Raw genomic sequence first — 119,928 nt, forward strand, 5'->3', positions numbered from 1 at the left:
GTAGCCTCGACACAGCTAACCAGGGATCAGTGTTGTCCACTATGTACAATGCAGTTCCGACAAGCAGGGAGCAGAGGGTGACCTGATTCTAGCCAGTAGGGAGCAGATCTGCTCAACTGTGTGTCACAGACACTAGTAGCTAGTGAACACCCTCCTTTGAACGAGTGGTAGAGACTTGCGATGAGATCCACAAAGGTATTTGGGCACCTAACTCCCATTGAAATCAGTGGGGGTCAGGTACCTAAATACCTTTGTGAATCCCATGCCTGGAGGGTCTGAGTCCTGTCCTCTTTGTCCGCTGCTGGGAAGTTCCTGGTGGCCATGATGCACAAGGAGGTCCCAGATTTGTTACAACAGATCGATGACTGGGTGTCGTAGGGGATTAATAATGGAATAGGAAGGCAAACACCTCTAGGCCATTGGTGTGAATCCACTCCGGCTCAGCTGAAGTCAGAGGCCACTTTACTGTCTGATGGCACGTCTGAAACGTGTTGGTGGGTCACAGTCCAGTTCCTAGTGAACAGGATCTCACAAGGCAAAAGCCAGACTTTCCACTGACTTCCTCCTAGGAGACAATCTCAGCAGAGAAGCCAAGGACAGGGGGAGCCGCTACCCTCTCACCTCTACAGACAGGGCAGAGGCACACGGCAGGGCAGCGAATAGGGAAGCTTGCCTTGCCATTGTTGTGCTGTGACCGGATGGAGAGCTTCATTCACCAGAGTGGCCACTATGATCCAGAGCACCAAAGTGAGAGGAAGTGAATCTCGCCTGCACCCCGCAGGGAGAGTAGCAACAGCAGTAACTCTCTGAGGGCTGGTCCACACTGCCAGCGTTGCACCAGTCGAGTTGTGCAATCGTAGTGCTTTAATGAAGATGCTATGACACGGACATGGAGTGTCTCCCGTCAGTGTGGTTAACCCACCTTCGGGAGAGGCGGGAGACACTCTCCTGTTGACGTAGAGCTATCTACACCAGGGGTTAGGTCAGTATAACTGTGTCACTTGGGGGTGGGGGGAGTGGATATTTCCAACTCAAATCATTTGGGTGCGGGGGTGGTGGTGGAGGGAGGGGAAAATCTAGACCCACAAGGAAAACAGGATGCTGCTCCCAGTTAACCAGACTGTCAGAGACCAGAAACAAGAGATGGAATCTAGCCCGAGCTGGGAAGAACATGGACTTGTGGGAAGAGGCTGGCAGAGGAAATGTAACTGACACATGATACGAGCAATCAATGGGACACAGTCCAAGGCATCACCTCCTCAGGGACGGGTGGGAATTGTTAGCCAATGAGAGTGGCCTGGTTGAAAACCAAGAGAGGGACTGGAGGGACAGTGATGGATTATGTTCAAAGAGCAGCTGATGTTATACCCCGTGGAAGACAATAGCAGGGAGAGAGGCTAGTCCAGCTGAGGGTCTCAACCAACTTTAGAAGTGTTAATTAGGCCTCACAATGCACCTGTACAGTGCAGCTGTATCATTTCCGCCTTTAACAGAGAGGGGAAACTGAGGCACAGTGAGCAGTGACTTGGCCATGACCCACAGCGTGAATCAGTGGCAGAGCAGGGAATAGCTATGAAAGACCCCGTGGTGATGGTGGTGGTAATTTATTCCTGAGCAGAGGTAGAGGGTGGGTTATTCTGAAAGGCCTAAGCAGGCAAGGTGACTAATCCCCATAGAAACCAATGGGAGTTAGGCACCCAGATACCTTGAAGGATCTGGGCCTATGTGGTTGGCAGTGGTGGCACTGGCTCAACAAGAGTGAAAACAGAGGGGCGATTCGGAGTTGGAACGGGCAGGTTCTAAAACAATACGAACAACAAGGCCTCAGACGATCGCTGAGTAACGGACCAAAGCTGGGCTCGCTCAGCGTATGCTGCAGCGCAGCCATGGCCTCCCCATCCTCGCTTCAACCCTGCAATCCGATCAGAGTGAGTGGATACTTACAGCCACTGGGGGATCTGTGCCAGCATCTGCCTGAGGGACGTCGCCACTTAACATGTTACAGCAGCGCAGCTGCATTTCAGTGTCAACATGCCCTCCGCCAAGGGGAGAGGTTCCCCCATCTTGATGAGAGGCAGTAGTGAGGTCGATGGGAGAATTCTTCCACTGACGTACCGCTGTCCACAGCAGGGGTGAGGGTGGTGGAGCTACGTCTCTTGGGAGCATGGAGTTCACATCCCTGAGAGATGTAGATATAGCGATGTAAAATCCTAGTGTAGACCAGGCCTGAGTGGGTCGGATGGCAGGATTAGAGCCCATAATAGTAATGAAAAAAATAAGAATTATAACAATAACAAAAAGAAGGGTTAAAAAGCAGCAGTCGGCAGTAATACACCCGACTGGCTTGGATGCTTTCATTTAAGGAAAATGATGCTGCTTTCCATGGGCAGTTTTCAATTATATAATGGCTTACGGAAAATTCCGTGATATAATTATGTCAGCATTGTAATGTTATGGAAAAAGCTGTAATGCGATTATGTATGCAGGGCATTCTTATAGAAAAGAGTGCAACAAAAATACACACCGCCCTGCAGCCCGTCTGGCTGGCTGCCGGCAGATGTTCCAATATTTGGGGTGTTTTTTTTGTTCTGGCTTTATGTTTTCCATTTTTTTCATATTTCGGGGTAAACCTTGTGAGAGGGGAGGAAGGAGAGGCCCTGGCCAAGGAACCGCACTGGAAGTCAGGACGCTGCCTGGGTTCTAGTCCCAGCTCCCTGATGGTCCTGGGTGAACTTTGGCAAGTCATGTCTCGCCTCTGTGCCTCAGTTTCCTCATCTGTAAAATGGGGACAATGATCCTTATCCACCTCGCTGGGGGTAGATAATGAAGCTAAGTTAACTAGGATTGCACAGTGCACCGAGACCAAGGACAGGCCTATGCTATAGGATGGTAAATGAAGGGTCAGACTCTAGCTAGTGCGTGCGAGGTGGAAGAGTCCCAGCTAGGGTATCCAGACAGCAAGTGTGAAAAATCAGGATGGGGTGAGAGGTAATAGGCACCCATATAAGACAAAGCCCCAAATATTGGGACTGTCCCTATAAAATCAGGACATCTGGTCACTCTAGTCCCAGAGCTTGGACTGCAGCCCGAGCCCAGGTGTCTACACATCAATGAAACAGTCCCATGAGTGAGTCTGGCCAGTGGCAAGTGTCTAGCTGCTGTGTAGACACCCCCAGAGTCCTGACCCTTAAGGGTTCATCTCCACTGCAGCTGGGAGAAAGCCACCCAGCCCAGGTAAACAGACTTGCACTAGCTTGAAAAACAGCAGTGTGGACATGGCTTCTCCAGCGTGGACAAACCCCTCCACAATTTCTGTTGTGGAGGCCTGGAAGAGCAGTGTTACCAGGACTTTCCTGGGGATTTAGGATGGGGGACTGATGCTGTCTTCCCTGCACTGCAGTCACACAGGAATCGCCAGGCCAGATGGTTCCAGCGGTCCATCTAGGTTAGCCTCCCAAGTGGGAAGTTCCTACCCCACAGGGGAACTTTTTAACCCCTTATCCCTGGAAGCAGGAACATTTATAGCTCCTCCACATTTTGTTTGTTCACTTGCCTTGTTAAGCTCTCAAATATAGCTGTGGGCATTCTAATTATCCCTCCAAATGCGCAGTCCTCTTGGCCTCATGCTTTCTTGTGGCAGTGAGATCCACAGGCTAGCTTTGCACTGCATAAAACAGCATTTCCTTTTCTCCATTTTAAAGTTTGCAGCCTTTCGATGTCACTGAATAATCAGAAGCCCCTCAAACTACCTTTCTATCCCATTAGCAAGAGAAGGTGGCTGAGGGACTATCTTATATTGGACCAACTACTGTTGGTGAACGAGAGATGCTTTCAAGCCACACAGAGCTCTTCTTTAGGTCTGGGAAATGTACTCAGGGCATCACAGCTAAACATGAGGTGGAACAGATTGTTTAGCACAAGTAGTTAACACATATTTCAAGGGACCATTCAAGGGTGAAGTCGTCTGTTAATGTCTCTCCAGTTACAGTGGGGAAAGGAAAAGAAAAAGCTGAGGAGAGATTTTTAGGCTATTTCTATGCTGTGCCACTACAGCCATGCCACTAAAATGTGTGTCATGTAGCCGCTGTTTGTCACCAGGTGAGAGCTCTCCCACCGACCAAAACTTCCGTCCCCAAAGAGCGGCGTTAGTGTTGTCGGCAGGAAAGCGCTTCTGCCAACAAACTGCTGTTCACGCTAGCGCTTGTCAACAAAACTCTTGTCTTTTGGAGATGTGTGTGTGTGTGTATGTTCTTTTAACACCTCTAAACGACAAAAGTTTTGTCTTTCACTTGCCAGTGTAGTGGGTTACAGATTGTTGTAATGAGCCATATCCCAGCCACTCTTGCATACTTTTATCATGTTGCCTCTTATCCGTCTGCTCTCTAAACAGTTCCAACTTTTCTATCTCTGCGCACATGGAAATCTCTTGACACCTCTGATCATTTTCAGATTCATAATCTCCTTTAATAATTTCCTCTAAGCTATTTATGCCTTGTTCCTTGTTGATTTCCACGTCCCTCTGAATATTGCATGTGCTACCCTTCCCTAAGGACCCATGCTTAACAGAAAGCAGATTCTTCGCAAACCTTTCTGGAGCTGCTAAATGGTACCTTTCCTCTTCACTGGCATTATTATATCTGTGCAAATACTGCAGATAACACTTAAATGTTCTCAAAAATCTTATCAACAAAGTTATTATCTGAAAACTGTCAATGATTAAATCTTGGCTGTACGTGCATCTCCAGGGCTTGCGATTAGAAAACAAAAGTGGAGTCTCTTCTTTTGAATGTGGCACATTGTCAGAGACTTGACAGATTTCCAGTGTCACAGCTCTGAGGCGGTCTGATGACATGAGCAGAGATGCATGAGATTCATTCCCATCTCCCCTCGGAACAGGGGGGTCTATCAGGCACAGACATAATTTAGCCAATGGGGAGCTATGCAGCAAAAAATTAGCTTCAGCCCCTGGTTTGCTATGGAAAGGCGGGAAGAGATTATTATTGTTAATTTATATAGTGCCACAAACACGTATGGGGCTTCACAGTGAAGCATGGGGCCAGATTGTGATCCCAGTTACAGTGGTGTAGATCCAGAGTGATTCTGCTGACATCAGTGGAGTCACTCTGGATTTACCAACTGTGTAAGTGAGGTCAGAATTTGGCCTGTGATCCCTGCCCCAAAGACTTTACAATGCAAGGGCCAGATTCTCACCCCATTACACCACTGAAAATCCAGAGTGACTCCACTGACTTCAGTGGAGTAACCTTAGTGCAAATGAGATAAGAATCTGATTCTAGTCAGAGACGGTGACCAGATGAGTTATCATTACAGACCCCAAAGGGTAGGGGAGATGATCCAAGAAGACCCTCCCAACCCCATCAGGAGTGGTCCTAATGCCTAAACGGTAGTTCTCAAGTGTGAGTGCAAGGAACAATAGATGCCCTGACAAGAAAGAAATCCAGGCAAAAAGAGGTCCCCCCCAATGTATTCTGGGGGTGTCTTTTGTCTCCTTCCTCTGCCTCAGCTAAAGATGGAACAGGGAGGGCCAGGACTCTCAGGGGGCACTGAGCATTTTCTCTCTCCGGTGCTTGGCAGCTGGTTCTTGTTCACGTGCTCAGGGTCTGACTGATTGCTCTACATGGGGCCGGGCAGGAATTTCCCCCAGCTCAGATTGCCAGGAACCTTAGGGGGGGTTTCACTTTTCTCTACAGCATGGGTCTCAAACACACGGCCTGTGGGCTGCATGCAACCTGCAGAGTTATTTCCTGCAGCCCACCATAGGCGCCAACTCCACTGGCAGCCATGCTCCCCTCGGTGCAGGAGGTAGGGGGACCCAGGCCTACCCTACGCCAATGGGTCCTAGCACAGGGAATCCAGCTGCAACCTGCTGACTCACACTCCGGCATCGGAACGAGACTACAGACTGGTCCCCCTGTTCTGCTTCCTACTAGACTCTGGGTGTACGGTCCCGTGATCCAAAGATCCTCTGCCGCCTCAGGATCCTCGTCTGCCTCCCCCGACGGTAAGATGTTGGTCCGCTTGGGGGCTGGACCAGACTCTTGCAGAGCCATCTGCTCCCTAGAAGAGACGTCCGCTCTCTCCCGTGGCTCAGCAGCAAATGAGCTCCAGGGCTCTCTTCTTCTACTTCCTTTCCCACCCAGGTACTTCTGCTGAGGGGGGCGGGGCAGATTTGGCCCCACCCAGCAGGGGAGTGTAGTGGACCCCTCATACTCCAGTTCGAAGGGAGGCCACTCTGCCTCACTACAGGCACAAAATAGTCTCATCCCCTCTGGGCTGTAATACTTTGGTCTAATTTCGGTTGTTGGGTTTAGTGTGTGGGTGGGCTGTGACACACAGGTCAGACTGGATGATGCAGTCCAGGCCCCATCACACCATGACACAAGAAGGCCCCCCACTTTGTGGTGGCAGGGGCTCTGTGCCCTTCCTGAAAAGCAGGAGCAGCAGTGTGGGGGCAGCATGAGCCCCATCTTTCCACCTTAGGAGCACGGCTGGCTGCAGGGTCACTGCAGCCGCTGAAGTGAACCTGGGATGAGAGATGTGTGTCCACTGCAGCCTTCTTGTGCTACACACAGAGGTCTCTGCTGGAGTGGTGTTGGCAGGGCCCTCAAACACTGGGTGTTGAAGCAATCACTGTAATGAGATGCATGGGTCAATCACACTCCTCAAAGCTCTTGTTATGGGTTCTCTGAAGACTCAGGCAGCTGTCGCTGCTTTGGTTACAGTTGGGTCACACTTTCAAGCTTTGTTTTGTGACTATCCAGGGCTAGAAACTGACTTTTGTTAAGAAAAAACGAAATCCTACAGTCTGATATAATCACAACGACTTCAGGAGCAGGTGCCCTAGGCCTGGGATTATGATGTTTGTGCTTTAATCCGCCCTTAGTACTGCCGTCTTATTTAGAGCTTAGTTCAATGTAACTTGAATTTAAATAAACAGGAACAGGAACAGGCGTCAAGGCTCTAGAATAGCTTCAGTAGGATCTCGGTTGGAAATGATCGCTTTCTGCAATATTGATAGATCACGTCTGCTTTCCACTCCCTGTCCTGGTTACATAATGTTCTCATGCAAATTTTATAAGAGAAAATATAAAATTGCCTATGCATAAAAAATGACTCACTGGAAAACTGATCACATTGAACTTAACTATGTTTTGATCCACAGTCAAACTGCTTCATTTATTTGAAGTGTAAATTATTCCTTTACCTAACGCCTAGTTCACGGGGAGTTCAAGGCCATTTGCTTTTAATCGGTCTCTAATCAGAAAGTTTTACGAAGTATTGGGGGGCAAGGTAGAGAAAGCATTTGGGAGGAACTTGAAATCCTCTTTTGTCAATGTATAGATGCAAGGTTTCTAATCCCCACACCCCCACCTCAGTTCAACCACCAGCTCCTCTGCCTTGCTGGAGGGCACTTCTCAGAGCTGTTTTCTCTGGTGAATTCTCTTTCAACTGTCACAATTTCAGACAAAGAATGTGAGCTATTTAAAAACTCTCACACCTCACATCCAGGCGACATTTGTCCTTATGATCCAGCCTGAAATCTTTACTGCAGCGGGCAGGTCTATATTACAGTAGCACAAGACTCCCTAGCCCCCAGGGTGATGCTTCTTGGGGTATCCTGGATGGGGACTTACCTGGCTAGCCCCTGCCTCTAGACCAGTGGTTTCCAAACATTTTTGATCATGCACCCCATCCGTAAAAACTGTTTGAGCACCCACTCCCTGCTCCCAGTCAAACAATCGAAGCCAAAAAAACCAAACCAAACAACCAGAAAAAAAGGTTGCTCGGACTCCTGGCCAAACTGCCGAGGGAGGGGAAAAAAAAAAAAGCGCCACTGCTCTGGCAGCGCTCTTCCTGCCGCTCACCCCGAAGGATCCTCCTGCGCGCACCCCACTTTGGATACCACTGCTCTCGACAGAGGGAGTCTTGCTTGTGGTAACTGGATGTCATCTCCCTAACCCCACTGCCACTCAAGCACTCCCCTCCGGACTATGCCAACTCTTGCTTTGCCTTGCAGGTTAACAAGAGGAGCACCTCAGTCCCTGAATGCCCAGTGATATCCAGTCCCTGACACTGGCTACTTGGTTTCTCTTTAAAGAAAACAAAACCCAGATCCAAACTTCACAGGTGTTTGAAATCCAAACTCCCATCCAAAGCAGGGAGTTGAGCCCAAATCCTAAGCTCGGCCCCTAATAGCTGGGAAATCCTTCCTCTCTAATGGGGGAAGAGATCAAATACAGAAAACAGCACCCATTTTTACACTGGCTTATGGAAGTGTGGGAATATACTGAAAGTCAGGAAGATAGTGATAACTTTCATATCAGAGCACAAGTGTAAATTCGGTCCCCAAGTACTTCTGGGACAATAAACAGTTAAACAATGGAGATCGCACACCCAGTACTTGGAAAGCAATGCCTGAACTTAGTCTGAGGACAGGTCACGTGAAAGATACCAATGAGACCCTCTTACATAGGATATAGTCAAATCATAAACAAACTTAGGCATTTCTAAGGTGCTAATCATTGCGATTTCTAAGTCCTGTGGAATTGACTCTAAGTGTATTTCTCTAGAAAACAGCTGGAGATATTCCAGTAATATATGTAGCTATCTCCAAAGGGGAAAAAAAAATCTCATTTACATTAACAGTGCCTAGGTGGAGATCAAATGAATGCAGCCAAGAACAGAATGTATCATGTAAAAAGTTTAAGTCAGATTTAGACTGGACCCTTACAATGTCCCCAGTACTAAGTATATAAGAATCAAACTGTTAGAGGATGCTACCTATGAGTATACACAGTTGTAGAAAAATTGCTTATACTATTTCCCAAGTAACACAATGAAGTCACATTATTACACTCTTCACTCTCATCCCTTTGAGGCATTAAAAAGTCCAAAGATAAAAGGAAACTAAGAACTCAAAATGGAATCAGCCATTAAGTCTAGGAGCCCGTCCTACTCTTCAAACAACTCACCCTTTGGTTGGTCGCCAAAGGTCCAGTCATCCCACCCGTTGAGAGGCTCATCCAACCAGCAAGCTGTCTCAGTCTCTCTGCTGCAATCAGGCCTCCCTCCCAGGAGAAGAGCTCTGCCCTCCCTCCTCGCTATCCCCCAACTCAGGTGAGCCTTCTCCACACCTGATATCTGCTGCAGGTGCAGTGGGGCAGGGCTAATGGGGTCCACAGACCCTCAGTAACCCCCTCCCTGTCACAGTCCCAGGGGGACACTCAGGACTCACTGAACCAGAGAGTCCAAACTCCTCTTTCAGGAATGAGTCCCTCCACATCAGGCTTAACTCACCTTGGCAAAGCAGTGTGAGGAAGCTTGCACCACAGCTGTTTGGGGAGACGCAGAAGAATTCATGCTCTAGGGCTGAGTGTGCAGCAATTGCCTCCAGCAATGAATTCCCTATTAAGAGAAAAAGAGAGGGGCAGATTCTTGGCTGGTGTAAACTGACTTTAATAGAGTGATGCTGGCCCAGTCTTAAAACCTAGAGCTCCTCCCAGAACTGAAATTAGGACTTTTGTGCAACTGAGTGCAAATAACAACTGGGTTGTCCAAGGGCAGTTTTGTGATGAACAATTCATTTGTTTTCATATTTATTTTTAAAATTATGTGCCTGCTTTCTTTTTGATCTTGCAGCAATGGATGGATTTTTGCAGGACCCCCTCCCTCAGCAATGACTAGAAAAATGAAAGAAACTAGGACAGTAGTTCCACCATCCCCAAGAGCTCATTTTGGAAACTTTAAAGAAGAGGAACATGGTGAGAGGATTGGATTCCATGTCATGCCCTGAATTTGCTAGCTGGAGGAATGCACCTACACATTCCCAACTAAACCAATGTTAGCTAGGCACACTCTTCCACTCTTGGACTGGTCGTGAGCAACTGCAGCCACGTCAGGCCTTTAGGGCAGAATTCTGACAGATTCCATCTCTCTGCTGCTCCAGCTCTCAAAGGCTCGGTAAAACCATTCCCAAGTAGTGACCACAGACTGCTGGTGCCTTAGTACAATACTTTGCACAGTCTACAGCATCTTTCCTAGGAGGATCTCACAGCACTTTACAAACTAGTCTCCCAGTGCCCTTGTGGGGTAGGTAGGTATCCTCCCTTGTGCTGATGAGGAAAGTGACACACGGAGAGGTGAAGTGACTTGCTCAGGCTTACAAAGGGAGTTAACGGCAGGGCTTGGAGCAGAACCTAGGAAGTGCTTCCCTGTTTTAACCACTAGAGAACGCTGTGCTCCTAGAAGTTGCAATACAAGTACCAAATCTGTAGACTTCTTTTTATCACTTTATTTAAGAAGCTTTAACAGTTTTACAAATCACTGTTTTGAACACCCAGGTGAGGACATAAACAGGAACCATACGGGGGGGCGGGGGGGGAAGAGAAGGGCAAAGAAAAGATTGTGTTTCCACCAAGCATGTCCTGAAACTGTCCAAGAATATCCAGATGTCTAACAACCCAGGCTTTGGCTACACTGGACTTTTGTCCGCAAAACTTTTGTTGTTCAGGGGTGTGAAAAAAACCACACCCCTCCCCCCCTGAATGACAAAAGTTTTACCAATGTAAAGCACTGGCGTGAACAGCACTTTGTCGGTGGGAGAGCTGTCCTGCTGACAAAGCTACTGCCACTCGCTGCGGGTGGAATTTTGTGTGTGGGCGGGAGAGCTCTCCTGCCGACAAAGAGCAGCTACACTGTGCATCTTTTAGCAGCATGGGCGTAGCAGCACAGCTGTGTCGCTAAAAGGTGCGTAATGTAGACATAGCCTAAGTGAGGGTAGAAAAAGGATTCAACCAGCAAGCCGGGCAATTCAAAGGCTGGAGCAGAGGACGGATGCAGTAACAACTATGCACTAGTGCTACCAAAATGTGAGGCTCCGCCAGCATCATGCATCTGGGATATCAGCATATTACTCACCAATTCAGCAGGGTCCATCAAAGTCAGGCGAGGCTCCACAAAACGGCACACTCCAAGAGCGCATGTTTCCAGTTAAGAGCAGCACCAAGCCGGCTCTTTCTGCACATAACTCCCAGCTGGAATTCAGAGTAAATGAGTCATCAGCTCATGTCCCCACTCCCGGCTGTTTCAGCGAATAGAGTGCATTTCATTCGGTCTCTGGATAGGATTCCTGTAAAGGAGGACATTATCTCCAGGCCCCTGGAGATGCAGGCTAGTGGGTAGTAATCTGGGTACTATTTTCTCTCATAACCAGCCGTATCCTTCCTTTCATGCAATCTACTATTTCACAGAAGGGTCAGCTCAGGGCAGCCAAAGAGAAGCATAAATACTGCACTGCTTGGCAGAAGACTGAAGACAGGCAGAATGTCTAAATATTTTTAGTCAGAGACAGAAGGTTTGACTACCACTTAACTAGCTGTGATCTGTAAAGCAGTGAGGAAGAATGGTGCTGAGTATGAAGTTCAAAAAAGCAGTAATTTTATATATGAAAGGATAACTAGATGATGTTGCATAGGGCCATATCACCTATACTGCTGTTTTAGCTTCAGCTTAAAACAAGGGGACTCCTCACACACGGGGGCTGTGATTCAAAATGCTGCCAGAGAGGCAAACAGAAGCCTTACTGTAAGGAAGAATCAGACCTAGATTGATTAGCAATCAACCAGTCCAACATAAGCTTGTTAAAATCCAAACACAAAGCTTGTTTCATTTAGCAGGCACAAAATAAGCTATGTGCCTATATCTGTATAAGAAAAGATACTCAGAGTTCGAATGGGACAAAAAATTTCACGTGCACTTGAATTGAACAGTCTGCATTTGGGTGAATGGGAGTAAAACTTGTCCACAGCACCGGAGGCAAAGGTATTCTCAAAGATTTTGATGGAATGAGCTACATTAAGGTTACAGCACAACATATTGATACCAAGCGCATTGTGCTGACAAAAATACCTGCAGCATGTAAAATTCCAAGAGCACAGAAATGCAAGAGCCCTGAGAAATAAAGCCAAAGCTCATTTTGACTGGGGGGTCAAAATGAGATGTTACTGGACAGACACCAGACACTGACTAAATGATCTAGATGCTGTAATAAAAAAAAGTCTAGGGTTAGTGCAGATCAAAATATCTTAATAAAGTCACTGAATGCGAACGCTACGACTCCTTACCCCAATACGAACAGTTCTGGGAGTTACGTCTAGACCTCAAAACGCCAGTGTTTTTGGTTTTGGGTGCACGACAAGGGTGTTGGCAGTTCCAGCTTCAGCTGAGAAAGTCAAAAGTCTGCACCTTCAACTCCCCCCTTTTGGTAGGTATAAGTTTAAATGACTTTCCTTTGGGCTTGTCTCCACACCTGAGCTACATTAAAGCATCATCTACAAGAATTGACTATCTGGATGGGTGGAACTAATTGTTGATCTGCTAATTTGGGAAGAGAGTGACCACCACCATGCTGCATAATGTTTGCAACATATCAAAAGAAGAGAAGTTTAAACTCAACAGGAATGAATGCCAGGCTGGGCTAACTGAAATCAGTTATGTGAGACAGATAATAAGTGACCAGAGTCCAGCCAGACCCCAAGGAAGCAGAAACAACTGTACAAACAGAAAGACCCTCAGATGAACAGGCCTTGCACAGATTCATGCTGATGTTAACATGTCATCTCTAATTTGTTACAAACTAGGTATTTCAATCACAGCTCTTCTTGAGATAGTACAGAATGGCACTGGGATGAGAGGCAAGAAAAGAACCTTTAGGGGTTGTAGTTGTCACAAGAACAAAAATCCTGAAATGTTCTGAGATTAAGAGCCTAAAATCTCAGCTGATACAAGTTCCCATTTGTACGGGAGCTGACCTGTGTGACAATCGCCTGGAGCACTAATACGCAACTGAACTATACTCAGATTGGAAGCAAAAATCCTGGACCTTGTCTTTGGCTGTAAGCAGTTTCATAGGTATGGTTATGGACACAAACAATTCCTCAAGACAGCAGATTCTCACCTTTGTCACTCTCACTCCATTCATATGACTGCAGGCAAGAAATGAAGCCCACTTCCTTACCAGCACCCATGTGTGTCAGATCCTTATTACAGTAAACTCAGTCACACTGAAACAAGTGTTATGTTAATTTTATTCACATTTCCAGAAGAAAGCATCAGTGGCAGCTCAATGTCAAACATGGGGCAACTAGCATAAAAGGTTCAAGTATTAAATAGCAAACAACTTTCAAACGCTGAAATGAAAACCTCACTGTGAATTCCCCCATTTTCCTCATATTTCCAGTTCAAGTCCTAGAAGTTTGAAAATAAACTAGCTCATCACATGATGGAGAGAATGTCAAAAAATTTAAAGCTTTCTGTGGGATCCTTCCCTTAACAGTGCATAAAAGTAGCAGGCAGGAAATCTTCTACAGCGGAACTGGCTTATCCCCTGGGCTCAATTCTTTTTCTTTGGTTGTATGATTTTGCTGTCAGTGGCGCCGACTGCTTCTGTCCAACTCTAATACGATTAATTACCCAGAGCAGAAATTTGCTACCATCAGTTTACAAGGATGTTCATTCATGATGACAGAAATTTGAAAACAAGACTCCCTGCTGAGAGGGATTAAAAAAAAAAGACCTGAACATTTTGGATTTCTAAAAAGGGGATAGGAATACAACATACTGTACAAATATAACAAAAATCATTTAGAATGTCTACTTTCCGATTGCCTTGCTGATCGATGTCTAATAATTGTCATGCTTTGTATTGCTGTGTTGGTAAGTAATAGATTTATCCTTTGTTTTTTTTTAAATGGCTCTTGTCTTTTAAGACTGAAATTCAGCCAGGCAGACAGCTGGTTTTTTGCTTATGTTACTGGTGCGATCATGAAAACCCTCAAACCAAGTGACAAGAGGCAAAAATTTTTGCTTTCTGCTTTAATGGAAATTAAAGAGCAGGGTTCAAACTAACAAACAAATATAATTCAAACATGTGCTTTCAGACCTCTTGCTTAAAGACACAAATATTGACTAGCATTTACAAAAGATATGTTTGCATTGCAGCTGGAAGTGTGCATCCCAGCTTGGGCAGACAGACACACACTAACGCCACTTGAGCTAGCGTGCTAAAAACAGCAGGGTAGCTGGGGGCTAACCACCCAAGTTTGTACCCCAGGGTTTGGGTGGGTTTGTATTTAGGGGCCTACCCCAAGGTGCTGTTTGTACTACCCCTGGCTACGCTGCTATTTGAAGCGTGCTAGGTTGAGCAGAGCTGGTGTATGTCCATCTACCTGAGCTGGGAGGCACGCTGAATAAAACTTTGGTGTTATTTTTTTAGCTTTCCAATGAAATTATTGGAAATGTGATGGCAAAAAGATTTGAAATCGTGAATAGTTATTGTAAAGTTGTTTGTTTTTATTAAAAATAGATATGTGTGTGGAAGGAATACAGCTAATAATAGATGCACATGTTCTTGCTTATTCTGTGAAGAAAGTTTCCAGATTAGAACAATAGGCACAAGAAGCATATTCCTCCTCCTTCTATTCCTAAATGGATCCCTTCCTTCTTCCTGTCTGGAAGCTACTGCTATTGTTCTGCTTGAATACATTCCAGACAAGAACACATTCTTTTCTTTGATGCAGCTGGCTGGGAAGCCCCTAAAGGTCTCACTTCTCTCTGAATAATTCCAGTGACTGCAATCCTCATGGCTTGTTTCACCAATGTTCGTTCATTCTTTCTTTTTTTTCTTTTTTGCCAGGAGACAATCTGCTGTTCCCACTGAGGGTCCCAACTTAGGGAAGGAAGTCAAACAGGAAACTCAGTAGGACCTGCTTATTGGGAACAGAGACATAGTGAAATACTGCAGTCCGACAGCACAATTCATCAGACAATGTCAAAGCACTTTACACAGATGGGTAAGTTGTATCCCTGGTTACAGAGCCTAGTGAGGCACAGTGATGAAGTGACTCATTGATCACACAAGCAAGTCAGTGGAATAACCAGGACCTGAATCCAGGAATCATGTCTCCTTCTCCTCTGCTCTAATCACTAAGTAATTGTGCCTCAATTAGAATAGGAAGTGTGTCGGTGCATGAGATGTGCTACTTGTGATTCCTATTAGAGGGACCCTTTGCTTAGGGTGAAGTTTACCATAAAATGAAAAGCTTCACCATAAGAAAGGAGCCCACCGTATTCTAAGTCACCCCACAGCATTTCTTTCTATAGTACCAGTATGCTTAGACTATGATAATGAAATTGTGCTCTTTGGTGATTATCCCGTTATCACATTGGAAATGTACTTATTTTATAAAGTGCGTATCTGACCCAGCACCACAAAGCTGCATTAAATTACTGAACTCTACTGCAGTGGTGTATGCAGCGCACCATCTGTTATTTAATATTTCAGATTAATCATAGCGACTCCCTCCCACCACTCACTTTTAGTAACTCTTCAGTGTGGAAGGCTTAAACTCCTTAACTCCTTATACAAAAATAGAAAGCTGGCAGACATACTGCTCCACAAATTAATCCTACGCTGAACAGATTCAGCAGCCTGGATTCTGCTCTATTTACAATTTTAAAGGACTTTTTACTTGACGAAGGTTACGGAGACCTTGCTATCGGAAGCTGAAAGGTAAAGCTGGAACGTGGATGTGGCGGCGGTGTAGCTGGAAGACCAACAGTTGCCCTTATGTTTGTGTCACACAGTTGCGTACGAAGTGTTTAAACAGAGGTTGGTGGTTCGTAACTCAGCTCTTGCGGTAGGTGTGGGACTAGCATAAAGGCAGCGACACTGGTGATACAGACTCCAAGAACTATAGCTGGAGGTTTTTGGCGGTGTCTGAGGGCGGTTCATATCTTCCCACCTTACAGTCCCCTGGGAAATTCATCCAGCATTGGTCTTGACTGATGGCAAGCACGAGTCAGGTCACATAAAATCAGCATGGCTACAGCATCCAGAAGTGCTCACTCTCACACATACACCATGGCTTGAGTGGTGGGATTCTATGAGGACAGATACTGTCCAAGCTCCTGAGGATCCCTCTGAACACCCCCTTCTCCCACATGCACACAAAATACCCAAGCGGATTTCCAATATACAACTACCCAGTGAACAGGCTGTCCAGGGATGACACCATGATGGTCCAGAGCATGGGAGGTCACAGAACAGAGCTTTTGGGGATGGAAGAAGTGATCACTTCCCCCAGATTTTGCTATATTGAAAGGAGTTTTCAGTTTATTAATAATTGTGTATAATTGTCACATATTGGGCATCTCACAAGGGGCCTTCTGCCTGTAAAAATGACACTGTGACTTTCAGAAGAGCAGGAAATATTGCCAGTACTTTATTGGTACCAAAGTGTGTGGATTGTTATGTATTGCACAAGGACATAGCTACACACTTTGTCCCCCCTGATACAATTGCTACCTTTCTCATTCTGGACAAACTAGTTCCCTTATTTGAACCTCTGCTTTCCCCAAATATGCTCAGAAAGCGTGGGAATGTCTGCTGCCATTGGCAAGTTGGGGGTAGGGAATTTTAACTAGAGGTGGCTGCCTCGCTCTGTTCCCATTCTCTTGGCAGAAGCTTCATCTCATCCCTGCATGCAAAAGGCACTTTTCCCTTTCCATTCAAATCCTCAGCCTCATCCAAGGAGCCTTCTCTGCCAATTCTGCCTGCAGTGATGCTGGAATGCTCCGAGGAACTCTGACATGACAGTGTCATGACAAGCATTAGTCATTCAACACAGTGCTTGCTGTTTAAAAACTAAAGCAAATATTTTTAGGGGGTCCTGTTCACAATGGGAGGAGAACCATGCTAGCTACAACTGGGTTTAAACGTGATTGTTTAAACATGGCTCTGCTCTTAAAGTGGCGAGGGTCTTAGTGAGACCACCAAATTCATGAATGTTCTTTACCATGTCATTTCTCAGTAACATCTCCATGGTATAGAGATGATAATAGTCCATACTATCCCTCATGGGAAAGCATGAGCTAGGATCATTTTTCTAAATACCTTTAGCGTGTCCACTCCTTCAGTGGAGATCTCTGCCCAACCACTGCCTGTCTTAAAACAGAACTTCTTCCAATCACAGGCCTATCTTAGAGCTCTCTCCAAAAATAACATAACCCATCTCTGTGAAGGAGCCATTTTGACCCCCCAATGCTGCAGTTCTGTTGGTCTGCAGGCATTGCATTAGCTGAGAGTATTTGACAGCCAAGAGCAAGAAGACGAACTGTGGGATTTTAAAACCAGTCTAGAAAAGGTCAGTAGTTGATTTCTAGTGGTGAGGAATTCAAGTGCATTGCTTTGAAGTGCAACCCGCCCCCCTTTGTTCTCCTACTGTCCCCCTCAAGTTTTAAACATACAGAATACATTGAACACGCTGGTGATCATTCAGACTCTTTCAGGCACTATCGTCAGACAGAACAGTCATTTTGCTCAGAGGGTTTTGCTTGAGATAGCAGCTCCTCTAATAATATCACCCTGGATTCCCCTTATAATGGGAGGTTTCTTCTAGATCTTAAAAAGAGATCAATATACCAAAACCAAATTCAATTAGAAAATATAATCATCTTCTCTTCCTGGAAGTGACACTACCCCCATCCCAGGCTGGGGCAGGATTTTTATATCCTCGATATCCTTTCAACAGGTTTCACGTTAAGTCAGTCTGAAACGTGATCAGCCCCAGCTTACAGAAGTTCCAGTCAGTCTATTCAGCACTGTGTAAAGCAGGCACTAAGCACTCGATTGCTGATGCATTCCCCCGGTTCCTCTTTTCCCCTCCTGGCCTGCATCAAAGAGGGATCTTCTCAGTCTTCCTCTGCGGATTTGAACATGAGGATGGCATTGTAGATTTTCAGTGCAGGACCCAGCTTAATGCTCAATATTTTAACTATGTCCGCCTGGTTCAGGAGGAGGAAGGCTTCACCGTCTATCTGCTGTAGGACAGAGAAACAGTACGAAACGAAGATTACTGCCAGGAAACTTCCATGGTTCCCTCCCCAGCTCCCAGCTTTCAATTAACATAAAAATAACGTATTAGGTGCTGATGAAAGAAAGCAGAGTGACAGGCCTTGAGCCTTGAACTCCTGTATTTATCCACAGATAGACATGCATAAGGTAAGCTTCCCACAAATGCTGCCCTTTTCAACATGATTCAATCCTAATGCAGAGGGACCATCTCTGGAAGTGAAAGCTCCTATGCTGAGACTACTTATAAGGGTGCAGTTAGTGGCTGTTACGATGGTGGGTTATGTCCATTAGGAACTATATTGTGGCCTAAGGATTACTTCTGTTTTAAAATTCAGATGCAATCAAGTATCCTATAAACTAGTCAGAAAGTAAAATCATATACCCGACTCTAAAAAATCCTGAAAAATCATGAAAGCAAATCTCTAGTAGGATGTTATTCAGAAACCACACTAATCATGGGCTGGAGTAATACAACACTCTGCTACTTTTCATGCATCTGACAAAGTGGGTATTCACTCACGAAAGTTCATGTTTCAATACGTCTGTTAGTCTATAAGGTGCCACAGGATTCTTTGCTGCTCTACTTTATATAGAGTTTCTTGGAGTCCCATTAAAACTACCCAGGGCAAAACTTAAAGGTGAAGGATCTTTGACCTGCAGATTTGCATGAATGCTTTGGTCATAGATGCTGAAATCACATAGCTGAGAAACAGTTTCCTGTGATTTAAATGTTTGATTATTTTCAGAACTATAATTCTGCCCATAAATATGGAGTCTCCACGTAAGCAGAAAACAAAATAGATTCATTAAAAATCAGTTTCAAAGGCACAAAATGAGAGTGTTTTGTTTAGGAAGGAGAAATGAGAGAGGTATATAAAACAATGCATGGTACGGTGAAGATAAAAGTGTCTGCTCCTGTTTACCCTCCTTCGTAACACAAGTGCAAGGGAACATCCAGTTAAACTGAAAGGAAACACATTTAAAACCGATTACGGAAACCCTCTTCTTATGTTTTTACAACATACATATTTAAGCTGCGGAACTCACTGCCACCAGGTATCACTAAGTCTCAGACCTTAGCAATTTTTTTTTTAAAAGGGAGTAGACATTTACATGGATTAACAAGAATATTCACAGTTACCCTAGAAAGGATAAAGTTATAATTCCTATAGACCCCCAGTGCTTCAGGGCCTAAGCCAAATACTAACGGATAGCGGCAAGGAAGGCATTTCCGTGATAGGCAAGTGTGACAAGGTGCGCTGAGTCAGGAGCTAACTACATTCCGTCACTCTGATACCCACCGTTATTGTATTATTTGGTATTAACTGGGACCTAATTGGACAACAAGTAGTTGACAGAGGGTGTCAATTAACTGAGTAGAGCTACCGCTGAAGGGCTAATTAAAAAGGAAAGCAGCCCTGGCAGGTGGGACTATACACACAGACAGGAAGGAAGTGCAAGAGAGGAGGGTGTCTGAAGGAAGGCAGGACTGGCTGCAAGGAAGCTGGCTACGGAATGCAAATACGTAAATAAAACACTAAAGGCTGTGGCCTGCTGAAAGAACATAACAAAGCATAATGGTGAAGGAAACCTGGAGTGGTTGTGGTCTGTGATTAAGGCCTGAAAGGACTCTCTGGGGGACCACCCTGCGACAGCAAACTACTCCACAGTTGTCCATTACAGGGTTCTGCACCGTCTGGCACTTGCCAATGTCGGAAATAGGGTCCTGGACTAGGCATGGCACATTTCTGATCCAAGATGACAAGTCTTACATTCCTAGGATTTTTTCTAACTGGAAATCTATTGATTTTAACAATTAGCTGAATAGTGTGAGTCCGTCTAATTACACTGGACAGTCATGTGGGCAAGGCAAAGAACTGGGGGTTTTAAGGTTAGGCTTGACAAAGCTTTGGTTGGGATGATTTAGTTGGGAATTGGTCCTGCTTTGAGCAGGGGATTGGACTAGATACCTCCTGAGGTCCCTTCCAACCCTGAGATTCTATGATTCTATGAACTGGGAGCCAGATCTTATTTCTATTCCCCCTATTCATAAAAACACTGCGCAATCTTATGCGAGTCACTTAACCTCTCTGTGCCTAAGTATCTGCAACTGTAACATGGGAATGGCAGCAATGCTCCCTAACTCCTAGGGGGTCACGCAACTTAATTCAGAATGTTTGTAAGGTGCTCAGGTACAGGACTGCTGTGATGAGATTCCTAGAAATAAACAGAGAGCTGCTTAAATAAAACCAAATGAATCTAAAAGAAAAAGTGTGCAGCAAAGCAGTCATATATTTCAGCATGATATTTTGGGTCTGATACAATTATTACAGCTTCACATTGATCCTGTTACTTTCTAAGTCATTTTATTTTAAAGAGACCATTTCTGAATTAGACCCAGACGCAAAAGTAATATCAATGCCTATGGTATACTTTGTCACTTTGTTCCATCCTCCTTGGCTTCTTTCTAAAATTCTTTGCATGATTCATTCTCTTTAGTGCTAAGATATCTCAAATAGAAAATAAACCATCAACTTACTCTTCTCCCCAAAGCCTGCACTGGATTTATTTACCTGAACAGAATGCAGTTACAGGCCTGGTTACAGCTAAGGGACTATTCTAGTGGAGTTCAGAGGTTCTGTCAGTCATACCTTAATTCTTGCCAGATTCTGGCTAAAGCTCAGCCCATTATTAAAAGGGTATTAATTTCGACTTGACCATTTAGTTTGAATACAAGTCTGAAAATACATGAACCCCTTCATGCCAAGGTTAGGGCCTGGCACTTAGCAGGGCTCTGGACTGCTGGAGGCAAGAGGTGAAATAGAAAGTGGCTATGCTGGAAATGAAATTAACTCTAACTACACAATATCAAAAGTTTGAATGGTGGATTTATTAGTAGCTTTACCAGTAGAATCTCATTTATCTACATACTTTGTCAGGAATTGGGTTATTTTCCTGTGCTCAGTTACACTTAAAAGTTCCTGATTTCTGTGACTAAATTCCATGTCCCCCACTCTAGTTAAACAGTGTTAATATTACCTTCTGTACAGTACTTTTTGAAAGCCTCAAACTGCTTTACCTAAGGCTGCATGTCTATCATGGAGGTCACGGACATCACAGATTCCGTCACTTTCTGTGACCTCCCTTATTTCTGCAGTGACTGGGACAGCTGGCTCAGGGTCTGCCTGAGCTGGGCAGCCCCTGGGTTAGCAACAGCAGCAGTTTGGATGTGGGAGAGGGCTCAGGACTGGGGTAGGGGAAGCACTTACCTCGGGGAGGCTGAGGGAGGCGGCGTCTCCCGGAAGCAGCCGACATATTCCTGCAGCTCCTAAGCAGACGGGTCAGGGGGCTCTGCGCACTGCCCCTGCCTGCAGGCACCACCCCCGCAGCTCCCATTGGCTGTGCTTCCCGGCCAATGGGTACTGCAGAGATGGCGCATGTGGCAGGGGTGGCGTGCGGAGTCCACCTGGCCTTCCCTCCCCCTAGGAGCTGCAGGGACATGCCGGCTGCTTCCAGGGAGCTGCGTGGAGCCAGGCAGGGAGTCTGCCAGCCCCATGAAACCTCCTCCACCAGCAGGAGCAGGGGTACTGGGGCCATGCACCGCCCACCTCCCCCTCAGTATCAGGGATCCTGGGACACCCCCCAGCATCCATGATGCCTCTGGACCACCCCCCCGAGAGCAATCCTGGCCCAGGTCTTAGGTAACAGACTGTGAATTTTTGTTTACTGCCCGTGACCTGTCCATGACTTTTACTAAAAATACCCATAACTCAAATGTAGCCTTAGTCATATCCCATCACTTGAAGGAGCAGATGAGATCTGCATCGCATTGCATTGCACTACATTATATAATAGTCGAAGACAGGACCTGAAAAATAACCTATGCAACTTTAAATTCACCCTCCAGTTTTAAAGTGGAATTTGGCTAGGATGCTGCAGCTCCCCAGAAGTGCCACATTCTCTTTCAGAAGCAGAAATCATAGCTTAGCTAGGCACCATGACTCCAAATCACTAGAAATGCAAGAGCACATAGCTGGTAGTGCTACAGGATAACACTTAATCCGGCTATTCTTACCTCTTCCCTGAATACCGAAGCTTGTTCCTTACAGCCAGGTAAACGCTGGACAAAGCTAGCCACCTAAAATAAATAGTGGAAATAATGCAGTTAACAGAGAGATTAACGGGACACCATCAACTCAAAAAACATATTTCCATCTTAATATGTTCTACCTATTATAGTTACAAATGACATCTGAACTGTCTATAACTGAAAGTGATGATAGCAAAAGTCTCTTTTTCCATTTGTCTCCTCTGGGCATCTGACAGCACGATGCTCATAATCAACTCCACGGTCTCCCATGGAGAGTCAGCCAGTTTCTCCCTTGCTGAAAAAGCCCTTACAAACATTGACATTATTTTTAAGGATTTACAAATCAGTCAATCAATCAACCAGGAAGTACGATTTAGAGGGTGCTCTGTCAGCAAATGGAACTTTTGGAAATTAAGATAATTTAAATGAGTTGACAGCATCCCTTTAAGAGGCAAGATTTAGACAATTAAATATGTATGGCTTGCCTGAGGAAGGGGAATCGTAGTTTACACACATGTGAAAAGTGGAAGCACTAGGGAGAGAAAGGAATTACCATTCAGTCATGGTGAAGCAAGGGAGTATAACTAGAACCAATGGGATTAAATGAGGACAAGTGAATTTTGCGTTGAGCAGCAGGAAAAACTTTCTAACGGTGAGATGTGTTCAACTGTGGAATAGTCTCCCCAGGGATGTGGTGAAAGTCCCATGAGTTAGGTTATTTAAAACTAGACTATACAGTGCACTATATCGGGGAAGAGAGAGAAGAAGAAATAGACTAGATGACTTTATGTGTGTTGTTTCAGTCTCTAACTTCCATGGTTCATGGAAGATTTGTATATCAAAGCATAATCTGTTCAAACATCTCTTCCAATTGGATGTTTCCTACAGGGAATGGCTCTATTTCAGAAGGCATGTTCACTTTCTCCCACCAATACAAATGGACAAGCAGTTAAAAGGGACACTGTCAAATACTATTTCCTCTTTCTTCTTAACTCCTGATTGTCCAGCCCCATCCTCTCCTTAAAAAAAATACAAAATGCCTTCTACTAATTCTACTATTTCTGAATTTCACAAATGTTCATTCTTCTCTCTCACTCCCATGAGACTAGAAAGAAACAATGCAAACAGGGTTCCTTCTGTTTACAGAAAACTCCCATTGATTTCATTGGAACTGTAGGTGCCCAGCATCATTTAGGATCAGGCCAGGGTTTAACTACTATTGCCGGGCCAGCAGGGAGAGCTCTGTTTCAGAGGATCCATACAAAACATGGTAACTTTATACAAAGAGGAAATTTGGGGTTTCTGAATGGTGAGATGTGAATCCAGCAGCCTAGGCTGTTTGCAGAGGTAATTTCTCCTTGGTTTCCCCTATGGAAAAGTCCTGCAGAATTTAAACAAAAACGAAGACCTTTCTATTGGTTTCTGAATTGTGCTACAGAATTTAATAGAAAAATGTATCCTGCATGTTATAGTACACGTAACAGGGTGGTCTGTCTCCCTTAAAGGGCAGTGGGGCCCAGAGCCAGCCAACCCTGTTCCATGATATGGGCCTTTTAAGAAAACAGATGCTTAAGGGGCTAGCAGACAAACTGGGAACAGGAGCGAGGGTTAATCAAGTGGCTATGCCTAAACATAATAAAAGACAGCTATTAGGTGACTGTCAGGGGGCACAGGAGAACTGCAAGAGAGCAGCTCCCTGGAACGGGAACCAGATGCTGGATACTGGTGGGGTAGGGAAACCTGCCTGAATCACATGCAGTGAGACCTGTTAGAATACAGTAATAACGAGGTTCAAAGGCTCTCATTGTTTAAGATCCTATGCCTGGTCATGCATTAGCACTCCATCCACATATGGAAGGGGGTCCTCCTCACACAGATCTCTCCACCTCCATGAGAAAGAAGGGCCCAGGTGCTTCATCCCAACATCCTTCCCCAACTCCTGGCCCAGCAGAGGGTGCTCTGCAGTGTCCAGGGCTGCATGGGAGTGGGGAGCAGAATCAGGGAAGGCCAAGGGAAGCAATGATGTATGGCCAAGAATGAGACTGGGGGAAAGCTACAGTGCCAGGGACCCAGTGGGGGCTGCCAGTGATCAGAGTTGATTTGGAGATAGAGGACTTGTGCATGGATACCTTTGACCTCCTGCAGATCTCCAGGGATCATCAGATTTGTGGGTGGGCTCTAGGGCCTTTCCTATGGGATGGTAAACCACAACCTGCTCTTCCCACAGGGAAAGCCACAGAGCCCCCCATATACTGTGTGATCTCTGCGAGGACATGACAGAGATGCCCATGGGAAAAGTCCCCACCTGTGGCTCTGCATGCTGAGGAGGGAAACATGTATAGGGTTAGGGTTAGATCTGATCCACAGGTTTTAGAGTAGTTTCTAGAGAACATCCTGTGATGCTCTGTGCCTTGGGGGAAATACCCTGCACCCCCATGTTCATCCTCATAAAATGATTGTGTGGTATCCAATGCAAAGTTTGTCATGTTGGGTGTCTTCAGAAGGCTCATGATTGTCATAAGTAGATAGGTAAGGTAAGGGTTAAGTTTCTTTTACCTGGAAAGGGTAACCAAACACCTGATCAGAGGACCAATCAGAGAACTGGATTGTTTAAAAGTCAGGGGCGGGAATTTGTATACTCGGGGGTCTTTGTGTTTCTCGCTATGAGTAACCAAGTTCCTACTCCCATCTTAATCAAATATCTACAAAAAGTCTTGAGCTACAAAGGGAAACAAAAGTAATTCAGGCTAAAAAGGGAGCTTTGTTGTTGTGTTATACAGATGTGGATTGCTGGGCTTTGTTGCTTCCTCGGCTGTGAGGGACAGCTATCTGCACTGTCCAATAAAAATCCTAAAAGGCAGTGAGTAGAAAACGGAAACAAAGTAAAATCGGCTATGATACTGCTTTTGCTTTTTACTTACTGTTGTGTGATTGCTGTCTATTTACAAATTGGCTATTTTTTTAAAATCAGACTGGGTTGTTCATAATTTTCTTAAGTAGGTAGCCTGTATTAATTTTATGCAAGTTATATTCTGTATTTTCTCTTTCTATATAACTTTTTTTCCCCCTTTTTTTTTTCAAATTTGGTGGAAAAAAAAGTTTTTCCCCTTTTCTAGTAAGGCAGAGAATTGAAACTCTGTATCAGGTATTGTTCCTCACGGGAAGGCAGGAACGGGGAAAGCAAAGCCAAGCTGTTGGTATTTCTTGCATCTCATTGTCCTGAGGGAAAAGAACGCTATCTCTTTGGAAGCAAAGACAGGTTATCTGAGGTCACCCAGGGGAGGGTTGGGGACTCCAGAGAGAGGAAAGGGGGGTCAGGCCCTATCAATTCCTGACCTGGTGGCAGCCTATCAGATCTAAGCTGGAGATTAAGCTTAGAGGACTTCATGCTAGTACCTTATATTTGAACGCTAAGGTTCAAATCGAGGAATATTACTATGACAATGATGCACTAAGCATTGTTGTTACAGTAATGTTATAGGTTGTAATTTCATGAATATAGTTATGAGGCTGAAAATGTGTCCTCACAACTTAAAACAAGCCCAGGCAAAACTCTCCAGGAACACAGGGGCAGTTCACACCTCATCAGGGCATGTATGGGACAAACCCAGCCCAGCCTCACAGGAACAAAGGACACCGGCCTAGGCAGTAACAAAGGGTCTATTGGACTCTCGAGTGAGTCACGCCCCTTCCCTTGGGACTTGTCTACACTACCAAGTTTTGTTCACAAAACTTATGTCAACACCCGAAAGTCGACAAAACAAAAATTGCCAAAGGGTGCTCACACTTGCTCCCTCTGTCGACAGATCATGTCCACACTGGGGACACCATCATTGACAGGGTGAGCAATGGGTGTTGTGGGAAGAACGAGCTGATCGCTGCATGAGTTCTCCCACAACCCCCTCAGCTGCCGAGAGCAGCATCACAAGCAGCTCTGTGAGCTCTCCATGTTGAGGAATGGCAAAGCAGCACAGCAGTCTGTCCCCCTTCCCCATGACAGCAGTCTGCCTGCTGCTGTGTTCCTAGTGCCAGGCAGAACAGGAGCATTCCAATGATTTGCTCTTTGTTTGTTCCCCAAAGGGAGCAGCACACAGATACTTCCCGGAGCTTTGAAAGGGGAGATGCACATGCCTGCGGGGCAGCAGAGATCAAAACACTGAGCAGAACAATCGGGGCAGGCATCGTGGGATACTAGTGGAAGCCAGTTTTGTGGATGAAGCCAGTTTTGTGGACAAAACAATCAAAAGTGTTTACACTGGCTCTTTGTCAACAATAAAGGAAGGGGAAAAACCAAAAGTCTCTTGTAGGGGTGGAAGTTTTTTGTCACCAAATCTGGGTGTTTTTTGTGACAAAAGTCCCATTGTAGTGTGTACGCTTTTGCTCTTTTGTCGCCCAAACGCAATTTTTGGTGACAAAACTTGCCAGTGTAAACAAGCCCTTGGTCAGTTTGGGTAATAATGGCCACCTGACTCTGAACTGGGGTGGGGGGAGAGGGAGGAAACACCAAGAGGGAAGAAAGAACATGATAAAAGGGAGAGACATTTGCCATGCTCTTCCCCTCTCTTCCACCTCCATCTACAGACACCACCAAGCGACTGAAGCGCTGATCAAAGGGGAGAGCCTGGCTGAAGGGTAACCAGCCAGCCTGTGGTGAGAAATGTCTAAGTTTGTAAGGGCATTGAAAGTGTTAAGATCAGCTTAGAATACGTTTTGCTTTTATTTCATTTGACCAAATCTGACTTGTTGTGCTTTGACTTTTCACTTAAAATCTATCTTTGTAGTTAATAAATTTGTTTATTTATTCTACCTGAAGCGGTGCATTTGGTTTGAAGCATGTCAGAGATTCCCCTTGGGATAACAAACCTGGTGCTTATCAATTTCTTTGTTAAATTGATGAACTCATATAGGCTTGTAGTGTCCAGCAGGCATAACTGGACACTGCAAGATGGAGGTTCCTAGGGTTGTGTCTGGTATGGGAGATATTGGCTAGCGTCATTCAGTTGCACAACCCAAGCAGCGGCTGGCCAAAAGTGCCCACTCACGTAGCTGGGAGCAGCTTATGTGCCAGAGGCTGTGCGTGAACATCCCGGGAGTGGGGGTTCTCACAGCAGAGCAGGGTAAGGCTGGCTTCCAGAGTCGGGGACTGGAGTGGCCTAGCAGATCACTGGTCCAGAGAACACCAGGGGAACGTCACACATCCCCAACAGCATGAAATTCTATAGGGCTTCTTCCATAAGGGTTGTAATGGGGTCTAAGGTTTGAGATAGGATATTGAAGTCTCCATATTTCTGGCATCTTAAGTACCCCTTTCCTCTGATGGATACCCCCTCTTGCATAGATCTCTATTATTATACCTGATAACAATTTTGAAGGTAGTGGGATGCTGGAGTCTAAGCCAGCATGCGGCCTCCTTGTAATAACATATCAAAGTAGGAGTGACAAGACCACGTGAAAATATGCAAATAGGAGCTAGTATTAACAAGAGCTTTATAAACCACGTGCAGCTTGCACAAGGACAATCTCCCACAGCCTTCTGTATTAACATCTCATGCGGGATTAACTAATGAGCAATTCAAACTCTGTCACATATTAATATATCCCTGGGACTCGACCCTCCCAATCCTACCATCTAACTACACTTTGAAAACATGACAGGAAGCTTTCAATAAATAACAAGCCCTCATTCAAATGACAGCTTTTTTTGACTGGTCAGTATTATTGATGGCAAGCCTTTACTTGGGTGTCTCAGATTACTGCTGGTCATTTATTTCAGCTGCTCTCCAACCTTAGAGATTAAAATAAATTATTTTTCTTTAATGTGGGTTGCGTAAATTCTCAGACTAAATGAGAATTTTCAGAGTTCAGAGGCTCCTGGCACCAACCACTGACCAACGACTACCTGTCAGGAAGGTGTTACAAGTCCAGGTTTCCAGAGACCAGCTCTAGTTTTGCCCACTAAAACCTAGAAGTTCCTGCTGTCTTTACCTTCTTCACAGGCCTATATTATATTGTATATCCTGGTTCTCCAACTGCTTCTTTCATGGACATCTCATTGAATCCATGGGAATTCTGCAAGATTGGATCCTTTTCCTGATATTTAGGACAAAATCTGATATGCCTGTTGTAACAATTAAAGCCAAGTAGGCCTATTTTAATTGCTAGCCTAACTAGTGAAAAGTAGGTAAATGTTCATGAAGTGTCACAATGATTTGTTATATAAAACTGTTTAGGAAAAGATGTGAGGAGGAGGCAGACAGATGGCATTCTTTTAAACAGAAAGGATCCACTGACACCACTCCAAAGACTGTGTTAAGAAATCAATTAACCAAAATTGCAATGTCAGAAATGAGGCCTAATTGGTGGACAAAATAATGAGAGGATGGATTATTCCACCCACTATCTTTTTGGGGCTGTTAAAAAAGACTTTTTAGGGGGGTGCAGTGGGGTGAGGGGAAACAAAAGCAAACTTTTTTTTTTTTTTTTTTTTTTTTAACTATCAGTGCAGTTGCAGCAGGATTGTTGCCAGGACTCTAGACCTTGATACTGCAGTGGAGAGGCCTGTTCATCATTACTGCACCAGCAAGGATCCCAACATGATACGGTGACATCCTCATCTGTCATTCCCTCCCTTATGTGCTCCCTTTCTGCCATCTCTCTCCCTCTAAGCTTTCACCTGATCCTGAAATGAACAGTACTGAACAGCACCCGCACGGTGAGATGAGCCAGCCCATCCAGCTCTGCTCAGCTGGAGAAGGCCCAGTGCAGGAGGGGGACCAGACTAGACCAACCAGACTTTGGCCCTGACTAGCGTGCTGAGCCAGGTTCAGAACAACAGCTGTTATGACCAACCTTCCAGCCCAAAATATCTGTCTGTGACTGACCAGGCGCCCTGTATCCTGAGAACATTAACAAAAGCTGCATTTTCTCCATCTCCACTATCCTCTCTCTTCTCTCTCTTCTGTGTCTGTCTGTTTTGTCTAAATAAGGAAAGCAACTATCATTCCCAATTCAGAATTAAACAGCAGAACTAACTTTATTTCCTCACCAAGGGGGACTGGTGAACTAAATAAGAGACCAACCAATATTCACCATCTCCAAAAACGGACTTTGATAGGTTTTGATTAAGTTTGTTTTGCATAAATAATCAATTTCTGTTTCAGTGTTCTTTACCGTGTTTTGATTCTTTTCTTTTTGTGTGGTTCAATCAATACATTTCTAACATTTGGCATGAATTTTATAGTGTTTGCCAGTGAAGGAGCAGGCTGAGGTCTCTGAATACCAAACCCCGAACCTAGTTTAACACCATTTAATGTTGGCTAGTGCCTGGATTATGTTAACATCTTTAACTCTTTGGGCCCATATATTCTACCAAAATGAATACAATCACCCTTCTAAAGTCTCTGGTGTTGCTCCTCCTCCTCATCCAAATCCCTGGTGGTCAGTGTCATAACATGTAGCAAAGACTGTAGCACAGACAAGCATAGTTTGGTGTATTCTGATGTTCAGTGCTCAGCATCTATACTGCCCCTGCTTCACCCCTGTCCTCACAAAGGCTTGTCCCCCACTCTGCTCTTTTATGAAACAGCCTCAACATTTTGTCCAAAAGAAAAACAACATTCCATTTGTTCTATTTACATTAGCAGTATCAGGTGTTACAATTTTTGCCCTCCCTGGTTTTGATGGATGATCTACTGGAAAGCTGAAGTGGAAGCTTTCTCAGCTCTGAAAAGCAGGAAACAGGGATGGTGAATCTTCTACAGAGAGATTTTTCTCTTGGGAATTAGTTGTGAATTGAATTCAAACAAGTTTTCACAAAACCAAATGAGAATCCCTCAGTTTTAAACAAATCAGACTAAGTAACCCACCCTGTCACAATTGCTCAGGTCACAGTCTCTTGTGATGTCTTAATCTCTCTAGTCTCCAGTCTTCTGACGAATCCACCAGCATAAAGAGACAAGCTGAGATCTGATTTTCATAGTGTAAAAGGCAGGAGGGAAAAAACACTTGTTTGAAAATCTGTGAAGCCTCTCTATGAATCATAAAGAAGCAAAAAAGGTCACAAACTTTATTTTTTCTTTGCAAGACTTTTTTACCTCACAACCCACATTAGCACAGATTTCCTCCTGCATGAGAAGGCCAGCCATCATGCTCCAGGAGTCAAGTCTCTGACACTTCAGAGCAGGCGGGGCAATTCTAACCAATGCCCTAGGCATCCAAGCAAAGCGAGCTACTCAGCACACAGCAGCAGACATGCTTTATCAGAGACCACCTAACCACAGGGGACACATCTTATTTACAAGCACGGCATCTTATAAGCTAGGACTGAAAAAATGTATCTCTGACAGCACGACTACTACCTCTCAGAAATCATGTCTTACTGTGGCCAGTTTGGTTCTGTATGTGAGACAGGCAGGGAGAGGAAGGAAGAAGGACTCCAAGCATGCACACAGCACAATTTTACTGTTATCTGCAATGTAAAGTGAGTCAGCAGCAGAGTCAGGGGAGGAACAGACCAGAGGAAGCCAGTGTCCACTGTCAACATTTTGTTTCAGGCCTGAGAACGAAAAGGGTCAGGACTAAGCGGTGGGAAACAGATCCATAATCAGGGAGACACCACATGGTTGGACAGTAGGGGGTTAATACAGAATTTTTTCAGGGATTCAAGGTAAAAACTTTTGACTGAGCCAGTTATTTTCCTGCATGAGCCATCACTGCAAAGTAAACAGATAAACCACGGCCTACACAGGGGAGGAAAAAAGATGTCTTCCAATCAGCACTAGAGAAAAAAGGAGTGACCCGAGATTCCATCAAGCAGAACAAGCAGAAAAGGCAGACGCACAGCACTCACCTCTTCCACAGTCCATTTGGCCACGCTCCTGGCAGTGAGGCCCGAAACCTCCGGCAGCAGCCTGCAGTGCTGCTCCCAGCAGAGATGGAGGCGGTGGGTTGGGCTGGAGGACAGGGAGGGCATGAAGACAGACTGATGGAGGGCCTGCTGCAGAGTGAATTCTGTGTCTGGAAACAGAAACGAGAGGAGTCAGAGTCAGTAGTCAGTCTTCAATTTGAAGCAATACCAAAAAAACACAAAAACCAATGAGTGTGTGTGTGTGGCGGGGAGCGGGTGGTAACACTTTGGAAGGGGAGAAAGGTGGGGCAGGAGCACAGACTGCTATTCCATGGCACACTGCACTGTGAGCATGCCCCCAAAGAAGGGAAGGAAAAAACCAAAAGCAAGGCTGCCAGGCTGGCGACGTGATCGTTAGCTGTTTCTAGGCAAAATGACGTCCTGCTGCTAACACAGACGATGTTTGCAGCGTTTTATTGACAAGGTGGAGGAGTTCTGGTAACAGCATCTTTGGCTGGAAATAAATGGCACCATTCCAGTTCACAGCCTGTAATCGGCTTGCTAACAGTGCGACGCATGCCAGATGATGGCCTGGACCAACTCCCTCCCCCACAAGAGACTCCAAAGCCAGGAATGCTCTAGGTTACCCCCAGACACCAATATTGCTCTCCATTTGTCAAATGAGAGTGAGGCTTAAAAAAAAATAAAAAAATAAATCAAATCACTCCCCCGCCTTCCCCCCCACCAAATGAGCTCACTTGATAAATGCAGAGTCATGGTCCTAAAGGGATTTGTCTGGTTATACAATGGGAACTGATGCAAAGGATGGAACAACATAGAACACTTCCTCTGGGTTATAATGGTTAATGTTTACTGGCTCCTCTCCTCCCCCCACCAATACAAAAGGGAAGCATTTCTAAACCTTGGAATACTTCATGTAACATTACGGTCAAGGTTAATGGTGCCACCATGTGGCAACAAAGAATTATGCTTTGTTACTTTACTGGCAAAAAATAAAAGCATATAGCAAAGATTCAGCTTCCTCCCTTGTCACTCCTTCAGAGCCGCTGAAAAGTGCTGGGACAGCTCTTGTGATTAAAGTCCTGCAGATTTTATCCAGAGAAGAGGTACCGCCTGCCCCGCATTGTCCTGGCAATGTGCTTCACTCTTGTTCTGGAGGGCCACCCATAGAGGTGAGAAGGAACTGCAGACTCCATGGGCCATTTAGGTACAGTATTGGACTTTCTACTGACACTACCAATTGGTGCTCATTGTGGTGGTGATTGGTGATATTCCTGTAGAAAACGGACTGAGGGTATGTCTACACCGCAGTCATAGGGAAGCGCACCCAAGCTCGCTTTGATCTAGCTAGCTCCAGTAACAACAGCGGTGAAGCTGGGTAGCACCAGCATAGGCTAGTGGCTGGAGGATTATAAGAACAAGTCAGTGGGCAAAGTTTTTGGCCGAAGGGCCACATCTGGGTTTGGAAACTGTATGGCAGGGGTGAGGGCTCCAGCTGGGGGTGCGGGCTCTGGGGTGGGGCTGAGGGGCTCAGAGGGCAGGAGGGGGATCAGGGCTAGGGCAAGGGATTGGGGCACAGGAGGTGTTCAGTGGTGCAGGCTCTGGCTGGTGCTTACCTCAAGCAGCTCTCGGAAGCAGCGGCATGTCCCCGCTCTGGCTCCTATGCATAAGGGCTGCCAGGGGGCTCCGTATGCTATCCTGTCCAAATGCACCGCCCCTGCAGCTCCCATTGACTGCAGTTCTTGGCCAATGGGAACTGCGAGGGCGGCGCTTGGGGCAGGGGCAGCGTGCAAAGCCCCCTGGATGCCCCTAGCCATAGGAGCCAGCAGGGGGACATGCTGCTGCTTCTGGGAGCCACACGGAGCCATAGCATGGAGTTGGGCAAGCCCTGGCCCCTGCTCCCCAGCTGGAACTCGAGGGCTGGATTAAAACATCTGAAGGGCCGAATGTGGCCCCCGAGCCATAGTTTGCTCACCCCTGGGTTAGACAAACACCAACTAGGGTTGGTCTAGGTATATTTAACCTGACCTCACTGTGGGGGAATGGAGTAGACCAGGGATTCTCAAATCTTTTTTTCCCCCTGATCCCTCCACAACATGCTATAAAAATTCCACAGCCCACTTGTGCCACAACTGTTTTTCAGCATCTAAAAGCCAGACCTCTTGAGGATCCTTTCAGTCCTACATTTCCACGATTCTATGAAATCCACGGGGGGTGGGGGGAGTGGGGAGGATAAAATCACTAAAAGATGGAGCACTGGAAGAAAAGCTCCAATGGAAAAAAAACAAAGATGCAAAGAAGAAAAGGCAAGTTTCCAAGACCTGCAGTATCCTCATCAGACCATGGGAAAGCAGCACAAGAAGCAGACCTTAGACCAGAGCATCAATGCACTCTTCGTTATTAGATATAGAAATCAAAAGGGGAAACAGACAAAAATAAAGTCAAGTCAGGCAGTGATTAGAATCTCTATCCATATATGAGAAAATAATGAAAGTAAAAAAACACATCCCACAAGACAGAATATTCTACAGGAAGCAACCATCCCAAAATATAAAACAGGGGCTGGTTTATATCCTTTTTGGGGTGCGGAGAAAGGAAACTATAAATAATCACAACTACTCCTCCCTCAAGGGACTGTGGGATAACATCCTAAAAGGGAGACATAGTGAAAGCACTATATTTTGGATTATTTTAAAACTAGACAGTGCAAAGCAGAGGCTATATTTAGGGAGAAATCCTGTACTGGCCACCAGGGGGAGCACCAGTAGGTTTACCCTGCCCCCACCATCTCAAACTTCCATGACTGTAAGATACGTCATATGTCAAGCTATATATATTTTAAAAGGCATAAAATTACTTATTGAGAGTTTAAAAACCCCTCCTCACTCAAATACTCATAAAATATTTGGAAGTTCCTCAGATTTATTCACAATACTCAATTTTACTGACATAATTTTCCTGTTTGGTCACTATTTCTTTCAGTGTTATTCCATCACTGTTATTTCATGTGGCCCGTTTGGTTCCCTTCTTGTCCCTTTTTTCCTTCAATCCCCTCCATTCCTCTAATTTGGGTGGTTTTGCCCCAGCGTTCACCAGTGTTAATCCTTCATACGATACCTTTTGTTAATCTTTGGAGCAGGGGAGGGAGTAAGGTAAATGTGTGTGTGTCAGCTAAAAAGTCTGCATGTGTATGTGAGGTGTTACAAATACCACTGAGGGATGGGGTAATAACTAGAAACAATCAGGATTAAGATTTCTGTGTTTTAAGTGAACGTTGTGGGGAAAATTCCTAACTGTGGTGTAGGGAGGTTATTTCACATTTGAAGAGGAAGTGCCGGAAGCCCCTCTGCTGGATGAGAAGCTGTTAATCTAGGAATACTGATACACAATAATGGGATGAACATTGTAAGTGACTTGGTCAATGAGATATAACTGACGTGATCAGACTGTCCTGGGTGAATGTAGTGATCTAAGGCTTTGTCTACATTACTGCTTTTGTTGGTAAAACTTTTGTCGGTCAGCGGTGTGGAAAAACACACATACCAACTGACAAAAGTTTCCCTGGCAAAAGTGCTGGTCAGGCCAGCACTGTGTCGATGAGAGAGGTTCTCCTGCCAATATATTGGGGGTGGTTTAATTATGACAGCAGGGAGAGATCTCTCCTGCCTCTGTGAAGTCGGTAGTGTAGACACAGCCTTAATAAGAGGCTGTAGAAAGAGCAAACAGGAAAGTCACAACACAGATCTTGATAAGCAGCCTCAAGCACACAGTTGGAAGACAATAGGGTGAGCTATTAGCTTCAAGGACCTTGTAATCTGCCTCTAACACACAGCAAGCCTTGTTTTGGCCAAAGCTAGGAGGGTGGAGATCAAAAGAACACTAAACAGTTAAAAAAAACTTTTCAGGAGGAGAAGAGGGAGGGGTTACTTGTCAGGAGCTCAGACAGGGAGACAAGCTGACGGGGGGGGAGGGGGGAGGAGTGCTCTGTGGAAGAGCCACAAGGGGAGCTGGTCCTACCTGGGTCCCCGTGCCATGAGGAAGATGGTTAGATAAGATGTCATTTAGGCATGCATGCAGTCAAAAAGGCTTTTGTTCTAAATAAACAGTAATTTGCTCTAAGGAGGCTGGGGGAATCACTGCATTAACCAGCAAAAAGAACAGGAGTACTTGTGGCACCATAAGAGACTAACAAATTGATCTGAGTATAAGCTTTCGTGGGCTAAAACCCACTTCATCGGATGCATGGAGTGGAAAATACAGTAGGAAGATATATACACACACAGAGAACATGAAACAATGGGTGTTACCGTACACACTATAACGAGAGTGATCAGTTAAAGTGAGCTATTACCACCAGGAGAGAAAAAAACTTTTTGTAGTGGTAATCAAAATGGCCCATTTCCAGTAGTTGATAAGAACGTGAGGAGCAGTAGGGGGAAAAAATAAACACGGGGAAATAGTTTTACTTTATGTAATGATCCACTCCCAGTCTTTATTCAAGCCTAATTTAATGGTGTCCAGTTTGCAAATTAATTCCAATTCAGCAGTCTCTCATTGGAGTCTGTTTTTGATTTTTTTGTTGTTGTAACACTGTGACTTTTAGGTCTGTAATCGAGTGACGGAGGAGACTGAAGTGTGCTCCAGCTGGTTTTTGAATGTTATAATTCTTGACATCTGATTTGTGTCCATATATATATTCTTTTACATAGAGACTGTCCGATTTAGATCACTCTCTTTATAGTGTGTATGGTAACACCCATTGTTTCATGTTCTCTGTGTGTGTATATGTCTTCCTACTGTATTTTCCACTGTGTGCATCCGATGAAGTGGGTTTTAGCCCATGAAAGCTTATGCTCAAATAAATTTGTTAGTCTCTAAGGTGTAAGGTGATCAGATGTCCTGTTTTTATAGGGACAGTCCCGGTTTGGGGGACTTTTTCTTATATAGACACCTATTATCCCCCACTCCCTGTCCTGTTTTTTCCACAGTTGCTGTCTGGTCACTCTACTAAGGTGCCACAAGTACTCCTGTTCTTTTTGCTGATACAGACTAACACGCCTGCTACTCTGAAACCTATATTAACCGGTGTTCTGTTCCCTCAGGGAGCAACAACAACAGGGTCTGAGTTTAAGTCAGACATAATGAGATAATCATGGTTAACATACATGGCATTGTAATCCAGGGCCTGGTCTGAGAGTGACAGAACTGTGAGTCCACCTGGAGCCAAGTAATGGTTGAAGGCCCAAGAAAAGGTGCACTAGACAAGATCAGGAGAGGCTGCAGGTGCAGTTTGTCTAGTGACTGTGACAGCTCCATTGTTTTAATGTCAGACAGAACAAGGCCCTGAATAAGACACTATCAGGCACTGGTAGGTCAATGCATGACAGTAAATAACTTAATAGTGCTATCCATCTCTGTTGTCTGTGGTTCTGTCTAAGCTGAGCTTAACTGGAACAGATGGACGTTCCCTAGAAGGCCAGAGCCCCTTCTGGCTGTCAGGGGCATATATGACTGACCATAGTGACGAGCACCAGGTAAAAATAAGAAAAAGTAAGTCATCTGCCCCAGCTTGTGCCTGTTTAGCTATTTTTTACTTGGATCTTACTACAATGTTAAATACTGCTAAAAGCTAGGTCTGTGCGGCTATCTGAACTGGCTTTTTATAGTAAATCTGTAAGTTAAACACGCAGTTTGCGGAAGTACAACCAGTAAGAACCTTTTCTTTAAAAACTGACCCACAACTTGCCAGAGGAAAAACTCCATATTCCCTCCCTTGCTCTGTTGTGGCCTCTCTCTTATTTTCTGAAAACTAGAAAATTTTTAAAAGCCTTTAAAAATAAAATAAAATTAGGAGTGATTGAAAATTGCTACCATGTGATGCCTGTCTGATGGGATCCATGGGAAAGCAGACAGTGACTCTTAGTCCAGCTTCTAGTGGACACGTGTTTACCATAAAGCCATCTCAGCAGAGATGTCAAGGAGTGAATGGGGAATGAACCCCCCTTCACCCTTAGAAACTAAAAGCAGCAGAGAATCCTGTGGCACCTTATAGACTAACAGACGTTTTGGAGTGTGAGCTTTCGTGGGTGAATACCCACTTCGTCAGACGTCAAACTAGTTTCTCCGTAAAAGGGGTGAGGGTTCATTGTGGGACAGTGTCAGAGGTCCGGCTAACTTGCCTTCCTGCTTCCTGGGCAGTAGCTGTGAAGAAGGGTGTAACTCTAGGGCACTGAATCTGATACCTCTAAGAGTCCATAATATTTGCTTTAATATATTTGTGTGGGGAGGGGAGGGATTTGGACTGTAGCACATGCTTGAGATGATTGCCTAGGGCAGTCACCAGAGTGAAGTACTAAAGATTCAAAAACTGTGAAGTACCAAATGGTTTCATGGTTTCTTTACCTAAAACACACACACAAAATTAACCAACCTTTCCCTTCGTATTCCTGTTTCACTAGCTGGAGCTTTCTATAGGCATGCGAGCACCCAACCCTGAAAGCATAAATCAGTTATGTAAAGGTAACAAAACAAGCAATAGAGACAAATTGTTTTTCTGCAATGAGTGTGAATGGGAGTTTTACAAGAACCAAGAACTTTCCTCCTTAGAACTGGCAATCACACCCCCTATTCTCCCTCCACCCATCACCAGACATCTCTTGGGTAAGTGCCATGCTGCTAAATTCACAGGAGGAGATACAGATTTGGGTCCATGGCAGACAAAGGAAAGAAATCCTCCCCCAAATGTGGGGAAATTTAAACGGGACCTCACCATCTTACTATACAAACCGTAACCTCTGGACAAACTGGCTGCTCCACAGAGCAACTGCTTCCCTTTCCCATTTCCGGTATAGCTGCTGTTGTGGGAAACTTACCCACTAGTGCACTGGAACATGCTGCCAAGTCTCACTCACTTTTTTGGTTTAGCGATGGTATCTGCAGATGATTCCTCTTCAATCCAATGCTGCTCTTGACTGTTTTCAGACTGCTCTGACAGACTGTGGACGCTGCTTCGGCCCGATCTTTCGCTATCTTGCATGGAAGATTTTCTAGAGAGAGACAATAATTGAAGCTAATTAACTCATACTTTCCACTCCTCTAGGAATGCTGGATGTTGTTTGACTTGTACGTGAAAACAACTTCTAAGCACCACTTCATGGTTTAAACTTTACACTCCCACCCCCTGGTTAGTGATGCACAGCACTTTTCTTCTTAGCGCTGATGCAGGGAGATGATGTGAGAGAAATCATCCCTCGCTAGCCCAGGCTCTGATCTCAGAAGCAGGAAGGGACCATGAAAGCATTAATTCTGGTGCATCAAGAGCTTTAAACCTTGATACCTTTGGATAATATTTAAATAAGTTTTCACAGCTAAGTTTGGTGCATAAACTGAGCTGCAGCAGATGTGCAAGGCAAGGGAGAAGCAGTGGGGCACTGTAAGATTTGCGCTAGGAAACTCAAACCTCCCACTAGCAGGAAATGAATGGTTTAAAACAACAGAATATTACATTTCTATCCTGCCTGTTTTCCCACAAGGGTCCCACAGCTCCGTACAATCTTTCTATGTACAGCACCACTGAAACACAGCCACCTTGGGAATGAGGCTGGCAACGGGGGACACAGAACAGTGCTGAGAGGGGAAGAGACATTTGGCCAAATACATTGCACTGGAGGCAAACCCTTTTCCTACTAAATATGTCCAGGGATTTTTAACTCCACGCAAAGCAAAGAGAACGTTAACATTTAATCAAAAAGATAACAGCTCCCCGCCTCCCCACACACACAACAAATAGCACAACTGAAACAAACTGCTGAGATCTGCCGTTCTGGCTCTACAGGAATCTAGGGGCATGTCTACATTACAAAGTTAAGTTGATGTAAGGCAGCTTAAGTTGACCTAACTATGTAAGTGTACACACTACAGCAGGGGTCGGCAACCTTTCAGAAGTGGTGTGCCAAGTTTTCATTTATTCATGGTAATTTAAGGTTTCACATGCCAGTAATACATTTTACATTTACAGGGGCCGGCGGCTGGGACCCCAGCCTGGCAGTGGTCTGAGCAGCTCAGCCCACTGCTGGTCTGGGATTCTGTCTGCTGACCCCTGCCAGGTGGGGTCCCAGCTGCCGGCCCTGCTCAGCCCATGTCCGGCCCGGGGTTCCGCCCATCCAGGCCAACAGCGGCCTGAGTGGAGCCAATGGCCGAGACCCCAAGCTGGCAGCAGCATGCCGCAGTAAATCAGCTCACGTGCTGCCTTGGCACACATGCTGTAGGTTGCCGACCCCTGCACTAGAGTGTTCCTCCTGCCACTGTAACTTGCCCCTTACGCCGATCCAGTAAATCCACTTTGATGAGAGGTGTAAAGCTTAGGTTGACATAGTCTGGGTGATGCAGTGTCTGTATAGTCACTGTGGTCCTTGCATCACCTGTTGGCTGTCAGGGGGCTGACAGTTGGAGCCGTGAATGTCGAGAATGTTCACTGCTGGTAGGCTCCCTGTTTTGAAATGGAGTGGAGTGGAGTGGAGTGGAGTGGGCTCTCAGCCCCCCACTCTCTCTCTTTTAAGTCGGTGCAAGTGCTCTTCGTGAGGATGCACACTACTGACAGAAGGAGGGCTGTGTGGACAGGAAAAACAGCAGTAATTACTGCATGTCCAGTACTAACATAGGTTGACTTAATTCTGTAGCGTAGACGTGGCCTAAGCAATTAACCCCTTAGTTCCCAGCTCTCATCAGTAATATGTTTCAGTTGACTCTTGCAGCCACGGGGTTGACACACAGATTTTCCTGAATGATACCCATAAAGCACTGTCATAAAGGCTCCCAAAGCACTTCATGATGATAACAAATCATTTCTCCTGCACCTGAAATGCAGCCACCTCCAGGGTGGAATGCTGCAGTGGTTTAACAGCACATAGCAACCCTGCTTGAGAGTTTCAGGACAAGAAGCAAAGAAAAAGCCTATATCCAGTTGAAAGGGCAAGGGAAATATTTATGGCAATAGAATAGAATGTAATTTCCTTACTGGAATTTGACCAGGGCAACAGGATAAAGGAGGGAAAAAACCTATTTAGAGCACGTATAGAGTGTACAAGTGCAGTGTTCCATATTGGGACTGTGCAAGGCAAGGGTTAATGGTACTGTGGCAAGACTCCTGCTTCATTCACCTCGCAGAGCTCAGCATTCCCCCCTCTGGTGGTAGAGGCCTGGAGTAAATCAGTCCCGCTCCAGAGAGCTTTTACTCTTCAGTATTTACAGGGTAGGCCACAGGAGTGCTTTTCATAACACAAAAGGGGAATCTCTCTCCCTGCCTCCTATTAGGGGTGCTGCCTTGTTATGTTAACCCCTGGATGCCAGCCCTTCCCCAAACAGTCCATTGGGGGTTGCTTCCCCTGCAGGGAGGAGAGGAGCCTTCCATCCAGGAGAAGCCTTTTCTCATTGCTGCAGCTTGTCTCCCATCTCTCTTCAACCTCTCACCAGAAAAGAGGTTTTTTAAAGGTCCATCAGCAGCCCTCAGATGTCCCTAGTTGACCTGAGGTAACCTCATTTCAGCTCATGAGAAAAAGGACCTTTACCATTCTAGGGCTGATACATCTGCCTTCCACACCGCAGCCTGGTGACTCCTGCTCTTTGTCACAGGTATAAAGAGGACAGATGAATCCAGTGCTTTAACTGCTATCCTATTAACTCCCGGCTTTCAGTCTTGTGAGATAATGCAGACACTGGGTATCAGCAGAGCTCTGGTCAACAATAAAGTCAGCCTCACCTGGACTGTGGAGAGTCCTCCTGTAGGTCTATGAATGGAGCAGGAGTCTCTGGTCTCTTGGGCTTCTGGACACTGTTGCTGGGTGAAGGCTTCTCCCCACTGAGGCGATCCTGTAATGAGCCTTCTCTGTTGAGGTTAACTTCAGAATACGGGCAGCCAACTAACCTGTGTTGAAAACAAAGACATTCGACTACAGCATCATCTAGCCCTTCCATGCCCACCCTGCCCAAATCAGAGATGCATGCACCAATGAGCCCAGGAGAGTGGAGCCATTTGGGGGAATACAGCAAGGGAAAGCATGTGGGCAGAAGACCCCTGAGGAGCAGCAGACAGTCTGTTTAGCAGCTGCATGCCAGACATGTGCAATTGGCAGGATAGGCATGCTAGGGGGCATGGAAGAGGGAAGGCAGACCAGAGGAGGACCTGCCAAGGAGATTCTGCACTGAGTTGCCCAGGTGACTTCAACGGGCTGACACCAATGTAAATGAGAGCACACTCTGGCCCAGAGCAGAGGTCAGTGATAGACAACTAGACAAAAGTTGAGTTTTGAGGAAGGATTTGAAAGAGGAGAGTAAGGCTGCATGGAGCACAGGGTCAAGAGAGGGTATTTCAGGCACAGAGCAGCACAAACTCAGGCACCAGATCTTTTGTGGGAAGAGGAGACAAAGGGAGCATCAAGGTGAGCTGACCTGACACGCAAAGTGAAACTGCAAAGTACAAAAGAGTGAGTTTCCTAACAAGAAAAGGGAAAGTGAAAGTACAGAGTAAGCCCTCCATTAGCAGTCCCTCTCCACTATGGTGTACGCTCATTCTACTGCTCTGTCGGGAACAGCTTTACAAATAATAATAAATTAAGGCTCAAAACTTCTCTGGAATCTAGTGGTTGGATATGTATTTTTAGCTCAATTTTAGAGATAGAGAGAGAAACTAAGCTACAGAGTGCCAGTGACAGAGCCAAGATTAGAAACCAAGATCACATGATTCAGAGTACTGGGCTCTAGCTACTAGACAGCATCGACTGCTTAACCATAGCTATTCTCCATTAGCCTCCTGGCTTGTGCAGAAATTCACGCAATGATTTGCACCTCTATTGCCAATTCTATCTGAGAATTTCAGAGCACTTTACACCACATAAAAGCTAGGTATTATTATTATAGACAATAAGTATCTAATCTTTGCAACCCTTACATGAGATGAGGTAGGCAAGTATGATCCCATTTTACAGAGGAAGAAAATTAAGACAACAGAGAGTTTGATTCCTCCAAGCTCCCCCAGGAAATCAGTAGCAGAGCAAAACACTAACAACCACACCATGCTCCTTCTCTCCCTTAAATCTTGTGTGCTGCTTTCGGGTATGTTATTTTATAAAAAGGAACAACATTAATGGCAGGGGGTGGTAGAAATCATCGTCCCACTAAAATACAATCTAGTTTCTGATACCGATAGTGCAAGCTGAACTGATAGTCAAGCAGTCCATTTAGACACAAGAGGGAGCTGCAACCAAAGATATGACAGTATCTACAGAATAACCAGGGGATATAGTTGTACTGCTCCCATGGACAATAGGAGTCAAGCAGCTAAAACACCTGTGTCAAGCTTTGAAAATTATCCCTTATAGCCCAGGTGCACGTACGTATAATGTGTTCCATATCGGGGTCCCCTGACATGACCAATACCCTGGCAGCCGGGGGTAGGACACCCCTGCCCTGCTACTCCCATCATATCAGCAGCACCTAGTAATGAAAATAGTTAAACAATATATTTTTTGCACTTGAAGATTAGGCAAGAGAAGAAAAATGTAACCCAATGGGATGACATCATCCGCCTCACCTAGTGGGAGCTGCAGGGTGTGTCCGGTTTTTGCACACCAGCCCACAGGGTGAATGTCAGGACTGTCTGCATCGACCCAGAAATCATAGCTGTGGTCCCAACCATCAAAATGTATCTAAAAGGGAAGCCAAACAAGTACAGACCACACCAGCAGTGAGGGAGAGAGTTAAGGTTAGGACTCAGCTTTCAATTTAGCCCTTCCCCCGGCTGTTTTAACTTGCTCAATTTTTCATAAAAATTTCCTTTGGGGTGGCAACTTTCCATGCTATATGTCACACAATCCTCCCTCTGACCTGGTCAATGTTACTACTGTTTTCCTGAGCCCTGCATCTGTAGTTACAAAGAACAAAGATTCCGGTGACACAATCAAACCTTTGGGCCCTCAACAAAGCACAGGACACATGGATATTTAGTCATATCTTATCTTCGGGCTTAATATTTGCAAGCTCAATTGCTTATTTAATTGGTTTGCATTCTAGGAATCCAAAAATGTTTTTACAGAAAATGAGTTAGTACAGCTTTTGCACGGACTAACTAGAACTTTCTGTTTGCAGCGTTGGTGTAGCCATGTTGGTCTCAGGATATCAGAGAGACAAGATGGGTTAAGTAATATCTTACACTGGGCCAACTCTTCTCCAGGTCTGGGAAAGGTACCCAGAGAGCTTGTCTACACTTACAGCATTGCAGTGGTACAGCCGTACCAGTGGAACTGCGCTGCAGTAGGGCTCAGTGAAGATGCTACCTGTGCCGACAGGAGGTGTAGATACTCTGCCTCCCTGAGAGGCAGTAGCTATGTCAATAGGAAAAGTCCTCCCATCAACATAGTGTCATCTACACTGCGGATTAGTCGGTATAGCTATATTGCTCAGGGGTGTGGAAAATCTACACCCTTGAGTGATGCAGTTACACCGACATAAATTGATAGTGTAGACTAAGCCAGAGTGGCACAGCTAAATACATATTATAAGAGACCATTCAAGGTGAAGTGGCCCATTAAAACCTCTTCAGTTATAGGACCAAAAAAAAAAGAGAGCGAGGGTTAGTGAGTTACAGATTGTTGGGATCTAGGGATCCTAGTTTTCTGTGATACTCCCTGCCCTGCCCCCCCCCCAATATTCTCCAATAAGAAACCACAAAAATCTATGTTTGAAATGCTGAACTGTAGTTTCCCTAGACACAATATATGTAGGCTGGACGCAATATTTTATTGATATATTTACAATTTACAATTTTTAAACTGACAGCCAAAGCCCCACCTCTCGGGACTGACAGCCGGAGCCCCGCCCATTCTCTGATTATCTGAATTTTTGATTATGTAATCTGGCTCCAGTCCCAATTTGACCAGATAACAGGGGTTCTTGTATATGTTTTTATTTTTTCACAAAATGTAAAAGCTAAAGATTCTCTGTAAAAACATAAATTCAACATTTTTCTGTGGCAAACGGATTTCTAGCATCCCTGGTAACAAGCCATAAATCTAGTGTCTTTATAAGATTGTGATTTTTAGTTTCTAGCAACGTTTCAAATTTAAGTTCCCAGGCTTGTCTTCTGAAGATGTTGTGCAAGTTTCCTTTGGCGATTGATCATCATAGCAGTGGAGTGATATCTGCAGGTTTTGCATCTATTGTTGTGGCAGGGTCTGGTGCCACTCTAGCTGGTGCGTGCTGGTCTTTGAGGAGCTTCCTTCTGATGAGCTTGGCAAGGTTGGGGAGTTGTTTGAAGGCCAGAAGAGGGGATTCAGGAAAGATTTCTTTCAGCAAGTTGGCTCCATCAAGTATGGGTTGTAATCTACTTCTCACAGAATGCACCACCCAAATATCCCACAAGAACCTGCTTCAAGACCAAAAAAAATAAACCCAACCCCAAAAAAACCCTCTGACTGCACACTCCTAGTTGTTACTTACCAACCCACATGGGAACCCATACACAGTATCTCCAAACAATTACAACCGATGCTTGTGTGGACAACATTGAAAGAAATCTTTCCTGGACCCCCTTTTCTGACCTTCAAACAACTGCCTGCCAAGCTCATCAGAAGCAGGCTCCCCACAGATCAGCACGCACCAAGTCAAAGCAGCAGCAGACACTGCCAAACATCAAATGCAAAACCTGCAGCCATAACTCCACTTCTACAATGATTAACACCCCCACATAAGACACCTTTCGAGATCCCTGGGTCCTACACATGCCTATCACAACATGTGGGGTACCCCATCCAGTGCACTAAGTGCCCCAATAACGACTATGTGGATGAAACCAGACAATGAACTCAATGCTCTCAAATGAACTCACACAGGTAAAGGATAAAAGACAGAAACACCACATCACCTGTGGGTGAACACTTTTCACAAAGCAATCATTCTATATCTGACCTATCAGTCCTCTGCACAACACTTTCAAAGGACCTGGGAACTTAAATTCATAACTTTGCTAGGTACTGAAAAGCAAGGATTGAAGAGAGACACTAGATTAATGGCTTACTACAACGATCCCAGCAACAAACCCACTAACAACCCCATTCAGCTGCCTCCTGCCCCTTACATTCCTTCTATGATTGCAGGGGTGTTAACAGGCCACTTCACCTTGAGTTGTCCCTTGAAATGTGCGTTAATATAGTCTAAACAATCTGTTTCACCTTGTATTTAACTGTGACACTTTGGGTACCTTTCCCAGACCTGAAGAAGAGCTCTGAGTAAGCTCAAAAGCTTGTCTCTGTCACCAACAGCAGCTGGACCAATATAAGATGTTTCCATCTAATGGTTGTTTGGTGGTTTAGATGATATGAGTTGATGTTCTTGGTCATTTCCAATGAACGTGGGGCCATAATGCTAATTACAGAACTATAACTGGTAAAACTTGGCTCTCATTAGTGATCTCAGGGGAGAGACCAAGAATTGAATGGGCCATGGATAGAACTCCACTCTCATCCAAATGGTGGTCCCTCCATGTCAGTATAGAGGCATATTGCTGAGGGAGCTCACATGGTTACTGTCCCCGTTTTGTGGATTGCTGGCAAACCAGCACCTTTCACCGTTTTGTGGATTGTCTCTGACTGGCAAACCAGCACCTTTCACCAGCAGTATATTTACATGAAATCAAAAGGCAAATAAAAATGCATTTATGTGCCGATTACATGATAGTGAGTGGAGCCACTCACCACATAAACCTGGGCTCATCTTGACTATGGTTTTCCTTTTCAGTTCACTGTTAAGGGGAGCTCAGAAGTTGCCGATGAACTTCTCATTAGTAATATATCAATGTTGCATTAATTCACATAGATAATGCAGAAATTGCTCGAGGGAAGGCAAAACCATTTCAGCAAATATCATTCCAAAATAAGTTAAATTAAACTAGTATCTGACAATAGTGAGCAGTAACACGACGACTCACATGGGACTAACAAGCGAAACATCATTTTTAGACTGGACAGCTTTGCTTTCCAGATCTGTTATTTGTAAGGTGTTCCTGCTTGTTGTCATTTCCATAACAAGGAGAAGCCAATCCACGCACATTCTGTACCTCAAATCATCTGTATTCCTGGGCAGAAGGGCACTGTGCTTTCTTTGAAAGGCATACCTTGATACGATGGTCCTCCTTCTCAGCTATTGTTGCCACTCTTATTAACATGGGATTTCTCCTGTCCACAGCCTCTAGCTTCATGTTAACCTGGAACCCGTGGGCTGGACGCTGGAAGAGAAGATTGCAAGTGGAATTGTGAAAAGTCCATCATTTCAAGTCGTATAGTACTAGTTATCTTTTCTGGATAAATAGGTAAGTTCTTCCACATACCACAAACATTCCTTTGTAACTCTGAGCCTCACTCCTGCAAGCCACTGACTGCTTTTGAGACCAAAATCAGGATTTCCTGATGGGTTATGTTGCCAATTTGCCAGCTGCCAAAGGCCACAAATGGGACAATCTGAGCAACAGAGAGGAGCTTTTCGTACTCCATACTGGTGGCAGATTTTATTTCCCTCTTAAAGCTTAAAAAAAAATAATTTAGACTTCTCAGGTTAACCTTGACACCATAGATTTAAAGACGCAGGGCTATTAACCACCGTATGTCTGCATGCAGAACTCCTACTGGGATCCAAGGTATGATCCATTCACCTCCTCAGGTATTTTAGAAGGACACTGGACAGCTCACTACTATGTAGCTGAGTTAAATGCAGCCTAGGATGGTAGTGACTGAAAGACACCATCATCTGACAGCTCTCTTCCATAATTTAGGTGACGTGATTCGGCAGATCTCATTTCAGTCGCTTGTGAATATGTGTTCACATCACATAAACCCCTGTCAAAATTGGCAATAAATGGTCCTACTGCTGATAGTCTCAGCATAGGCCATTAATTTAATGGGCATGGAGACCCTGCTACCATTGCATCTTAGATATAGTCCCTCCATCTCAGGGTTGACGTACACTGCATGCAGCATAGGGGAAGACGGCCCTGCTGTTACCAGTGCTGTTCCTTTTCTGCAGATAAACAGAGAAAGCAAGTATCCCAGGCTGTCAATCTGGCACCTTTTACCAGCAAGAAAATCACTTAATGTTTTGAAGAGTTCTTGGTAATGTAGCCTCCTTGGCTTCAGGATGCAGCAATCTCTAGTTAACCCTTTGGATACTACATGAAGTCACATCCTCTCTCCATGGCAACTGGATGCAGGTCAGATTGCTGCTCTGACACTGGGCTTATAACAATTTCCAAAGCTGAAAAATACTACCTGTAAGAACCATTTACAAGTGCTACTCAATTCAAACCATTTGCAACAGAGCCGGGACATGATACCCTGGAAGAACACCCTATTCCTTTTCAAACTATCTAACAAGTAAGCAAAAGTCAGAAAAAAACCTGGGCATAACACAATCCTCTGAGGGAGGGTCAGACTGACTGACATGGAGGATCCTTGAATGAAAATTCATAGGTAAGACAGGATTTTCCCTTTCTCTGTCTTCTCCCTGTCAGACAGCCTTCACAGTAGGATGCAGAAAACAATAAATCATTCCTGTGGTGGGAGGAAGGATTCAGCTCACCCACGTAGAACTGTAAAGGAACTTAAGGGCTACAGGGGCATTCTGTCCTGTAACATCCTTCTACCAAACACTGCACCAGCAGGGCTGAGGATGTTGACTCTACAGTATCTGAGAAAATGTTTGAGAATGACGGGCCTCCTCAGAACATGTGTGGGATCTCTCCACCCACAAAAGGTGCTGCTCTTTTCAGACTGCGTAGTAACAAGAAGAGTTGTACCTGAGGCTTTGAATACCTTTGCTATATTTATACCTATATTTATTCTGTTCAGATCGAACTTGCATTTCTACTTCCTTAGGATGTCTGGATTCAACCAGCAGGGCAACATACCACTTCCTATTGTGCGAGGCAGACTTTAGAAACTTTGGAGATGTGGAGCTGGTTAGTTCACTGATATACCATGTTTGATAGAATGTGTAACCACACTTTCATTGACAGCAAGCTTCAAAACCTCCTTAGACCAGGAGGTAGCGAACAGGCGAGATACTTTCAGTGAGAAAAGGAAGAGACCTACTAGCTATGAAGCTGAGAGGCTGCTTTATTAGGACTTGTAGCCCACAGATCAAGATCATGGCAGGGAACTGCCCTTTGTAGGAGGACTGATAAGAGTAGTGGTCCTCCGATGTGTGTTATGTGACTGTGATGAGATTATCATAGGTTTCTTACAGTGCAATATGCCTGCAGTCATTGACTTGTCTTTCCAAAAAGTGCTGGTCTTGAGCCCCCTGGTAAGGTCATCTTGTAAAACCACGAGTGTTCTTTGTTTCAGCTGACCTTGCTCTGATGTGTCTGTTGTAACCCCAACATCTAAACCCCAAGTGACACAGACATAATTAATGAATTTCCTCCAAGACAAGAGGGTGTTTATCACTTTCTTAGAATGAGTGACTATAGGTACATCACCTCACATTCTCATTTGATGGGTTAATCAGCATTGGATTTTGATTCAGGATAGGTCCCTGTTGAAGAGTGTGTGTGTGTTTATATATATAGTTTGAGAGGAAGTTCCAGTTATGTCTAACTCAGGTTTGAGAACCAAGACCTGAAAGTGGTTATAATCACAATCTTCTTTACCATCTTTACTTTCAGTGGCTGAAGGGGGAAGGCATAAGGGAGGGTCTTTCAACACATCTCTGAGATAAGAGGATGACGGCCTCTACTTTTGAGTCTCTCTTCCTCATAGAGGACCTCTTTTGGTTTTCCTACTGAACTTGGATGCAAATAGGTTCCTCAACAGGCTGCCCACCTGGCCTGTGATGTACTGTAAGGCGAGCTGATCAAGACTGCATTCCCTCCGTTCTGAGAGTGTCTTGCTGAGCTGACTGACCTTGACTTTCCTTCTTGGCACTGAACCCTGAGAAAAAGAGAGCTTCTGCCCAGGACACAAACAAGGTTACTTCTCTAAGCAGAGCTGAAGGTTTTCTGCATTCTGAGCAGTTACGTATTCACTGGATTTGTGAAGAATCATCTGCTGTAAATGGAGGAGTGTCTGACAGCCCAAAGCATGAGACAGGTTATACTCCATGACTCCTCCTTGGACAATTCCCCTCTCCCTCAAGTCATATAGGAGTCCAGATATGTTCTCACAACATGGGATCTAGTATCTATACTGAGGATCAGCTTCTCCGGACCCAACAGGAGGTAGCTGTTAAATATAAAGAAGTAATCGCTTTCTAGGTAAATTCAATTAATTTGAAGAAATTTGGACCATGTCTCTAAATATATTTGGATAAAAAAAAAAATGTTGAGACGGCTCAGAGAAAGCCAGGCCTCCATTCTCCCTAGCTCCTCATCTTTTTCCTTCCCCCACCCCTTCTCCCTATTCACCTACGTTTTCTCCTGTTTTATTACTGTTACCCTCTTCCTAACATGTTATGTCTATGTAGTATTGCCTGGTTTTGTATTGTCTCCTCTTGCAGCCTTGATAAGTTGTAACTCTGCATAATTCTACTGGAGATCCCATAAACCATGTGGTATTTGAAACATATACAAGCTGCAGATCATTTACCTTTTTGTACTTTTCATTGTCTGGCTCTTTATGGAAATCAATACAGAATTAATCACACACAAAAAAATGAATTCATCAAGAGATGCTAGTACTGGATCTGGACCAAGATCTTTATATACTCATTTGCTGCAATTGCTGGCTGGAAGCAAAGCCAGAATTTTGCGGGTCTCCACACATGAGCCCTAGCAGCCCAGGAGCTGAGTCAGAGATTTTAATCTCAGCAGATGTGTGCTAATGTTGGACAAATCAGACTATCTTTTTTCCATCGCTCTTCGGAAATAAAGAATGCCTTTGACAATACCTTCTATGCTAGAGTTTTATGAGGGCTGTAATTGGCCCTTCCACTTGTTTGCTCAAAGTCGTGCTTCTGAAGGCTTTTGGCAATGGCTGCTAGACCCTGCATAACATAACGAGAAGGTCATTGGACAAGGGTAGACACATATTCTTTTCACCTGAAGGGAGGGATGACATTGGCATTTGTGTCTTCCTGTGTAGAAGTTACAACTCTACACTGAGATGCTTCTATTGCAGCAGGAAGCTAAAGTATCTCTGGGTGACTCGCCCCGATTGTCTCTCCAGGAGGATTATTTTCATATTTCTAAACCTTTGAGAAGACAATGACGGATTTCTGTATTTCTACCTGGAATATTGATCTCCTTATGGACTTGTTGAGAGAACTGAGATATAAAAGAGGCTGGAGGCCATTGTTTCTCTTTGAAATCATCTGGAAACACTTGGAAGGTGGTAAGGTGATAGGGAAGAGCCAGCATGGATTTGTAAAGAACAAATCGTGTCAAACCAATCTGATAGCTTTCTTTGATAGGATAATGAGTCTTGTGGATAAGGGAGAAGCGGTGGATGTGGTATACCTAGACTTTAGTAAGGCATTTGATACGGTCTCGCATGATATCCTTATCGATAAACTAGGCAAATACAATTTAGATGGGGCTACTATAAGGTGGGTGCATAACTGGCTGGATAACCGTACTCAGAGAGTGGTTATTAATGGCTCTCAATCCTGCTGGAAAGGTATAACAAGTGGGGTTCCGCAGGGGTCTGTTTTGGGACTGGATCTGTTCAATATCTTCATCAACGACTTAGATGTTGGCATAGAAAGTACGCTTATTAAGTTTGCAGACGATACCAAACTGGGAGGGATTGCAACTGCTTTGGAGGACAGGGTCAAAATTCAAAATGATCTGGACAAATTGGAGAAATGGTCTGAGGTAAACCGGATGAAGTTCAATAAAGACAAATGCAAAGTGCTCCACTTAGGAAGGAACAATCAGTTTCACACATACAGAATGGGAAGAGACTGTCTAGGAAGGAGTATGGCAGAAAGAGATCTAGGGGTCATAGTGGACCACAAGCTAAATATGAGTCAACAGTGTGATACTGTTGCAAAAAAAGCAAACGTGATTCTGGGATGCATTAACAGGTGTGTTGTAAACAAGACACGAGAAGTCATTCTTCCGCTCTACTCTGCGCTGGTTAGGCCTCAACTGGAGTATTGTGTCCAGTTCTGGGCACCGCATTTCAAGAAAGATGTGGAGAAATTGGAGAGGGTCCAGAGAAGAGCAACAAGAATGATTAAAGGTCTTGAGAACATGACCTATGAAGGAAGGCTGAAAGAATTGGGTTTATTTAGTTTGGAAAAGAGAAGACTGAGAGGGGACATGATAGCAGTTTTCAGGTATCTAAAAGGGTGTCATCAGGAGGAGGGAGAAAACTTGTTCACCTTAGCCTTTAATGATAGAACAAGAAGCAATGGGCTTAAACTGCAGCAAGGGAGATTTAGGTTGGACATTAGGAAAAAGTTCCTAACTGTCAGGGTAGTTAAACACTGGAATAAATTGCCTAGGGAGGTTGTGGAATCTCCATCTCTGGAGATATTTAAGAGTAGGTTAGATAAATGTCTATCAGGGATGGTCTAGACAGTATTTGGTCCTGCCATGAGGGCAGGGGACTGGACTCGATGACCTCTCGACGTCCCTTCCAGTCCTAGAGCCTATGAATCTATGAATTACAAAAATCTTGCCCTCTTTCCAAAATATCTGTCTCTCCATGGAACTGGTTCTATCGTTCCAACATGGAGGAGATGGACTATTGCATCGCTAGTCTTCTGATACTATGAAGGGTCTTTAGTGTTTTATTTTAATTAACTTTGGGGAAAGCATGAACTTGAGACCCTGGGATAACAAGCATCCTTCCCTGATTGCCTCAAGTATCCATTTTCTGAGGGCCCATCTTGAAGTATGCCTCGTAAAAGGGGGGAGTGGTTCAGACTTGAGAAACCCAAAACCAAGAGAAGCTTTTGGGACTGGATGGTTTGGAATCCCAAACGTGGTCTTCCAACAGCAATGGCCTCTTTCTCATGTATAATCTCTGTGCTAGGACCTGAAGGAGCAGTGACTTCAATGGGAACACTTGTTGGGATAAGACAGTTTGAAGTTTCTCTCACTGGAAAGAGGGATAGATTTATTCTCTTGTCTAAAGCCAGTGGCTACTTTGTCTCCACATTCCCCAAATAGTTTACCAATACAATATTTCAAGTGAAGCCACAGTTACTTCTGGGACACATCTCTGGAAATTTTAAATGTACTACAAATGTAGCCAGCTGAAGCACCAATGATGAAAAAGCCACTAGGGAAATCTAGTTTTAAGTAGATTTTATTTAGTGGTTTTTCCAGGGCTTTTGTGCCCACTCACAATGACTCCTCAGTTGCGCACAGACCTCCATGATAAAAAACTTCAGCCAATAACCTCAGCGCTGAGACTGCTGTATCCAAGTTTAGTCTGAGCGATGATCTTATTCTCGTGTCTGTGTGTTTGGGAGGAATACGCCTTCAGCTGGTATGATTATGCCCGTTAAGAAGGAGGCTGCAGTAGGCTTAACTTTAGGCAGAGTAATGAAGACCCTTTTAATCATTAAGTACAAGTAAGTCTTGAAAGTGAATTCTCACTCCACCTTCATCAGACCCTCATAAACCAGGTGAGGAAGAATTACACAGCTCCTGGTCAACTCTGCCAGTTTTTCTAAGGATTTTTTTTTCTGTTTCATTTTCTAACAACACAAGCACCTGTGAAGTTAGTCCTCTATTCAATCTTAATTCTAAAAAGCTAGCTGAAAGTCTGGGATATCTTGCTAGCTTTACAAATTTCTCCTCTTAGGAGGCTCTAGTGGGAAGATTCTCTTGTTGGAGGTGCTAAGACTTTGCGCTGTCCCATTAAGAGCTAATTGTGAACAATGTTCTTCAGGTCCTGGGCCAAATCCCTTTGACAAGGTGAGGGAGGGGCAGAGGCAAGGGGAGAGTGCATTACCAAGGAGGTAGAAAGGACAGTCTGTAGGCTTGTATCCTGCATGTCTCCTGAAGGAAAATTACTAGTAGTCACTCTCTCTTGTGGGCCTCTTGGAGACTGGAAGGGGAAAGGAGGTAGGTCCATCTCCCATGGAAGGGGATCACTTCATCTGCTGCTGGCTGCAGGCTGTGTGAGCACTGATCACACAGCATGAGCAGTGAGCTGAAATCAGTGGAAACTGGCTATGGTATCAGAAAGGTTGCAGCCGCCGACACCTTTCATGGCAGCTGAACTCCTGTAGGCAGAACAGCTTGTACGGAGGATGGAATCTTTGCGGCCTTCTCAACCATCTGAGCATGGACCTTGCTTACAGGCTGGCTGGGAGCAGGGCTTTGCTCCTCTGGGTTGTTGCTGTGGGACTTCACCTTCCCCTGATATTCAGGGGACTCCAGCGAACATTTCCTCCTTGGCAAGCCATGGGAATAGGGGTCGCATGCCTAAGAGGTATAAGGGGAGGGGGCTTTGGAAAAAACAAAAACAAAGCTACCTTCTGATTCCATGCAAATGTTTCTAGCCTGCTCTCACTCAATGAAGGGAACTTTCATGTGGCCTGCCTGACAGTCTCAGCATGGACCTCTCGCTCGCTGGCTGAGAGCTTCCCCTTGGTCCCAGGAGCCACCTAATGAGTGTGCCAGGAGATTGTTGTCTGTATCTGCTATTTCTATGGGTTAGGGGAGGTGTGGCTCTTCATACCCTCCTCACAAAGATTTTTTTTTTTTTTTTTTAGTTTAGCAGTTTTGAGGAGAAAAACTTCAAAGCCAATGAAGAAACAGAGACATTCAGTTAAAAATCTTTTACAAATTGCGCAAAAGCTCCTCTCCAAAGGGACCCCTGGAGTCTGCCATGTCTGGGGCCTGGAGACAAGATTCTGGAGAGTCCTCCTGAGGGGCCATGCTAAACCCAGGCTCAGAGCAAAGATCCGGTTTGCCTCAGTGGCATGGAGATGGGGAACACCCCACTGTGAAGCCTGCCTGACATGAATGGGGCTGAGAATGGCACACTCTATAGTAATATTCTGACCTAGTGAGACAAAAGAACTTCACCAACCAATTTAAATGCTCTTGCTGGGGCTGCCTGGGAACTGGTTTCTTCCAAATATTTCTCCCATGAAAAGCTTTTGGAATCCTTGTATTCTGGAAAAGATGAAGGACTATCTTAAGAGTTAAATTATAAAAAACCCCAGTCAACTACAAAACCACCACCATCATCACCACAGGAGCACAGCTATGTAATACGTGGCTATTCTGTGAACTGAGCTCTCACAAAAGATGGCAGATTGACATCCTTGCAGAATTAAGCCACCTGTTTATTCACACAGAAAATTTACAGCACAGGCAGTAGCAGTGCAAACTTCCAGCATACAGTTCATTTCTTTATTGCTCCACCAATTCTTGGTCTCTTGAGTAAGTTGCCAAATAGAGCCAGTCATGGGGTTTTGTGATATGAACTGAGATCACCAAATTAATTTCCTATATTGCAGGTTTCTGAACAGCTGTCAGATAGAAGAGACTTTCCATCACTTCCTACCTATCCATGGGCTGGATGCAAATTAGCAGCCTGGACGGGAAAGGCTCCATCTCTCCCATTAACTTCCTGAGATTATGGTAAACTAATTTCCTGTATTTCAACCACAGTGGGATATGTTCTCCTTGGCAGCACAACGCAAACTACATTTTTAAAAAGTGTTCTATGTCTTTTTTTCTATCCCTGCTATTTATCACCATCTTAGTAGCCTGAATTTGTGAGTCTCGGTGTTCCCATTGGACAGCCGTGCACATCACAAAACTACATGACTGGCAAATTGAGGACTCCCAAAGAAGTCAAGAATTGAATAGAGACTAGCCTTCCATTCTGAAGGAAGCTCCCACTCCCACCGATGCTGCTAAACCTATTAAGCAAATAAAGGACGTCATGCTACAAGGCTGTCAATCCAGCACCAAGTGGACAATATTTTTTTTAGGCAAGAAAACAAAAAACAAAACAAAAAAAACCTGTCAAAGCCTGAAAATAACACAATTTCCCTGCAGATTTTATCCTTTCCATTTGCTGATATCTCAATTTCAATGCAGAAGAAACATACAAGACTCCAATCTTTCCTCTTCTCTTTCCAGGAATTCCATACCCACATTTCTGAGAGCATGAGACTGAGCCTCTTTTTCCCAGCTCGCCTTCAAGGAAATACTGCGTCTACCTCCAAAGACTTCCCCACAAAAAATTCAATTCGTTTCCAAATGACCAAGCCCTCTCTCAGTGGCTTGAAAGAGCTACAGAAATCAAATATAGTTGTACTTCAGTGTGCATTAATAATAAACCTGTTCAGCCAATAAAAGAAAGGATACTGAATAGCATTTGTAACTTGCAAATTTATAATTATGCAGGAGATAGAGCTTGCAGGTCTTCTGACTGAAGCAAGAAACACAATCCTGCTTTTAACATACCAGGTGGCGTTGTCAGTGGGGTTCCGGTTTCTTGGCAGTAACCAACAGGACGAATATATGGGCTGCTAGCATCACACCTGGATCAAAAGGAAAGAATTGGCTCTAGTCAACTTTAATGTGAGAAGAAACACAGCAGAACAAATCCCATCTGATGTTTCTTTGTTGGAGCAGCAGATGCTTTTAGTGTGTGTGATCATGATGTACAGCACAAGTGCTGCCTGGTTGGAATTCACAAAAGCTACATTTTCAAGAACTGACATTCAAGTTGCCCCAGCAAGACAGGTGAATACTAAAGAGCCAAAGTATGTGTTTGTGTAGCTAACGCATACTTTCTAAGTGCTGTTCTTTGAAAAACTAATTCCCCCACTGAATTAGTCTGGGCACAGATTTTCAAAACTAACACACAAAACAAGCAAACAAAAAAATGTTAAAACACATACCATAAAAAGCCTATGCAAGAAATAAAAGCTATGGTGGGGGAGGAGGATGATTTGAAGACTTGAGCTTAGAACTGTGTACATATTTCATTAATTGAATGTGAAGCCAATTGGAACTTGCCTGGCTTCTGATTTGGTTACAAATCCAAAACTTGGTCCAAGGGCTTGAAATCCTGAGAGAACTTGGCCTAAGTTCTGAGAAAGCCCCTTCTTTCCTATGAGTTCTGGGGAAGGGACTTATGGTTTCATGCCAAACCAGGCAAAACAATACAGCTTCACCCAAATTTTGCTTTGATGGTTTTTTTGTTTGTATCTAAGTTTGCCTTCCTGGAGCAAGAAACAACTGTGAAAAGAGTGTAACACTAAAGAAACCACCACCACACACAGAGCTGATGGGTGCAAATCTAAATGCTTTGCATTGCTTTCACAGATCAAAAGCTAAGTTTTTTCTAGAAATTAAACAAAAGACTGGGCACAGGTCTATAGTGTAGATTGGGATATATAAAATGGAGAGGAAAGAGAAATATGGTCTCTTGGTTAGCTGGGATCAGGACTCAGGAGACCCTCACATGGAATGCGGCATGAACATAAGAACATCAGAACATAAGAAGGGCCATACTGGGTCAGATCAAAAGTCCATCTGTCCAGTAACCTGTCTTCCAACAGTGGGCAATGCCAGGTGCCCCAGAGGGAATGAACAGTACAGGGAATCATAAAGTGAGCCCGTCGGCCATTCCCAGCTTCTGGCAAACAGAGGTTAGGAACACCTTCCCTGCCCATCCTGGCTAATAGCCATTGATGGACCTATCCTCCATGAATTTATCTAGTTCTTTTTTGAACTCTGTTATAGTCTTGGCCTTCACAACATCCTCTGACAAGGAGTTCCACAGGTTGACTGTGGATCGTGTGAAAAAATGCTTCCCTTTGTTTGTTTTAAACCTGCTGCTTATTAATTTCATTTGGTGACCACCCTGGTTCTTGTGTTATGAGAAAGAGTAAATGACACTTCCTTATTTACTTTCTCCACACCAGTCATGATTTTATAGAAGTCAATCATATCCCCCTTTAGTCATCTCTTTTCCAAGCTAAAAAGTCCCAGTCTTTTTAATCTCTCCTCATACAGAAGCCATTCCATACCCTTAATAATTTTTGTTGCCCTTTTCTGAACCTTTTCCAATTCCAACATAGCTTTTTTGAGATGGAGTGATCACATCTGCATGCAGTACTCCATGGTACATCCACATCTTGATTTATATAGAGGCAATATGATATTTTCTGTCTTAAATTATTAAAATTAAATAGTCACCATCTAAAAAAAAAAGCACCCTGAGATTCTCAGATGAAAAGTGCAATAAAAGAACAGGACATAATTTTCAAAAAATGAGTAAGATTCCGATCAATTCAATGGATTTAGAAGGGAAAGACTTCCATGGACTTCAATATATTCACAGAAGGCAATGAGACATGGGTCTCCACCCAAGAGAGGTGACAGCTGGAAGCCAGAAACCTTTAAGAAGATGGCCCTTGAAGGACCATGAAGAGAGAAATACAGGTGCAGTTACCTCAAAACTGTGACAAGGCCACTTATTTAGAAGCCTGAAAATGGATTCAGGAGCCCCAAAGCACTCACACTTTAAAATCTTAGCAGTTAAGTATTAGAGATCATGCACTTTATGGCAAGATGTTACAAGGGGAAAAATATCACAGTATTTGCGGATAAAGTTTGGAAATAGTTTTCTTTACCAATAGTCATAGCTCTCGTCCCAGTTGTCGAAATGAATCAGCAACCGGTTATCCAATGTATCAGCGATGGTTGCCACGCACATCAAAGATGGATTCTTTTTGTCCACTGCCTCTAGTTTCATTCCCATCCGAAAACCAGATGGTGTGACAGGCTAAGGAATAGCATAGAGGGAAAAGATATGTCAAGCTCTACGCCAGGTCATTTAAATTACTGTTCCAAACCTATTTGTCTCAGGTTATTTAAACAAAATACTGTACTAGTAGAAAACAATATCATACTGTAACTACTTGCTTGTTAGAACATCTGTCAGGAGGGTTAAAGCCCAGATTCCCATGTGTTCTGGCAACAATGCCTATGATTTCTATCAATAGGTTGGTGCAATCTGAATAATACTTATGTTCAATTACATCAGAGCCAGACAGTTCAGAGACAGAGGTACAGAGGGCCCTTCTGATGATGAGTACGGATAGAGGACGGATATTAGCATTGCAAGCCCTCCCATATTAATGGAGAAGGATAAGTCAGATGGCTCGTGAGAGTCTCCAGGGTATACAGGTGGGTCAGTCCAAAAAGCAGAGCCAGAATTACATGCTAAGGCCTCAATCCCTCTAAAGCAAATCCTCCATCCTTTTGCAATATCTGGGTAAGAATACTTTGATTAGGCTGAATGGGAAATGGTGCTCAGCAAAGAAACCAGGAGACCACTAACTCAGGATGGGGAAAAAAACAATGGCGGTAAAGACAGAAAAAACAACAGAGATCTAGATAAGCTTGAAAGCTTGTGTCTTTCACCAACAGAAGTTGGTCCAATAAAAGATGTTACCTCACCCACCTTGTCTTTCTAATATCCTGGGCTCAACACAGCTATAACGACACTACAAACAGAGATATGTACAGGGATGAACACCTTTGTGTATGGTGCTGAATAAACAGGACTTGTGAGATTCTTAGAGTACAGGGAAGTATCACAAACATCTAGAAGCTGAGGCCCCAAGCAAAAACAGAGTATTACAATGTATTTAATTAATGCTAATGTAAATCAGCAGACAAGAGATCAAGGAGGAGGGCAAATAAACAATCTCTGTCTGGAAGTTAGTGAATGTTGGGAGGGCTTGGGGTGGAGAAGTAAGAAAATTACTTTGGTTTCTCAGCCTACAAATAAATTGCTGTGGGAAACTGCTCCCATTTGACTCCACCAAGTTCTTTAGTGTTACAGCTTCTGTCCTGAGCATATAAAAAGGACACGTTTATATTCTGGCCAAAGTTTTAGGCAGTGCTTACTTAATATCAGTTGTATTTTAGAAGACATTATACCCGATGCCACCACTTACTGTGCTGAAGGTCTTGAAAAGGTTTTTCGGGGCTGCTTGAGCTTTGCAATTCTTCAAATACAAAACCCAATTAAATTCCCCTTCCTTGTAACCTAGAAAAAGAGATCAGAGATTGTTTTACATTGTTCCTGCTATATTCAGACTGGTTTTTCAAAAATGGAAATAACCTAGAGAAGGATTTGAACTTTGCATGATACCTGCCCTTGTACAATCGTCAAGAATTAGGCATTTCAGTTAACACATTACTCCCTCTTTTACTGCACTGTCTAATCATTAATCTGAAACTTCAAATGTTTCTAAGAAATGGAACGCAAGAAAGAAAGCGTAAGTTGTGAACAAAGATATTCGATTTGCACGCTCACTTAATAAAGAGTTACTAATTACTTTGACTAACAATGCCAAACCCTGGGAATATCAGTAAGAAATTGGTTTGCCCTTCTGGCAATTATCTTCACACTTCAAATCATTCAAAGTGGGCTTGACATGAAACAAAACACGGACACTAAGGGCAGCCAGTTCACAGCAAAACGCATTGCTTCTTTTACAGGTTTATTTCTCCACGTACCTTTCGGAGAGAGCAGCTTGTGACCTGTCTTTTCACACCAGCCAACAGGGTGGATATCTGGAGAGTCAGCATTAACCCAGAAGTCATAGTACTCAGAATAACCATCAAAATGTAACCGCATCCTGTATCCCTGCACCTACAAGCACAAGAGATTGTATTATCTTAACGGGACATTGACAAGTGACAAACATACTATTTTTAAAAGCCATTAACTCTCTTCTCTTTGGGTTTGTAAAACTGAAAGGAACTTTAAAAAAATAATTTCCTTTAGAAAATTCAGTTTTACATTTTCCATTTATGCTGTTTGCTTATTTTTCCCATTACACTTAGGGCTGGTGTACACTACCATTTAAGTCTATCTAACTTACGTCACTCAGAGGTGTGAAAAACCCCTGCCCCCCTGAAGCGACGCACGTTTCGCACTGTCCACACCGGCGCTACGTCAGTGTGAGACCCTCTCCCGCCGACATAGCTTCCGCTTTTTGTCAAGGTGGAGTAATGATGCCGACGGCAGAGCGCTCTCCCATAGGCATAGCGTGTCTTCACCAGACATGTTATAATGGCACAGCTGCTGCGCCGATGTAATGCTGTATGTAGCGTAGACTTGCCCTCAGTTTGGACAATGTAAAATAAGACTTGTCTGTTTCATTTTCTTGTTCTCATACTGTAGCCCTACATTGCAATGTTTTGGGTGGCACATGCTGCAGGGAACTGCAGAGGGTCCAACCCAACCCAACCCAGTTTTTCAATGCTTTAAAAAGACACTATGAAAACATTTCTACTCGTATAGGTTTTGCGAAGCCTTAAGTCCCGGTTTTGAAATCCTTGCCCATTTCAATCCACTGGGATTGACTGGGGCACTGTGGAGGGAGAAGCCCTCTTGGACCACAGTCTGGGGCTACATTTCTTCTCTGGCTCTCTCAGAGTTCTCCCGTTGCTTGTGGCATACAAGAGTTTCTTCAAACAAACAAAGGAAAAGGGGTCTCTCTCTCTCCCCCCTGGGGACCAGGAGAATTAAAGTAAAAAAAAATAAAATAAAAAGTATTCAACCTCTTAGGCAGTTTCTCCAACACCTTTCTGTGGGTCTGCTTTTTAGCATTCTTGATCAGGGCTAGGGGCCATCTTTATGCCCTCACCTTTCAGTAACCCTACTCAGCACCTGGTCTATACAGTTTCAGGAGCGGCAAGGTCCCCGACTATCTTCCTCTTCACTGATCTATTCCTGTAGTCAGTTGTATCTGAGGCATAGCAGTCATCCCCCTAATTGCCACTCCTTGCCATGACAGGTTTTCCCCTTTTCAGCCTCCTCCCCTGCCAGACAGAGCAAACCTCGTAGGTGTGTCTGTGTTGGCTTATGTTATCCATTGTTATTGTGTCCATTGTAAATGGTTCCCTGGTTGTTCCCCCTGATTTGAGCTAGTACAGACATTCTGTTTCCAGCCTGTTGATCCATTTACCTCCCTAATCCTGTTTCCCACAAAATGAGGCCTCACCCATGTCCAATTACTCTTGTCAAACCAGGCCTACAGTCCTGTTAGTGCTGGCTGAGTCCAGAGAAGCTCATTAGCTTCCCCTCTATTAAGGTGAGGGTGTGCCCCTTACAGGTACGCTCTGGAGTCAGAATTATTTACGTAACAGCTGAAGGATATGGTCCCAAATTTAGATTCTCAACTACATTCCTCTGGTTTTCAGCTCAAACTTCTCCCAACCATTACATTACTTGGTCTGTTTTATTTTTTTTTTTAAACAATTTAAAAGATTATTTCTTTAACAAGTCCTCCTTAGACTTCTGATGTTGTTTTCTAATGAAAAGGAAATCAAATCCAGGAAAAACAATTACCTCAGCAATGGTGAGGACACAAAATAAAGATGGGTGTCCAGGATCCAGTCCCTCTAACTTCATTCCAACTTTAAATCCATTCCTAGTTTGTGGGAAAGACTGATACTGTGGGGAAATTAATGTTGGAAGAAAAAAAAAATTATTTCACTTTTAGAGAGAGAACTTATTTCAGAATAGTCACCAGAAACACTAAAGACTTCTGGTTTTCAGTTTAGCAAAAACTATCATCACTAGAAATCACTTCAGTGTCACCCTTGCATAATTTTGAATTGTTTCCCATGACCAGATGCAGGTGCCTGCAACTGTTTCCTGATCTGTATCCCTTCTAAAATGAGAAGTGATGTCCAATGGTCAAGCACAGTTATATGGATCAAAAATCGCATCACCCTGTGTCCCTAATATATCTGCATATGATATTCTAAACACTCACTGTCAAAGTATCTGATTTTTTTAAGAACTAACTTGGAAGTCTGTTTTAATTAACTGCAGGTACCAGCAAATCTTTTTAAATGTTCTAAGGCAAGTTTAATTTGTACACAAAGGACCCTTTATAGGGCCCAATCCAGAAGGCCTGCCACAGGCAAAACCTTTGGGGACTTTTGCCTGTTTCAGGATTGGGTCCGTACTACAGTCATTATCCCAACAGAGCACATTCATTCAGGACTAGCTGCTCTGGAATAACTCCATGTGTGGATGTTCCTATTCTCGAATAAGAGTGCCCTGTTCTGGTAGCTTAATCCACTTTGAAAAAAAAAAGTGTCCACACATGCAATTATTCGGGAACAGTTTTTGCACTCTAAATTCACATCCAACCTCAATCCAAATTAACTTTCAACTATAGATAAGCCTAAAGAATAAGTTCTCTATAACTGGAACTGCAAACAGCTTACTGCAATACAGTAAACCTTAAAAGATTTTCCTTTCGCTTTATGGTGGTCTCAGTCCTAAAAGTTGCTGAGTACCCTCTACTGCCAACAAAGTCGGTGGGATTTGTGGGAGCTCAGCACCCTACGGGGTCGGGGCCTATAGATAAAGTTTCATCATATCCAAGTTCTCTGTACTCTGATTTAGACACAGCAACTGGATGCTACTTCTACCCTCACTTGTAATGATTGCCTCTTAATAAGATAATCCATAGCAGTCCAAGATTCAAGGATCCAATTAATTTTAACAGTGTTTTAATTAGTAAGGCTAAAATCAGCATCACACAACCACCAGTCATGAGCAGGACATATAAAAAGATACTAAACTGCCCGCCTCCAACACGACTGAGTGATCTGCTAATAGCTGATTTACTCATAACTAATTGAAGCAGACTAGAACATTATTTGTGGCCAAGATCAAGTGCAAGGACTATATAAAGAGTGGGTAAATGTCACCAAGTCCCACTGTTGCCTTAAAAGAAAAATAAGAGATTTAAAACAAATCAAATATTAGCCAATCATATCGGAAATCTAGAGAATTAACTCTTCCTGCCCTGAATTAACTTCAGTCATAATATTTTGCCCCTTTATACTATTTTTCAGAGAATCTCAAATTGTTTTACAAGCATTAAATAATCGAGCCTGACAGGCTTTCCATGAGTGAAGGTACATTATTAGATTTGTTTTTAGTGTGGGAAACAGTTTTCCTTCCCACAAAGTTTTTTGAGATTTCAAAAATTTTCCCTGTCCTGAATTGGGACAAAGTCAAAATTCTCAAAAATTTTCACAAACCAAAAATCCAAAAGTATTTTTTGTTCAGGTCAAGCAAAACATTTCATTCTGATTTTGACAGCTTTTTATGTATTTATTTATTTATTCAAACTGAATTAACTAACTTTTAAAAGACGTCTGTCTGAACCAAAAATCTGCAATTTTGTATTTGTTAAGTGTCAAAATGGAATGCTTCAACAACTTCAAAATTGTTTATCCCTGCACATTTTTTTGAACTGTAAATTTGTTGAAATCAGCGCTTTCCCGCAAAAAGTTTGTTATGATTAACTGCTATTTTTCAATGAAAAAATGTTGAGTCAAAAAACTGCTGACCAGCTTTATTCATTTTACAGGTAGGGAAACTGAGGCAGTGAGGTTGCCTGACTTGTTCAATATGTAGCTGTTGAGTTCTATTCCTGACTCGCTGCCTGTCCTTGGGAAAGCCACTTAACACCCCTCTGTATCTCAGTTTTCCGATTTGTAAAGTGACAGTGGGGAAAGCAATGCTTGCTCCCTTTTGCAAAGGACTGTGAGATCTACAAATGAAGAGTGCTTTAAGGGCAAAATATTATTATTGCAATGCAGCAAAAGTCAGCAGTACAGCTGGAAATAAAACACAGGAGTCTTGATCAGCCCCTTCCCTCTAACCACCACAACACACAGCCTCCGTAGAAGATGCATAGCGTGGGTTTTTTCTTTTATACCACTTACGGTGCTGGAAGTCAATATTTTTATGCTACCTGCTTATCGCAATCCGAGCACTACTTGCAACTGGTGGTGTCAGGGAAGTCCCCAATTCTGGCACCAAGGGGTTAATAATTTGGTAATGCTGCATTAGAATTATCAAAGCAGAATAAGCATCCAAGGGGCTGCCAACCTCTTTGAACAGTTTTAGGGGAGCAGCTGGCATCCGTTCCTCTTCCAAGTAAGAAACCCAGTTCCACAGCGTCTTTTTTCCAGGAACAACTGAATAATGAAAAACAGAAAGAGAGAACATTTATCTCATGGAGGACAGAATGCTGAATGGAGAGCAGCCATCTCCTCCCTTTCTTTCTCACTCACTGAACAGGCACTACCACCATCTGGAGCAGATCCAGATGCCAGCCCAGCCCTCCCTGAATGCTTAAAGAGCAGGTAACAAGAGCCTCGGAGGAGCTCAAAGCTCGGTCTGGGGCCCAAACACGTCTGGTGACTGCTATCCTCATCACTTTTAATTGCTGGTGAATTACACTAAGCAGCTATCCATCTTGAGGAAGATACAAACCCCAGGCAATAGTTTGACTGTATCTATTTTTCATTAGAAAAAATTATGTTAAATTATATGCCAATTAGTTGTGGCACACAGGCTGCTAGCAAGTTGCCATTGGAGTGTTGGTGCTGCGAAGCTGGGACAGCGCTAGAACGGGAACTTCAAAAGGAGGAAAAGAATTTCTCCACCCAATATCTTGAAGCACGAATAAGGGTGGGGTTCAAACTAAAAACAGCATAGGAAAGGCAAGTAGCAGCTGAAAACAAACTCAAAATGAATCAAATGAAAAACCAAACAAAAACTTTTGTTTAGCAAATATATTAGTACATGGATAGTGAATACGATCATAAAGCAGGTGTCTGGATTCAGGCTAGTAGAACCACACTAATAAAGAAGAAAAAGTTACATTTTAAATGGATATTAAAAATTACCCCAAATTATCTATAACTGTCTCCCTTCAAGTATATAATAAATCTCAAACCCATCACCTTCAAAATCTGTAAACAATTCCCTATTTATTTACATTACATCTTCTATTCAGAATTTGCTGCACACAGGTGTGAGCCAAAGCTCATTGAAATCAATGGGAAAAGACTCCTACTGACTTCATTGGGCTTTGAATCAGGCCCACTCTTTCGAGGTTCTTATACTGTGCTAAACACAACGTAATATTCCACCTGATACACTGCAGAAGGTTGATGTACAAAAAGCGGAATAGGTGCCTAACAAAGGTAACTATTACTCTGAAAGTGGAACGGGCTCCACTGGCCTTGTTTTTTCTGTTTACAATGATCCATTTTGTAACATCTGGTAAAGTTTGCAAACAATGAGAAAGAGAGCATGAGCTCAGCTCACCTTGTTTTAGAGGTTTAGTACATCTGCGACTTTTCATATTATTTGATTTATTCTTCTCCTAGACACAGATTAAAAAAAAAAAAAAAAAAAAGTTTAGCCACATTGTTGTCTCCCTGCCCCCGAGTGGTCATTTCACAATGTAGGTATGATAAAGATGTAACATATTACTAATAGAAATAGCCTTCTTAAATTAAACCTGTGAATCCATTACAGTAATAACACGATCTTACATATACAGCTACTTTTATCCTAAAGAATCACAAAGTGCTTTACAAATTGTTTCCACCAAAGATCATTTAAATAAGTCACATGGTATAGTAAAGATTGAACTCTCTATTGTAGTGGATTGGATTCATCGTCTGCACTGCAGGATTTGTAGCAATAAGCAACTTTATTACTATGCTACACATTAGATTCACACAAATTTGTGTCCATCTATGCAAGTGCGTGGATACACAGAAACGATATTCACCAGCCACTGAAGGAAACAGAAGTTCCAAGTAACTGCTGCCACGAAGACCCCTCTAGAAACTGTATTTTGTCTTTAAACATCACAGATAATGTTTGATAACTTGTAAACTACAAAAAAGAAATACTAACATCATGTTAAGTATCAGAGGGGTAGCCGTGTTAGTCTGGATCTGTAAAAGCAGCAGAGAATCCTGTGGCACCTTATAGACTAACAGACATCATGTTAGTTCACCCAGGGTTGTCACTTCTTGAAGCAAAAAGCAAGAAAGGCAAAAATTGAAAATCAGAGCCAAAATATGTCCCATGCCCTTTAAAAGTTTTTTTTTTTAAATGGGGCTGGGGAAGAGAAAGGGAGAGATGGAAGAAGGAAAGCAGTTTTGACATTTTGCATACAATCCCTCAGATAACAGCTGAACTATGGGATAAATTAAACTGTATGCACCATTAGAAACTTCAGCTGGCTCACCAGTAACTGCTCCAGCTGAGCTCAGTGTTACAAAACAAGCAAAATACATGAATACAAATAAAATACTCTGACATGGCAGCCTGCATATCAAGTAGCAGAGTATGGACCTTTCAAACAGGGGAGTTCTAGTTTTACGAACATTAATCTCGTGAACGGCTTCTTTCCCTTGATCAACAAGGTATACATGAGTATATACTTGAACAGCAAGCAGAGGTCACAAACATTCAGAGGATGGGTGCATCAACCTTTTCATGCTCTGGTGAAAGTGCTTTCATAACAGACAAGTCATGCCTCAGAAACTGTTTTGCAGTGTTTTGAAGGACAAGAAGAAAACCATGCAGTGCAATTCCTAAGTTTGAAAAGACTGAGGGATTTGGTGGCAAAGAGATGCAATTTTCTCAATCAAAAAATATCAGTGATTTATTTCACCTGTAACTTCAGGCACACTACAGTTTTTTCAACACTGCTGGGATATTTTTGTTTTCCCACTATTAGTCTCTGGATATTTTAATGTATAGAAAGGTTTGCAGATAGCACATCTAATGCATGTGTAACACTGAACTCAAGTTCCACTGTCTGTTTCAAATGTTCATAGTATAGTTTTCTGTAATGTGGCTGTACTCTTAGGTGGATTTATTTTTACTACTGTAAAGAACTCTGTACCCCTCTGGCACTAGACATGTAAATTATAGGTGTGGACAAATTGTAGTCTAAAAACTGAACTGTGACCTCTTGTTGGTTTTTCACCAGCATAACTCCATTGAGTTCAATGGAGATTTTCCCGATTTATACCGGTGTAATGAGGTCAGACTCAAGTCTGAAAGATTCACGGAGCCCACTGGAGTACATAGAATACACCCTTTGATTTGATTTTCTTTGTATTGACAAGTAACCTCGTTTGTTACAATTCCATTCAAACAAAAGTGCATGCCAATCTCGTTTACCTCATCATCATCTACATTTTCGTCCTCATCCTCAGAATCCAGAAGAAGTTTCCTCTTCCTTCGGAGTCGCTTGAGGGGTCTGTCAGCCTCATTAACCTGGCAACCAGTGCTGACATTAAGGTTTCCGCTGCTTATTCTGTTTCTGCAATCAGCTGCGATGTTTTTAGAGTCACTGCAAACAGTCACAATTTAGAATACACCTGTTCCATAAGTAGTGTATGGATTGTGTGTGGGGCTTGGATGGCAAATAAGAAGTGAATTTAATATTTGTGGGAAGAGACAGATTGTCTATCTATCTTAGATACTTATATAGGCATGGCAAGATTAGATTTTTATCAGTACATGTGTGTAAATACTGATTTCACTGTACACATACAAATCAACTAAAAGATTTTTCATTGATGATAATATAAATTTGCAGCTAGGCAAAGTAAGAAAAATGATGCCTGAAACCTTATTAGAGTTTGCCTGAACGATATTTACTATATTTATTTTGATATAGGATGTTGACTGTGTTTTAACAGTTACAAAGCTTTAACTTTTTAAATCTCAGCATCTACTGTCATAAAATTATTATCTGACACCCCTCTCTAATTTTGCGGAACTGTGAAAATTTAAATAGATAAAAAAAATCTAAAAAAATGCTTAAAAATAAACATTGATATTACCTGTTGAAATTATAAAAATAAAAGTATATTATAAATTATAAAAATAAAAATAGAATTGTCAGAATTTTATGTCCGTTACCCCAGTATCTGATCGCCTCACAATCTTTAATGTATTTACCCTCACAACATCTCTGTAAGGTAGGAAAGTGCTGTTATCTCGGTCTTACAGCTGGAGCACTGAGGCATAGAAGGACTAAATGATTTGCTCTAGGTCACACAGGAAATCTGTAGCATAGCAGGGAGATGACCTGGGTCTCCCAAGTCCCAGCCTAATGCCCTAACCAACGGACCATCTTTCTTCATGGGAAATGTCAGACTGACAGGCTGGGAGGCTTAAATCCTGCATTTATCTCCTGAGCAGGGACAGCACACAGACTGGCAATGCAGCCAGACTCGAGCAGTTGGCACTAATTGACTTCTTTGCTGGCAATCTTGGCAGAGAGACCAAAGACTGAGGTCCTGGAGAGCGAACTCTCTTATTTATAGATGGTACCTTCAGAACAGGACTAGAGTGATCAGTAGGCTTTGCACTGCTGCTGCCAGTGCTGTGCTGATACCTGCTCTGCTGATTTATTGCTGTCACTGCAACACTTTCCACAGATGCAAAATTCTCATTAAATGGAAAAATGCTGTGAGGTTCTTACTTGTCTTTATGCTGCTGAGAGCAGGTTCGAGTACAAAACTTCCCATTCTCCAAGCAGTCCATCTGCCCACAGTTTTCACAGGCTGAGATGTCAGAACTAGGCACGTTGTCTTTGGGCCCTGCAGAAGAGGACAATGACTAAAGAAAAAGCTGTAAAGTTTTTAAATTTATCACCTCTCAGTCTCATCCAAGGAGCTCTCCCAACACCCTTTATAAACTTTCATTAACTAAGCCTGACATCCCCTTCAAAGGATCTGATCTGGTATTTAAAGAGAGTGTTTTCTGTCATTTAAGTCCAAACCACTCAGATCTAAAGAAGTTGTGATATTTTAATATTAGGGAAACTCATGCTCCTCTGTAAAAGCATCAAAGAAAATGAAATCTCAAGGCTCTAACCAGGGTCCAATTAGAAGACTTTTTTTAAGTGCCCCTATAGCTTCAAGACAAGTGCAACTTTTGTTTGAAATTGTGTCAGAAGTGACTAAATTTTTGGGGGGTGCTTGTAACATGCATATGTGTTTTAAAAGTCAGTACTTACATATATTTTTCATATTTCTTGAAAACCTCTATTAAGAGGCCCTGGAAAAGCCTCATTATAGGTATCCTATTAAAAGTGTCTGAAAATCTCTCTATATAAATGGCTGCATGCTTCAAGGAAAACACACGAGTTGAATACAACAAAACTGACTTAAATGATGAGCATGTTGATCCCAGTATAACAATTTTACAGCCTGCCCTGATTTAGGTTCTTCCTAATGTAAATTAAATCCTGATCTAATATCACATTATAAAACACAAAGTCCATATTTCCAAAACTTAGCATCAAAGTAATGCACATTTTGTTCATCTATAACCAAGTAATTTTGTGCACAAATTATGCACTTGGGCATACATGTGAGCTGGGTGCAATCTACCATACCTAACATAAGCGTAGCTGCATATTTTGGGCTCACAACTGGCTGTTTTGACACAGTTTGCTAAAACGTGGCCTCAGATGCTAAGGCTCACTCACCAAGGCTTGTAATATCCTGCTGGAAGACCGAAAAATATGGTTTATATTTGATGCCTCAGATAGGCCAATACAGACGTCAGATGGATTTCGTTGGAGTTCAGCAGAGACAGTCCATTTGTACTAACTACATCCTAAGCCCTTTCCGTCTGCCCGATTCAAGACATGGTGAAGACAGGTAAGGAAGAACACTTATATGAAAGGCTATGCCTGCAGAGCTCTGCTCTGTAGAAAGACCCACTGTCAGGGGGAGTGTTCTTGGGTTAAAGCGGAGCAAGGCTGTCCTAGTGCTGAGTTATCATCCAAGGCCAGATTCTCAGCCTGATGGAAAAACACCTTCTAGTCTCTCTGTGACAGGGAGGAGAGGCACCCCCAATAAAGCCAGGATGGGTATATCTGAATGTACGGTCTTCCATCTCTCCTGAGCTTACTAGGCATTTTGCTACCAGAAGTGCTGGTAGAAGAACATGTCAGAGTTTCCCTGCAGTGCTGCAGACAGTATGTCTTGCAAACCACGCTGCTCCTATGTGCTTCAAGGCAGTGACATGCCCTGAACTGCTCCAAGGTGCTAGTGCAAAAGCTGCGCCCTAGCACCAAGGGAGGCTGATACACCAGGGGCTCCAAAGCACCAAGCTGGGATACATTTTACACACGATCCTGTGATGCAGGGCCTGCCACAGGACTTTGTGTCAGGAGCCCTAATCCTCAGCCTTCAGCCTCCCAAGGCATGACCAGGAAGCAACTCAATGTGGTGACCAAGTCTCATACTGCCTCTACACAATAAGAGCCGAAGGAAGATCCGCTACTGGATTTAGCAAGATCAATGCACACCACCTGGGGCTGAGGACAAGACACAAGCCTAGACCCAAAAGAGCTATGGCAGCTGCATTGGTTGGAATTGCTGGCAGCAGCTCCTGGGGGAGAAGCAGGTCTGAAAGGAACTGCCTGACATGTTCCTGGTGCCTGAGGTACCTTTTGCTCACTAAGGCAATTCCCTTGAGTTGGATTATTGTAGCCTCGGGGATCCAAAATTCTTAGAGCTAAGGGTTGTTTCCACATGATTCATGCTAGAGGCACAAGTTTCCAGAGTGAGTATCCTGCACAGATAATGGGCGAGATCCTTGTCCTGCTTTCCAAGACAGAATTAGCACAAGCAAACACAAAGCCAGCTCAGCTGGCTACCTGAGGATTCCAACTACACAGAGAATTCCTGGCTGGCACAGTGTTATGATATCCACTCCTGCTCCAACCCAACATCAGGTGTGTGTCCACGGCAAAGGAATCACCAGGCACACCCGTGATCCCCATCTGCAAGAACGAACTCTTGGTGGCTCTTGCAACTGAGCCATGCTTTGAGTGGGTGCTTGACAAAGATCTAGCCCAGTGTCTTTCCCTCCTTTATAAAGTGCTTTGAGATCTTCAGATGAAGGATGCTAGATAAGCACTAAATAGTATTATGATTATATAGGAACTAAATTAATTCAAAATAGGTATATATATTCAGAAACATACAGTGATTCACCACAATAACCACCACCACACAGCTCATGCAAGCAAGCACTGTATTGCTACAGGAAGCGCTTCTTAAAACATGGGGTTCCAGCGTACTATCAAGCTGTGTATTTGGTCCCTTGGCAGTGCACAAAGCTTACCTGCAGAATCAGCACCAGAGGCAGCAGGGGTGTTGGTAGCAGCCAGAGTGGAAGCACCAAGGTTAAGGCCGGCTATGCTGGCATTTATTGCTGGAGCCAAGAGAGTTTTTACGGCTTCTGCTTCAGTAATGATTTCTAATGTTCCAAACTCACTTAAACGGAACTGCAGGTAACAAAAGAAAGAAAGTGGCTAAAGAAGACAAGCAAACTAAACAGCAGCAGACAGGCTTCAAAGGAGGAATGATAGTGCATGAGATTCAATATGTAAGAGAGCTAGGACAAAAAGCGCCATTGGCAAGAGAAACTGCTTTCCATACAACACCATGTCACAAAAAAATCCTGTTTTACCAGGAAATGCCTGTTCAGTGGTGGTCTCATAAAAAAACCTATTGATCTGCTTCAGTGTTAATACAGAAAAGCTACATTTATTCTTGTGTGCTTCAGATTTTTTCCCTTTATGTAATTCAAACCTACAGCATTTCTAGGAAACAAATGGAGCGATTTGTCTGCCCTCTGAAAGAGATCAGCAACTTAGCCAAAATCTCTGTTCTGAGTTTTCAGGATTAGCCTATGATGAATAAATAGACAACAGTAGCAACCCACCTAAAAATCTTCTAGCAAGTAGGGACTATTAAGAAAGAGGTTACTTACCAGTAACTGCAGTTCTTGGAGAGTACCACACATACCTGTAGGATGAGCTGCCTCTTCCCCACATACAACCAACCCCCCGCCTTCCCCCTCTCCACTCCCCTACCATGTCTTTGAGCTTTGGGAACCTTCCATAAATGCAGCATCAGCAGGGACTGCACACATGATCCTTCACAGCACTAAGTATTTGAAGTTAGAGTTATAAGGGGCCATGCAGTTCTCAATCCCATCAGATCCTTCAACTAAACTCAAGAGCCCTATGGCAAATGAACTTCACAGGAAGATGGGAGGAATGTGGGAATATACAGAGGCAACATTAATGAAGAACTACAATTACTGGGTGGTAACTTCTTTCTTCAAGGTGGCCTCTGCAAAATCCTACTTGTAGAAGTCTAACAAATAGGAAAGATCAGAGAGTCTAGCTCACAGGGCCGCCTCCTCAGGACAGACTGGAGACTGTCTTTTCAAGCTCAAGGTATAAAGATCTGGCATGCAGAACAACAGTCCAGGGATCAGCTCCCCCTGAGGAACAGATAACAACAGGTATGGGCTTATAACTCTCGGAAGCTGGAAGAAAACAACGCATACTATGGTACTTAAACAATTTCTCTGGGCCTTTAAACTCGGAATTGGATACAAACCCACAACCAAAATTGAGTCATTCTGGAAATCCAAACTGTATCACTGGTTAAAACCTGTCTAAACTATCTACACGATCAATAACTATAACAAGCTATCAGGAGATTTGGGTAAAAAGAGAACAAACAAGAAAATCCTTCCAGACACAGAGCAAAAGTGTCTATACTCACAGCTAGCCATGGAAAAGGAAAGAGCTGAGGCAGCTGGGAACCACATGGATTCTTACAACCTGGGCTTCAAATATCTGCGTTGCTAGCGGGGTGCTTGCTTGGTCCAAGCAGACACTGCTCTTCTAGCAGATTCCTGCACAGTGCCAGTAAGCACAGTCTACAAGTGGGTGTATGCAAAGGTCACCACAAGGAAGAAGGACTTTCTTATGATCTTGGAATTAATTGTACAACAAAAACTAACTGCCAGCTCCTCGATCTCAGTATCCTCTGCAGTATGGAGATGGCTACCCAACAACAAGAGAAATAAACTACCAGAGGTCACTCATGCTAGCAGACTCTGTGGCAGAGTTTTCATTCACACTAGCACAGGGATTGGCAACCTTTGGCCCGTGGCCCGCCCAGGGTAAGCCCCCTGGTAGGCCGGGCCAGTTTGTTTACCTGTCGCATCCGCAGGTTCGGCCAATCGCGGCTCCCTCGTCCCGTGCTGCTTCCCGCAGCCCCCATTGGCCTGGAGCGGGGAACCGTGGCCAGTGGGAGCCACGATCGGCTGAACCTGCAGATGTGGCAGGTAAACAAGCAGGCCCGGCCCGCCAGTGTGCTTACTCTGGCGGGTCTCGTGCCAAAGGTTGCTGATCCCTGCACTAGCATATAGGTTGCATAAAACGCCTTAAAAATCATAACCAATCTCCACCGCACCAAACCAGGTTCACAAAATCACTAGCCCTGACATCTTAGGCCCACTGACAGAAGCATCGTCTTCCTCCTCTCCTTCACCCTTACTGTTTACAACATCACTAACTCAATTCCACCCACAGCTTATAAAAGCTCTCCCCAAAACCCTCTCCCCACTCATTTGAGCTGCAGCCCGTATTCCTCACAGCTTCAGAGATGTTGCACCAGAAGAAACATATTTCTGCCCCTGAATCCCAAAGTAACCAAGAGTATTATTTTTATTTAATTGAGAGCAAAGATAATCCACCCCAAACAAATGGTAATTATATACATGGGATTCTGATGGGCTTTTCTCTAGGAGTCTTTACATGAGTTTAATGAGAGCACTACCTCCTTCTTGAAATGGTGGAAGCACAGTAGTGGAATGGATGGAAGATATGACAAGTTGAGGGTTCCTCAGAAACGCATATAATAGTAACAGACTGGTCCTGTGAACAAAAGGTCAGAATGGGGAGCCTCACCAGAGCTCTGATGTCCCATTAAGCAGCAGAGCTAACTACTGAAGGAAGCAAGGATATTAAAGCAGTCTTGTATTAAGGGACTAGTTTCTTGAGGATAATGAGATATATAGAGCCTTTTAGATATAAAGTCATCAACCTGAATCCAGCCCAACCCGGTAGTGACAGAAGGTTGTTACCAGCTGATGGCTCACCTGACAGCACATGCGTTGGTGAGGCTCAGTTCACTTTCCAGCGGACGAGCACTCGTATCAGAAAAACCACCACTACAACTAGTGTGTTTGCTAGAAGTCTCTGAAGACTGAATGAACCATGGGGTTGAACTCTACTCTCACTCCTAGAGGTTCCCTCTGATCAAGGACAAGGCACATTAGCATATGGAGTGGCTGATTCTGCTATTGCCTGCACTGTACCTGCTCTCTAGTGAAATAGAGGATTTCAATCTGCAGAGCTGGCAGTACAGCATATTCACTAACTCTAAAGTGACATGAAATTTTTAAAAAACATTCTCCTTAATAAGAGACAAAAGAAGTAGAAATTACAAAAAACGTAACTGTGCTGTTTTCCCCTCCACATGCAAGAATTCTGACATACATGAGGGAGAAAAAAAAGGAGGTAAAAAATAAAAGGGAACTGGACAGTGAAAACAAAACAAAACCCCTTTATTGGATCACACTACTGAGACGCACACCTGCGAGGCTAGTTAATAATGAACACCCTGGACATTTGTACCACACTCAGTCACTGTGGCCTCATCGTTGTATTTGATAATCCTGTATTTATATTGTTCTGAATAAATCCCATCATGCTTTGTAGACACTACATACACTGTTATTCCAGAATCAAAATGCAGAACTGCTATTTAAGAGAACACAGCAATGTTTCTCAAGAGGTTCTCTTTTAGGAAGTGAAGAATAATGTCTCCAAATGAAAGTACAGGGGAATACAGGAGACAAGTCAGCCATTAGAAAGTAATTATCCAAACTGCAGTTTGAACAAAACCCCAGGACTCCTAGGAACTCGATTCTGTATTATTCAGGTTTTATGTCAGTATAATTCCCATTGATTTCAGGTCCTATATGTTGATCAAAACACTTCAGACACACAGGGTCATGCATGCTCTTATTCTTTTCACTTCTGTGGAGATACAGCATGGAAGAATTTGCTACATAGACTGAAGTAAGCTTTGAATGACCGAGTTGCAGATTTTTCAAAGAAAAGGGGAGGGGGAAAAGTGAAAGAAAAAGACCAATGTTTTCCAGTTAGGCCACTGATTTTGGAATGGATACCTAATTTGAGACGTGTTGAGCCTGATTTTCAGAGGCTCTGAGTTCCCACTGCTCCAATTCACTTCAGTTGGAGCTGTAAATGTTCAGCACCTTTAAAAAAAAATAGGCTCAGGGTATCACGTTAGACATCCAAAAAATCAATGAAAATGTGGTCTGAATATTTAATTTTAAAAGTACAACTGAAATAAGTCTGTCCGGTAACTTGGAAAACACAATCAACTGATGGGGTCATTTTCTGTCTACCACATTTGTGAGCAACCTCCTCTAAAATCTCAGCTGCGATTTACGTAAGTTACACTATAGCCACTACCAATAAGAACGGTGTAGATAGTCAATAGCTGAGAAAATAATTAGACACACTAAAGCAACCAATGGGCACAGTTCTACAAATATTCACTTGTGAGAATAGCCTTTGTTCATTATGGGCTGAATTTAACAGAATTTCTTACCTGAATAAGATGTACCCACACAGCTGAGAAATGGCAAGTTCAGGCCTTAAATGTCTGAGTAGCAATGAATGAAGGTTCTTAAATACCTCCTTGCAGCTATATTTACACAATCTGATTTAACTGAACAAGAGTCAAGAGGGGAACAAAAAAAAATCAACAAGCTACCAGAAATCTCACTAGGAATTCACTACTTGTTTGGTGACTCCAACTCTGTTTTGTCACAGTAGCAGCTGACAGGGGATAATTATTTTAAAGCAAGTCTTTTTTTTTAACCAAAGAAAAGAACGTGTGCTAACTTCAGTGCATTACTAACGGTCATTTCTTTACCCTGTTCCTTGGTTTCTTACTTGTATGTTGCTACCTGGCAAGGTAGCAATGCCGTCTTTCCAGTCTAAGGCACCCATTACATCGAAGTCTGCAGTCGGGATGATGGTGGGTTTTCTCTCCGAGACACTCTGTTCCATCTTTCAGCTTAGCCTTTGGGTTTGTTTGTTTTTTAATTTTTAAGAAAGAAAACTAGGGGTTGAAAACAAAACAAAAGAGAGGCACAGAACCAACAGGCCTGTCACTTACCTTTCATGAAGGATTTTAAGAGTGATGCTGCTTATGCTTCCTATAGTTAATGGCTTTCAAAAGATGGAAAAAGATGTCAACTTGCAATTTGCCCAAGGCACTTATTTAAAAAAAAAAGGGGGGGGGGTGAAACAAATGTGCAGTTTCAGGACAAAATTACAAAACAGAAAGCTGTGACACTCAATTGGGTTTGCATAAATATTGTCCATTTTACAGGTTATGGGCAAAACCATGGTCTCTCTCAAGTCCATGGAAGCTTTGCCATTGATTTTAAATGGGACTAGGATTTGGGCCTGTCAACACCAACACACACATGCGCAGATACCCCAACATTGCTGTGGCACTAGGGTGCGTTAAACAACTTTAAAGAGCAATATTATCTTAGCAGCACTGGTAGATTGTAGTATTATTGGTCCTCACCTCCTACAATGTTTAAACTCTAAGGCCTGGGCTACACTAGTGAGTGTGTGTGTGTGTGGGGGAGTTCAAACTAAAATATGCAACTTCAGCTACGCTATTCGCATAGCTGAAGTCGAAGTATCTTAGTTTGACTTATCTGGCTGTCCTCATGGCAGTGAGTCGACTGCCACGGCTCCCCCATCGACTCCGCTTACTCCTCCTGCTGAGGTGGAGTATGGGCGTCGATAAGCAGATCAATTTATCACGTCTAGATGAGATGCGATAAATTGATCCCCTATACATCGAACACTACCCGCCGATCCAACGGATAGTATAGACATACTCTAAGACTGCTTTGCAGCCATATAAAAGTCAAGTATAAGCATCCAGCAGGAGAATCAACTAAAAGATATATTGCTATGTGGACTAAGTGTAGCAGATGGCAGGAACAATAATACAAATATAGCATTTTACATGCAATAATCAATTATCAATAAATTGTACTTCATTGCCTGGCATATATAATTGAAATAATATGAATACCGAAAAAACCTGGCTGCTTAAAAAAAGGAAATTCACTTCTCATTCTTGAACTGGAAGTTTTATTATTTTTCCTTTCTGACCACATAACCTACGTTACCTTAGTAAAAACGGGCCATACCAGTGACAAATTCAATTTAATCCTTGTCCTGCAGAAACAGGCTTCAACTGCCGTAGGGAAATCATACCACCACTTGATGTCAAAGTCTCTTACACATCAGATCATCAGCATGTTCCAAGGCAGAACTTCATTTCACTGGAGGTCAAAAGCTCACCTCTGAGGTAGGACAAGTCCCACTGTCCAAGCAATCAGGTATCTACAATTCAAGCAGCTTAGGGAGTGTTGTATGTTTAACTTGATTAACTCATTTGTGGGATGGACATTTGCAAACATACTTCTAGGCACCTCTGAACAAAACTAAGTCCATTGCTGTCAACTAGTAGGCATCACAATCTGATTATTTCCCTTGGGGCAGGTTTATTTTCTCTACATTTTTAAATTTAAAAATCAAACAAGGACAATTGCTTTTGTACCCCAAGAGACTGGCAGAGATACAAGCACCATATACTGTGATCATGATTAATCAGGCTGATGAAATTGGGAATCTGTTAGCTACATTTATAGCCCAATTCTTGAAGGCGCTCAAGAACTTCAGGTCCCACTGACTTCAACAGGAGATACAAAATCTTACCATCAGGCTCTTAGTACCACTAGCTAATGGATGAGCAAACAAATATTCCACTCAGGGCGGCTCCAGGCACCAGCGCAGCAAGTGCGTGCCTGGGGCGGCAAGACGGGGGCGGTGGGGGGGCGTGCTGTTCGCCGTGAGGGTGGCAGTCAGGCAGCCTTTGGCAGCGTTTCTGCAAGAGGTCCGCCGGTCCTGCAGCTTCAGCGGCAATTCAGCGGCAGGTAGGCCAAAGGTGCGGGACCGGGAGATCACCTGCAGAACCACCACCGAAGGCCGCCTGACTGACGTGCTTGGGATGGCAAAAAACAGAGCCGACCCTGATTCCACTAAGTTAATACAGAGATCACATGATAGCATTACACTCTTTTACCAAGACACATTGGTACAGTTACTCAGGTCATCCTTCATCTAAGTTGTCTTCATCCAGTTCCAACCCAATACATTAATATTTTGATACACACTTGTAAAGCTGTAATAGCCTATTTGTAGTCTACAATTTGGTGCCATGTCCTGCAAAGATACAATGTACCACAGGATTTGTCATTCCTCCAATTCACCTTCTAATTTAAAGGATCTTTAACTTCAGCAAAATATCCTCAAGCCCACATCAGGTCAGAGTTTACATTTGATGCGTTCTTACTGATGGCACCAGTGTAGTATTATTGTAGTACTGGAAAGAGTGGTTCCTAATAATTAGGTGGAGCAAGAGATGGAGGACTGAATCCCTGGGTTCTCACTCTGTCACCTTCACCCTTTCGTGCTTGAGCTTGTCCCCTTGTAAAACAAGGGTTAATAATACAGACCTACCTCATCACAGGATTAATGAACATTTGTACAGATCTTTGGGCACAAGAAGCACTAGGCAAATGCTGACATATCCTGAAGAAGACCTCTGTGTACCTCCAGGGATACACATACCCTGGTTGAGAACCTCTGGTTTAAACTATGAGAGTTATTCAAAACCAGACCAAGCAAAGCATTAGAAAAAACAATGTATGGAATAAGCTCGTACTGGCCAGAGCAGGACTAGCTAAAATAGGTCTTTTTCACCTCTATCTTTCATAAATGTAATTAAAAAAACTAGAAAAATATTATAAGAAATAAATTACTTTTCTTATAATGCTCATTTTATAATCTACTACCAGTAAAATCTACATTACAATAAAACCAATAAAGGGAAACAAAATGTTCAATTAAAAGAGACGTCAGAAACCAGCTTGAAACATTAGAAAAAGCTTTAGTCATGCAAGAACTTTTCCCTTTTGCCCCCGTATCTGATTGTTTTTCTTTTAACTTTCAGAAAGACCCAAAAAACATTACTGTGCCAGAAGACTGGATGTCCTGTAACTGTAATTTAAAATATGGCAAAACTAGAATGGAAATTTCAGCTCTAAACAGCAAATTTTGATTCATAAATGACGCAAGCATCCTGGGAGAGAAAATAATTTACAATTAATTCATCATAGATCAGGTTTGGACAGAGTTCATAGCGCACTTTGCTTTTCAAAGGCAGAGGATAGGTGCACAGAAAGTGGGAGCCAGGAAACCCACAGTTTTAATCTTGTCTCTGGCACCAAATCACCTTGTGGCTTGGGGCAAATCACACTTAGGACAGACAGCCTGAATCTTCAGAGGTGCTGAGCACCCACATCTTCCATTGTCTTCAGTAATGGCAGTTGTGGGTGCTTATCATGCATGAAAATCAGTCATCTTTTATTTAGATGTCTGAATTTGGGGTTAGGTGACTAATTTTACACACCCATATTTGAAAATGTGGCCATTAACATCTGTCTCATCCTATTTGTAAAATACAGATCAATAATAAAGATATCTCCAGCAAAAGCGTTAGGGTTAGTTATATTTGTAAATAGCTTTCAAAATATAAAACAATACAAATTATCTAAATATTATTAGACTTCCAGGGAAAGGACCTGCTTTCTAGAAGAGTTCTACTTCACATGCAATCAGCCTGAATCCCTTCTACGTAGGGCGTTCAATGTAGCTACAGCAATGTAAAACTGGAGCAACACAGAGCTGAATTAAGACCAAAGACTTTTAAAAATCAAGTAACAACAATTGCAAGCTTTCAACCCTTCTGACTATGCCTTTACACAAGGAGAAGCAGAATCCCAACTGAAAAATACTTGGGAGTCAAGAAAACCACCTGATTTTCTGCTGTTCTGAGAATGACTGGAATTATAAACTTCCTTTTTGCCCGGAAAAAGAACTGGGAACCTATCAGAGCTGGACATTCCATTCAGTAGAATAAATCTACTAAGAAACAAACAAAAGTTTTGTAAGCATCTTTGCCTTGCATGAGTGATTGTTTCAAAGCTCCATATTACCTCACTTATTTAGGTGTATTTAACAAATATCTAGCGCATAATGCCTGTAAATGACTATTTCTCTGCTGATTATAACCAGAAATGAAGAGACTCGGGCCTTTTCCTAGGATACAACTAATTTAACCTCAAAAAACTGCCCTGAAAATGTATCAACCAGACACACAATTGTTTGCCTGCCCTTTACTACGATGATGACGACTGACAATACTTTACTTGTCCATCAAAAACAATTACTCACTCTGGGCAAGTAATATTTTGCAAGGCTCAACTAGTCCTCTTAACAAGAAAGCCAGTTTACCACTGGCATCCATCAGTCTAGCCAGAAACACAATGGATGATCAAAACCAGCAGTGGAACTAGAGTTGCACCATAATTTCAATATAAATTACAAGCAGCCACAGCAGGCACTTAGTACATCAATAAGATACAGTTGCTCATACTGTCCTCGGTCTCAACCTAGAAAACACCTCATGGAACATACTCAAACAAAATGCTAACCACCTTCATTCATTATGCTTTCTATTTGCTTCTCCTGTTCTTAGTACGTACAAGTGTTCACAGTAGGTGAGAGAAAAGAGTTAAGTTATGACTACAAAAGCAATCCAAATGCGATTAGACTGAAAGACTAGAGAAGGATGGTTAGGAAAGGGAAGGGAGGATGCCCTTTTGGTTCAGACATTGAGCTGAGATTCAGGAGATCCAATGTCTTTCCCCAGTGCTGCCACAGACTCCCGATGGGCAAGCCACTTTACTTCTTGGTGCTTCAGTTGTTCATGTGTAAAAGGCTTATCTCCCAAAGATGTTGTGAGGATAAATTCATTACATCTGTGTGGTATTCTATCATGATGCTGGGAGACAGATAAAAATAGCACTAGAGTCTATCCAACCCTTATTGATGTACAAGATCAGGCAGCAATACTATATGGGTACACTTCTAAACCCAATCCTTACTCCTGCAGTAAATCCAGACTAGCACCATGGTCTACAGAACGTCTTTCTCTTAAAAGCCACTGGTCAAATATTCACATATGCCATCTGACAGAAGCAAAGATCCAATACAACACAATTACTAGACCAGCATTTATGTAGTTTAAGAATTTCTGTCCCTCTCTCATACTCACACCCCCCATCCTCCAACCACCAGCCATTGTACGTTACAGCAAAGTTTCAGTAGGAAACGTAGTGAAAAGAAATCATACGTCAAGTCAGGTGCAGCAAATGCAATTCCAAGGGTCAGTGCTTCAATTCACACATTTTCCCCCCGATTCACAGGTTTTCCATTCAGGTTTTCCATTCAGTTCTTCAAGTCTCCTCCAGTTAAGTTTCCTTCAGCGGGTGATCATACTTGCTTTGCTACTCTTCTCTTCACGTTGTATAACATCTTGAAGTTAACTTGAAAGCAGTCTTTTTCTTGTCTTTTTTCATTACAGAAACTCAATGAGGCATTCAGTGCTATGCTGGAAAAAATATTTCAGTCTATTCCCAGAAGAGGAGAATGGAAGCAAAAGGAGGTACAAAACCTACTTGTGTGTCCACAAAGTTAACAGTTTGTGTTCAATTATTCTAAGTGACAAATAGCACCAGACCATACATTAACTTATTTTTGTGGCTTTCATTAAACTGTTGTCCTGCTGGGGCTTTTTCCTCCCCTCTAATCCCCTATTTTGAAGATTTTGGTGATCTTTTTAATGCTCACTGACAGTCCTCCTTTAGATAGCCAATGAACAAGTACAGTACAAGCAGTGGCAATACAACCTTGACCCACCAATGTACATGAAGAGGGGAAAGTGGGGAATTCAGGTTACCTAGCTCATCCAGTCCCAGCCTCCCTACTGTCAGCGACCAAAGGGACCACTTGTACACAAAAAAAGTACACACGTTTTACAAGTTTAAGCCAACGCAGCATGAACCTGACAAGAGACACATCTGGAAACAGGTTTTTCAGAATTTCCTGTAAAAACACTTTACCTGAAACATCCATCATCTGGATGCTTTAATCTGTATTGTTCCCAAATGAATACATTTACCACGGGAAGGTACAGCCATTTCTCTACCAGTTTTGATTTGAATGATTTTCATTTGAGACCTAATGACCCAAAGATAAACAATAAAATGTTGGGTTCTGAATTACATCAATCTGGTGACATCATTGAAAGAGTCACAATTCTGAAAAAATCATCATAACGGTTCTTCTAAGGGGAAACTAAAATGTAAAGTAATGTGTTGAAGTTTACCTGACACACAAAGCAGGAATGTCGCTATGAAATACTTCCATTACAAGTTCAGAAAATGAAAGTGAATAATGAAAAATAATTAGTGGACCCTTCCTACCAAAGGAAAATGTCATTCTCTGTAATATTTTGTTGTCCTTAAAAATTTCTCTTGAAGTTTAATACAATAGCTGGATATGGGTTCCCAAATACAAAGGTTAAAGGAATTGTAAAGCTGCATTTGGTTTTCCCCAAATAACCTTTTGGTAATGTGAGGAAAAAGAGCTCAGAATGCACCTGTTTGATTGATCACCTACAAGGTGAGGTTAAGGAGAATAATACAGCTTCTCACTGTTCAGTTTTGGAAGAATTGTTTTTTAATGTATACTACGTGGACATTAATAATTGCTCTTTTCAGGGCTAGAATAATTCACCTTCAGGTCAAATATGTACAAGAACCTTAAAAATATAGATGTGTTTACAAAATTGGCCAAAATAAGCACAAACCAATACAAACATTTTTAATCACCAGTCTGCATATGTGTGTCTATTAAATTCACCTGACCTTGAAGTCACTAGCAAAACTAATCTGAGCACCCATATTCTATCTAATCTGAGCCTAACAAAAATTGCAAAATGCAATTTAAAAAATCTGGTAGCTATTTACTAAACTGGTTAATGATAGAATATAGTAAAACTGTCTAGGATTCTTCTCAACAATACTAAAATCTGAAGTAATTAAAGTAAAATCTGGGGGTGGTATAACAAAATTCCAAGCTCCAGGAAAGTAGCCCTACACAGCAAAAACAATACAACATCAAAATGTCTTCTCCATATTAAATATACTAGAAAGCTGCAAAAGCTCAAGTGTTACTATATCAGGAAAAAGTTACAACAAAAATGACATCCTCCTACAAATGATTCTGCTCCTTCGCTAATCACTTCACCTTACTGATTAAAATAAGTAAAACGCCAGGAAAGCACTTTTTCAGAGAATATGAACATTCTTATATATTACACAGCACAGTGTTTGCCATCCACCTTCATCCATTAGAAGTTTAAAAAAAGACATATTAGTTTTGCAATTTGGAAACTGCACATTAAGTTGATAATATACTATTATGCAAGGCCACAATCCAGCAAAGCGTTTAAGCACATAAACAACTTTAAGAATATGAATAGTCCTATTGACTTCTCACAGATGTCTCACATGCTTAAAAGTTTTGCTAAATCAGGACCTTGTATAACAACAGAATATTATTGATTAAATTTGTAAATACATCCCCTATACCCAGTCTCCAATCCTGCAAAACTAATATTAGGTCTTTATTTTAAGTTTGTAAGAGTTATCACTATTCAGATCTGAATGATTATATTATATAATACAACTTACTTTTCTACCTAAAGAGATAGAGCCCAACTTAATACACCAAGTACTAATGTTTTCTGGATCTCATATTAAGCACAATTTATAAAACAAAAATCAAACACCCACTGTATCTGGGGACTTGGACACAATCACAAATGTTTTAAGAGCTATGAACCAGTCTTCAAATAGTATTGATCTGTGATATCCCAAATAGCCCAAGGACTTAGATTTGGATAACATTCCATCCCCGAACCTCTCATCTTTACTCAATGGGAGTTTTGACCAAGTAAGGTCAGTGGCATCAGGCCCTCTCCAGGTATTGTAGAAGCTGTTCTTATTGACAGGCTCCCTCATAGCCAAAGGCAGCATACTGAAAAGATGGAAGTCTGCACCTCATTTAAATATAATGATGTGATACAATGAAATGAATGTGCTGGCAAATTCAGAGAGGGCCTCGTGCTGTTTGAAAGATAAGGAAATGCAGTTTGATGGGATTTGGTCTGTGTTTCTGGTTTGATAGGATTAGTTTTTAATCTGAGAAGTGTACCAGTCCTCCTTTATTATTCCCAGATTTAAAAAAAAGTTATATGATGCTGGAGTTAAGGCTAGAAGTACATATCAGAAGTCCCCACATCTTTCCTTCCACAGCCCCACTCACCTCCCAGCTCCTACCAACACCAGAAAGTGGCACCATGGGAAGCAAGGATGGGGAAAAGGAGCAAAAGCAACTGTGTAAGGAGGACATGGAGGTGTCAGTGGAAATGTGAGGAGGCAAGTTCAGAGAACAGGGATATGGGGGTGGCTGTCACATAATCTGTTAAAGTGAGATACTGTCTAAGTTTAGAAAGACACAATAAATCCCATTGAAAAGAGGGGTACCCAACTTGCACAACTCCTGTTCAACTGTTCTAAACAAACCTCACTACAGGAATCTAGCTTAGGCATGTGGCACACACCTTTTAACAGCAGCGACAGTTAGGGTCAACTGCTTGTGTAAGGTTGAGCAAGTAATTACCAATGAGAAATCCTAACACCTGGGTACAGTCCGTCTCCCTCCACACTCTCACTTCAACTAAGAGAACTGCAACATACAAATTAAGGGGAGAAAAAAGGTGGTTGGATGAATTACACCTTAAGAATGACCTCAGCTATTGCCAAAGTAATAATTTCTTGCTGTAAAATAAATTATGGTTACATGTGTTTAAAAACTATATTTTAAATAGTTTTGGAGGGAAATTACCCTATGCATCATAAGCATATATTATACTTTGAAAGGTCTGTTGTACTCCATTATTCAGACTACACAAGGGAAAAAAAAAAGCCTTACAAAACTTTAAAAAAATCATTTGAAATATTTTAGGAAAGAAAGTATTTTACTTGTAAATGAGCTGAAGAGTTCAGCTGTCCTCACAGAAGTAATTGTGTCAAATTTAGAAATTAAATATATTACACTGTGAAACACAGGGATTTTATATTCAAGTGAAAATCCTCAACCTGAACTAGGGAAGCACTACTGTTCCCTCCAAAATAGCACACCTTACTCTGATATGTAAATACTTCATGCACATATATATTACTGTTGCTCTTTCCCTTCCCTTGAGTTTAAAATAGAAATATCAAAATATTTTAAATGGGCGGTTAAGAAATGACCCAATTTATGGGTCTTGGAATATTCCAATCTCTCCATCAAAAATCATCTTAACGTTGTCAACAGTACAAAAGAAAAGAAAAGCTTGTTTGCACAGATACTTCAGATACAGAGCGTAGTTGTAAATACATGAAATTTTATCAATCTACTTCAAAATATTTAAAGAAGTATAATCTGAACGCTGTGAAATTAACACCATGTTGATTTCGGAGTCATTATCACCAAACTTTTCTTCTCAACATAATCAGATCTTTCAGCCCCAGCTCATCTCTCATTATTCAACAGCAGAATTATGAAGATTCCAAATAATTCTGGTTTTTCTTTTGAACTGGACTCAAAAATCTCTTCCCTGTTATTTGGGCACTGAGATTGCATCTTGGCACCCCGGTCTTAGGCCTGGTATACACTACGGCCGTTAAATCGATTTAAAACAGCGTTAAATCGATTTTACGCTCAGGCACCGTCCACACTACACTGCTCTGTAATCGATTTAAAGGGCTCTTTAAATCGATTTCTGTACTCCTTTCCAAAACGAGAGGAGTACCCTAAAATCGATATTACTAATTCGGAATAATGTTAGTTTGGACGGAAATCTACGTTATTGGCCTCCGGGAGGTTCCCACAGTGCACCACTGACCGCTCTGGACAGCAATCAGAACTCGAGGGCACTGGCCAGGTGAAACAGGAAAAGCCCCGCGAACTTTTGAATTCACATTTCCCTGTCGTTGGCCAGCGTGGAGCTCTGATCAGCACAGGTAACAATGCAGTCTCCTGAGAATCAAAAAAGAGGCACCAGGCATGGACCGCACAAGAGGTACTCGATCTGATCGCTAATATGGGGAGAGGGATTCAGTGGTAACAAACTCCGTTCGACAAGATGAAATTGAAAAAAATATTTGAAAGAATTTCAAAGTCTAGATGGGAAAGGCCACAACGAGGGCTCAGTGCAGTGCAGAGTAAAAGTTAAGGAGCATCAGACAGTCATACCAGAAAACCAGACAAGCAAACAAAAGGTCTGGATCAGGGCCGAAAAACATGCCGCTTCTATGCTGAGCTGCATGCAATTTTAGGGGTGCCGCAACCAGTACCCGACCCCTTGGCCGTGGATTCAGAGGTCGGGTTGTAATATCAACCATGGCTGAGGTTCTGCGGAGAGGGGACGATGAGGAGGGAAGAGAGAGGAGGAAGAGCTTGCTGAGGCACACAGCACTCCATTAGCCCCACAGCCAGGAGCTTTTTTGTGACCCCAGAATTACCTCCCAGCCCACCAAGCACTAGCCCAGCGAGTGAAGCCATGGAAGCACCCTTGGCTGCAGCGTGTACCTTTGTAAATATCAAACATGGGTTAACAACAAGGCGTTTTAATGATTGATTTTGCCAAGCGGGTCACTATAGTGATGCCGTTCGCCAGCAGTACAGTTACAGGGAAAGTTTGTAAACAGTGTCTGGGGATGGAGCGGAAAATCCTCCAAGAGAAATCTCCATGAATCGATCCCTGGAGGTACTCAAAAAGCTTAGCAGAAGATTTCTGGGCACGGCTGACCTATCCGGTTCTCATTGTAGCACAACTTTCCCACGCCATGCATGATTTTGCAAACGCTATCGATCTCTCAGCTTCACAAAGCAACAGGTGCGTAAGCTCCTTGGTGAGTTGTGGGCATTCAAGAAACATACGTTCTGCATTTGCGTGTTATTCTCGAGCAGGAGTTATATCATTCATTGTAACCAGTTGAAATTCAGGAATTTAGATATTAATAGAGGGGGCAACATTGGTGAGTTCTACCTTGGGCCTGCCGGCTTATCCTTCCTTGCATTGTAGCAAGCGGGGGGAGGGGAGAGGATAGCCTGAGCTTTTCTGCATTTGGCGAGCAGAGCTCTCTCCAGACTACCAGCCACGTGGTTGCGGGGGGGGGGACGGGAAGGAGCGGGATGATACCCAGGATCTTACATCATTAGCAGCCATGCGGTGGGGAGAGGAGGGAAAAGGGGGGTTTGGGGGTCTGCGGTTCCTCTTAACAAGGAACAAGCATCATCAGGATCACGTGATTGCTATGAACGCTGGAGAAGTCAACCATAAAAGCGCTTACACTGGACTGCTTGGAAGTCTGATTATGATGCCTGGACCCTGCGGTCTGATGGTGAGATTGCAACACCAGTAAGCCACAGCGCACTCAGTAATTAAACGATTGCAAAATTGACCTTGTAGTGGAAATGCACATGTGCTTATGTATAAGTGTGATAGGGTATCACTGTGAAAGAAGTTAAAGCATTGTTCTGTAAAATGTATTTTTACCTATATTCTCTCCGTGCTTTTCCCTCCCCCCGCAGCTGCACCAGCTTGTCCGCGGCTGCCTCCCGTACCGCATCCCGGAAGGCTAGCTCAGCTATAAGGCGGAGGAGAAGAGAACTCAAGATGAAGTTGTTTCTCAGAAATCATGGCAAAGTAACCAGCAATGACAGAGCTCATCAGATATGGAGGAGATGTGTCAGCAAATCCAGAAAGCATGTAGTGAACGGGAGGAGTCAGGGAGCAAGCTCGAGCTGAGAGGTGGCGGCCAGGAACGGATCGAGGTAGTAGGCAGGAAGTCAGCGGTTGGGTGATGCAACGCTGTGACGCTGCGCTGCGTGATCAAACTGATATCCTCAGCCATGGTGATCTTCAGGAAGAGAAGCGGGGTTACAGAGTGCACTGCAGCATGCTAAACCACCCTCAGTACTCACAATGTCCATATCTTCCTCACCCAGACATGTTAGATCGCCGTGCGGGAAGGCTTTCTGCACCGCCCACTCCACCCCCAATGGACAGTCCAACCAAAAGGCTGTCATTACGTTAAAATGTGCTTAATGGCCTTTTCCTTCCCTCCATCCTTCCTCCCAAACCACAGCATGCAGGATACTAGATATTCTCTGCCTTCTTTTATCATTACTTTTAATAAAATACACCAAAGGGGTGTGAGGGTGGGGTTGCTTACAGGAATGACTTTTAAGAAAGGACAATACATGTTTTTAAACATACTAAATGACTTTAATAAAGGAATAAATTGTTTTAAACGATGCTGACTTATCCTTCAGCAAGCTGTAAGTTAAAGGGGAAGGTGGGTGCTTACCAGGAATGAGTCAACGAGATGGAAGGTTCTATTCCACGGGGCGGGGTAGTACAGCAGGTAGTAGGGTGCACAGTAAGGATTGCATAGAGAGGATCAACCTCTTTTTCGCTTGGTGAGTGCGAACAGGGAGTCGTGGTGTACACCCGGAGAAGCTCCCTAAGCGTAGAGACCTACAGCACAGATGTGTAAAGTCAGCTAGGAGGATTTCCGTTCCAGAAGCTGTAGCAATGAGTTAGGATTCGTTGGCTAGGGAGTATGTTGAGTCAGGCCCCAGAGCGAGACCGAGAGAATGCGGGAATAGAATGATGAGAGGTTCTCCAAGGGAAACAAAACACAGCAGTCCACCACCGTTAAAAACCCCCCACCCCCATGGCCCGATCTGCCTGAAACTCGTTTTCAAGGCTTCTCTGATGCGCACGCTCTCTGGCTGTGCTTCAATCGCCCCGGTGTTCTGGCTGTTCGTAGTCAGCGGCCAGGTGATTTGCCTCAGCCTCCCACCCCGCCATAAAGGTCTCCCCCCTTATGTCACAGAGATTGTTGGAGCACACAAGCAAGCGCAATAACAAACGGGGACATTGGTGTTGCGCTGATGTCTGAGCGAGTACGTAATGTTTGCCAGCAGCCCTTTTAAAACAGCCAATGCACATTCTACCACCATCCTTGCACTTGCTCAGGTGAGCTGTTTAACTACAGGCTGACCACTTGTCCAGGCTGCCTGTGTATGGCTTCCATGAGCCATGGCATTCAAGGGGTTAGGCTGGGTCACCCGGATAACGGACAGGCATCTCAACATCGCCAAAACTTCTATTTTCTGGTCTGGGAAGATAATTCCCTTGCTGCAGTCCGTTTAAACAGCAGTTGTGCTTCTGAAAGCGCGAGACGTCATGAACCCTTCCTGGCCATTCCCCGTGCGATGTTGGTGAAACGTCCCTGTGATCCACAGGTGCTTGAGCACCATTTGAAAAGTACCCCTTGCGAGGTTACGTACTTAGGTGCCCTGGGTGCTCGGGGCCAAGATAGGGATAATGGGTTCCATCTATGGCCCCCCCCCAGTTAGGGAATCCCATTCAGTAAAGCCATCCACTTATGACCTGCACGTTTCCAGAGGTTCACAACCTCGTTAGCAGAGCTTAACGATGCTTTGGCTACTTGCATCACAGCAACCCCACAGTAGATTTTCCCACTCCAAATTGATTCCGACTGACCGGTGCTGTTGGTTGCAAGCTTCCAGAGGCTATTGCCCACTCGCTTCCTCCACTGTGAGGGGCTGCTCTCATTATATTGGCGTTTAGGCCAGGGGAAAGCAAGTTACAAAGTTCAAGAAGTGCTCTTAGCATCTGCGAAGTTTTGCCAAGCCAACTTTTTGCGAAATCGTTCCCACACCTGCAAAACTATGCGGTCCCACCAGTTCTGTGCTTGTTTCCCGCCGCCCAAAAATCGGCGTTCAATGGGTAGAACCTGCCCCATTTACCAGCAGTAGCTCCAAAATGCAGGGCCCGGTTAGGGAGAAGTTACAGTGTCCATGTCGTCATCGCTCTCGTCCGTGCGCTGCGTGCTGCCTTCCCTCTCCTCCTTTGATTCATGGTTCACCATGACAGCACGGAGAATGCGCGAGGTGTTTAACAACGCCCGTTGGGTACTGATCTCACAGGGTCCATGATTGCTGTGCTTATGGCGTTTGCTCAGTTCACCAGCGAAAAAAAGGCGCCGAATGGTTGTCTGCTGCTTTCACAAAGGGAGGGGTGAGCTGTTACCCAGAACCACCCGCGATAATGATTTTTGCCCCATCAGGTGCTGGGCTCTCAACCCGGAATTCCAAGGGGCGGGGGAGACTGAGGGAACTATGGGATAGCTACGGAACAGCTATCCACAGTGCACCGCTCCAGAAATCGACGCTAGCCTTGGACCATGGACGCACACCATCGAATTAATGTGCCTAGTGCGGACGCGCACAATCGACTTTGTAATATCAGTTTTATAAAACTGATTTTAGCTAATTCGATATTATCCCGTAGTGTAGACGTGGCCTTAGACTTGCAGGTCCCCGAAGGCTAGGGTGCTCAGATGTCCCGATTTTATAGGGACAGTCCTGCTATTTCTTATTTAGGTGCCTATTACCCCCCACCCCCATCCCAATTTTACATACTTGCTATCTGGTCACCCTACCAAAGGCAGAGAAAACCCTGCACATCCACAATGAGCTGGTGGAGATTATAGGTGGGGCAGTCAAAGGCAAGATGCACTGGAATTTGGTGGTGGTGGAGATAAAGGTGGGTTGAGTGAATCTGTATTTATTGCAGATCCGCTAGTGTAAACCCATCCCCCACAAGGGATGTGCAACAAGTGGCAGGTCTTACACTCCAGTGACAAACAGATTCCATCTCTCAGTCAAGCTATCTGTTTACATAGGCTCTGCTTTACTGATCAGGATTTGGCCTTAAATTCATTAGTCATTCCCTAAAGATCAACACCTTGTCTAGCCTCAGGATGTTCAGATGAAAAGCTTTGTTGTGTGACAGAAGGAAGACAATGGGGGAACTCAGACCACAACAAAAAACAATAGCAAGCATTAGAAATCTAGACTCTTGATACAAAATGTCTATTGCAATAATATGCCTACAGTCTAAGAGTCCTACCATCTCCTAAGGAATCAAGTAAACCAAAAAATGTGCTATCGTTTACATATTAGTATAGACCGTTAAATACCATGCTTGAGGCAATAAAGATATAGCCTGAGGTCATGAGAAGTTTGGCCGAGACAGTAACGGACTGCAAAGCACACCTCTGTCACATTCATCACATTAAAATTCATCATTGCCATTTACTTGTGATGGAACTAAAAATAATATAAGAAAGCAAAATAAATTAATTCTGACTAAAACAAATGGGGAATCAATTTGCACAGTCTGTCAAATATATAAATTGGAATTCTATTAAGCAACTTTAAACATAGAATAGAGCTCAGTTCTGATATCAGTACTCATGCTGAATTATATCTTATTCCATGATTATTCAATTTTAATGGGTATACCTGCAGAGAAAGGTACGGTCAATGTTATGTCAAAATTGGACCCACGGTGTTATAGTGGGCACAAGTGGGCCATTAATGAGACTATTCACAGTAGCAAACATCAGACACAGTAGTGTTTGCAATATCAAGCACAAGTTTTGTCCCCCTTTATACTTCTGTCTTACTACATATTAAGACACTCAGGAAGCTGGTTGTAGAGAAGAGATCTTGTGCAATTCAGCACAAAAGTTCAGAGCTCTTTATCCCTTAATCCTAACTAAATATCAAATTTAATTTTTTTTTGCTAGTCCTGTCAGTGGTTGAACAAATTACACTAAACATTTGCAGATTAAAAATGTAATCCCATTCCTCTCAGTACCAAACATCACAACGATTGTCCTATAAAAATACTTATCCCTATACTAGGATGATCCTCATCAAGAGCTATAATCAATATTTCCGAAGTATTAAATATATCCCTCCACTCATCTGCCACTAGCATCCATTCCTTTAATAAAATCAAGATATTGCTGGTTCAAAAAAACCCTTTTCCTCGGAAGATTCTGCTTCTAGAAGAACCTTATAACATTTCTCCCACACATCAAATCTCCATCTCAAGTGAAAACTTTTTTTTGTCTTACCTAAATCTCTAAAATCTCTGTTATTATTTAACTTTGTAAAGTTTTTTCAGATTGTTTTACATACTGGGTTCTGTACAAACGAAGTTATCTTAAAAATACATAATGTTTGTGGCAACAGTAGCAACGACAACTATCGCCTCATAATAAATAATATTAATAATGAGCTGTGCTAGCAACAATGCAATCAATAGAATAAACTAAGTTCCACTTGGCTCTGTAGGTATTTCTGTCCAGGGATTTCAAGAGTATAAAAAGAGACAGACTGTATAGTAAATGCTTCACTATATTTTAAAATATGCTTTCAACCATCCAATTGGCAGTGTTAAAATAACATCAAAGTGAATTTTTAATCTCATACACCCGACTTCCAGCTGAGAGAGATTAGAAGACTTTCCCCCCAGAGTATAGGGGGGACTCTTGTCAGAAGATCCCTGATACTATGGTATATCAGTCCCTCTCTCTCCATCAATCAGCAAAGGGATAGTCACAAGGAAAAATTGTGTGTGTCAGCCCCTCTCAGTCAGAAATAGCATCTTCTCACTAGATCCCCCGGTATCGGATGAACAGGGTCCTCTGTCAGCCAGACATGAAGTGAAGGTAGGGACAGCGTGAGTGGAGAGGGAAGGGAACTGAGGCAAAGCACCAGAGCATGCTGGGAGGCACAGGCAGGTACTGAACAGACGGCGCTTTGCTGTGTGGACGCTAAGGGAGCACACCTCCTGCTCCTGCCTTGGCATCCACCCTGTAATGGGGCAGGATCAGGAAACACAAAAGTTACACAGGAGAGGAGGGAGGGTCCTCCTGCCCCCACCCAGCAAGAGGATATTCTCTATGCCCCCCCCCGGCTGTTATTCCCTTGTACCCCCCTCCAAAGAGCTGATGGCAAACTGCAGTCACTTCCAATCGAGCCTAAGACCCCCGCGGCCAGGGGAGTGGAGAAGTATCTGCACTGGGACTCCCCTAACCCCTTCACTCCAACCTGGGAGAGGTAAAGGGCAGCCCCCGCTTCCACAGGGCTCCGGGGGGGTCCGCCCCCTGCCCCAGCCAGGCGGGGAACAAGACAGCCCCCCACCTCATTGGGACCCCTCCTAACCGGCGGTGGGGAAGAGACCAGGACATTTCGGAGTCACTGGCTGAGGGGGGGAGATAGGGCAACCCCGTGTCGCCTCCGTTCCCCAACTTGGGGGGCCACGGCGCAGCCCCTCACACCCCTCCCCCAGGGCCGGGGGCGGGGGCACAGGACCCCTCCAGGCCAGGGGGAGTGGGGCTGGGACCCCCCCGCACACGGCGCCCCACTCACCGCCCCCCTCCTTTGCGGCTCTTTAACTCTCCTCAGCACAGTTTGTTATTGGAGTGGCCCGGGAGCGGCCAGCGCGCATGCGCGGCCGCTGCTCCGGCGGGGGCGGGAAGAGCTGGGGGGGCAGGAGGGGGGACCGAGAGGGTGGAGAGGGGTTTTCAGAGGACAGGGGGGGGGTCAGAGTGGGGGATAAGGGGGGCAGAGGCGGGAGGGGGATCAGAGGGGTGTGTCAGAGGGGCAGGATGGGGGACTGAGAGGCGATTGTGGACGTGTTTCCAGAGGGAACGGCGTGGGGGTCAGAGTGAGGGGAAGGGAATCAGAGGGGGTGGCTCAGAGGGGGCAGGAGAAATGGGGGGACTGAGGAGGGCGCGATTGGGGAAAGGTTTCAGAGGGTCGGGTGGGGGGGTCAGAGTGAGCGGAGGGGAGCAGAGGGTGTGTCAGAGGGCGCAGATGGGGGGGACGAGAGGCGGGATTGGGGAGGGTTCAGAGGGGACGGTGGGGGGTCAGAGTGGGCGGAGGGATCAGAGGTGTTGTCAGAGGGCCGGATGGGGACTGAGAGTGCGGGGATTGGGAGAGAATTTTCCACGAGGGACCCAGAGCACAGGAGAGGTTTGCAGAGGGGGGGTCAGAGTGAGGTGCAAGGACAGAGGCTGGAGGGGACCAGGCAGAAGGGGGTGTTCAAGTGGGCAGAAGTAGGGGTCAAGATGTCGAAAGGGGAAGGGGCAGAGGGCACGAGGGGGACTGAAGGATGGATCAGGGTGCGGGCATGAGGGACAGGGTGGGGGACCCGGAGCAGAGGAGGTGTTCGAGTGGGCAAGATGGGGGGTCAGAGTGAGGGGGCAGAGGGCCGAGGGACAGAGGAGGCGGAACAGGGGGGGTTTCAAGTAGTGGCCAGGATATGTGGACAGGATGGAGAGAGAAAAGGGAAGGATGTGAGAGATGGAGGGGGACAGACTGGGATCGAGATATTGGGCTGTAGCAAGGGGGACACAGGGCGGAGGGAAGGGGTGCACCTAAGGATGTGAGGGAAAGCAAGAGGGGGAAGGAAATGAGAGCTGAAGAATGGGAAAAATGGGGGGCAGGACAGAGGGGGGCCACTAGGGAGCAGTGTAAGTGGTCTTGGGGGGCAGGAAGAGGAGACAGATATTGGGGGTGATAGAAGAGGGAAGTGCATGGGGGCGGAGGCTGGTCCATGGTCTGGGCACTAGCCTAGAACTTGGGAGATCAAAGTTCAAGTCTCTGCTGTGCCATAGTCTTCCTGTGTGACCATGGGGAAGTCATTCAGCCTCTCTTGTGCCTCAGTTCCCCATCTGTACAATGGGCATAATGATGCTTTCCTAACTCATAAGGGTGTTGTGAGGATAAATATGTTAAAGATTATGAGGTGCTCAGATGTTTATCAGGAACCCATTACACTAGTATCTTAGATAAAGAAAGAGTGTATCTGGGAATCTGAAGGGGAGGGAAAAGTAGGGAACATTTAGGAGAGTGGAGAAAGATGCACTAGGACATTTTCTGTAAAGAGAGTGGCTTCTCTTGGCCACCTGAACTGACAAAGGGAAACATCAAACCAATTCTCAAGGCAGTGATTTATTAGCAAGGGGCAAAGCCAGAGATTCACCCGCCAATCCTCTAGTCTGTACACTTCATATATGGTTTTGACAGGATTGTTTATGTCCTGATCCTGCAAGTTACTCCATCTGGGAGGACAGAATTGCTGAGAATGTTAGGACATGTTAATTTGTCAAGTGTAGGTTTGGGGAATGCTGTTTTTTATAGATACTTCCAGGCTCAATGGATTTTGTGACAAAGATTGTTAAATCTTGACAATTTTAGATGTAAAATATTTTACCTTTCTGCATTTTGTTAGAAGTGTCTTCTTACTTGAAAATGTTTTAACTTTCATTTGTATTTGAATTTTGAAACAATAAAAAGAATGATTATTTTAATGACACTATTTTCAATTTTCTGCATTGGGAAGACAGAGAAAAGCACAAGAAGGCCTCACGCTGAGACAATTGGAATGGAATGGGATTTCAGTAAAATAAGTGAGATTTGAAATGGCTCATTTGAAACACATTCTTCATCACTAGCATGAGATACCAGCATTATCTCTCACCTCATCTCCTGCCATGATTTCATTCCAAGAGCCTGATTCTTTAAGCACATACAAGACCCAGATCTTGAAAGGCACCTATCTGCCTCTTTAGGGGCCTGCCTAAGTCCATTATTTAGGCACCACTGACATCTTCAAAGCCACTGGTCAGCTCCCGACCAACACTATAGCTGTCACAGCCAGCTAAGTGCGGACGCCATCCCACACAGCTTGAGCCCTAGTCCAAGCTGAAACCTCAGAGACCTCAAAGCCAAGGTGGGGGATGCAGCGGCGGCTCCAGGCACCAGCGCTCCATGTGGATGTCTGGGGCAGCAAGCCATGAGGGGCACCCTGCCGGTCCCTGTGAGGGTGGCAGATAGGCAGCCTTCAGTGGCTTGCCTGTGGGAGATCCGCCAGTCCTGCGGATTCGGCAGCAATTCGGCGGCAGGTATGCCGAAGCTGGTAGACCGGTGGACCTCCCGCAGGCAAGCCGCCGAAGGCAGCCTGCTTGCCGTACTTGGAGTGGCATAAAAGCTAGAGCAACCCCTGGGGGGATGCATATCTCACCAGTGGGGCTTGATCCCCCTAGCATGTCAGAGCACACCTAACGCCTGTTCCCTGCCAGCTCCCGCATCAGGACAGTCAGAGGCAGGCCACCAAGAGGTGACAGGCAACAAAGCACTAGCACAAAAGACACATGGGGGTGCAGGGAAATGGAGGGCAAGTATGAGTAAGTTGTCTAGAAAGAGTGAGACAGTTCTGGCTGCTGGGGCCTGGGCTACTGAGCAGCTAGCCTGTCTTAGGTGCCTCACTCCAGGAAAGGATTTGCAGCTGTGGCACCTCAGCGGGAATTGCCTCCCTCTGGTCTAGACATGCAGTGTTGTAGGCATGTCGGTTCCAGGAGATTAGAGAGACAAGGTGGGGGGAGGAATATCTTTTATTGGACCAATTTCTGTTGGTGAGAGATACGCTCTTGAGCTCCATAGAGCTCTGGGTAAGCTCGAAAGCTCGTCGCTCTCACCAACAGAAGTTCGTCTGATAAAAGATAATACCTCACCCACCTTGTACCTCTGATCAGGTCAGCTGCTTTGGCATCTAAGCCCCTCTCCTCTGTATTTCACCCCTGGCTCTCTTAGGCAGCTCCCTGCTTAGCTGGCCAGTTTCTGAAAATCCCTTTCTTAAGCACTTAACTGTTGCATGCACACTCCAGAGCCACCTAACTCAGGACTGAAAATTCCACTAGGAGGCGGGTCGCTCATGGGTCAGGTGCTGCTTCACTCGGTCAAGCAATCCCTTCAAAATCTGGGCCTAGATGTTTGCAGCATCAAGACCTAATTTTGACCCCAGTCCTGCAATCTGATCCACACGGGTAGATCCATGGAAACCAGTGGGGCTCTCCACAGGTGCAGGGGTTCTCACGTATGGCTCAGACTGCAGGATCAGCTCCTAGGTGGGGGAAAGTGAGTAAACATAGTTTTCTGAGTGGGACTGGTACAGTATAAACCAAGTGCACTACCTTCTGATTCATGAAATTAGGGCTCTCTAAATTTTAGATTACTTTAAATTAAAGAGCTAGGCTTGAAATTTAACTCATACTGGTTTTGCAATGGTCCAGTGGCTCGGATTTCCAGGCATAATGCTAGTTAAAGGCAATCAGAAGTAGGCCCACGTTAAGACTGAGCTCTTTCGGGCCTTGGACTCTCCTTTATTGTACTTTTGTACAGCGCCTAGTACAATAGGGCCCTGATCCAGTGCTACCATAAACCAGTAATGGGACCCACACTTTACTGGGGATTCTGGGCATTATTGTAATGCAAATAAATAATAATAATCAGGTAATTTAGAGCCCCAGAATAGGCTTTTGTTAAGGGAAAAATGACTAAAAACTATTCAAAAGATCATGTATTTTTATTCATTCAAATACAAAAGTTTTCCTTTTAATTTCATTAAAAAGTGGCTTATTTTTATTTAGAACTAAATGTTCAGGTTAAAAATGAAGGGGCAAGATTTTCATAAATGACTTCCAATTTTGGGTACCCACCTGGAGACACATTAAAGGAGCTTATTGTCAGGGAGTGGACATTTCGCTCTGTGAAAATTGCACCAAGGGAGCATCCAGCGGCTCTTCCTAGTAACGGGGACTTACAATCATCAATAGAAAGGAAACTGCAAAAGCATTTGCTTGTCAGGTAACTACCTTTTTCCAAGTTTGCCACATCCTTCTTTTTGTAAATGGCACAATGAAAAAGAAGAAGTCACGCAGGGATGAACAGAACACATTGTAGCCACTTATTCTGTGGAATTTTGTTGAGATTGCAGCTCTGGACAGAATTCTGATAGCAAAAAGCGACTGTAAAAGTCACAGTGTGAGATTCCATATTTACCTCCTCTCGGGGCCTAATCTTGGGAAGTGCTGAATGCCCTCAATTTCCATTGCCTGAACTGGGAGCTGAGTGTGCTCAGCATTTCAAAGGAGACACTTGGCTGGGTCAAACCTACCTGATTCTGGCTCAAGCTCGCAGAGCTGGGAAGGTGTTGGGCCTGCTTCTTGTTGACACAAGGACCCTTTCCACTGGTCTAGCAATGCCATTTCAGAAATTACATTTACACTCCTTCCAGGCCCCTTTACACTGCCAAAGTAAAATGAGAATCAGGCCTGAAGTCTCTACTTGCAAACCCATGCTTGGGGGCTGCAAGCCCAGCAGTGCTCTCTCTCCTTCAGCACCACCAATGTGTATGCTGTTAGAACACTTTCAATGCTTACTTGATATATCATCATTAGTGTAACTTATTATTTAGAATAAAACTGGTAAAGAGTTTATGGGGGACTGAACGGCTCGTGGAATCTGCAATGGGATTTTGTCTCTAGTTGGTTCAAATCCAGCCCAAATCATTTGTGACTGGAAATTATTACCATCTGATCGCGGCTCTGTGAAATACAGCGTGTGAAATTAATTTTGGGGGGCTCAAGTCTAGTTCCCCGGGGACTGATGTCTTCATCATGATCCCAACATATTTGTCATTAATTGGCAGACTCAACAAAGGGGCCAAGGACTGAATGGGTCATGGAGTCTAAATTACCTATCACCCCTAATGGATGTCCCTCTAGGCATGAGATGCACTGGCAAGGTAAGATGGGAAGAACTCTGTAATGTCATGGCTCCAGCTGTCCTGTTCTGTGGATAGACGGAGGACATCAATCTCCAGGGCTGTCACGCTGGCCTCTTTTACCAGCACTAGCTTCACACACACTTATTAACAAGTTTCGGATCCCTTTTTGCCTGTGTGCCACCAGTCTGTCCTGAGTCATTTAATTACGGAAACTGCCCCCTGCGGTGACTCTAATTCATGCTCTCTCTGGCTGCAACTGGCTTTTAACTTTCACTTCCTGTGAACACAGCTGCCCCAGTCCTAAACTCAAGCTATTTTTAAACATGCAACTGGGTGGAAGGGTCCATTTTACAGCTGGCTGTTGCTATTATTTATACAGCTCCTGCTCAGTTATAAGAGTAAATGGTCATGAAGAAACTGACTTTTTAGTTGATTCTTTTGATCGTGTGATGTATTTTTTTTTCTTCTGTTTGTCAATGTTACTTGGAGAAGAGATTAACCCTCTAATTTACATAAACCTCATGGTGCTCAGCTATACTTGTACCAGTGGAGGTCCCAGTCTGAGGAACAGATTAACAGAGTCACATTCTCAACCATCTGCTAACAATTGCAAAATCATATTATATTGTAATGAATTGGGTAGCCCATCCCTGCAGGAATCTGAACGGCCCAACAACCTGCCACAACCTGCCACCTGGCCAATAGAGATTCTCTGTCAAGTGACAAAGGTCTGAGGTGCAAAAGTTGAGTTCTGTCCCCGCACCCATGTGAACTGCTAAAGTGACAACAGTGAAGCCACACAGACATGCTGCGAGAGATGATTGTGGTGCTTCACTAGAATTACATGGGAAGGTGTGTCCCGTAAAGACCCTTATTTGAAATTCTTACTGTAATGCCAAGCAAGTGTCATGTGTCTGCTGCTGTGAAGGCTCAGGCTGAATTCAAAATCACTCCCTTACTTTTGCAGAAAAGGGTTGCTACAACTAATGCAAGAGTTTTCACTTTTGTAGCACATTCCACCTGAATATTTGAAAGCACCTTGCATGCATTAGCTAATTAAACCTTACACAACTCCTGTGGTGTGTATGAGGGGTACATCGGGATGACTTTACTCACCGTTGACATGAGGTCCCTTCTGGGATGGGATACAGCAGATGGTTAACACTGCAGGAGATTAGGTACGTGATATTATATTTGAAAGCACAAGGGGGTGTTGAGTTTGGCAAAATGTTATTATCCTGAGCTGGAATTAGGCCAGGGCCTTGGGCTGAAACCTACACTTTTAGTGAGATGGCCAAAAGTGGGCAGGACTTTGGGTTTCGGTTTCAGTCTAAATACGTCCAGCAGCATACCACCCCTAACACTGCCTTCAGTATTGGTTTAGTCCTGACAGATCAGAGTGTTACCTACTGAACCACATAGCAAGCTCCCAGAAGGACCTCGGTGGGCTCTCATTCAAGTATAGACATAGAATCTGTGGGGATCACAGGCTGCAGGCAGGGGTGGCTCTAGCTTTTTTGCCTCCCCAAGCATGGCAGGCAGGCTGCCTTCGGCGGCATGCCTGCGGGAGGTCCACCGGTGCCGCAGATTCAGCGGCATGCCTGCGGGAGGTCCACCAGTGCTGCACCTTCGGCATACCCGCTGCCAAATTGCCACTGAATCCACGGGACCAGCAGACCTCCCGCAGGCAAGCCACCGAAGGCTGTCTGACTGCCACCCTCGTAGGGACCAGCCGGGCGCCCCCCGTGGCTTGCTACCCCAGGCACGCGCTTGGAGCGCTGATGCCTGGAGCTGCCACTGGCTGCAGGGGGCACTAGCAAACAGCATGGCTTTGAACACCTTTGTACAGAGTCACACTTTATTTTAGCTGTGTGACTCCTTTCCACCCCACAAGGAACACAATCTCACTGAGGGAGCAACAGAAAACATGGTCCTTCGTGAATGATGGTGAGATATGAATTTGCCTGAGAATCTATATGACCGAACTGATGGTTTGTCTAGACCACCTGTCAACATAGTACTGGAGCCCTGAACGACAAAGTACCAAGAGAAAAGAGTATTAGTTCTCTTCAAACTCCCAATATCCAGGCAGAAGTCAGGGCTAACATGTATTGGTTTTGGCCCAGATCCTCCCAGGTATCCAGATTCCTGACTTCCATAGAAATCAGTTAGAAGTGAGAAGCCTCAATCCTTTAGTGATTCTGGGGCACTATTACTGCTGAGCTTAAAATTACCTAGATCTGTACCAAGTGTGACAGAATCACAGAAGTTACAAGTGGGAAAGACTGATTAGATACTTCAGCCTATCTCCCAGCCAGCGCAATACTGTGCCCTACGGTTCTTTTACTAGAATCTTGTCCAGATTCTGCCATTTCCCCAGAACGCTGTTTTGTAGCCTGATCGATCCTTCACCGCCAGGATGTTTTTCTTGATCTTCAGCCTAACTTTTCTGTGTTAATTTCATCCCTTTCTTGTGTCAGGCAAGATGTTCCACTTCTTTCTGCCTTAGTTTCCCCACCTTAAATATGGGGATAATATTCCTGAGCAATCAGGAGGGCTGTGGGACTAACTTCATTAATTATAGTAAAGCCTTTTGTGGTTATCAGATAAAACAAACGAGGGGGAAGTATTAGTGATCATATGGTTATTACATTACCAGTGATTAAGGGGATGCTTATAACTTGGTCAACCTAAGGGAGCTACAGCTGTTCAGCACCTCTGGAAATCAGGCCGTATTTATTTAGTTGCCTAAATATGTGTTGAAGTGCCTGACTTTGGGCACCCACATTTTGAAATGTTAGCTCGCCTGCTCCAGGCCTGTGTGCGATTCTAAACTCAAAGGTAGCTAGTGCTTGTTAACAGAGTCCTGAAACAGGGCTACCTTCCCACACAGCAGCTACCTGTGAGTTCACACTAGCAGTATCTACTCAAGGCAGTTACAGAGCAACACTGCAGTGTGCACTGCGGCTCACACCCCTGTAGTCCACACTCAGAGCTGTGCAGGGAAGCCCTAAGACATGTGTGTGTCACATCCAGCCCTTGTTCCCCTTGATTCCCAGATCCCACCATCCCCCTGCTGAGCCTGTGCAAATCTTCAGGTAGATTTCCCGTCCTTAGGTCAGGTGTTCCACACACACACAGGCTGGGCTGCCGATTCAGGCCAGCTGCATTCCTCATTCAGCTCCTCCAAGCGGTCCCCTTCCCTGAGGAGCAGCCCGCTTTCAAGCTGCCTGCTCACCCTCTCCCCATTTGGTTCTCCAGAGGCTCCTTTTACCACTAGGCTATCACTGATCTAGCCACTTGACCTGCCTGCCATGTAGGTGCCAGATCTTTCTCCATCCACATAGGGTTGCTGGGCATTTGGTTTTCGGCTGGGTTGCTAAAAGGGTGGTCAGCAATGCAGCAGGGCAAAGGCAGGCTTCCTGCCTGCCCTGGCTCCACATGGCTTCTGGAAGTGACTGGCATGTCCCTGAGGCTCCTAGGTGCACAGGTGATCAGAGAAGCTCTGTGAGCTGCTTTTGACTGGAGCACACCACGCAGAGCCGTCTGGCCGCCCCTGCAACTGGGAGCCGGACATGCCAGCTGCTTCCGTGAGCCGTGCAGAGCCAGGGCAGGCAGGGAACCTGCCTTAGCTCTGCTGTGCTGCCCAACTGGGAGCCACCTGAGGTAAGCGCCACTCAGCTGGAGCCTGAACCATGAACCCCTACCTCACCCCAACCCCCTGCCCCAGGTCAGAACTCCCTTCTGGAGCCTGCACCCCCTCCTGCACCCCAACCACCTGCCACAGCCCTGAATCCCCTCCTGCACCCCAAACCCTCATCCCCAGCCAGAGCCTACACCCATCCTGCACCCCAATCCCCTACCCCAGCCCTAACCCCCCTCCTGCACCCCAACCACCTGCCACAGCCCTGAGTCCCTCCTGCACCCCAAACGCTCATCCCCAGCCAGAGCCTACACCCTCTCCTGCACCCCAACCCCCTGCCCCTGCCCCAGCCCAGTGAAAGTGAGTGAAGGTGGGGGAGAATGAGTGATGGGGTGAGGATGGAGTGAGTAGGGGGTTGGGCCTCAGAGAAGGGTTGGGGCAAGGGCGGGGCCTTGGGGAAGGGGTAGGGGTGGGGGCAGGTCAAGGGAGTTCAGTTTTGTGTGATTAAAAAGTTCACAACCCTATCTGGGGAGGACTGAGTGAGGCTGGATCCATTACCTCTTAAAGGAGCCAGACAACTTCTGACAATCCCCTTGATTTCACCTTGGAGTCACTATTGATTTCCATGGGATTTCTCAGGGAGCAATTCAGAGCAGAACTGGGCCCTTTGTGTTACCCTTTGTTCTGCAGGAAAGCAGCAACTGTGCAGAAGGAAGTGTTATTTATTCCTTCACATAACACAAGAACCAGGAGTCACCCAATGACATTAACAGGCAGCAGGCTTACACCAAACCTTAGCCTCTGTTTGGGTGTGGACAACAGGGGATGGATCACTCAATAAATTGCCCTGTTTGGTTAATTCCCTCTGAAGAATCTGGCACTGGACACTGTTGGCAGACAGGATACTGGGCTAGATGGACCATTGGTCTGTCCCAGTGTGGCCGCTCTTATGTACCATTGTGATTTTGCTTCAGTGTTTACACCACTAACTACATACAATAAAAGCTTTGTATCGAATATTAATAACTGACTTGTCTTGGTGCATTATTCTCAGGCTCTCAAGGCACTTTACAGATATGAATCAATTAAGCTTCACAGACGACAGGTCAGCCTCATTACCTCCATTTTACAGATGGGGAAACTGAGGCACAGAGCCATTAGGTGATTGGCTCCAGGCCATATGGTTAAATATGGCCAACTTCAGAAAAGAACCCAGGAATCCTGGCTCCCAATCCACTATTTTCACCATTACACAACACTGTCTAAACTTGCAAAGTTTAACTGCCCCTCCGAACTGGTTGTTCATGTTTCCGCAAGTCTTTATCTTTCTTGCCAACTGCAGAGAATTCACTGAGTTCTGGTCCCTCTAATCTGCCATGGGTTGTACTGCAAAAAAGCTGCTGACATGAAAATAACCATATTCATTTTTTTCTTCCCTTCCAGATGAGCTTTTAAATACTTTCCTTTTTCCTTGGACAAAACATAAAGCAAAAATAGAATTAGGAAAGAGAAAAACTCAAACATACGTAGAAAATTCAAACAGCGTCCTGCTTAGATGCCACCTCTTGAAGCTGGCAAATTTAGATAAGAGTTTAGAATAATGCGCCCAAAATGATTGGCAAGGTGGTTCCTCTCACCTCAATCACAGCAGTGTCTCGTCTTCACACAGAAGTCTGCTCCGTGTGAACCATGGCATTGCCATGCATTAGAGACGAAAACAGCCTGGAGCCTTTTTAGTTTTGAGACTCCAGTCATTTATCTGCCAATTCAGTCCTAACTGGTTCCCATTTCTACTGGGCAGACTAGACCCTCACGCTGAGTCCTTTTAACAGGGCTGAAGAGACAGGAAAGCCAAGTGATGGAGAACTAGATTTACTGGCCAACGTTTCAGTGTCAAAAGAGTGAGCACGGGGGCTGACCCAAAGCCCCTGAATTCATTAGAAAGCCTCCCATTAACTTCAGTGAGCTTTGGCTCAAGCCTTGGTTAGGATGGATTTATCTCGCCTACAGAGCCTTTGCTGTCCCTGATGCAGTGTCCCTGGCAGGGTTAATAGCATGGGGTCCGTGGGCCCCAGACTAATTTTTTTCCCCTACTGTTACTCACACCTTCTTGTCAACTGTTGAAGATGGGCCATCCTGATCATCACTACAAAAGGTTTCTTTCTCCTGCTGATAATAGCCCACCTTAATTGATTACTCTCATTAGAGTTGCTATGGCAACACCCATTTTTTCATGTTCTCTGTGTATATATAACTTCCTCCTGTATTTTCCACTGCATGCATCCGATGAAGTGGGTTTTAGCCCACGAAAGCTTATGCTCAAATAAATTTGTTAGTCTTTAAGATGCCACCAGTACTCCTCGTTCTTAATGGATACCACAGTACATTTCTTAGGGGCAATTTTTATGCTGACTCCACTCCCTGCAGTGACTTGCTCCTTCCATGCACAACTGTGTCACAGGTAAGGCTTTGGGACAATGCCCTTGTGAGCACTTGGGCTTGGACTGAAATCCTGGCCCCACAGAAATCAATGGGACCTCTACCATTGACTTCCAGGGAGCCAGGATTTCTCCCTTGGTTTTCTCTATTAAAGAGTAATTGATTTTTCAGTTCAGGGGCAGTTCTGAAAAACTAGGGGGGAGGGAGGGGAAGAATGTGATTCAGGTTGAACCAAACTGAAATCTTCTGGAATTCTTGTGAATTGAAAATAGCTGCTTTGCACTTGTTCCAGGGTGAGGATTAAAACCTGGGTTTCTAACAACCCAGGGGAATGCCCTCACCACTGGGCTAAATGTTATGGGAGTGGTGACAAAGGGTAATAAATTCACAACTAGCTGCAGGTTGAGGGAAACTGTATTTGTGTGGAACATATCAGTCCTCTGAACAATTTCGACCAGCTCTGCTCCTGAAGACATAAAATCAGATTCCAGTCTCAGTGACACCAGTGTAAACCTGGAGAAACCCCATCATCATCAGTGGGGCTGCTCTAGAATCATAGAATCTCAGGGTTGGAAGGGACCTCAGGAGGTCATCTAGTCCAACCCCCTGCTCAAAGCAGGACCAATTCCCAACTAAATCATCCCAGCCAGGGCTTTGTCAAGCCTGACCTTAAAAACCTCTAAGGAAGGAGATTCCATCATTTCCCTAGGTAACCCATTCCAGTGCACAGGTGACATATCTGTTAATCTTTCATATACCATGGTGATGAGGGCCATATAACCCCATGGAGGTGCCGAGAAGGAGCTATAGATCTGTGTGTCACCATGACGTTGCTCGCAGCAAAGCCCATGGGAACTCATCTCCTCTCCAAGAGGCCTCAGAAAGCAAGAGAAGAGAGATTAGACAACACTGAATGGAAACTATTGCATGGGCTGGATACTGAATGCAACTGCAGCACACCCAGCAGGTCAGTGCCTAGCGGAGGACATCCACCCAAAACTTCACATAGACGACAGGACAAGCTGGACCTGCGGCAGCACTTTCACAGCTGTGTGAGGGAATTACAGACGTTTAGGCTAACCCCCTATCAAGATGCAGGATTTATTGTGTCTGAACCATCCAAGACAGATGGCTGTCCAGTTTCCTTTTGAAAACTTCCAGCGAAGGAGTTTTTATGACCTCCCTAGGCAGTCTGTTACATTGTCCTGCTCTACTTACAGCTAGGACATTTTTCCTCAGATTTAATCTATATTTGCTAGGCTGTAGTTCGAACCCATTGTCCCTAGTCCTGTCCTCTGTGGTAAAAGAGAACAACTTTTCTCCACCTTTTTATGGCAGCCTTTCAAGTATTTGAAGACTGCTATCATATTCCCCCTTAATTTCGTCTTTTCCAAACTAAACNATCCCTCTGTATCCTATCCCTACCCTCCAGCGTATCTACCACTCCTCCCAGTTTAGTGTCATCTGCAAACTTGCTGAGAGTGTAGTCCACGCCATCCTCCAGATCATTAATGAAGATATTGAACAAAACTGGCCCCAGGACCGACCCTTGGGGCACTCCGCTTGAAACCGGCTGCCAACTAGACATGGAGCCGTTGATCACTACCATTGAGCCCAATGATTTAGCCAGCTTTCTATCCATCTTATAGTCCAATCATCCAGCCCATACTTCTTTAACTTGCCAGCAAAAATATTGTGGGAGACTGTATCAAAAGCTTTGCTAAAGTCAAGGAATAACACATCCACTGCTTTCCCCTCATCCACAGACCCAGTTATCTCCTCATAGACGGCAATTAGGTTAGTCAGGCATGACTTGCTCTTGGTGAATCCATGCTGACTGTTCCTGGTCACTTTCCTCTCCTCTAAGTGCATCAGAATTGATTCGTTGAGGACCTGCTCCATGATTTTTCGAGGGACTGAGGTGAGGCTGGCTGGCCTGTAGTTTCCCAGATCCTCCTTCTTCCCCTTTTTAAAGATGGGCACTATATTAGCCTTTTTCCAGTCATCTGGGACCTCCCCCGTTCACCATGAGTTTTCAAAGATAATGGCCAATGGCTCTGCAAACACATCCGCCAACTCCTTTAGCACCCTTGGATGCAGCGCATCCGCCCCATGGACTTGTGCTTATCTGTGGGCAGATGCCAAACTTTCCAGTGCTCTGTCAGCAGCTCCCACCTGTAAACGTGTTGATTCTCTTCCAGCGTGTATTTCAGGTAGTTACATCACCCTCCCTCACCCTGGGGAAGAAAGAAAAGTGATCAGCTATTGTCAGGCAAGGGTGTTTGCTGGTAATGTAGTTTAGGCATTTTATTATTGATATCAGTGGGATTGTTATTTAATCAGCGGTCACAATTTAGATCTGGGCCCCATTGCGCTAGGCGCTGTATGCACACATAGTAAGAGACTATTTCTGCCCCAAATGAATTGCACTATAAACAAAGGAAGGATTATTATCCCCATTTTGCAGATGGGAGACTGAGGCACAGATATAAAGGTTGTTTTCTAGGGTCACTTAGTAAGTCAGTGACAGAATCAGGAACTGACACCAGGTCTCCAGAGTCCCAGCTCAGTGCCTTAACTGCAAGATCACCCATCCTCAGTCTCCCCATTTTACAGAAGGCGAAACAAATGACATTTCATCCTCAATGCCCCCCAATGTATTATACAAATCCACCAACCTGCTCTATAGATGCCACACAGGGCTCATTTTGACCACCACTGTACTTCAGCCAGGCTTTTTGCAATGTACCACAACAGTTTCGGACAGGAAGTAAAGAATCCTGTATCCAATTGCAAGTGCAAGGAGAATGCAGAGAATCAGGCTGTCACATTGACCACACAATATATGGTGTTTTCCTTAATGCCCCAGCTCTTGGAGTCATGCGATTATGTGAGAATTTCCACTGTCATGGCTGTGGAGAAAAGCTTGACAATGTGAACTGAGGGTACCCTAAAGGCTCAAAACCAAAAGGCGAATTAAAATAACCTACCTTTGATTATTTTTTTTTTAAATCCCATGGTTTAAGCCCCTCATATGAAGCTGACTCATGGTTTGCGAACCCTTGGGTCAATAATACTGAGAACGTAATTAGCCAGGTTGAAATGCAACCAGGACACCTTCCCTCACAAAAAGTTCTATGCAATCTTTAATGGCCACAAACTATCAGTAACTTAGTTTAACCCCTTTGCTATTGGTTCAATACAGATTCAGATGGAATAACATCATCCACTGAATCACTCGCATCACTTCCTACACAGAGGAGGCACAGCGAGAATATGGTCACATTTGCCAAAGCTGCCTCAATTTTTCGGTGTTTGACTTTAACCCTCTAGGGTCTGATTTCCAGTGGTGCTGAGCACTCTTAATCCCATATGAAGTCAGTGGCAGTGTGCTTGGAGCTTCTGCAAACCAGGCCCCCAGTGTCCATAACTGGACATTCATAGTTAGAACCCAACTCATTTTCCCAAGATAACATATAAATTGGTGGCAGAACTGGGAATAGAACCTATGAGTCCTGATACCTGCTTCTGCATGACCCATGTTAGTCACATGGCTTAATGCACTTCTGGAAGGTACTCAGGGCCAGCTTTTTACAAGGTGTTTTGGTGCCTATTTCCATTTGATTTGGCAACTAGGTACCTAAATACCTTTAAAAATCTGGGCCTCAGATATCTGGTGATGAGTGCAGTATAAGAACCTTTATCAGGGTTTCTCAAACAGGGGTCACTGCTTCTGTAGGGAAAGCCCCTGGTGGGCCGGGCTGGTGTGTTTACCTGCCCCATCCTCAGGTCCGGCCGATTGCGGCTCCCACTGGCCGTGGATCACTGCTCCGGGCCAATGGGAGCTGCTGGAAATGGCAGCCAGTAAATCCCTCGGCCTGCACCGCTTCCAGCAGCTCCCATTGGCCCGGAGCAGCGATTGGCGGCCAGTGGAGCCGTGATCGGCCAGACTTGCAGGCGGCACAGGTAAACACACTGGCCCGGCCTGCTGGGGCTTTCCCTACACAAGCGGTGACCCCTGTTTGAGAAACCCTGACCTATATAGACTAGAATATAACCACAGGACATCTCTCATCTGTATTTGGGCAGTGGTTTGACGCACACGAGTAGCAACCAGCCCAAACGACTCCTTCAGTCTATCATTATTATGGGTATGAAATTAATCCAGTGGGATTTCTCAGAGCTGTTTTATGTCTGGATGCAATACTTATTTATATTGATCTTTAAATAGCCGGCAGAGTAGAATGGGAGTTAAATCAGTGATTTCTCTCAACGGTTCTATTTTCCCCCCACTGTTTCAGAATGACTCTGATCTCTTGAGGAAATATTTACTTTCGCACTCCAGCAGAGCCGCACATCTGAGCCTTTCTGGCCAATCAGGCAAATATGCTGCCAGGCAATGTTTTCAAACAGGGATTTTGAACCTGAGAGATAAGGTATCTTCTTGGAAGCTCTCCTCGTTAGTCATTAAATGCTTATCAGACATTGTGTACAGCCTGGGGATTCTGAATAGGTGGATGCAAATTTCCCCTCTCCTCCTGGCTCGCAGAAGTTGGAGAGTGAGTTGTATACCAATGAGAAGGCCAACCTCCCTAGATTTGCTATACGGTTGTGGAGCAATGTGTGGATTCTACAACTTTCTTTGGGAAGGAAAAATAGATGCCTGAATGTTTGAAGGCAAATTCAGATAAGTGGGTACAGCGCCACTGGCTTCAATAGAATTGCACTTGCTCAAACTAACATGGCCCTTGGCTTGTACCTAACTGGGGGGATGGAGTTCAGCATGGACAAAAACGAACTCAGCCCCAAAGCCCCTTACTTTTGGTGATTTCAGTTCCAAGCCCCAGATCAGAGCCCACTTGATGGCTCAGTTTCAACTTGGATCCAGAACCAGACAAGGCCAATTTCCCTATTCCTGTTTGGTTCAAGATGGTGGCCATCTCACGAGAACATCTGATCTCATGAAACTGCTACCTGATTGGGCTGACGCCACGTGAGAACAGCCCATGCCACCTCTGCACCATTTGAACACAAACCTTTTCTGCGTTTAAAATGCTGGAGTGATGCAGAGGTGGGGTGTCAGTGAAGACACTATCTCCACCGGCAGGAGGGGTTCTTCCATCCGTGGAGGTACTCCTCCACCACAAGAGGCGGTAGCTAGGACGACAGGAGAATTCTCCCATTGACCTAGTGCTGTCTACACTGGGGATAGGTGGGTTTAATTTCATCGCTCAGGGGTGTGGATTTTTCAAGTCCCTGTGTGATGTAGTTATACCAACCTAATTTCCTAGTGTAGACCAGACCTCAGCTTCAAACCCACACAGACCCAGCCAAACCCTGATCCAGATCCTAACAGGATTCCTTGTCTCACTTCTGTTTTAAACTATTGGCTTCACATAATGGATGATTTTTCTAGTCCACACAAGAGCTAAAATCCACTCAGCAAGTGAGCTCGCTATCGTTGGTGCTAGAGCTTTATCTGCAGCTAGCCCTGTGGCCGGAGCTAGATGGGCACCCCTGGGTGTTGCCTTCAGCATCCAGAGCCTGGGAAAGCCTGATAACAGAACATAGCTCTACACTGAGTCAAGGGTGTGGGGGTGGAGGACAGAGCAGCCTCTAGTACCCTCCCCACCTTGCTAAAATCAGTCATCTCTAGGGCTGCTTCACAAGGGGAATCCCCTTCCTAGCCCATCCATCCTTGCCGTACGTATATTACACTGATTGCTGCTCTGATTCTATCCAGCAGATGACTATGATAAGTGTGTACAAATGCTCCTGCACACACACGTGCACTCACACAAGTCAATTCCCTACAACACTTATTACTTTAGACCTTCAAAGCATGTAGCCACCTGCATGGAATCTGGAGGGAAGACCACAGGTAGCAGGAGGGAAGGGTTTGGAGGAGGCACCAGGAAGTCAGTCTGTGTGCATGTGGCTAGCATGCTGGCTGTAGGTGCAGCAGCTCTGTAAATGGTTCTCTTAATAAGAGCAGTTTCATTTCAGAAGCACGGAGTCTTCTCATGTTATTACGCAGCACATGACACAAAGCACTTTATAAATATTAGCTAATTAATCCTCACAACCCTTCCTCCCCAGGGAATGGGACGAGTATCATTATCCCCCTGGGGAACCTGAGGCCCAAAGCATGGAAAGGACATGCCCAAAGCCAGTCAGCGGCAAAGCCAGGAACAGAACCCATGTAACTTGGCTGCCAGTCCCATGCTCATTCCATTGGACAACGATACCATTGCCTTCAGCTGCAGCCCAGGCTGGCTGTCAGGTGCAGACTCGCTTGCTGTCCTGGAAGTTTTGCCCAGGGGGACAATGACCTTTTAAAGTAGCTGGGGTGGGGTGGGGGGTTACATAGTCAGGATGCTGAGCAACTTGTTGGAGGGTACTGGTTACCATCATGAGCCACCTTCCAATTGTGCGCCCTTTTTCCAGAACTCTGAGCTACACCTCCAAGACCCCTAACCACCATAGCTCCTGGACGGTGCCACCATTCTGCTGCTGCTGCCAGATGCCAAGCACAAAGAGCTCCCGGTGTCATTCTGGAAGAGGATTCTGTGTGCATTCCAGCTGCTCGCCACACGCGATCAGACCCGCCCAGGGGAACAGCTGGATTCCACCTGCCGTATCAGTGCACAGTACCTTGGCTCTGTGGGGTGTGCACCCGAAGAAGGCTGGGGATAGACTCTTCTGGCAGCAGCACTGCCGGTCACATCCCAACCCGACAGCAGAGAATCAGAGAAACTCCTTCCTTAGCACGGCTTTCTCATTCCTTTATTTTACTCTAAAACTACAGCATCATCTGAGTACTCATCCTGCGCACCCTCTCTTTGAGGAGCTATTCCCTTTGGTGAGGAAATGGCTGCCTGGGTACCAAGGAGATGAAGCTAGCTAGCTAGATTTGGACTCCCTAGCTGTGGCACTTAAGTATTTGCAACATTTGTAAGACGTGTAAATGCTACACATGCTAAATGTAAGCAGAGTCAGGAAGAGCACTACCCTGACATCTGATGGTGAATTGTAGGGAGTGTGGAAAGAATTCCAAGAATTTCAAAGGGTGTGGAAAGATTTGCATTGGTATCCACCTCACACTTAGCATAAACCCACAGCAGCTTGGGATGGTGATTTTAACAGCTCTGAGATCCCCAATTTCTTTGTTATTGGGACAGGAGAAAAAGAAAGTTTGTCACCCTGATTGTGTGAATGGGGAGCTGTGGGACTGCTTTGTGACAGAAATGACTCAACCTCAGTTGGGTGGTACTTGCTAAACATAGGACAGGGGTTCCAAAACCCTATGAATTGAGAGAGGTTGGGGATTGGTGTGTGTGCACCTATGGTATGGGCCCCTTTTGAGGGCCTGGAACACCAATTGCACATCCTCCTTTTGCCACTGTTAAAGAGTAGAGCTAATTTTGATTCTATTAGGAGTCTATCTAGAGACTGCTGAGCTGAATTCATGTTGGACCAATGGTGCACCAGCACCAGGGCTCCCCTACTAAGAGCTGAAATCACTGAAAGAGCTGAACTGAGTGCTGTGTTAACTAGTGGGAGAGTCTGAAGACCTATCGTTAAGTGGCTGGCAGAGCAGAGCAGTTGGAACAGCCCATGGAACAGTGAGCAGAGTGAAGCAGTTTGCAGGGGCAGCTGGTGTCGTGGAGCTGGTCGTGGTGAAGGCTGCAACAGAACTTCATAGAGAGGTGGAGCAGTTGGCTCTGGCCCACGTAAGGTGCCCCTTAACACCCTGTGTGGACTCCCACCCCCCAATTTCCACCCAGGCTTGGGGGAGGGGTAAAACTCTACAGATAAACTCTTGAACTCTGGGGTGGCACTGACCAGAGACTTTTGGGTTGTTGGACTTTGGGGGATTGGACTTAAGACCCTAAGGGAAAAGGACATTGCCAAACATACTGGGAGATGGGTTTTTGTTTATGGTTTGTGTTATAACCCTGTTTGTGGTGTTTCTCCATGGGATGCCGCATTGATTCCTTTCTTTATTAAAAAGATTTTTGTTACACTCAGACTCCGTGCTTGCGAGAGGGGAAGTATTGCCTCCTAGAGGCGCCCAGGAGGGTGTGGTATGTAAGTGTCCCAGGTCACTGGGTGGGGGCTCAAGCCGGTTATGCATTGTGTTACTGAAATAGAACCCCTGGATACTGAACCCAGCCCTTGTTGCTGCCAACTCAGAGGGGCAGAAAGGTTACATAAACAACAATACATGAACTAATATGATGTCCTGGTGCTTGGGAATCCTTTATTGGCCCAGTTCCCCAGCTGATGTAAATCAGTTTAGATCCATTAATTGCAATGGGACTATGCTGATTTACACCAGCTGGGCATCTGGCCAGCTGAGAGTGCAAATCCACCTGAAAGTGTAGACTGATCACAGCTGTGCTTGTTATGTCGTGTTAAAGAGCATAGAATTTTCCAGTAAAAAATATTTCAGTTGTGGCTAAGAGGCATCTAAATTCCAGCCCCCTTTCCTCCTGCACACACACTAAGTGTATGCCCCAGGGGCATGTGGCAATTCAGTAATGATGGACCCAGACCCAAACTGCCTCCAAAGTTGGGCTGGGGTGTTTTGTTCTGGGGCAGGGGAGACTCCTCCACAACCCCGGCAGAAGAACGCACACTGTCCACTCCATCCTATCTGGAGAAAGCTATGATCAGAGAATCATACAAATATAGGGCTGGAAGGGACTGCAGTAGGTCATCTAGTCCACTCCCCTGCACTGAGGCAAAACTAAGTATTATCTAGACCATCCCTGACAGGTGTTTGTATAACCTTTTCTTAAAAAACTCCAATGACGGCAATTCCAAAGCCTCCTTCGGTAATTTGCTCCAGTGTTAACCACCCTGACAGGAAGTTTTCCCTAATATCTAACCTAAATCTCCCTTACTGCAATTTAAGCCCATTGCTTCTTGGCCTGTCCTCAGTGGATAAGAAGAATTTATCCTCCTTCTCTTTATAACAATCTTTTATGTACTTGAAGACTATTACCACGCCCTCCTCAGTCTTCTCTTCTCCAGACAAAACCACCCCATTTTTTTCCAATCTTTCCTCAAAGGTCATGTTTTCTAGACTTTTAGTTATTTTTGTTGTTCTTCTCTGGACTTACTCCAATCTGGCCATGTCTTTCTCGAGGTATGGTGCCCAGTGAGATGATACCTCCCATAAAGCTTTATGAAAATATGCTTAGAATGTGTTTTATGCGACATATGCCATGTAGCATATCTCCGTAAAGGTTATGATCTACTGAATGTATTAATCCTATTTGTATGCATGGATCACTTTTGTATTCAAAGTTATGAATGTTGGGCTGTGTACTGGCTTGATTTCTAAATAACCTTAGTAAAGCATCTGGTCAGTTCCTGGAGAAAGGAATGTTGAAATTAAGTACCTAATCAAGAAACACTTAAAGGACAATGGATATTGGAATACTCCAAGCCACAAAAGAAGTCTAGTTGAGGACGTTCAAGGTAGCATGTAAACAATGGATGTGACCTGCAAAACTAAGAGTCATGCATGGATATGTGACTTGTCTAGGTGACTCCTGAACTCCATCTTGGAGTTGGACTTTGCACTGGAGTGAGGAGTGGGTCTCCACCCACAAGAAAAAGTCTATTTAACCCCCTGGGAGACCCCTCCATTTTGTCTTCAGCTGGCTAAAGAGGGAGCCTCTTCACCCTTCAGGATACTTGGAAGAAACTGGAACAAAGGGCAGTGAGTGAACTGCAAGGGGTGTGAGTGATTGCTGGACCCAGGCTAAAAGGAGATTAATCTGTAAAAGGGAACATTCTGGAACTGGTGAGGATTTTATCTGTATTCAGTTTGATTAGACGTAGATTTGCACATTTTATTTTATTTTCCTTGGTGACTTACTTTGTTCTGTCTGTTACTACTTGGAACCACTTAAATCCTTACTTTCTGGTTATTTAACCAAAATCCACTTTTTACTTTATTAACTAACCCAGCGTCTACACTACGGAGTAAAATCGATTTTAGATATGCGAACTTCAGCTACGATGGATTAACGTAGCTGAAGTTCCAATATCTAAAATCATTTACTCACCCGTCATCACCCGCGCCAGTCAAGTGTCACGGCTGCCTTTGCATTCCGGAACTCCGTTGGGGATTGGTTGAGTTCCGGAATCAGACTATTAAGCGCGCTCAGGATCGAATAGATCGCGTCTAGATGAGTGCGAATAATCGATCCCGAGCAATCGATTTTAAACCCGCTATATCGGCGGGTAGTCTAGACGTGGCCTCAGAGTATGTATTAATACTTGGAGGAGCAAATAACTGCATATCTCCCTATCAGTGTTATAGAGGGCGAACCATTTATGAGTTTACCCTGCATAAGCTTTATACAGGGTAAAATGGATTTATTTGGGTTTAGACCCCATTGGGAGTTGGGCATCTGAGTGTTAAAGAGAGGAACACTTCTATGAGCTGCTTTCAGGTAAACCTGCAGCTTTGGGGCAAGTAATTCAGACCCTGGGTCTGCGTTGGAGCAGACAGGAATGTCTGGCTTGGCAAGACGGGGTGCTGGAGTCCTGAGCTGGCAGGGAAGGCAGGGGTAGAAGTAGTCTTGGCACATCAGGTGGCAGCTCCCGAGGGTTTCTGTGATCCAACCCGTCACACTCAGAACTGCACACAATACTCCAGCTGCAGTCTTATCAGTGTGGAATAGAGCAGAAGAATTACGACTTGTAACTTGCTTACAGCACTCCTGCTAATACACCCCAGAATGATGTTCTCGTTTTTTGGAAGCAGTGTTACACTGTTGACTGGTGAGTATTTTGTGAGCCACTATGACCCCCCCGCTCTCTTTCCGCAGCACTCCTTCCCAGGCAGTCATTTCCCATTTTGTATTTGTGCAGTTGGTTGTTCCTTCCTAAGTGGAATACTTTGCATTTATCCTTACTGAATTTCATCCTATTTATTTCAGGCAGTTTCTGCAGTTTGATGGTGGAGTTTGACCCCTGGAGTGGACTCAGTAACACCAGCAATCTCCTCCAAGTCTAGATTCGTAATTCTCATGGGGCGGGGATACTGTTAAACACCATGGAGTCCCTTTCTGGGACTCAGGCTACTGACTCAGAGACAAGAGTTCTCAGCACAAACCACCACCACTGCTGGCACTGCCTAGGCCCAACCAGACTTCGGCACTAACCACGGAGCACAAAGGTTATCCTGAGCAAAAGCTCTGGGGGCAGAGCTGCAGCCCAGTTCACAGAGGCACATGACAGTCTAACAGCTTCCCAGCTGCAGGCTAAATGCCACATGTCCTGGGGGGCTCTGCATGTCCCACGGGGCCGCCCCCGTTTGTCCACTGCGGGGTTGCTACACTCCATCACACAATCATTGGGACTCTCAGTGGGATCAGGCAATTGCAATACGGAGGGCTCCGGACCCCTGGTGGGGCTGAATAATCAGTCCGCAGCCCCCCAGGCAGGGCAGGGCAGGGCAGGACAAAGCACAGTCTATGGCCCCTCAGCCTCCGGGCTGGGGCAGGGAACAGCAGTTGGGGGTTCTGACCCTCTGGGCAGGGCAGAACAAACAGTAGCCACACCTACTGGCTGGAGGCAGGAAGGACCTGGGCCCATTCTACTGCACTGGGTTCCAACCCAGGGCCCTATGAAGCTGGGAAATTCCCAGTTAAGGGTTTAAGCACCAACTTCTAATACATTCCCTGCGTCACTTCCTACCACTAGGGTCCTCTCAGGCATCTCCTCAGCATCTCAGTCAGTCTTCACAATCGACTGGTCGCCCGCAGCATGACCAGGGTCCATGGTTCCCACTTCTTGGAGAGTCGCAGGCTGCAGCACACGCCCTTCCTCCTCCTCAGCCAGCCTCGACTGAGCTGGGCTGCCTCCTTTTATCTGCCCCTTCCAACTGGAGCACGCGCAACATGGGCGTGGTCTCCTGGCCCCACAGTGATTGGCCTGGCCCTGTTGGCCCAGTGTGGTGTTGGTACACACGGTCACACCACAATCAAAGCAACTTAAGGGCATCAGGGAGGCAGGGGCATAGATGGACGCAGGTGAGAGAAAAGCCGCTCCAACTGGAGGCAAAAGCCTGAGGATCACCCATTAGCAACAGCTCGTCAGCACTACGTGAGGTGAGGTCCTGTGGCTTTGACCCACAGGCCAGCCCCAAAGGGAGAGACAGGGATAATCCCAGATGCGAGACTCAGGGGCCATCGCAGCACAAGGGCACCAGGCTGGAGCAGTGGGGAACAAAGGGATTATTTCCTCAGGAGAGGCCATTTCAGTGCAGTGCTTGAGCAGAACAAGTTTGATGTATTAAATCTAACCGTAGCCGAGGAATTTAGGTGTCAGGCTGGCGGGAGAGGGAATAAAGGCAGCTTTTAATGGCTTCTCTCCCTCTTCCAAAGAGGCTGGGGCCAGAAGAAATAATGTTTTAATATTAACTTCTGGGGAATTTGTAACCAGGGGAAATAAATACTTTCATGTGCTAAATCCCTCCTGGGGCTTGGGCTGCTAAAGCCATCTTTTATTTCATCCCTTTGTGGAGAAGGAAGAAAGCAATGGCTTGAAGGACACAAGGTAATGAGGAGAGGGACTCTTTAAATGCACTTCGTTAGGCAGCTTAGCTGCGTCGTTAGAAAACATTTCCTCACCCACATCCCCCTCGGAGACATTCACTATCCTGCGGCCGAACACATCGGGGGAACTTTTTGTGATGCTTCTGCTGCATCCCCATAGGGACTGCGTCCGTTGTGAAACGGATGCAGTTGATCTTCCGACGTGGGGTTACAGACTCCCTGAGCTGCATGCGTCTTTCACAAGAGCAACGGGGGAGATGCTGGTGTTAAACCCTCAGAAATGCATCCTAAACATACTGAACAGCCCAGCTAAACACTGGGATCTTCCCCACGCTCCATCCCTCTTAATGGCACTTCATCCAAGGCCCAGCAAAGTCAATGAGTGGCTGAATCAATGGGGTCTTGGATCAGGACCCTTAACCCTTGGAATTTATATAGTGCCTTGTGCCCACAGATCTTACATACATTTGGGGGAAACTGAGGCAACAAAGATATGCGCCATGATCCAACAAACACTTAAATCACGTTTCGCTTCAAGCACACAAATAGATCCACTAACTTCAATGGTTGAAGTTAATCATGGACTTGCATGCTAGCTGGAGCAGGGGTGAAGCGTCATTTTTTTTAAAGATTTTAGGAATCTAAAGAGGCTGATAGGTGCCTAGTAGGATTTTGAAAAGCACCTAAAACTGAACTCCCACTTAAATCAATAGGAGTGGCTCTAGGACACAGATCTTCAAAGGTATTTGGGCTCCTACCTTCCACTGAAATCAATGGAATTAGATGCCTAAATACCTTTAAAAATCTCTCTCTAAAGCGACAAGCCAAACTCACCCAGGACCGCAGGAACAGTCAGGCACTGAGCTCAAGTCTTCCAATTCCCAGAGCCAGGCCCTAACCATCCCTCTTACCCAACTGTCAGTAACTTGTCTGTGACTGATTGATCAGCTGCTTTGAAAACGGCAGGAGTGGACCACCAGCAGAGAATCAATGAAGATCTCCAAAGTGTCCCCAGTCGGACATGAGTATCTTATTACATGGTTATGGTAACTTTCATGCCAAAGCAGTCACAGATGCTATACAAGCAGCACTGCCTCGGAAAGGTTCACATAAGCAATGTTAATGCAGTCTTTTGCGCTTAATACCATACAGAATATTCAGTAACAGATGCAGTGAAAATTAAAGTTACAACCAAGATTTTCAAAAGTGGCTAGTGTTTCTGGGTGTCTCAATTTTTTTGGTGCCCAATTGGAGACATTTCAAAGAACCTTTCTTTGCAGAAAGTGGGGAACACCCACCTGCCGCCAAGGTAGGCGCCTTTAAGGTATCAAGTTGGGCACCCCAAATCAGTCACTTTTGAAAATCTTGACCTAAAATCTTCCATCTGCAGTATCCTCTTAAATGTGTGTCCCCACCCCCCACCCATTTGTTAGCAAACATATGCCTCGGTCTGATTTATTTCTGCAGAGGTTATGAAGCAGGAGGGATTCGACTGAATGTTTTTATAAAAGCCAGAAAGATTCAAACACTGAACACATAGTTGAAAAGATTTTTCCTTCAGACTTCTAAGGAAATTAAATATCCTTTCCACAGAGGTTTTTGACGACGCTTTGACAATATGACATTTGATTAAGTCAGAGTGAGTCTGCTAGCTGTGACACTTCTTAAACTCTACACATTTTTTCTTGTATGTTAAAATTATTTTTGTCCATTTATCATTATTTCATCTTTTACAGAGCGATGGATATTTTAAAATACTGAATTGTATAGGAAGCTCCTTGCTGCTATAGTCAGTTTCCACTTATAAAGGCTGCTGTTTTCACCAGGTAATGCTATGTGCATTAGTGACCACATAGGCTTTTTAAAAAAAAGCTCCTGTCTTTAGCTGTTAGAAGAAAAATGAATATGTGGGAGGTGGTATTTTACTTGTAAAAGCAGCAGTTTTGATTCTAGTAGTTAAAACAGGGTATTGGGGAAATCAGAACTCCTGGGTTTTACAACCACCCCTACCACTGACTCAGTGTAGGATCTTGGGAGAGTCACTTATCAACATGCCTCAGTTTATCCATGTATAAAACTGGGACAATACTTGTAGAACAGCATCACTGTCGACATTAGCTGGGGTGATTTTGCTAGTAGCCTCCAAATTGGAGACAAGAGGCTGGTGGCAGGATGTTCTCACTGGATGATCCCCACTCTGGAATCCACTACATCCATAAGACCATTGAATTTTAGGGAATGTCTATTTGGGAGCAAATCCTGCACCTCGTATTTGAGCACCCTGATTACAGTGACACTAGAGAATAGTTCAGGAGAGAAGTGAAGGATACAGTGTCCAAATGACACAGCATGTGCAATCTGGGATAGCTATTTGTAATTTAGTTAAGCTGTGATATGGGCGAAACAACAGGGTTGACACTAGGAGTGCCTCTGAGTTGTGATCCATGCAATCCATGTAGAGGCAAGTAGTCAGGACCTCTGTCTCTCTCCTTCAAATCACTCAAGTCCCAAATGACAACATGGCCTTGCTCCTCATGACAGGTTGCCACCATGTTTTTCCATCAAAATTTTGGCTCAATGCTCTGTAACTCACACATGAGCTAGAATAGCATTAAACAAGTGTTAGCCAATATGTCAGAGAGTAAAACCAGGTATATGTACACAAGGTGTGTTCAATTTCAGGAGAGAGGGCATGACCTCATGGATAGGATAAGGGCCTAGCAGTCAAACTTGGGATCAATTATTAATTTACTGGGGAAATGTGGTCACTTCTCTGGGTCTCAGCTCTCCCCCAGTACAATGAAGATTGGTATTTGATCAAGTACTTGATCTTAAAGCACTTAAAGATGGAAATTATCCCTATTGGCCAGAAAGCACTAAGTATTATATTGCTCAGCCACAGATCTCTCCTGCCAGACTAATTTAGTATTCCTAAAATATGCCAGTGAATTGGCAAAAGCGTGTAT

General features: G+C 44.5%; 1 protein-coding gene and 1 long non-coding RNA gene across 12 annotated transcripts; one reads left to right on the forward strand and one right to left on the reverse strand.

Annotated features, from left to right (window-relative positions):
* Positions 1-13,083: 13,083 nt before the first annotated feature.
* LOC116837910 (lethal(3)malignant brain tumor-like protein 4) lies at positions 13,084-116,228 on the reverse strand. Of its 9 annotated transcripts, XR_012654871.1 has the most exons (22): positions 116,103-116,228; positions 70,881-71,043; positions 68,221-68,338; positions 66,909-67,080; positions 65,028-65,085; positions 63,801-63,889; positions 61,230-61,334; positions 59,390-59,525; positions 58,825-58,916; positions 57,493-57,644; positions 55,313-55,389; positions 53,922-54,007; positions 46,052-46,162; positions 42,476-42,590; positions 42,279-42,378; positions 40,646-40,810; positions 37,800-37,934; positions 37,319-37,380; positions 30,871-31,037; positions 22,008-22,070; positions 16,973-17,898; positions 13,084-14,786 (listed from the first exon to the last, which is right to left on the reverse strand). XR_012654871.1 is itself a non-coding variant. In XM_032802774.2 (21 exons), exons 1-21 carry the CDS (start codon positions 116,121-116,123, stop codon positions 17,770-17,772), a joined length of 2,316 nt encoding a protein of 771 aa, XP_032658665.1. In that variant the 5' UTR covers positions 116,124-116,228; the 3' UTR covers positions 13,084-17,769. The 9 variants fall into 9 exon arrangements, 6 of the variants coding, with proteins under 6 accessions (XP_032658665.1, XP_074917050.1, XP_032658669.1 ...); XM_032802774.2 differs by having other exon boundaries at positions 13,084-17,898; XM_075060949.1 differs by lacking the exon at positions 116,103-116,228 and adding an exon at positions 93,097-93,176 and having other exon boundaries at positions 13,084-17,898.
* Positions 13,658-36,881, forward strand: LOC116837911 (uncharacterized). 3 transcript variants are annotated; one of them, XR_004376817.2, is made up of 4 exons: positions 13,658-13,734; positions 14,714-14,870; positions 31,930-32,095; positions 35,991-36,881. It is a non-coding gene; the product is annotated as an uncharacterized LOC116837911 (long non-coding RNA). The 3 variants fall into 3 exon arrangements; XR_012654872.1 differs by having other exon boundaries at positions 36,071-36,881; XR_004376818.2 differs by having other exon boundaries at positions 31,930-32,060.
* Positions 116,229-119,928: the final 3,700 nt, after the last annotated feature.

This window comes from Chelonoidis abingdonii, chromosome 25, assembly GCF_003597395.2.
Source record: "Chelonoidis abingdonii isolate Lonesome George chromosome 25, CheloAbing_2.0, whole genome shotgun sequence".
Classification (NCBI taxonomy): Eukaryota; Metazoa; Chordata; order Testudines; family Testudinidae; genus Chelonoidis; species Chelonoidis abingdonii.

Bases quoted from the DNA above. Each gene is read 5' to 3' on its own strand.
- LOC116837910 (XM_032802774.2), bottom strand. From the start codon at position 116,123: ATGCCTGAGAGGACCCTAGTG. The intron at 55,390-57,492 runs GTAAAGAAAACT...CTTTTGATCCAG, and splicing joins GACGAGAGCTATGACTATTG to GTGTGATGCTAGCAGCCCAT. The intron at 37,935-40,645 runs GTGAGGCTGACT...GTCTCTCTCTAG, and splicing joins GAGGACTCTCCACAGTCCAG to AAAATCTTCCATGCAAGATA.